This window comes from Selaginella moellendorffii, unplaced genomic scaffold (genome assembly GCF_000143415.4).
Source record: "Selaginella moellendorffii unplaced genomic scaffold, v1.0 SELMOscaffold_17, whole genome shotgun sequence".
NCBI classification, from domain to species: Eukaryota; Viridiplantae; Streptophyta; class Lycopodiopsida; order Selaginellales; family Selaginellaceae; genus Selaginella; species Selaginella moellendorffii.
Window position 1 is genome coordinate 1,925,206 of NW_003314278.1, and position 128,595 is coordinate 2,053,800.

At 46.8% G+C, this 128,595-nt stretch overlaps 33 protein-coding genes, 4 non-coding genes and 1 pseudogene across 43 annotated transcripts; 12 read left to right on the forward strand and 26 right to left on the reverse strand.

Moving 5' to 3' along the window:
- Window positions 1-32,377: 32,377 nt before the first annotated feature.
- Window positions 32,378-34,228, reverse strand: LOC112346756 (pentatricopeptide repeat-containing protein At4g02750-like). The gene has a single exon (XM_024676345.1). The coding sequence runs from the start codon at window positions 34,226-34,228 to the stop codon at window positions 32,378-32,380; it is 1,851 nt and encodes a 616-aa protein (XP_024532113.1).
- A 100-nt stretch (window positions 34,229-34,328) lies between these two features.
- On the reverse strand, window positions 34,329-35,659 carry LOC9640006 (stem-specific protein TSJT1). Its single transcript, XM_002971708.2, has 4 exons — window positions 35,313-35,659; window positions 35,026-35,266; window positions 34,836-34,956; window positions 34,329-34,784 (listed from the first exon to the last, which is right to left on the reverse strand). The coding sequence occupies exons 1-4, from the start codon at window positions 35,504-35,506 to the stop codon at window positions 34,582-34,584; spliced, it is 759 nt and encodes a 252-aa protein (XP_002971754.1). The 5' UTR covers window positions 35,507-35,659; the 3' UTR covers window positions 34,329-34,581.
- A 446-nt stretch (window positions 35,660-36,105) lies between these two features.
- TRNAT-AGU lies at window positions 36,106-36,179 on the reverse strand. Its single transcript has one exon. It is a non-coding gene; the product is annotated as a tRNA-Thr (tRNA).
- Window positions 36,180-37,244: 1,065 nt separating this feature from the next.
- On the forward strand, window positions 37,245-38,256 carry LOC9640281 (mitochondrial import receptor subunit TOM9-2). 2 transcript variants are annotated; one of them, XM_024676303.1, is made up of 2 exons: window positions 37,245-37,649; window positions 37,765-38,256. In XM_024676303.1, exon 1 carries the CDS (start codon window positions 37,326-37,328, stop codon window positions 37,638-37,640), a length of 315 nt encoding a protein of 104 aa, XP_024532071.1. In that variant the 5' UTR covers window positions 37,245-37,325; the 3' UTR covers window positions 37,641-37,649; window positions 37,765-38,256. The 2 variants fall into 2 exon arrangements, with proteins under 2 accessions (XP_024532071.1, XP_002971548.2); XM_002971502.2 differs by having other exon boundaries at window positions 37,245-37,645.
- A 1,141-nt stretch (window positions 38,257-39,397) lies between these two features.
- Window positions 39,398-41,929, reverse strand: LOC9640008. Its single transcript, XM_024676300.1, has 9 exons — window positions 41,726-41,929; window positions 41,491-41,674; window positions 41,296-41,439; window positions 41,135-41,234; window positions 40,767-41,072; window positions 40,536-40,705; window positions 40,099-40,479; window positions 39,890-40,050; window positions 39,398-39,811 (listed from the first exon to the last, which is right to left on the reverse strand). Exons 1-5 carry the CDS (start codon window positions 41,791-41,793, stop codon window positions 40,867-40,869), a joined length of 702 nt encoding a protein of 233 aa, XP_024532068.1. The 5' UTR covers window positions 41,794-41,929; the 3' UTR covers window positions 39,398-39,811; window positions 39,890-40,050; window positions 40,099-40,479; window positions 40,536-40,705; window positions 40,767-40,866.
- LOC9640282 (short-chain dehydrogenase reductase 3b) lies at window positions 41,805-43,362 on the reverse strand. Its single transcript, XM_002971710.2, has 3 exons — window positions 42,920-43,362; window positions 42,788-42,859; window positions 41,805-42,736 (listed from the first exon to the last, which is right to left on the reverse strand). The coding sequence occupies exons 1-3, from the start codon at window positions 42,946-42,948 to the stop codon at window positions 41,887-41,889; spliced, it is 951 nt and encodes a 316-aa protein (XP_002971756.2). The 5' UTR covers window positions 42,949-43,362; the 3' UTR covers window positions 41,805-41,886.
- A 249-nt stretch (window positions 43,363-43,611) lies between these two features.
- Window positions 43,612-44,685, reverse strand: LOC9640283 (GDSL esterase/lipase At5g45910). Its single transcript, XM_002971711.2, has one exon. The coding sequence runs from the start codon at window positions 44,683-44,685 to the stop codon at window positions 43,612-43,614; it is 1,074 nt and encodes a 357-aa protein (XP_002971757.2).
- A 62-nt stretch (window positions 44,686-44,747) lies between these two features.
- LOC9640284 (bifunctional pinoresinol-lariciresinol reductase) lies at window positions 44,748-46,166 on the reverse strand. Its single transcript, XM_002971712.2, has 5 exons — window positions 45,862-46,166; window positions 45,669-45,803; window positions 45,379-45,619; window positions 45,105-45,308; window positions 44,748-45,045 (listed from the first exon to the last, which is right to left on the reverse strand). The coding sequence occupies exons 1-5, from the start codon at window positions 46,045-46,047 to the stop codon at window positions 44,885-44,887; spliced, it is 927 nt and encodes a 308-aa protein (XP_002971758.1). The 5' UTR covers window positions 46,048-46,166; the 3' UTR covers window positions 44,748-44,884.
- A 1,125-nt stretch (window positions 46,167-47,291) lies between these two features.
- Window positions 47,292-48,932, reverse strand: LOC9640285 (pto-interacting protein 1). Its single transcript, XM_024676299.1, has 7 exons — window positions 48,808-48,932; window positions 48,504-48,751; window positions 48,327-48,453; window positions 47,999-48,272; window positions 47,818-47,950; window positions 47,665-47,751; window positions 47,292-47,609 (listed from the first exon to the last, which is right to left on the reverse strand). Exons 1-7 carry the CDS (start codon window positions 48,920-48,922, stop codon window positions 47,490-47,492), a joined length of 1,104 nt encoding a protein of 367 aa, XP_024532067.1. The 5' UTR covers window positions 48,923-48,932; the 3' UTR covers window positions 47,292-47,489.
- Window positions 48,933-51,445: 2,513 nt separating this feature from the next.
- LOC9640286 (U4/U6.U5 small nuclear ribonucleoprotein 27 kDa protein) lies at window positions 51,446-52,564 on the reverse strand. Of its 2 annotated transcripts, XM_024676301.1 has the most exons (4): window positions 52,093-52,564; window positions 51,948-52,029; window positions 51,790-51,879; window positions 51,446-51,723 (listed from the first exon to the last, which is right to left on the reverse strand). In XM_024676301.1, exons 1-3 carry the CDS (start codon window positions 52,543-52,545, stop codon window positions 51,839-51,841), a joined length of 576 nt encoding a protein of 191 aa, XP_024532069.1. In that variant the 5' UTR covers window positions 52,546-52,564; the 3' UTR covers window positions 51,446-51,723; window positions 51,790-51,838. The 2 variants fall into 2 exon arrangements, with proteins under 2 accessions (XP_024532069.1, XP_002971760.1); XM_002971714.2 differs by having other exon boundaries at window positions 51,498-51,879.
- Window positions 52,565-52,611: 47 nt separating this feature from the next.
- On the reverse strand, window positions 52,612-57,498 carry LOC9640287 (type II inositol polyphosphate 5-phosphatase 15). 2 transcript variants are annotated; one of them, XR_002992561.1, is made up of 12 exons: window positions 56,093-57,498; window positions 55,777-56,029; window positions 54,923-55,718; window positions 54,747-54,877; window positions 54,588-54,672; window positions 54,383-54,536; window positions 54,161-54,228; window positions 53,832-54,099; window positions 53,650-53,779; window positions 53,221-53,581; window positions 52,803-53,171; window positions 52,612-52,708 (listed from the first exon to the last, which is right to left on the reverse strand). XR_002992561.1 is itself a non-coding variant. In XM_024676296.1 (11 exons), the coding sequence occupies exons 1-11, from the start codon at window positions 57,234-57,236 to the stop codon at window positions 52,854-52,856; spliced, it is 3,708 nt and encodes a 1,235-aa protein (XP_024532064.1). In that variant the 5' UTR covers window positions 57,237-57,498; the 3' UTR covers window positions 52,612-52,853. The 2 variants fall into 2 exon arrangements, 1 of the variants encoding a protein (XP_024532064.1); XM_024676296.1 differs by having other exon boundaries at window positions 52,612-53,171.
- A 590-nt stretch (window positions 57,499-58,088) lies between these two features.
- On the forward strand, window positions 58,089-61,977 carry LOC9640288 (bifunctional aspartokinase/homoserine dehydrogenase 1, chloroplastic). Its single transcript, XM_024676297.1, has 19 exons — window positions 58,089-58,289; window positions 58,333-58,394; window positions 58,445-58,825; window positions 58,888-58,976; window positions 59,023-59,326; window positions 59,388-59,440; window positions 59,490-59,704; window positions 59,759-59,846; window positions 59,894-60,007; window positions 60,065-60,163; window positions 60,211-60,405; window positions 60,453-60,535; window positions 60,592-60,817; window positions 60,874-61,019; window positions 61,074-61,209; window positions 61,264-61,347; window positions 61,403-61,495; window positions 61,558-61,842; window positions 61,908-61,977. Exons 1-18 carry the CDS (start codon window positions 58,153-58,155, stop codon window positions 61,801-61,803), a joined length of 2,751 nt encoding a protein of 916 aa, XP_024532065.1. The 5' UTR covers window positions 58,089-58,152; the 3' UTR covers window positions 61,804-61,842; window positions 61,908-61,977.
- Window positions 61,846-62,256, reverse strand: LOC112346727 (RING-H2 finger protein ATL48-like). The gene is made up of 2 exons (XM_024676302.1): window positions 62,142-62,256; window positions 61,846-62,073 (listed from the first exon to the last, which is right to left on the reverse strand). Exons 1-2 carry the CDS (start codon window positions 62,242-62,244, stop codon window positions 61,904-61,906), a joined length of 273 nt encoding a protein of 90 aa, XP_024532070.1. The 5' UTR covers window positions 62,245-62,256; the 3' UTR covers window positions 61,846-61,903.
- Window positions 62,257-62,302: 46 nt separating this feature from the next.
- Window positions 62,303-64,953, forward strand: LOC9640009 (pentatricopeptide repeat-containing protein At1g11290, chloroplastic). Of its 2 annotated transcripts, none has more exons than XM_002971505.2 (2): window positions 62,303-64,105; window positions 64,170-64,953. In XM_002971505.2, exons 1-2 carry the CDS (start codon window positions 62,372-62,374, stop codon window positions 64,173-64,175), a joined length of 1,740 nt encoding a protein of 579 aa, XP_002971551.2. In that variant the 5' UTR covers window positions 62,303-62,371; the 3' UTR covers window positions 64,176-64,953. The 2 variants fall into 2 exon arrangements, with proteins under 2 accessions (XP_002971551.2, XP_024532066.1); XM_024676298.1 differs by lacking the exon at window positions 64,170-64,953 and having other exon boundaries at window positions 62,303-63,812; window positions 63,878-64,099.
- A 766-nt stretch (window positions 64,954-65,719) lies between these two features.
- On the forward strand, window positions 65,720-66,994 carry LOC9640289 (pentatricopeptide repeat-containing protein At2g35030, mitochondrial). Its single transcript, XM_024676346.1, has one exon. It carries the CDS (start codon window positions 65,720-65,722, stop codon window positions 66,992-66,994), a length of 1,275 nt encoding a protein of 424 aa, XP_024532114.1.
- Window positions 66,995-67,572: 578 nt separating this feature from the next.
- Window positions 67,573-68,901, reverse strand: LOC9640011 (30S ribosomal protein S9). Its single transcript, XM_002971717.2, has 4 exons — window positions 68,669-68,901; window positions 68,121-68,558; window positions 67,966-68,046; window positions 67,573-67,911 (listed from the first exon to the last, which is right to left on the reverse strand). Exons 1-4 carry the CDS (start codon window positions 68,853-68,855, stop codon window positions 67,820-67,822), a joined length of 798 nt encoding a protein of 265 aa, XP_002971763.2. The 5' UTR covers window positions 68,856-68,901; the 3' UTR covers window positions 67,573-67,819.
- Window positions 68,902-69,639: 738 nt separating this feature from the next.
- Window positions 69,640-71,328, reverse strand: LOC9640290 (pentatricopeptide repeat-containing protein At4g02750). The gene has a single exon (XM_002971718.2). The coding sequence runs from the start codon at window positions 71,326-71,328 to the stop codon at window positions 69,640-69,642; it is 1,689 nt and encodes a 562-aa protein (XP_002971764.2).
- A 27-nt stretch (window positions 71,329-71,355) lies between these two features.
- Window positions 71,356-73,700, forward strand: LOC9640291 (protease Do-like 10, mitochondrial). Its single transcript, XM_002971507.2, has 9 exons — window positions 71,356-71,731; window positions 71,790-72,035; window positions 72,097-72,292; window positions 72,348-72,607; window positions 72,656-72,783; window positions 72,842-73,045; window positions 73,098-73,148; window positions 73,198-73,612; window positions 73,672-73,700. Exons 1-8 carry the CDS (start codon window positions 71,389-71,391, stop codon window positions 73,450-73,452), a joined length of 1,683 nt encoding a protein of 560 aa, XP_002971553.2. The 5' UTR covers window positions 71,356-71,388; the 3' UTR covers window positions 73,453-73,612; window positions 73,672-73,700.
- Window positions 73,640-75,045, reverse strand: LOC9640012 (probable F-box protein At4g22030). The gene has a single exon (XM_002971719.2). It carries the CDS (start codon window positions 74,936-74,938, stop codon window positions 73,700-73,702), a length of 1,239 nt encoding a protein of 412 aa, XP_002971765.1. The 5' UTR covers window positions 74,939-75,045; the 3' UTR covers window positions 73,640-73,699.
- Window positions 75,046-75,562: 517 nt separating this feature from the next.
- Window positions 75,563-77,809, reverse strand: LOC9640293 ((S)-coclaurine N-methyltransferase). Its single transcript, XM_024676589.1, has 9 exons — window positions 77,572-77,809; window positions 77,411-77,513; window positions 77,119-77,343; window positions 76,946-77,045; window positions 76,783-76,890; window positions 76,602-76,708; window positions 76,170-76,543; window positions 76,056-76,110; window positions 75,563-75,999 (listed from the first exon to the last, which is right to left on the reverse strand). Exons 1-7 carry the CDS (start codon window positions 77,738-77,740, stop codon window positions 76,348-76,350), a joined length of 1,008 nt encoding a protein of 335 aa, XP_024532357.1. The 5' UTR covers window positions 77,741-77,809; the 3' UTR covers window positions 75,563-75,999; window positions 76,056-76,110; window positions 76,170-76,347.
- Window positions 75,617-75,994, reverse strand: LOC9640292 (uncharacterized protein At5g01610). Its single transcript, XM_024676347.1, has one exon. It carries the CDS (start codon window positions 75,992-75,994, stop codon window positions 75,617-75,619), a length of 378 nt encoding a protein of 125 aa, XP_024532115.1.
- Window positions 77,810-80,828: 3,019 nt separating the features above from the next.
- On the reverse strand, window positions 80,829-83,495 carry LOC9640294 (pentatricopeptide repeat-containing protein At4g02750). The gene has a single exon (XM_002971722.2). It carries the CDS (start codon window positions 83,493-83,495, stop codon window positions 80,829-80,831), a length of 2,667 nt encoding a protein of 888 aa, XP_002971768.2.
- A 47-nt stretch (window positions 83,496-83,542) lies between these two features.
- LOC112346801 (17.6 kDa class I heat shock protein-like) lies at window positions 83,543-84,139 on the reverse strand. The gene has a single exon (XM_024676477.1). The coding sequence runs from the start codon at window positions 84,047-84,049 to the stop codon at window positions 83,603-83,605; it is 447 nt and encodes a 148-aa protein (XP_024532245.1). The 5' UTR covers window positions 84,050-84,139; the 3' UTR covers window positions 83,543-83,602.
- Window positions 84,140-84,435: 296 nt separating this feature from the next.
- On the reverse strand, window positions 84,436-86,414 carry LOC9640295 (protein SULFUR DEFICIENCY-INDUCED 2). The gene is made up of 5 exons (XM_002971723.2): window positions 86,087-86,414; window positions 85,767-85,979; window positions 85,520-85,675; window positions 85,393-85,454; window positions 84,436-85,333 (listed from the first exon to the last, which is right to left on the reverse strand). Exons 1-5 carry the CDS (start codon window positions 86,195-86,197, stop codon window positions 84,556-84,558), a joined length of 1,320 nt encoding a protein of 439 aa, XP_002971769.1. The 5' UTR covers window positions 86,198-86,414; the 3' UTR covers window positions 84,436-84,555.
- A 333-nt stretch (window positions 86,415-86,747) lies between these two features.
- Window positions 86,748-88,912, reverse strand: LOC9640296. Its single transcript, XM_024676348.1, has 5 exons — window positions 88,497-88,912; window positions 88,295-88,412; window positions 87,109-88,227; window positions 86,985-87,038; window positions 86,748-86,925 (listed from the first exon to the last, which is right to left on the reverse strand). The coding sequence occupies exons 1-5, from the start codon at window positions 88,910-88,912 to the stop codon at window positions 86,782-86,784; spliced, it is 1,851 nt and encodes a 616-aa protein (XP_024532116.1). The 3' UTR covers window positions 86,748-86,781.
- Window positions 88,913-88,974: 62 nt separating this feature from the next.
- Window positions 88,975-89,047, reverse strand: TRNAK-CUU. Its single transcript has one exon. It is a non-coding gene; the product is annotated as a tRNA-Lys (tRNA).
- An 84-nt stretch (window positions 89,048-89,131) lies between these two features.
- Window positions 89,132-91,486, forward strand: LOC112346758 (pentatricopeptide repeat-containing protein At4g02750-like). Its single transcript, XM_024676349.1, has one exon. The coding sequence runs from the start codon at window positions 89,132-89,134 to the stop codon at window positions 91,484-91,486; it is 2,355 nt and encodes a 784-aa protein (XP_024532117.1).
- A 25-nt stretch (window positions 91,487-91,511) lies between these two features.
- Window positions 91,512-93,473, forward strand: LOC112346759 (pentatricopeptide repeat-containing protein At4g02750-like). The gene has a single exon (XM_024676351.1). It carries the CDS (start codon window positions 91,512-91,514, stop codon window positions 93,471-93,473), a length of 1,962 nt encoding a protein of 653 aa, XP_024532119.1.
- Window positions 93,474-93,480: 7 nt separating this feature from the next.
- On the reverse strand, window positions 93,481-94,579 carry LOC9640297 (ribulose-phosphate 3-epimerase, cytoplasmic isoform). The gene is made up of 8 exons (XM_002971725.2): window positions 94,449-94,579; window positions 94,392-94,396; window positions 94,282-94,344; window positions 94,128-94,234; window positions 93,976-94,073; window positions 93,840-93,929; window positions 93,742-93,783; window positions 93,481-93,690 (listed from the first exon to the last, which is right to left on the reverse strand). Exons 1-8 carry the CDS (start codon window positions 94,557-94,559, stop codon window positions 93,535-93,537), a joined length of 672 nt encoding a protein of 223 aa, XP_002971771.1. The 5' UTR covers window positions 94,560-94,579; the 3' UTR covers window positions 93,481-93,534.
- A 77-nt stretch (window positions 94,580-94,656) lies between these two features.
- TRNAL-AAG lies at window positions 94,657-94,737 on the forward strand. The gene has a single exon. It is a non-coding gene; the product is annotated as a tRNA-Leu (tRNA).
- Window positions 94,738-102,479: 7,742 nt separating this feature from the next.
- LOC9640013 (probable LRR receptor-like serine/threonine-protein kinase At1g34110) lies at window positions 102,480-106,630 on the reverse strand. Its single transcript, XM_002971727.2, has 2 exons — window positions 103,708-106,630; window positions 102,480-103,118 (listed from the first exon to the last, which is right to left on the reverse strand). Exons 1-2 carry the CDS (start codon window positions 106,535-106,537, stop codon window positions 102,553-102,555), a joined length of 3,396 nt encoding a protein of 1,131 aa, XP_002971773.2. The 5' UTR covers window positions 106,538-106,630; the 3' UTR covers window positions 102,480-102,552.
- Window positions 106,631-108,937: 2,307 nt separating this feature from the next.
- On the reverse strand, window positions 108,938-109,010 carry TRNAA-AGC. The gene has a single exon. It is a non-coding gene; the product is annotated as a tRNA-Ala (tRNA).
- A 43-nt stretch (window positions 109,011-109,053) lies between these two features.
- Window positions 109,054-112,510, forward strand: LOC9640300. Its single transcript, XM_024676268.1, has 7 exons — window positions 109,054-109,167; window positions 109,223-111,578; window positions 111,627-111,725; window positions 111,780-111,955; window positions 112,005-112,125; window positions 112,176-112,244; window positions 112,295-112,510. Exons 1-7 carry the CDS (start codon window positions 109,124-109,126, stop codon window positions 112,388-112,390), a joined length of 2,961 nt encoding a protein of 986 aa, XP_024532036.1. The 5' UTR covers window positions 109,054-109,123; the 3' UTR covers window positions 112,391-112,510.
- On the forward strand, window positions 112,411-115,339 carry LOC9640014 (oligopeptide transporter 2). Its single transcript, XM_002971510.2, has 6 exons — window positions 112,411-113,188; window positions 113,248-113,345; window positions 113,396-113,965; window positions 114,015-114,267; window positions 114,328-114,510; window positions 114,570-115,339. The coding sequence occupies exons 1-6, from the start codon at window positions 112,676-112,678 to the stop codon at window positions 115,182-115,184; spliced, it is 2,232 nt and encodes a 743-aa protein (XP_002971556.1). The 5' UTR covers window positions 112,411-112,675; the 3' UTR covers window positions 115,185-115,339.
- Window positions 114,532-116,082, reverse strand: LOC112346724 (cell division cycle-associated 7-like protein). Of its 3 annotated transcripts, XM_024676271.1 has the most exons (5): window positions 116,009-116,082; window positions 115,847-115,966; window positions 115,703-115,783; window positions 115,517-115,646; window positions 114,532-115,460 (listed from the first exon to the last, which is right to left on the reverse strand). In XM_024676271.1, exons 1-5 carry the CDS (start codon window positions 116,062-116,064, stop codon window positions 115,212-115,214), a joined length of 636 nt encoding a protein of 211 aa, XP_024532039.1. In that variant the 5' UTR covers window positions 116,065-116,082; the 3' UTR covers window positions 114,532-115,211. The 3 variants fall into 3 exon arrangements, with proteins under 3 accessions (XP_024532039.1, XP_024532037.1, XP_024532038.1); XM_024676269.1 differs by having other exon boundaries at window positions 115,703-115,966; XM_024676270.1 differs by having other exon boundaries at window positions 115,703-115,960; window positions 116,009-116,076.
- A 574-nt stretch (window positions 116,083-116,656) lies between these two features.
- LOC9640015 (probable F-box protein At2g36090) lies at window positions 116,657-117,810 on the forward strand. Its single transcript, XM_002971511.2, has one exon. It carries the CDS (start codon window positions 116,676-116,678, stop codon window positions 117,702-117,704), a length of 1,029 nt encoding a protein of 342 aa, XP_002971557.1. The 5' UTR covers window positions 116,657-116,675; the 3' UTR covers window positions 117,705-117,810.
- A 2,588-nt stretch (window positions 117,811-120,398) lies between these two features.
- On the reverse strand, window positions 120,399-121,435 carry LOC112346760 (annotated as a pseudogene).
- Window positions 121,436-121,573: 138 nt separating this feature from the next.
- LOC9640016 (omega-amidase, chloroplastic) lies at window positions 121,574-122,108 on the forward strand. The gene is made up of 2 exons (XM_024676352.1): window positions 121,574-121,943; window positions 122,041-122,108. The coding sequence occupies exons 1-2, from the start codon at window positions 121,574-121,576 to the stop codon at window positions 122,106-122,108; spliced, it is 438 nt and encodes a 145-aa protein (XP_024532120.1).
- Window positions 122,109-128,595: the final 6,487 nt, after the last annotated feature.

Sequence of the window (128,595 nt, forward strand, 5' to 3'; positions counted from 1 at the left end):
AGAGTTTTACTCAAATCCAGACTCACCAAAACAACAACTCAACCAATAAAGTCTATAACCACCTATGGCAACCATTAACCCAATAAGTACAATTGGAAGCATGGTTACATATCCAATTTTCACAGGAAGTAAGTTAGAAGATTCAAAATTACATGTAAAACAATTCAACAAGATTGTCAAAATGAACAATCAAGAACAGTATTAAGCCATATTTTTCCCATGCACACTTAAAGGAAAAGCTTTTGAGTGGTATAATACACTAGAGGATTCTATACCACATGACTAGAAACTTGAACAATTCAAGAAACAATTCCCAGCTGGAGGAACACCGAATGAGCATTATGAGCAAATTAAGAATATAAAACAGCAACCAAAGGAAGGAATTCAAGACTATACTAGACGATTCAAATTACATGCAAAGAAATGTAAAGATCTCATCACCAACAAAGGCAAGAGTTTGTCTTATATACATTAAAACTTGAGAAACAGTTTAAGCAATTCACTAAAGGTGAATCTTCTCATGCTAATGATGACTCAGATGATGAAAAGGAAGAAATATTAATCAAAACCAAAAAGAAACAGACACAGTGAAAAGACATTAGACATGTATTGAAGAAGTTAGCTTCAACTGAACTTAAACAAGGAGTCTTTTGTACAAAATGCAAAAATGAAGGACATTCTATTTCAGACTGTAAATTCCATTTACCCAAATGTCATGGCATTAGGATTTAAAATGCTTTGGTTGTTTTGTGTTTATGTTCTTTCACTTTTTATTTAGTCCAACTATCTATTATCTAATCTATGCTCTTAAGAAAGACTCACTTGAATAAAAGGGATTAATAAAGGGTCCAACAATACCAACCTCCTGCCAAATGTAACTGGATGACCTTGGATGGATGGAGTGAGAATAAGCATCTTATATTGCAAAGTTTAAGCTTGACTAGCTTCTTTTTGCCACCACCTAACACTATATCTTGATGAGGAACACTTTCAAGTTTCTTCCACACTCACACACTCAATATAAACCATTTGTATGTGATTTAATGCATTACTTTAACAAAGGAGCATATGGAAAAATAGATTGAGTATCTATTGCCTATACTACAGTGGAGCTGATGTAATCTACTAAGGACCCATATGTTCTTATGTATTCTACATCAAGACCTACTCAAATTTTAGAAAATTTTAGATGTATGACTTTCGAGTCACCAACTTTGCTTCTTGTTTGATTGGAATCTCATTTTCCACCACAATTTATTTGCTGTAGCTCTTCATAGGAACTTACAAAAGGCTTTGAAAACCCTTCTAGCATCATTATGCATCAAACAGCTTTGCTCCTGTTTAAGCATCTTCTCAAATCGAGCCTTCCTCTTGGTGCTAATAATATTTATGACTTGAAGAGTGGTCTTCTTTAGTTTTCTAAGCTCGAACTTGTGGCTTTATTTGTTTGCAATCTTTGGTACAACTTGGAATGCATGTAGATCATTTATCTCAAAATCACTTTTTAAATCTTACTACTTCATGAATCATAATTGCCATTATTGCTTATGGAAAATTCTTCTACCACCCTTGCAAGATTTTATTGCACAATTATCTTGACTCACTTCTCTTCATTGTGTCATCTATATTCTCTCTACCATAAAAACCTATAGTAATGTGCTTTGAGAGTCTTTTAATACTTAATGAGGAGCTTTCCATAAAGCTCCTTGTAAATCTGTCGACCATAATATAATATAACCATCATTTTCTACTACAAGCCCAACTGTTTTTATACAATCAGGTTTTATTTTACAATATTTTAAGCGTGAAGCTTTAATAAAAATCTTGTCCCCAATATATACATCTGAGTTGTAAAGAATATTGATTGGGCATGGAGAATGTGTATAAATGCCAGATTCATATAACACTCTTTCTCCATCTAGCATATCATATAGGACAAAATTGCAATCTACCTGTATGATAAATCGATACCTAGCATTCTTGGATTGAAAGATATATGGATCACTAACAAATGATCCCAAGGATTTAAAACCACTAATTATGCTTGTCTTAAAAGGCCAACAATCTTCTAAATCTGAATACCAATCTTGGATTTGATAATAACTCTTGTTATGAGTAATTTGGGGCTGGATTGAAGGAGTATAAGGAGGAAAGGGAGTTATTATAAGTGTTTAATTCATTATGTTCACTTTTATCAATAGGCCATGAAACATAATCAATTCCTAAGAGTTTAGATATAACTAACATTGTTCCATAGCCATTCACCCGTGCTTGGGGGATGATGATTTTAAGAATTTGCATATATTCATATCTCATAATATTAGAAGATAGTGCAATAGACTCGTCAGAAGACACTGAACAAGTGATGGCTATCATTGAAGGAGCAATACTGAAGAACCAAAGACGTATAGTAACATAATAATTATCTGTGATTGCAATATTATATGTAAAGCTTTACCCCGCAGAGTAAAAAGCAAATTTTTGAAGAGAATTGATAAGAGAAGAAATAGCACTTGTGACTTTCCTTGTTTCGAATTGGGAAAATTGCCCAGGATGTCGAGCATCCAGGATTGTCATGCTAGAGATATGCAAGAAAAAATCCTATTAATATAATGATAGTTAAAGCATACACCAGACTCCTCATTATTAACAACTTTATTATGAAAATGTGGAAACCAATTAATCACAAAATTAATCAATAGGAGAGCTCACCTTTTTTATCAAAGCTCAATATAATGAGAAAATATATGTTGGTTGGTTCTCCATAGCTTGTGTAGATCTAATTTTTTTTCCCAGCCAAAAGAGATTGGTAGTGGACGAAAAATACCTTAATTTGTATCACTTTTCAAAATGTTTGAACTTTTACTTGGAGAATTGCTTTATGTAGAAGTGGGCCATTTTTCATCAGTTTGTATCAACATGTTAACTTGTGGAGCCTTTGAAAATGTTAGCTATCAATAAGTAGACAGAAGGATTGCTAAGGGTTACAAGCCCAATGCCATAGCCTGTAACAATAGAGAAAAAAATTTATTGTGTACTTTATTTAATGAAATGAGAAAATTCAAAACTAACACTCAATTGATATTATGGTATAGCTTTTGTTTGTGATTTGTTTATAATAGAGTAGTATTGCCTAGTAAATGCTGAATAAGTACAAAAATTAATAATTTTATACACTTTTGATCGTTCTCTATCGCTCTAGACACACTATATAGCATGACCATATATTTAGAATACTAATATATTCCTAAAGTGACTATATAAATATTATTGATAAAGATATTATATTAAAAGTAATACCTGGGAATGTGAATATATTTAGAACACTAAGATTTTAAGATTCTTAATACCCAATCTAAAAGAAAGTAAAATAAAATTTCTAATATTAATTTTTTATATTTATTAGAATATGAATATATTTAGTACACTCCAGACCAAAAATATAAAAATAATAATTACTAAAACAGAATTTTATTAATAAGATGTTACATGTAAAGTATGTTTTCTTGGGATATAAGAATCCTAAAATGTTAAGAAAACTAATATATTACTACCTAGACTCAAAAAATAGTAAATAAAAATTAATAGGATTAATTATCATTAATTTGGGAATAATTATTTATTTTTATGTTTTACTTAGAATATGAATAAAAATATAACTAAAATTCTAAGAACATTAATATATTACTCAGACCCAAAAAAGTAAACCTAGAAATTAAAAAATTGTATATACTCTTAAACTCAAGCACCTAGAAAGAGAATATAAATAAATTTACTTAATATTTAATTAATATAGATATTAGCAAAGAATTACTATACCATATTCTTTACTTAGAATATAGAACAATAAAATTTTAAGAACACTAATATTACTACCCAGACCTAGGTAAAACTAAGACAAAAATATAAAAAATAATTGTTATTCTACAAATTATATTCCATAGTACTAATAAACTATGTTTGTAGTTATTCAAAAGATTTATAAAGGTTATAAAGACTAAGCTAACCCAAACCTTGAGCATTAACCTCATGTTAAAATGTAAGTCTCATGCCTAGAGAGAGGCAATCCATATAGAATTGTTGTGATTTCCCAATCAATACATCAGTACAAACAAGGAATTTCCTTGTCAATTAGTGAGGTATCTATCAATCATATACATAAAGAAGAAAAATGTATAACAGGCTATCTTAATTATATTTACTAATTGAGTCAAATTTAAGTTAAAATGAATTTTAATCATAGTATCCAAGCTAGGAAACAATATTCTTGGCCCAATGGTTTTGCAACCTGAGCAACATCTACTGCACAATCACTAGTAGACTTGGTAGCCATGTCCTATAGGAACCCCAAGAGCTCTTGTTCTTGTGCCTACACAATCCCTTATATAAAGAGTTTTCCAAGAGAAAAAAAAAATTGATAAGTGATGCAAGAGGGCTATAGTCCTATAGTAGGCAACATTTTTTGTCACTTACAATCCATGGTTGTGCCTCAACAATTCTCTGCCCTAGCATCTAATCTCCTAGATCTACATCTATATAGCATACTTGAATTTGAAGTTAAACTCTAAACTTATTGTGCTAAAATACGAGGGTCTAATACACACTTAATATCCCTTATAAACATTAACTCCCTATATCTAGCTCTTGTATGCAAAGCAATGTCAAATGATATCTAATACAATTTTGGCATACTAATGGCTTAACATGAGGAGGTGGGTACTATTGACTATATTACCATGGAGTTTAGGGTTAAACCCAAATTAGACTTAGAATAAGGAATGACACAGCCCAGTGGAAGACAAATTAATGTGTTAAATGCTCTACCATACTTTTAACCACTATCTTTATTACATTTAAAACTCCCCACAATGCCCTAGTTCTAAAAGTTAGTTTCTAAGACAAGCTCGAAAACTTATTAAATATAGAATAAAACTAGATTGTGAATCAAGATGTGAGAACAATACTATAGTTAACAAATGAGTTTCTTTAACCAGATCAAATATGCTTGACTAATAGCATTTAGGAATTTCATCTTTATGGTCATTTAGAGCATTACGAGAAGCCTATCGCAACATGATAGCCTTGGCTGATACACTTGATGAAGAAAGTGTTGATTCACTATTTTAAGGAATCCCTGAGAGGTCATCCAACTCAGTACTATTCAAACTTAAAGATGGTTAACACCAAATGTCCCAAAACTATTAACCAATTTGAAAAGGGGGTACACTTTGTTCATATGCCCTTTCCTTTTATATTTGAACCTCTATAGATAGTTTCTTAAATTGTTTTCTTTGATTATTTATATTGCCACTATAGTAATAAGGAGAGAATATTGATAAGGATTAACCAAAAAATATCTTTTGATACCAAAAATCACATTCACAATAGCCCACGAATCCACATGGTTCAGACTAAGTGCCAGTCATAGATTAGATCAATCAATTTCCCAAGACACTCAATTGCTAGATAGCACTACCTATGGCACTCCATTACTCTAGAGTGCTGGCCATAGTGCTCCATTATTAATCCAGCTCTAGGGAAATTTGCAAATGGATGGATAAGACCTTAGAACAACATCCAAGTGCTGCAGATTACAATCTCTCCTCCATTTGCAGTGTCAATGAATGCGATTCTTTTCACAATTCTAGCCATGACTCCAACAGTTTAACTCTACTTGCTATTCAGTGAATGTAGCAAGATTTTAGTTGCAGATAATCTATTTTCCCTACTACAAAGAATTCTAACAATCAAACAATAAAATTTTGTTGATTTTGATGCAAATATTATTTTCTTTAATGTTTCTTTTCTTGGAGATGGCTTTGCTTGCTACTCACTAGACTAATCAAGCCTTAGAGGACTATGCCAGACTCAGTGATTAGGGTGTTTGTTTGTTAAAACTGATGGTTTGATTGAATTTTTACTTTGAATTGAATAATCTAGATTGTTTGATAAAAAAATAGGAAATTCATATGGCTCATGTGTGGATGACACAAACTATAATGAATATCATCCAAATATTGTGTTCATTGTTCATTACCTAATCATGATCTATGAAACCAATGATTGATTGTGAAATTTACATAAATTCATACAAATCCAATTCTATTCATAGACTATGAAATCCTCTTTTTCCTATGATTTTGGCATAAAGAAAATCACATTATTTTCAACTTAAATTATTTCCCTATATCAATGAGTGTATATACTTCAAACTTACATAGTTCTTATTATACCCTTCTATGTATAGTCTTTCAATTTTAATTTGATAAAGAAAATGATGTTTTTATAATAGGCTATCCAACCTAGCTATATATAAAGTAGTAAATTTTATTTAATCTTTACCTGTTGTTAAGTAAAGTCATATTTGCTTTCCTTACTATACAACTTATGTTTCTTAGTTTTTTAAACAATTCATCAAGTGCTTGGAATACTTCTCTAGCATCTCATTATAGATTAGGATATCATCAATTTAGACAACAATAAAGTGATTTAGATAGGGTACAAAGATTTGATACATTAGTGCTAAGAACATTGTTATTTAATGAACTTTCAATAGTAGTTGTATAGCCCTAAAAATGCCCTTAACTTGTATATGTTCAATAGTCATTGTATCATTTAAACCTTCTTAGGATCCACCTTAAGCTTGTCCTTGCCTACCACATGCTCAAAAGATTTTACCTTTTGTTGATTAAAGTTATATTTGTTCTCTATAACATACAACTTGTGTTCCCTTAGTTTCTCAAATATGTTCATCAGGGGTTTAGCATATTCCTCTAATGTCTCATTATAGATTAGGATATGGTTAATGTAGATGACCACAAAATGATCCAAATAAGGTACAAAGATGTATTTCTACATTGACGACCACAAAATGATCCAAATAAGGTATAAAGATGTAGTTTTACATTGACGACCACAAAATGATCTAAATAAGGTACAAAGATATTTCATCAACATCAAGAACATTGTTGGTGCATTAGATAGCCAGAAGGGCATCACTCAAAGCTTTCATACCTTATTCGACAAGTTGTCTTCTTAATATCTTCTCTACTACTTTGATTTAGTCATATCTTATCTTTAGGTCAATGTAAACTATAAATTTTGCCTTTCCAATTTGTTAGTTTACCTCGTTTATCTCACCACCATAGCCTTAGTCTTAATAAAGTTCCCTTGCTAAGGTTTATGCATATTGTATCAGCTCCTACTTGGTCCTACTTGGTTTTAACAACTCACTATACGAGCAATGGAGCGCTAGCCATTTAACCACAAATTCCTAAATTCTCTCCCAATCCCCTTCCCCGAGTTAGACTAAATTTAAGGTTCAACTACACTCCCCACAAACACAAGCAGCTAAGCAAACCAAGCCTCCAAATTCCTAACATTCATTGGTACAACAAAACTTGATCATGAGACCCTATAAATCCCAAGCCTTGGGTGCAACACTTGCTTCAGGATATCGGGTGGAAACACTATGGGTTAACGGCCCAGTATGGATACCCCTACTCCCCCATTTTCATCCTGAAGGAAAGGCCCAAGCCCTTAGGAAGGGCGAGGACTAATGAGCCGCAAGGTACTCAAGTGGGGCACCACTCCACTTGAGGTGGAAACACTACAGTCGATTTCTCTTCTGGGAGTGGGAGCTACTTTTGAGCACTTCCTTGGGTGGTCCCTCTAGCACCACCTAAATCCATGCTCACTCCCACCCAAGGCCCCTAAGCCTTAGCCTCAACCTTAAGTCAGTTTAGAAGCACCATTAGAGAGTTCCTTCAAGATTAGTTTTTGGACCTTATTATCTTTACTATACTTTTGGAACCCTTTGCAACCCTTCCTCCCCCCCCTAGGAGACACATGCTTTGGGCTTTTGCCAATGACCTGTATTAGTATGCGGACTTGGTTTCGGACTTGATCTCGGACTCTAATCTCGAACTCGACCTCAGACTTGGTCTCAGACTTGATCTTGGACCCGACTTCAGACTTTGTCTTGGAATCGATCTCGGACTTAGTCTCGGACCCAATCTCAGATCTCGAACTCAGTCTCGGACTTGGACTTAAACTTGGTCTCAGAGTCAGTCTCGGAGTCGATCTTGGACTCAATCTCAGACTTGGTGTCAAAGTCAGTCTCTGACTCGATCTTGGACTTGGTCTCATTCGATAAACTCTTTATCATTTTTGTCATGCTTTTTGGGGATCTTTTAGCCTACAACACCTCGGGGAGTTGGTTTCTTACAACTCCACCACCCATATAAAAAGTTTGATGCCCACATCGAATGTCTCTTTTTAATCCTATGACTTGTTGACCATGTCTCCAAGGGCATCCCCCCACTTAGTGGCATGCTTTAAGTTAGCCTCCCCGGCCAAGAGCCCATAACAATAGAATATAAGTGTCTCTATATCCCTCACCTCACCATGCCCTAATATAGTGTTGGGACTTAAACCTAGGTTTACTTTACTAGAGGTTTGGAACTCAAACCCAACCTCTGTAGAATACGTCTACGGATTTGACATCTTGAGTCGAGTGTAGTTCCCTACGCTTAGTCGACCTAGTTAACCCAACCTTCGGCGCGCTTTTGGGTCCCAACATATGACATTGCTTAATTTCTCAAATATATTCTGTAATTAAAGTTTGCATAAGTACATAGAGTTTGATATTACAAAAATTCCTCCATTACATCTCACGCATTTGCTAGGTTTCCCTCTAGTTCTCATGTTACTTCGCAATGTGAAAATCCTTTCCACTTCACATGGAACTCCCTCACCTCATCCTTGTCACTTGCTCTTGCATGCATTAAGGATGGCCTCAACTTTGTATTCTTCTTCTCCTTGGATAACCTTAGGTAAAAGTCTTATTTGGTCCATGCAAAGCGGATCCTCAAAGTATAGATTAAGTAAGTTCACGTGGAACACAGGGTGCATTTTCCCCATCTCCCTAGGAAGTCGAAGGCGGTAAGCCACCTTACCAATTTGATGTAAGGAACCGACTCCCCAAGATGTCGTAGGCTAAAGGATCCCCAAAAGCTTGACCGAAATGACAAAGAGTTCATCGGATGGGACCAAGTCGAGGATCGAGTCCAAGACCGACTCTAGGACCGAGTTCGAGATAGAGTCCGGAATCGAGTCCGAGACCGACTCGGGGACCGAGTTCGAGTCCGAGTTCGAGACCGAGTTCGAGACGGAGTCCGAGATCCGAAATCGGGTCCAAGACCGAGTCCGAGGTCGAGTCCGAGGTCGGGTCCGAGGTCGGGTCCGAGATCGAGTCCGAAATCGAGTCCGAGACCGAATCCGAAGTCGGATCCGAAATCGGATCCGAGATCGAGCTAGAGACTAAGTCCAAATACTAATACGGGACAAGGGGTGAAAGCCCAAAACGTGCGTCTCCCAGGGGGGGGGGGGGGCTGCAGGGGGTTCCAAAAGTATAGTAGGGATAGTGAGGTCCAGGAACCAGTTTTGAAGGGACTCTCCAGTTGGGCTTCCAAACCGACTTGAGGTTGAGACTGGGACCGAGGGGCCTTGGGTGGGAGTGAGCATGGACTTGGCTGGTGCCGGAGGGGCCATCCAAGGAAGTGCTCAAGAGCAGCTCCCACTCCCGAAAGGGAAACCGACTGCGGTGCTCCCGGCTCAGGTGGAGTGGTGCCCCACTTGAGTACCTTGTGGCTCATTGGTCCTCGCCCTTCCGGGGGCTTGGGCCTTCCCTTCGGGATGGAAGAGGGGGGGTAGAGGTACCCATACCGGGCCGTTAGGCCACGGTGTTTCGCTCCAACGTCCCGAAGCAAGTGCTGCACCCAAGGCTTGGGATTTAGAGGGTCCCATGACCAAGTCTTGTGGTACCAAGGGGTGTTAGGAATTTGGAGGTTTGGTGTGCTTGGCTGCTTGTGCCTGCGGGGAGTGTAGCCGAACCTTAAGTCCAGTCTAACCCGGGGAGGGGGATTGGGAGAGATTTGGGAATCCGTAGATGGATGGCTAACACTCTATTGCTCGTGCAGTAAGTAGCTGAAACCAAGTAGGAGCTGGTACCATAGGCGAGAACCTTGGCGAGGGAACTTAGCACAAGCCAAGGCAGAGTTGGTTGGATAGGCGAGGTAAGCTGGCAAATTGGAAAGGAAAAATTTGTGGCTTACAATTTGGTATCGGAGCCTCTTCCTCAGTTCTAGCAAAGGATAGAGGCGGATTGCTGGGAGATGGCAAGGGCAGGACGTAAGCGAACCCAGGTAGAGACGGAACCTCCTCCAGAGCTGGAGCCTCCGGTCGAACAAGAGGCTATGGATGAGGAATCGTTGCATGAGGAGGACTCCAGTGAGGCAACTTCCAAACAGGAGTCCGGTGGTGAGGTTCGGTCGTCCAAGGCTCGATTGGACGTTCTAGAAGGACAATTGGCACAGACCAATGCCCTGCTAGAGACTCTCGTACGCAAGCTAAAGCGTGACGAGAAGCGGAAGAAAAAGCGAAAGACTGCGGATGCTGGCAGCGCAGAAGGTGTGGACCCTTCGGCAGGGACTGAGGCAAAACCGGACAAGGTCGAACAGACCGAAGTGGAATTAGTCCCTCAGGCAGTTCCCAAGTACAAACCGAAGCCCCCACCGGTCTTCAAGGGAGTGAACGATTATAAGGTGGTGGAGGATTGGTTTTACGATATGGAGGACTACTTCTGAGCGTTGCAATTACCGAGCTCGGAGAAGGTCCCATGTGCAAAACCATACTTGGCAGATAATGCCAAGTTTTGGTGGAGAACAACAGAGGCCAACGAAGGACCGGTGGCCACTTGGGAAATGATGAAGGCGAGGATCCGCGCAACTTACGTTCCTCCGAATGCTACTCTGCACCTAAGGGACGAGCTGAGTAGGCTGAAGCAGACCGGAACCATTCAGGAGTATGTGAATGGGTTTATGGCAAAGAGGATACTTGTCACGGACATGGGGGATATGGATGCGTTCCATGCCTTCATATCAGGTTTGCAAACCTGGGCTCGCGGCGAAGTAATGCGGTGGAACCCGACCAACTACAAGCGTTGGATGCAGCCATCAAGGTGCATTTCAACGATAACTTGCGAAAGGGGAACACGATGGGGTCGGGATCCATGTTTAGCAAAGGGGCCAAACCAAGGGGAACGTTTAGCAAAGGGAAATTCAAGAGGAGTTTCTCTAAGAATGAATCCTCGGGGTTCCGGAAAGGCAAATCCGGTGGCCAGCGAGCGAGTACGTGGGGGAGTCAAGCGAAAAGAGACAAACCCACGGATAAGGAGGTCAAGTCGTATAGCAGCGTGGGAAACAACGTATGCTACAACTGCGGTGAAGCGGGACACTTCTCGAGGGAATGTCCCTACCCGAAGAAGGCCAGAGCCAATATGGCCATCAAGTCGGGTGAAGTCCAAACGGAGGTATGTGATCCAGTCCCTAACTCAAAGTTACTCATTACACGAGCAACTTTGGTAGAGAGTCGTTCGCGACATCTACTAGCCCTCCGAGGGAAGCTCGGAGGTAGCTTTGTTAAAATCCTTATTGACACGGGTGCTTCGGATAATTTTGTGGCTGCAGACATAGTCCGGCAAGCCGGACTAACGGTGCAGCGGCTAGGCGAACCAAGGACTATAGAGTTTGTTCAAGGTAGCCAAAGCACCGATGAGGTACTTCGACAAGCAAAAGTCGAAGTGGGGACTTGGAAGGTGGACATGGATTTCACCGTGTTGGACATGGCGGGATTTGACGTGATCTTCGGAATGGACTGGTTCAATCGATTCGTGGTAGCCTTGCATGGACAAGGTAGAAACCTTGTGGTACTGGCGAATGCCCAAGGAAGAAGATCTAGGGTGGAGGCCCAAGATCTAAAGGTAGGGCAAAGCAAGGCCAAAGATTCCTGCTTAAACCTGGTGTCCACAAGAGGACAACTCACTAAAGGAACTAAGGCGGCCTTTTTGTGCTTACTCTCGGTGAAGAGTGACAAAAAGACAGGAATGGAAGAAGTACCTTTAGTGATCCAGCGGGTGTTGAACCAATTCCAGGATACCATGCCGGAGGAGCTACCGGCGGGGCTACCCCCAGCACGACCGATAGAACATAAGATTGAGCTGGTCGAGGGTGCTGAGGCAGTGGTTCGTCCCCCTTATCGTTTGAACGAAAAAGAACTCAAGGAGCTCAAGTGCCAACTAGAGGAGTTGGTGGAAAAAGGGTATGTTAGGTTGAGCAAGTCGCCGTATGGGGCGCCGGTGTTATTTGTGAAAAAGAAAGATGGATCTATGCGCATGTGCATAGACTACCGCTTGCTCAACAAGTATACAAAGAAGAACAAGTACCCTTTGCCAAGGATTGAGGACCTGTTCGATAGGTTGGGAAAGGCAAAATACTTCTCGAGGATTGACCTAAGGTCAGGATACTACCAGATCAGGGTAGCCGAGGAAGATGTCGAGAAGACAACCTGTCGAACGAGGTATGGGAGCTTTGAGTTTCTGGTGATGCCCTTCGGGCTATGTAATGCGCCGGCAACGTTTTCGGCGCTAATGAACCACATCTTTGTACCCTATCTGGATCACTTCGTGGTTGTCTATATCAACGACATCCTGATCTATAGCGAGACGCTAGAGGAGCATGCCGAACACTTGGCGAAGGTGTTTGAGAAACTAAGGGAACACAAGCTGTATGGTAAAGAGAGCAAATGTGACTTTGCTCAACAAGAGGTAAAGTTTCTCGGGCATGTGGTGGGCCAGGACGGGCTCAAGGTGGACCCGGAGAAGGTCCAAGCGATCCAGGAATGGGAGCGACCGTCCAATGTACACGAGTTGAGGGCATTCCTGGGGCTATGCAACTACTATCGAAAGTTTATCAGACACTATTTGAGAGTAGCCCTGCCCTTAACGGACCAAACAGGAAAAGGGAAGATGGTGTGGACAGCGGAATGCGAGGCGGCATTCGTCCACCTCAAAGGGAAGTTGAGGAAGGCTCCCGTATTGGCATTACCAGACTTCGGTAAAGACTTTGAGGTAGAAACGGATGCTTCGGACTTTGCGTTGGGCGCAGTGTTGAAGCAAGACAACCATCCGGTAGCTTTCTTCTCGAAGAAGCTGGACAAGGCTCAACGGAAGTGGCCTGCCCACGAGAAGGAATTGTTTGCGGTGGTCAAGGCGCTCAAGGAGTGGCGACACTACCTTGGGAGACACTTCAAGGTTTACACGGACAATGTGGCAATGAAACACTTCTTATCACAGCCCGACCTAAGAGGGAAACAAGATCGGTGGGCCAATGCCTTGGCCGAGTTTGATTGCAAAATTCTGTATAAGCCGGGGAAGAGCAACATCGTGGCGGATGCGCTAAGTCGAAAAGCGAGCTTGAGGTTGGCAATATCCAGCACAACAGCAACCTTCTGGGACGATGTGCAGACAGCATATAAGAACGATGGTCTAGCACAGGAAGTGTTGCTGAGGAATCTAGAGGCGCGGGAAGCTCACCAGAGAGGTGAGCTGCCAACGGAAGAGAAAACGGGCTATGCGGAACGCAACGGACTCATTTATTACAAGCAAACGAGGGTGTATGTTCCAGAAGGGGAACTAAGGAAGGTGGCCTTAGAAGAGTGTAATGATGGACCTCTTGCGGGACACGGCGGAGTGCCCAAGACGATGGGCTTACTCAAAAGGAAGTACCATTGGCCAGATATGGCTAAGGACGTCCAAGACTATGTAAAGACATGTCCAACATGTCAGCAGGTAAAGGCCGTGACTAAGGCTAGTGGGGGCTTGTTGCAAAGCATCCCAATTCCAGATCACCCGTGGAAATGTCTTACGATGGACTTCATCACGGGACTCCCCCCAAGCGAGGTGTTTGATGCGATATTCGTGGTGGTGGACCGATTTTCAAAAATGGCACACTTCATACCCACCACAACGGAGGTGGATGCGGAAGGTGTGGCAAAGCTGTTCTTCAAACAAGTGGTTCGAGTGCGGGGAAGACCGGAAGAGATCATCTCAGATCGAGATAAGATCTTCACCAGTAGGTTCTGGAGGACTCTCCTAGAACAGTATCGCACCAAGTTGAAATTCAGCACAGCCTATCACCCACAGACAGGTATGGGGTATTGAGTCAAGTTGTTGGCACTAACACTTCTTGACAGACGGACAAACGGAAAGGGTGAATAGGCAGCTGGAGGATTATTTGCGATGCTATGTCTCGGGAGACCAGACCGATTGGGTAAGTCATTTGGGACTTGTGGAAATGTGTTATAACAACTCACCACATTCGAGTATCGGGGTGAGTCCATGGGAAGTCATCAATGGGCGAGCTATTGAAGGTCCTGTGGAACTCGGTGTGGCCAAGTATTATGGAGAGTTGCCCGCAGTGGAGGCATTCACGGCGGAAAGACTCAGCATTTGGAATCTAGTGAGGGATTCCTTGGAACGGGCTCAACAAAGGCAAACCAAATACGCGAACCAGAAGCGTCGGGATGTAGAGTTCCAAGCTGGGGAGAAGGTGTGGCTGAACACCAAGAACCTCAGACTACCAAGTGGGATCAGCCGAAAGTTGACCCAAAGGTAAAGATGCATGTATTCTTGTAAATGAATTGATCTTGAGTTCCTTAAACAGGTTCGCGGGGCCTTACGAGATTGAGGCACGAATTGGTAAAGTGGCTCACCGACTCCGACTTCCTCGAGAGATGGGGAAGATGCACCCAGTGTTCCACGTGAACTTACTCAAGCCGTACTTTGAGGATCCGCTTCGCAAGGACCAAGTGAGACCTTTACCTGAGGTTATCCAAGGGGAAGAGGAATACGAGGTCTAGGCCATCCTCAATGCGCACAAGAGCAAGCGACAAGGACGCGAGGTGAGAGAGTTCCATGTGAAGTGGAAAGGATTTCCACACTGCGAAGCAACATGGGAACCTGAGGAGAACCTAGCGAATGCGTGAGATCTAGTGGAGGAATTTCTGCAAGGCAGAACTCTATGTACTTATAAGCTCTATTTCGTTAAAGTGGGAATTGTCATTATCCCACTTGTAAAATAAGGTTTCCAAACCTTTATATAGTATATAAATATAACAAAATTCAACTGCATTGAGGCACATGCCATTTTATTTTAAACAAGGAAATGTCTACTCAATCACTTCTCCTCCCGCTGCCACTGCTTCACCTCTCTCTTCTCCTTGTCATCGTCGTCCAATTTCTTTCCATCCTTTTAATATTGGCTCAGTTGCTCCGAGTCTAGGTGGAGCCCAAGTCCCCATTCAATCTTTACTTTCCCATTATTAATAAAACAACTTCGTAGACTTCCAATAACATGCTATAACACTTCTAGTATAATGCAAATCCTCTCAAAGAATTGTCTTTTAATATTAATACAATGGCATGGAACCCCATGCCATAATAAGTTACATTTTTAAATAAATACATGCCATCTCAGACTGTTATTTTTTGCCTCCAACGCCTATACAATAATCTTGGAATTTCATCTCTCCACACTATCAGGATTTAAACCCAATAGTAATGCCATCTCTTCTCTAATACGTCCACACTCATGTTCAGTGGTCGAAGAACCCATCCGGTTGAGCAAATTATGGAGATGCGGATAGTGCTTGGCTAGACAATATACATGCCATAAATGATGACTGGTGTCTGTCCGATCAAATGGCTTCTGATATACCGTTCCATCTGCCATTTGGTTGATTTCTGCAACCACCTCCTGGACTGGCCGGTTCTCTATCACCATCGCTCCAAGCCATTTTGCAAGGTCCCCCAGAACATACGGTTTCTTCTCCCTAGTTTCCATACTGCAAGAGATGGGGTGCACTGCATATGTGTGCGTGTTCGCTGCAGTTTTAATCGGCGAGTCATCGATGATGAGGATTTCACTTGAGCTAGCAGTCCGGTTCATCACTACAGCCTCTGGCTTGACGAAGATGGGCTTGCTACCCCTCACATGGACCATAGTCAAGCAATCCTCCTGCGTTAGGAAAAATTCAAATGGTAATATTACTCGCGTCTGATCGTGCATCATCTGTAGCAACGTTAATGCATTGTGGCGCATCATGGATGTCCAAACTCCCAATTGCAAATTGAACCCGGCCCTCTGTTTTAAGTGTCGCATGGTCATTATTAGATCCCGCAGTTTCTCCCGTGTGATTAATGTGAATCTGTCTCTTTTGACCAACTTGCGACTGCAAGCTTTGGAGGGTGCAATGACATTCGAGGACGAGCCACGCTCATGGGAGAAAAGGACACCGTTCAGATCAAAAACGATACAGTACCTTCACCGTGACTCTGAAATGAAATGCGTCAGCATAAAAAATGGTACAAGTCAATTTTACCATCTACAATATTAGCGAATGTTGCTCCCGATGGTCGTTGAGAGGGTTTTGGTCGAGGAAACGTGAAGGGCGGAAATACTCTCCTCTGCAATGTGGGGTCAATCGCATCCGATGGCGTGTGGGCACATGCCATTTCAGCTGTAGACTCTGGTACAACTGGCTCAACAGTGGCATGGGGTGGTTCCGATGGCGTGTGATCACACGCCATTTCAGCTGGTGCCTCCGTTGGCAAAGTGGACATGACCGAACAGGCAGCAGGGGCGGTGTAGGGAGGTTCCAACGGCGCGTAGTCAGACGATTGGGCACACGTTGAGTCCGTTGGAAATGAGGATACGACCGGCTCGGCGGCTGGGGCGGCCTCATGTGGGTCCAATGGCGCCTGGTCACCGTTAGTTGGATACGTGGACAAGATTGACTCAGTGGTATGGGCAGCATCAAGTGGAGCGTGGTCAGCTTGCTTGGCGTTGATATGGATAGTAGCCTCCACCAGCTCTGATGACTCTTGCAGCCAAGTAGAGTCCACTGGCGGATCCATATGCATGTCCAAATATCTCCCTTCGATTGAGATGGTATCCTCCCGTGCTACTAAAAACAAACTCATTAGCACATTGAATCGACTATACTGTATTTACCATCAACTGCTATTGAGGAACTAGGACCGATATCACTTGAGCGCACTGCTGATTCTGAAGGATTGGACATACGTTTCGACCCTTGCTTGGCACTATCCTTCCTCGACACTAAAGGCTAGAGTTTGTAAATTCAACTGAATAATCTCTACTTACCATTTGCTCTGCGACCTACATGGACAATGTTAGAAATGGTAAAAGGTTAGGAATGGATGTATTATTATTTACCTGATGGTTTGTCTTGTATGACCTTCCTCCGCCGCTCTTTGGCCACCTCAGGCTGGCCATCGTCGTCATTATCGTCGTCGTCGTTATTGTGATCGTCACCATTGTGAGGACCATCCAAGTCCTCTTCGTCCTCCTCTTCTTCGTCCTCCTCTTCTTTGTCCTCCTCTTCGTCCTTCTGCTCTTCCTGCTCATTATCTTTCTCTGGCTCCTCATCCCCCTCCTGCATTTCTTCCATAGGCTGCTCAGGCTGGATGGCTTGTTCTTCCAGGACCATCTTGGGAAAATCATCTGGCCGAGTCTCCATCTCAAAATACAAGACATCCATAGCCTGTTTTAGTGCGTGACCTAGGACCGTATCCTCACCCGACTGTCTTAACATGGTTTCTGCACGTTCTTGCACCCTTCGAAGACGACGAGATGAGAAAAACGTGGCCCTGCCTTGAAAAGCTTCCCTCATCCATTGTACCTCTCCATTGAGATTGGGGAAGGGGAGTCCGCCATAGGAATCTGAGTCATGAGGTGGTGACTGCCTGCTTTCACTCAGCCCTTGATCTGCAATGAATGGCATGAGCACACACGCCATAACCGCGAGGCATTACCTATCATCTTTTCGTTGCCCTTCTTCCTTTTCGAATCAAACGCCTCTGATCTCGACGACTGTCCAACGTGCTTTCGCTTTTTATGACCACTGTCAGTTTGAGCTTGGCTGGTGCTTGCCTGTTTTGCCTTTGAAGAAGTTTCTCCTGCAAGGAATGGCATGAGACCACACGCCATTGCAAATATAATTTGTACCTCCTTTTTTCCTATTGCTTGTCTGTTTGTCCTTCTTCGATGCGCCACCAGTGCGCTTTTCAGTCCTCGTGTCTGAATATTCACAACGATCTATAATCAAAATGGCGTGAGGCCTCACGTGACCTTACCTTGTGCAGGTTGTGAGCTCGGCCCAACATGGGTATCTTCAACAGTAGCTGTTAACGCCGTTTCAGCATCTGGGGGTGGCCACGCTCCTGCATACAGAGCTTGTGAGATAACATTTAAACTTAAAGTGCGTACTCACCAGGTTCGCAGAGAAGATACTGTTTTTCTTTGGCAACTGTAATTATATGCTCCATTGAAGTCACCTCTTCAATGGAGTTTGTCACCGCAACACACGGGACACCCTTGAGTAGTGCGGCTCGAAAGAATAGTCCGCCGCAGTTGTACTCGACAACGCATTTGCCCTTGGAGTCGGAAGCAGGTGACCCACCCGCTATTGCGTTGAAGACCAAGCTGAGCATTTCCCATGCTGCACCTGGAGCTTTCTTTGGATTCGAAAGCTCCATAGCCGTCTTCAGTTCCTCAGGCACGGGTAAATTGACCTCCCTCAGATCAATTCGATTGGCCTTGTCGAACGAAGCTGGGAAGTCACTCCAGTCCCACTCTGCTGCAGGACCAATAACAAGGGCGAGTGTGAAGATGCGGACATTCGTCGGTATCTTCTTCTTAGCCATTATCCCATGGATCTCCCGCATCTCCTTGCCTTTCAACCGAGCCTTCACCTCGTTCAAGGCCTTCCAGAACTTGTGATAGGATTCGGAGTCGTAGATCATATAGTGGACTGAAGATTCCACCTCCGCAAGTCCCACCATTAAGTCAATGATGGAGCTGACTTCGTCTGCATGAGTGATCTCCTCGTTTATGAAGTCCATCACACAAAAGATGTTCTTGACCTGCTCATCTCCGCGGGAAACGATGCTCCTCCACCTTTGATCCTCATCCGAATTCAAGTATACCCGGTAAGGTTCTCGATAGGCCTCTGCTGCGGGGTCGAGCTATTTCTAAAGCCGGCGGTCGACATCAATCTTAATGAAATTTGGATACTGATCCAACTTCTCAGCTTTACTTTTCGTGGCATCCCGCAGCAGATCGATGAACTTGGGGGCCCCCTTCACGTACTCGTCGATGTCTTCATTTGACAACTCCAGCGCTTCCATCATCTCTTGCGTGGTGTCGATGCTCACCCTCTCCACGGCCACTTGCTCGAAGATCCAATCCTTCAATAGCGCACGAGCTCTCAGAGTCGTGCACAAGTCCTCGTATGTCACAATATGGCCGGGAGTCATTTTGGTCTTGTTGAAGACTACCTCACCACGTAGAAGAGCATTAGCCACTGTCAGAAGGTCGTCGTCGTCTAGAGACCGCGAGAAACGCAAGGCGTTGAGCTTCAAATCATTGGGCTTCCGGCCGTCCTCCACACCCATTGAGTTTGGCAACTCCCCGTCATGGTACCTCCTCAGCACATCTACCCATTTGTCAGAAACAACTTTTGTCGCGAGTAGAATGTTATGGATGCTGAGTGTGTCATTGACCCCCAGTGTTTTCGAGAGAAGACTCGAGAATTCCTGCAATGGAAATGGCGTGAGGCCACATGCTATGCCACATACAACGAGGCTTACCTGCCAGGCGCTAGTTGCTAGTGCACGTCCTTGTCCTGGTTTTTGTGGCTTCTTCAGTTGAACCCAGAGCTTCCGTGTTCGTGCCAGTGTCTCGTGCAGACCCGATTTGTAGCATGTTTCTTGCTTGACATTCTGCGCGTGGGAGATGTATATGATAGATCGGAGGGGCGAGTTGCCTTTTATCAGGCGGACAACTCTTGTCTTGAAGACTTTCTTCACCTCCTCGCCCACCATAATATCCACAACTATCTCTTGCATCGCCAAGCTAGAATGCTGCCCGGAGACGGCATAAAACCGGATGTTCTGATCGTCCAACACCTTCCTATTGATCAAGTCTGGAAACCTCATCTCGCCCTTCATTTTTTGGTAGTAGGGGATCACGTCTGTGATGTCGGGTGTTACTGGACTTGCCAGCATCTTCTGCTTCAATTTCTCCACCCACTCATCAGATACTAGCCTGTGGTTGTATTTGCTTTGGATGTCGATACGGCTCACGTCGATTGTATACACTTTGTTGGAATAGTAACAAGTACTATTATCTGCGACGATTTTTGCTGCCTCTTCTTGCTCTTTCTGCTCTTTGCGGCTCTTCTTTTTGGTGGGTGTAGTGTTCGAACCCGAGGCAATGGCATCACTGAGTAGCTTCTTTTTTGGAGCAGGAGAGTCGGACGTCGGCTTGAGCTTGACCACCCTTTTCTGCTTCGAGGTAGTTTCCAGATCGACCCCCTTCCCCTTTGCTTCGCGAACTGGAGTCACTCTCAACGGCTCAATGTTGGAATATAGTTTTTGAACATCGCCGTAGGTGAGGTCCGTGGATTCCATGTGATCTTCATAGACCCGCAGCGTCTTTGAAATTGTGGGCCTCCTGGACAACCTCTCCCTAGCTCCCTCTAGGAATTCCTCATAGCCGCTGCCCCCCTCTAGGAAGCCGCTAGGATGTGCAAGGTGGATCTTGAAGGCAGCCGCTGTCTCTACCACAAGTGCCAGTCCATATTCTTGCATGGAACTGCATGGAGTGTCTGTCACTTGGATGAGGATCCCCATGCATTCTTTTCTCCCACCATCTATGTTGTACAGCCTCAGATCCTCGCCTTCCATCCCGAAAGTCCAACTGGTGAGCTCCTCCCCCTTCTCTGCATCCACATTGACAGTGGCTGGAAGAAGAACGCAATTCCTCGCCTGTTCAGAAATGCACAACAATTAGAGCTGACAGATGAAAAGCTAGTAGCTGGAAATAACGTGAGGCCACACGCCATTCACCACTGCATCAGATGTCTTGAGGCTGCATCCTAAGATGGCGTGAGGCTACACGCCATCTGTAACCGGACTGCACTCGAGAGCCCAATCGGTGCATGCCAATGTTGCTACTGAATGGCATGTGGCCTCATGCCATTTTCTACTTGGCCTAAAAGACTTACCATTTGAAGCCGAATGGAGGCGTGACAACCGGACTCGCTGGCGAATGTGCACTGTGTGTGCAGCGGATCGTAGCAGCAAGGCTACTCTGCCACTTACAGTTGGAGAGTGGCACTGAAATCTCCCGGGACGCCAAGTGGGCTGCGTGTGGGTGGCGGAGTGGGCGGCGGAGTTGGCGGCGAAGTTACAAACTGGGTGTGTCTTGAAGTGGACGCCGATGCACATGAGCGCGATGCGAGCGCGAGTGTGATGCAAGCGCGAGTGGACGCCGATGCACACGAGAAACCTGTAGAGAAGTGGGAGCGCGAGTGGGAGCGCGATGCGAGCGCGAGTGTGCGAGCGCGAGTACGAAGCAAAATGCAAAACCTAACCTCACACGCGCGAAATGTCATGACGGTTGGTAATCCCGCCACATCATCATTTCTCGGACTTGGGCGCCACCATTAATTTCTGGATCGGCGCGCGCATGCGTGAAATCCAAAAGAAATCCGCAACGTCATCATTCCTCGGACTGCATGCACGCGAAATCCAAAAGAAAGATCATGATTGGGATATCATTTAATACCCTCGCTATATTTATACCATGCATGATTGGATATTCCAAAGCATCTTGTATTCCAAAAATGCCAGATGTTCAGCTAAATAAATTGTCAGAGGATGACGTTCAAGCATGTGGGCTCATGCAATTTTGATCCCAAAAAATGCACCAAAAAATGCTCGGCGTCATCTGGCGTTATCTCTTGAATGGCGTGGGCCGCATGCCATTTTCAGGAGCACATAGGAGTATATTCCTAGAATATTCTGACACGCGCGAGATTGTTTTGAGTTTCTTGGAGATCCAACCGTTAGATCGCAACTAGATTTTACAGAATGGTATACAATGTCCTTCTTGATGACCCTGCAAAGAAGCATCTCGATCGGACACCACATGAGACCACACGAGCCTTACAATGTTTCAGGGGCATTTGCCATAGATCCGACCATTATTTTGCTCCAAGATTCTACAGTTTGGTGTGCATTGACCTTTCCATCGACACTGCAAAGGGACATCACAATCAGATGCGGGATCACAAGAAACCAACTTCACTAACTCTGGTTTCACCAAGATCTACGTAAGGAGTTATGAAATGAAAGGACCCTCTCTATTGAAATGTGTTTATGGTCCTAGGGGCATTGTGACATATCAAAGGATTTTGCATCAAGTTCTGAATTTGCATGTTTATCAAGCTACTGAATTGCTAAACCCTAAACCCTAAACCCTAACCCTAAACATGTGGCAAATGCTGCGTGAAGAAAGATGCCCTTTCTAGGCAAATGCTGTAAGAGGCAGATGCCGAGCAGATGTATCTCAGGCTAGCGAAGGGGACAAACGAAAGCTAGCTATAAACATGACGGGATGCAAATAGATTACTAGGCTGGTCCTGCGAAAATCAAAAACCATAATTGAAAACATTGAAAATGCAAAAAGAAAGGTTTATAATATTTTTGAATTTTAAGCAACCAAAGGAATGTAAGTAGGGCATGTGTTTGTAAGTTTAAAAATGCCTCAGCCATATAAATTCCCAAGTAAATAAAGCTATTTCTATTTTTGGTACAGGTAAACTTTATAGCGTGTGGGCTCATGCAATTTTGAACCCAAAAATGCACCAAAAGATGCTCGACTAGCATTATTCTTTGAATAGCATGTGGCCTTATATTGCCATAAATGGACGTACACACACAGCATAATTATTCCTTTACACGGCAAATAATCTTGGCGCGGATCGCTGACATGGCATGGCAAAGTTCGAATCACTGACATGGCACAGCTGGATCGAGGCAAGGACATGATGTGACAAAGTTCAACCTCCGACAGCAAAGTCTAGAAGCTACTCAGTTTGAAATTTGTCAGAGGAATCATAAGATCTGGTTTGTCAGAGGATTTGATGTGACGTTCAAGCGTGTGTTATTTTTGAATTCTCGAACTCATTCCTAGGTCTATCATTTTTGTGCGCCGTGTTCTTGGTTCCGCTGAGCGCAGTGAGCGCTGCTTGTGTAAGCGGCGTTGTGAGCTGTGGTTTATGCGTTTACAAGCGGTTGCGGCATTGCGAGCGCCATTGCGAGCGGCAGTTTATGCGAGTGGCAGTTTGTGCGAGCGGCGCTACGAGCAGTTGCGGTGTTGCGAGCGGCGCTACGAGTAGTTGCGGTGTTGCGAGCGGCACTATCTTTGGTGTGGCTACCGCTTCCTCTTGATATTCGGCACTTGTGCTTCCTGGTATGTTCACCATGGAATGGTTTAGGACCACATTTAGAAATGGCATGAGGCCACATGCCATCTTGGGCCCTTGCAATTTCATGGCTAGCGTATTGTCATGTATGTTTTTACTTGCCTGCAGCTGTGTGTATATCAAGATGGCATGAGGCCTCATGCCAATTTTGTGAATGCGAAATTTCACGTGGGTGTCAATAGCATGTTTGAATAATGGCATGTGGCCTCATGCTATTTGGTATGTTATGATTTAGGCCATTCTCCAATCATTTTTTGTATGGTCTTAACTTCTTTTCTGCACTTTCAAAATGGCCTTCAGGGTTGGGGAAAAGGTTTACATTTTGAATGGTGGGAAGAGAGTTGCAAAAGGGACCCTTGTGTCTATGGATCGGAACTTTGTTATACACTGTCAAAGGCTTGGGGAAGGCAATGCTGCTGTATCAGTAGAGACTGTCTTCGATGGGAATGTGGTCGCTATTGAACGAGGAGAGATGGTCGTCGGGGTAAATGTTGTTGTTGCCTTGAAAAATCTGCAGAAGAAAGCAGATGTTGGGGACAGCGCAAGTGCGACGCATGTTCCCTCCGTGGATCTTAAGAACCGTGCTACATGGATTCAGGCAAAGGTGTTTCTAAACAACCCCAAGGGGGAGGTGGTAGCTGAGGGCTTAGCCACAGTTGTCGATCCAAGAGATGCGGTTGCTAATCAAGAATTGGGCTGGGATGATATTGGAGTTGCAATTTTAGAGGTTGTTGACACAGAAGAAAATAGTCTGACTATTGGAAGCATTGTGCGGTGGAAATTGAGGCATTTAGTGTTTGAGAATGTGAAGGATTCATAATCAAACACCACTACAACTGATGACAGAACATCTCTTCATGGGAAAAGAAAGTACACCTTCCTATAGCGCAGCCAAAGGGATCTGAGCAACGAACCGAAAAGGCAGAAAATGGCGATGGAGGTTCGAATGGTCTCGACAGTTGCTTGTTGCAAGAGGAGGTGCTGTCAACATGCTGATTGGGATGCTATTGAAGAGGAGAGAGCAAGATACAAGACATTGTCCTGGAAGGCAGCTCGCAATTTTGTGTATGAGGCATTACGGTCATCTGTTGATGCTTCAGAACATCAGGTGGGGGGCATGGTCTTCCAGAGGGGTTTGGTCTGTATGAAGGCATGGAGAATCATTTATGGAGTCCCTCGAACCACATTCTACAGAATCAAAACTGAGTTCGAGGAACAAAGGGTTCAACAGGCAGTCCATGGGAACGACGGTACGCACAAAACCAGGGGTCATGTTGTATATGGAGAGGCAATCTTCAAGAGGTTTGTCGAGACATGTAGCGAGTAGCAACCACATAAAACCCACCTCTTGGAAGATGGAACACGAGACACCCAACGAGTTCTCCCTTCCATGTATACCAAGGGGGCCATATTGGAAGATGTGAATCGGGAACTCCAGAGTAATGGCTACAGGAAGCTGAGCTAATCTAGATTTAGTAGATTGTGGAGCAACAGGTTCAGGGATGTGAGTATAGGAAAGTACTCCAGCTTTTCAAAGTGTGACGAGTGCACTGCTATCAAAATGGCTTTGTCGAAGAATTCTTGCAGCGCTCAAGAGCGAGAGACGTTGGTTAGAAGGCGGCTCGACCACAACATCGAGCAGAGAAGCTGCAGGACTGCATATTATCATAACAGGATTCTCTCCATGGAGAGACCTGACTCTTACCTCTGCATCATCCACGACAAAATGGACCAGAAAAAGACGTGCTTACCTCAACTCAATCCTGCCCCCAAGGCAATCTCTTCATCCATGCAGCTGCCTGTGTCTCTGTTTGGCATAATCGCTCATGGGCATGGTGCCCAGAACTATGGGAACTTCTTTGTACCTCTATGGGGTGGCGGGGGTGCAAACATGATGATTGCGTCCCTAGCAAAACACTTAAGGTCTCTGCAAAGTGCGCAGACTGAGCTGAACGGCCAACCCTTGCATAAGGCCCTTGTCGATCGAACCCCATATAGGGTTCAGCTGGAGGAGGAGCAAAGGCTTGCAGTATCGCGTGGGGCCCCATGCCATCCCAGTGAATATGTTGGCCGTCAGATTGTAGGGTTATCACGTGAGGCCTCATGCCATTCCGACGAGGCTGGTCGCCCGGTGAATGCACAGCCTCATCCAAACGAAGCAGAATCTCAAGGAAGTTCTTGCGGCCGATGTGGCCTTCCACCCCATCTTCTGCTCCAAACAGACAATGCTGGCAGTGAGAACAAAAACATGTACGTCTTCGCGTACTTGGCGATGCTTGTTGCCAAAGGCATATTTGAAACGGTTACACTTGGCTTTCTCATGGTTGGGCACACTCATGAAGACGTCGATGCCATGTTCAGTCACCTGGCAGAGTCCCTCCGGCGATCCAATGTCCTCACCCTCCCACAACTCTACGATGAATTCCAAAATTGCATCAAAGGCACTGTTGAAGCTGCACTTGTGACAGAGGTTCCAGACTTTAAGGGGTTTGTAAGAGGCTACATCAGGGACGGATCCGAAACGCTGATTGGCCACTCCAAGCCTCTTCAGTTTCATTTCAGCATGTGTGACGGTGCTCCAGTGATGAGGTACAAGATGAGAGAATGGGACACAGTGTGGCTGCTAGTGGACGGCATTGAACTCTTCAAGAGAGATCACATAACTGGGGAACCTATGATTCCTCAGGGTTCCCCACGGCCGATGCACCCGGATGGACTCAAAGACCAGGAAAGTATAGTGGCCGGGATTAGACAGCATATTGCCTTCTGGAAGAGGGGGTTGGTGTTTGGTGGAGAATCCTATTTTAAGAGGTGCAAGCCTTTGCTCGAATACTAGGAGAAGATTATATCTGCTATCCAAAATGGGCCGGTTGTATATGAAGAATTGGAAGAGTCCTTTTGGCCAGAACCCAGAGCACCAGATAGTAGCGGAACAATGTCCTCTGGAAATGCAGTGACAGATAACGATGTTGAGGATCACTATTGTGGGCCGAGGAACAAGAAGCCAGATTCAGCATTCAATCCAGTACAAGTCTACAAAGGAATGGTCGTGCTTGTCAGACCCAGTAATAAAAAACAAATGATATGGGTGGGGCGCTGCATCACTGATGCAGAGGAGGACGCGGAAACTAACTCCTTCAATGTAACTGTGGAGTGGTTCAAGCCAAGTTCCGGATATACGAAGGATTGCCTAGAAAAGAGATGGGTGCTGAATCCAAGGGATCCCAGCATGAGCATATCGGTGGATAATGTTGTGCATGGTTGGATGCGGAAGCAGAGTGCCACCATCACCTTGCCAGACCATGCAAGAGATGCAGCAAGAGCATTCATAACCCGGGTTCAAGGTGAGATTTACTAATATTCCTTTACTAAGTTTCTAATGTATTTTATTTCAAGGTGAACAATCCGAATCTGAATCAGAGGAGGCGTGATGGCATGTGGCCCTTTGCACTAGTATATCTTAATACTGGTCTGAGAAATAGAATGGCATGTGCCCTCAGGCCTTTTACTAAATCACCTTTGAAAGAAATGCAAGCCTCTATGTCGTAAAAAAAAGGTACTAGAGAAATTCCTTAATAATATGAATGTTATTTAGTTTCATGAAAATACACTAAGGGTCAAATGAGTTAAATGACTTCTCCAGACTAGCAATGCCTCTTGCTACACCTTCACAATTAGATTCGTTAGAAAAAGATAACATTGAATAATATCTAAATGTTCTCACCATTAAGTTATATGTCTGGCTAATAGGAATGACGTTCATCTTGGAAAGCTCACCACACGCTCAATGAACAAACAAATAGTGTGTGCGCGCATGCCATCGCTCTTCTTTAGCTTTAGATTCGGCTTGTTCACCTTGACAATGAGATTTATTATACAACCAGATGGACTCAGTCTGGACACAAAGTCACCGCGCTAGTCACCATGCCCCAGATATGTCTAGCCCCTGGACAAAAAACATATAATTTCACGTCATTTTCAAATACTTGAAAATTTGTACCTAGTCCCATTTTACTGAATAAATCCCACTTTAACGAAATAGAGCTTATATATACTATAGGTTGATGAAGCTCCACCACTCTTGGATCGAGGACGGCTTAAATATAACTGAGGTCGAGGAGGCACCACATCATCATCAAAAATGTAGTTCGAGACTCAGGAATCGTACCGGAAATCAGAGAGTCAGGAATAGGGAAGTGTCTCGAGAGTTAGGAATAGGGAAGTGTCTCAAGAGTCAGGAATATGGTCTGCAGGTCAGGAATCCGGCGAGAGTCAGGAATGTGGCAAGAATTGGGGGATTCCTAATAGGTCTCGGTCTCGTTCTCGACCTCAGACTCCATCTCGGGTCCTTCTCGGAATCTATCTTGGACTCCATTTTGGACTCCATCTCGGTCCATCTCGGACTCCATCTCGGGTCCATCTCAAACTCCATCTCAGACTCCATCTCAGACTCCATCTTGGGTCCATCTCGAACTCCATCTTGGACATTTCCACATGTCATGTGTTGGTCCTCTTGTGTCCCTTTTCTAGAGACTCACTTATTGCTCGCTTTGTGCTTGTTCCTCGAGCACTTTGTTGGGAGTTCCACTCCCGCTCTTGACTTTTCAAGTCGAAGCTTTTAGTCCAGACGTATTACGCTTGTTTGGCTTTCGCTTCGACCACTACCATGTGGCACCCTTTCGGTTCAATTTTGGGGCTTAGGGATTTGTGTCTCACAGAATAATACTGGGCTAGGAGGTCCAAATTCAAGAGTTTACACTCTGGATAACTATAGCACAAATTATAGAAAAATAGAACTTAGTGCCTAAAGTGGCATGAAACAAGAAAAAGGATGATAGTGCCCTCAAGTAAAAAACTTCCTAGGATGGGGAAGATGCAATGCAAGGTGTTGAAGACACTTAAGAAATTGACTTTAATAAGTTAAAATTAAAAGTTTGAGAGTGCAATAGTTATGTTGGTAGAGGCCGAGGCTACTCTTGAATGAGTAGTTAAATTGAAATAGAGACGATGTCCCTAACATGTTTAGCATGAACTAAATGAACAAAGGACCACTATAAGTGGTCTAATGAGTCTTTAAGTTGGAGAGATTATGCTCCTTAGAGGATAGACAAAGCATGGTGAGCCTTCAATGTCAAACCATTGACGAATATTGGCTAGGTGCCAAGGATGAGAAGTGGTAATCCATGATGGGTTTACTTTATAAAAATATGTATTATTCAATGAGGACATCAAACTTTATCTATGGGTGGTGGAATTGTGAGACATAAAATCCCTAGGCCCCAAAGAGGAGTTGAAAGGGTGCCACATGGTAGTGGCTAAGATGGAAGCCAAATGAGCATAACACATTTAGATTAAAAGCACCAACTCGAAAAGTCGAGAGGGGAAGTAGAACTCCCAACGAAGTGCTCAAGGAACAAGCACAAAGCAAGCACTAAGTGAGTCTCTAGAAAATGGATACAAGAGGACTAATATATGACACGTGGAAGTGTCGAGATGGACCCAAGATGGAGTCTGAGATGGACTTGGGATGGAGTCCGAGATAAACCCCAAATGAACCCAAGATAGACCCGAGATGGAGTCTAAGATAGACCTGAAATGAAATCCAAGATGGACTCAAGATGGACCCGAGATGGAGTCCGAGATAGACTCGAGATGGAGTACAAAATGGAGTCTGAGATGGACCCAAGATGGACCTAGTGGTAGTGTTGGCGAACATGGCTATGGATGGAAAGGGACTTGGTGGGGACTGAAAAATGGATATTGGGGAAGGATGTTCCCCATATCTGCGGGCATCCTAAGGATGCTAAAGAGTGGATCTAGGATGACCACTCATGGACGAATGACCCAGTCTTTGGGAGACAGGACTATGATGCAAGTGGTGTTGGACCACCAGTATGTCAAAGGTGAATGGGCATGGCCTTAGCATAACAAGCTAATATGTCGGTGGTACCTTTGGGTGTCGGTCATGGGATCAGACACATGAAGCACTTGGACCAAGTGCAAAGGTTAAATGGCACAAATGCCATTCTTGGGGCTAGTAAGCCCCAAGTCCAGAGTAGAATTTATGGAGGTTGTGAGTGAGACTCTTGAAAGTGGTCGGAAGTGTGGTTAAGTGATTAAAGTAAAATGGAAAATTTAGTCACTTACAACTAGATATCACCAACTTCAAGCTTGCTTTTCGACTTAGAGCATCTACTATGACGTTGCTTTTCCCAGGTTTATACAGAATCTCTCAATTTTACTCAGCCAAAGCATTGGCTCACCAACCCTGTTTCCCTCTTAGGTCGGGTTGTGATAAAAAATGTTTTGTTGCCACATTATCTTTATAAACTTTAAAATGCCTCCCAAGGTAATGTCACCACTTCTTGAGCGCTTTGACCACCATAAACAATTCTTTTTCGTAGGCAAGCCACTTTTGCTAAGTTTTATCTAACTTTTTTAAGAAGAATGCCACTGAGTGGTTATGTTACTTCAAAACTGTGCCCAACGCAAAGTCTGAAGCGTCTATTTCTACCTCCAAATTTTTACTAAAGTTTAGTAACACTAATATGGGAATCTTCCTCAACTTCCTTTTAAGGTGGACAAATGCTACCTTACATTCCACTATTCATACCATTTTTCTTTTTCCAATTTGATCTATTACAAATACGATTACTTTTGAATAGTGTTTAATAAACTTTCGATAGTAGTTGCATAACCCCAAAAATGCCTTTAACTCGTGTACATTCAATGGTCGTTCTTCTTGGATTGCTTGGATCTTCTCAAGGTCCACCTTGAGCCCGTCCTTGCCCACCATATACCCAAGAAACTTTACCTTTTATTAAGCAAAGTTACATGTGCTTTCTTTAGCATACAATTTGTGTTCCTTTAGTTTTACAAACACTTTTGTCAAGTGTTTGGCATGCTTCTTTAGCATTTTGTTATAGATTAGGATGTCATCAATATAGACAATTACAAAGTGATTCAAATAGGGTACAAAAATATGGTTCATCAGCGCCAAGAACATTGCCAGTGCATTACAGGGTATCACTAAAAACTCAAACCTTCTATACCTTGTCCAATAGGTTATCTTCTTGACATTTTCCTATGCTACCTTGATCTGATAGTATTTTGATTTTAAGTCAATCCTCGAGAAATATTTCAACTTTCTCAACTTATCGAATAGGTCCTCAATCCTTGGTAAAGGATACTGTAAGCTCCTGAATTTGGACTTCTCGAAAGGTTACTTAGCCCAATACTATTCAAACCCAAGGCTGCTTAATCCCAAGTATCCCAAGACACTTAACCTTTATATTTGAACCTCTATATATCGCCTCTTGAGTTGTTCTTTTTAGTTACTTACAGGTACTTATTCTTTTTTGTATACTTGTTGAACAATCGGTAGTATATACACATACACATAAATTCATCTTTCTTTTTCACCAATAACACAAGTGTCCTATACAATAACTTGCTCAACTTAACATACCCTTTATCCACCAACTCCTTAAATTGGCATTTGAGCTTCTCGAATTCCTTTGCATTCAATTGATAGAGGGGACAAACCACTGTCTTGGCACCCTTGACTAGCTCAATTTTATGTTCTATCAATTGTGCGGGGGGTAACCCCGCCAGTAATTCCTTCGACATGGTATCTCAAAATTGGTCTAACATTTGCTAGATCATTAAAGGTACTTCTATTCTTGTCTTTTCCTCACTCCCCATTGAAAGCAAGCACAAAAATGCTACTTTAGTTCCTTTAGTGAGTTATCCTCTTGTAGACACTATGTTCAAGCAGGAGTCTTTGGTCTTACATTGCTCTATTTTTAGATTTTAAATCCCTAAATTGTTCTCCTTAAGCATTTGCCAGTACCACCAGGTTTTTACCTTGCATGCAGGGTTACCACAAACTGATTTAACCAATCCATCCCGAAAATCACGTCAAATCTCACAATATCTAACACAGTGAAATCCATATTTCCTTTCCATATCCTTACTTTGACTTTTACTTGTCGAAGTACCTCATCGGTGCTTTGGCTATCTTGAATAAACTCTATAGTTTTTAAGCCACTTCACCATTAGTCGGATTATGCTTATAACCACAAAATTATCTAAAGCACCCATGTTGATAAAGATCTTAACAAAGTTATATTTTAGCTTCCATTGGAGGGCTAGTAGATGTCATGAATGACTTTTTACAAAATTGCTCATGTTATGAGGAATTTTGAGTTAGGGATTGGATATGTACCTTAATTTAGATTTTATTAAACCATATTAACTTTGGCTTTCTTCGGGTAGAAACATTTTTTTGAAAAGTATCCCACTTCATTGCACTTGAAGTATATATTATTTCTCACACTACTAACAAACTTAATCTATTAGTTGAACAGGTTGTCCCTTTTGATTTGACTCCCACGTAACTTTTTTGACAATAAATATTTCCTTTTACAAAATTAATTTACTATATCGCAATATAAAAGGTTTATCCCCTAAGGGATATATTTAACTTCCTTATCCCAACAAACAAAAAATCTTATATCATGAAATGCTATGCTAGCAGCATATGCCCAATGCATGTATCTTAACAAATATTTGATACAATGCCAAGCACAAGATCATCTAGTAGAATTCAATTCTATCTGCAACAGTTCAAAACAATAGTCTCCATGATGTAAAAGATTTGCTTGCCAAATTGCCATATCAAACGCTGCTGTATTGGAACACAATGATTGCTGCGAATACCCAACTTGGGCATCTTTCCGAAATAATGAAAATGTTTGACGAAATGTGGGTGGACAACAGTGTTGACTGCTCACTTCCACCAGGCCAATCAAACGAAGCTCTCTTTGTGTTTGACCCCATAAAAATCAATGACGTAGTACCAGACGAGATATGCTTTGTGCTCGTCTTGCTCGCTTGTAGCCACGCAGGGAAAGTCTTCCTTGGGCAATGTACTTCCAGTCGATGATGATGGCGGATTTTACAATCCAGCCCAAGAAGTAAAACTACTGCTGCGTTCTAGACATGCTTTCGCGATCCGGGCATTTGAGCGAGGCTAGAGATCTCATCAAAGCCATGCCTTTCAAGGCGGATGCCTCGGACTGGAGGTGCTTTTGCTAGGAGCTAGCAGGTCGCCGAGAACGATTCAGCCCAAGTAGACGTTCCTCAGCAGGACGTACCCGACTGAGCTCTCGGCCTCAATCTCGAGAACCAACTGTGACGCTCGAGCAGCTCCACGATCCATGACTTTGCTCTCCCGGCACGCTTGGAGGAAGCTCGTCCACACGGACGCGTCCGGGACGAAAGGCATGCTCGCGATGAGCTCCTCCGAGTCTCGCAACCGGCCGGACCGAGCGAGCGCGTCCACCATGCAGCTGTAGTGCTGCTTGGTCCCTCGCAGCCCAAAGTCACCGATCATCGAAACGAGGCAGCATCGCCCATCCTCGGCTTTTCCTCGACGACTGCAAGCGATCAAGGCCGAGACGAAGCACACCTCGTCCACCATATCCAGCAGCTTCATCTCTCCAAACACGTCGATGGCTTCGCGGTAGCGGCCATTGTGAGCGTTGGCCGCAAGAACAGCGGCCCAGGCCACCATTTCTCGATCTGGCAGAGTCTCAAAGATGAGGTTGGCGCTGCCGGGATCACAGTTGTGAGCGTAAGCCGTGAGCATTGCGTTCCAGGAGACGCTGTCCCGCTCCGGCATGTTGGAAAAGAGGAGCCTGGCTTCGGTGACATGCCCGTTCTGAGCATACGCCGATAGCATCGAGTTGGAGCACACAAGATCGTGCTCCGGGAGAGCATCAAACATTCTCTTCGCGTCATGCAATCGTCCAGCGCGAGAGAATGCGGCCATCATCGCGGTAGAGAGCACAAGATCATGCTCGGGAATGGACTGGAACACCCCCGCGGCTTCTTCAAGTTGGTGGAGCTTTGCTCCTGGGATTTGGGAATAGGCTGTGAGAATCGTGGTCGCCGAGACGATGTTCCTCTCGGGCATTCGATAGAACAGCTCCCCGGCTTCGTGTAGGCGATTGCTGTCGACGTAGCCCGAGAGGAGAGCGTTCCATGAGATTAGATCCCTCTGCCGCATTCGATCGAACAAGAGCTTGCTATCGTCCACTCGGCCGTTTTGTCCGAACAGTCCCAACATCGAGTTCGACACCACCAGATTCCACTCGGGCATGGACTCGTAGAGTGACAGAGCTTCTCTCAGACAGCCCCTGTTTACAAGAGCGCTCACCATGGCTGCCCATGCAAAGAGATTTCTTTGTGGCATACCATCGAACAGTAGCTTTGCGTCCTCAAAATGCCCATTTTGGGCATAAGCTCCGATCATAGCCACGGTGGTGACAAGATTGTGCTGATCCATCCGATCAAACACAGCCTTTGCTTCCTCTAGTTTTCCATTTCTTGCAAATGCTCCCAGAATTGCCGTGAACGTCACCACATTCCACTCCGGCATTCGATCAAACAACTCTACGGAATGTCGGGTTTGGGCAAATACTGCTAGCATGGCGTTCCACGTTACCAAGTTTCGCTGTGGCAGCAAATCGAAAAAATATTTAGCCTCGGTAACGCAACCATTTTGAGCGTAGGCTGTTAGCATGGCATTGATGACCACCTGATCCCACTCAGGCATCCGGTCATATACATCCTGAGCTTTATCAAGATGCCCGTGTCGGGCATATGCAGCGAGCATGGCAGTCCAGGCCACAACGTTCCGGTCGGGCATGGAATCGAAGAGATCTTTGGCGCGAACAAGATCTCCGTGCCTCGAGTACGCAGAGAGCATGAGCACCCATGAGCAGCAATCCGCGCCGCCGCTGCCCACGATCGTGTCGAAAGCCTCCCGAGCGTGGTCGAGGCTGCCACACGCAATGTAAGTCTCGATCACCTTGTTGGCGATGAAGGCGCTGGAGCGAAGGAGCTCCGGCGAGACAATGGCGCGGAGCTCCTTGGCGCTCTTGCAAGATTCCATGAGCGCCAGATCCATGGCGCAAAAGTCTACATTTTCGAGCTAAGTCAAGCTTAGTCCGTGAGGAAGAAGACAATGTGGAAACGGCCTATCGGATCCCGACAAACGCTGGAAGAGATCCCGAAATACAAGTTTGAATACAATTGAAAGAAAAATCCTAGTCCACTTTCTCAATTGCCGAGCTATGGATGAGATCACGGCACTGTGATTGCGCACGGCGACAAACCAAGACACCTCTCTCTAGAGTATGGCTCCAAAACGCTCGCTCGCCATAGCTTTCGATCGATCCAAACGAGAGTTTGTTATGAGGCACAGAAACAGGCTCGGTCACGAGAGGAGGAGATTTGTACAAGAAAAGAGCTAAAACAACACTAGACATTGATGGTCGAGGCTGCCCAGCTCGTCCCTTTTCCAAAGCTGCTCGATCCCCGCGGCGAGTACTTCTTGGCCAATTGATCCACCTTGAAGGTGGCACCGCAAATCTGGCCCTGGCTGTCCACGCGGGGCATCGGCTTCATCTCGTTGAGGGGGTGCTCGTAGCTGTTCAGGCCCACCACGCTCGCGAAGAAACATCCTGGAGTTTTGGCTGATCAGATCATCGTTCTCTAGAGAAAATCGTGCAAACCTTGCGGGAAGGGAGCGAACGATTGACCGCAGCCTTCCTTGAGAAGCGTCGCATTGTCCGAGAAGCAGAGCGATCCATCGGCGGCAGTGCCCCAGAAGAACGGGACCTTGCCATGGGAATCCTGATCAAGGCGAAAGAAAGGGGGAGTTCTTAGCTCGAGGATCGATCGATCGAGGGAGAGCTTGCTTACGCTGGCAGTGAAGACTCCTCGGGCCTCACGATCATACAAGACAAAGGCGAACTGGCCACGCAAATCTCGCACGACTTGGTGCGCCGGATATGGTTCTCTGTCGCGCAGAGCCCTGTAGGCTTCGATCACGAACAGCACCTCGCTGATCGATTTGGGGAGGCCATACGATTGGCGCAGCGTGGGGAGATTCTCCAGCATGCCCTCGAAGAGGCAGAAGATGTTATCCACAGCCGCGAAGCTCCTGTAGCATGGTTAGCTAAGCTTCCAAGAACACCGGAAGAACTTACCTGGGCCTCAGGAGAGCTTGCTGCGAGTGAGAGTAGATCATCTTGCAATTCTTGTCTGCTTGGATCTGGACGGCCTGAGGGAACGCCCTGACGAATCCCTCCGCGACCTCCACCGCGCTGCTGCCATTGGAGCTGTCCTTCGGATTAAGCTCCTGTGGAGCTTCCGCCACGGATTTGTGAAACACTGCCAACATGATTACCGCTCGATCGAACCCCTTTCCCTGATCTTGCCCACGCAAATCACGAGAAGTTTACTCCCACGCACCCCTCGGATCACCGAAACCTTGCGGGGCTATATGGTGACCGCACAAACGTACGAAGATTCCCTCTCTCCCCCAATGCTCTGGAGCCCTCTTTTAAAAGAGGGGAGATTCGGCCAGAGATTCTTACCAGGCTTTACCTTCACATCTCTTGATAAAGTTTATAGAGGAAGTTACCACGGCATTTTCTCTGTTCCGGTTGCCCCTTACCGGCAAATGCCAGTAAGCTGGAGCATTTGGGGGTGGGTGGCAGGGCCAGTGGAGAGAGGGACCACGGCGGCCAGCAGCCAGGCGGCCGGCGAGGAGAAGCCGTGCCGGGATCGATTCTCGTTGTGGCTACGGCCGCATTGCCTTGACCTTATCCAGCATGATTGTACATAAGGTGAAACGTGATGTTGACAAAAAATTTCAGTGTCACGATCTCGATCCAAATGTGGGACCCAGGGATAAAAAAATCTCTTCCTTTGCTTGTTCTAGCTACGTCCAACCATCGCTATAGTGTTGGGTGATCAACTATCTCGCTAACAAGCCACTGCTTTCACTGAGAGTTGAACTCAGGACCTCCCGCTTACTAAACGGGTGCTCTGACCAACTGAGCTATGAAAGCTTATCGAGATGGCCTTTGCTGGCAGCTCGAGAGCTCAAAGCCCAATAAGATCATTCCTATTTTCCTAGATCTTGAAGCTTATGCAGAGAATGAGCAATCCACCAATGCAACCATGCCTATTTGCAACATTTTCTCCTGGTCTGTGCTGCTCAGGTCTTATTAGCGATCCCGGCAGATTGAGAGGCTAAGCAATTGCACGAGCGGAATGTGCTTATCTGAAGCACCATGCTTGTAGCATATGCTCAAACCGGGAATATTCGCAGGCAATGACGAGATTATGATAAACGCATATTCTCCAAACGGATATCTCTCCCTCGCGGTGTCGACGTTCCATGGCAATGCCAGAATATGCGCAGGTGACTTGGAATTCCATTCTCCAAGTGTATCCCAAACGGTGAAAGTTGCTGCTGATGGAAGTTTTTGACGGAATGCCTGATCACATATGCTGACGGTATATGCCCGTGCCGGGCATGTGGATCGTGCACAGGGCATGTTCCAGTCAATGCCGGAGCAAAACGAGGTGTCCTGACGCGATATGCCGAGAATCTTGAGGTGTCAAATACTGCTTGACGAGATTCCAGAGCCAAACAGGACGATCATGATATATGCGGAGTCCGGGCATCTCCGAGATGCCGAGAGAACGTTCAAGCACGTCCCTTCGCACGATGCCGTCGCGCTAAACGCAATGCTTCAGGCTTACGTCCTCAACGGGAGAGACGACATGGTTTGACAAAATGGGATTTGCTTCGAGCGGGCATTTGCACAAAGCGAGAGACCTGTTCATCACGATGCCACGGAGGGCCTTCCTCGACCCTGCTACAGGCTTTTGCTCAAGCAGGGCAGATCAGATTCGCGAGAAAAACCTTAGATTTTATGCCTGCTGCTCTTCCGCGAGATGATTCTGCCCGGCATGAGCACCGACGAGGACATTCAAGCCCATCGAGATCTCCGACGCGCCTGCTTCCACGTCTAGACATCCAGCGGCAACACTACCAATGCATCGCCCAGCCCATCTCGTCGGCATGGCGATCGAGGCGGCGCCTTCTAGACCCGAGAGCCCTAAAGTCGATCTAGGGCTACAGCTGTTTCGTTGGCGCGGCGGCGGAAAGGCGCGCTTCGAGGATCTGGGAGCTCCGATCGGCTGCAATGGCGGCGCGCCATCAGGCAGTGGTGCCATCGCGATCATCGTCGGGTGACGACAGCCTGTGGGCACGGGTGAGCAACAAGGTCGTGCAATCGTCGCTGTACCACAAGTCGAAGCGCGCGTTGTCCAGCGCCTCGTACGCCAGCAAGAAGCTCATGTTTAGCACCGGCAAGGCCGCCTGGATCGCGGGGACGACGCTGCTGGTTTTCGTGGTGCCGCTCATCATCGAGGTGGACAAGGAGCAGCAGCTCGCGGAGCTCGAGTCGCAACAGGCAACGCTGCTCGGTGGCGCTCCCCAGCAGCCCGGACCACCGTGAATGAGGCACGTAAGTTCTTCGTTCCCTTGTTCTTCTTGTTCTTCTCTCGAGGATGATCTCTGGATCTTTGCTCGTTCCTTGTTCTTCTCGAGGATGACCATTTGATCTTTGCTTTCTTCCACAGGAAATGCGAGAGAGTTTTCAGTTTTCGCTGTAAAGAAAGGAGAGAAAGTGACTTGGCAAAGGTTTGTAGTGCGCAGGTCTTCCCGAGGCATAGTAGAAGTCTAGAGCATCCGAGGTGTAGTTTGTCCCTGTGCTTTTCTCATACAGCTCTTCCGTGTGATTGATTCAGTGTGCACTGGACTCCGCATTTCCTGCGGGGTGGTCCTTTCCTTTTGACAAGTTCAACGCAATAGTGTTAATCTCTAGTGGCCGGCAGCAGCAATCGCATCTCCAAAACATGCGAAGTTCTTCCTGCCGTTTGCGCAACTTGCCTGGTAGGCTGGTACACCAATATTCCCAATTTGCTCTTTCGGGCCGGAAAAGTATGGAAAAGTACCACATACACAGAACAATAAGAGTGATGGACCAAACGAGCAGAAAGAAGAGAAAGCAAGAGATTCCAAAGAACCATTATACCTTGGAAATAGCATCTCGTTTATCCCTCATGGCTCAAGTCGGGATTAGGTCAAAAGGCCAAGGCTAAAAACATAACGCCCGACGGCATTAATTACGCCCCTAGGCGGTGACGTGCCGGAGAAGGCCGACACGTGTCGCCCGTGCCGACGCGGCGGCCTGCTATTTGCGGCGCATGATCACGAGCGCGGCGGGCCAATCACAGGCCGCCGACGTCCGGACCTCGTACGGAGAGAGGTTAGGTCTGTACGGCCCGGTAGTCCCTGCCAGGCTGGCACATATTCCGGGCAATTCCCAGCCGCCATCGCCAAAGGGGGGTTTCCAAAGAGTTGGACATGGCTCCCTATATAACTACCTCGCCCTGTCGCCCAGTGCTATCGTCAGTGATTGGGAATTTTTCTTTTGTGCGTGAGTGGCTTCTTCTTCTTCCTCTCCTCTGGGATACATTCCCATAGTGGGTGATTCTTTGGGCGATTCTTTCTCCGCTTCTTTTGATTCGTGGCTATGGAGGAGAAGAGGGCGAGGGATGGGGACGGGGAGGATGAAGATCCCCGGGACTGTCTCAAGAAGCTGTGTAGAGGGCTGGGGATCGTGGAAGAGGAGCACCATGGCCTCGCGTTGGATGAAGAGGGCAACCGCGAGGTGGCGCTGGAGGAATCCAGCCTCGCGCGCGAGGAGCTCCTCTCGGGCGTGATCAAGAGCCTGGAGGAGGAGATCAATCTCTCGTCTGGGTCGTCGTCGCCGGCGCCGGTGGAGCAGCAGCAAGAGGAATCCTGCCAGGAGATCTTCGCGACGAGCAGCCGGCTGAGCTATCTCCTGGAGGCGTCGGACGACGAGCTGGGCATCGCGAGCCCGGCGCTGTCGGAGGCGGATCTCTCGTGCTCGTTGAGCGAGCAGCAGATCCGCGCCAACGCCGTGCTGGATCTGCTCGAGGGCGAGGTGATCAGCCTGGGCTTCCCCGAGTTTGAGGAGGAGTGGATCCGCAGGGCCGTCGCGACCATGGAGATGGTGATGGAGTCTTCTTCAGTGGAGTTGGATGGCTCTTCCACGGTCGCGGGGATTGAGTCGCCATGTCAGCCACTCCTGGTCGAATCGTCGGGCTCGTTGTGATCTCTCGCTTCCTCGCAAAGAAGAGGAATTGGATCGGCCCTTGTGAATAGTAGGAAATTTTTTTACTTTGCTTTGTATTGACTTTTAACTGCGGCACTGACAATAGAATGCATCAATCAAATATGAGGTGGAGTGGAGAGTGGATCATCAAAACAGGTCACACACTCTCTCTAGCTGAAAGAAGAAAATTTTACTCCAGATGTCGTGTCGTGCGATTGGCCAATCCTGTCGTACGGTTACTTGTGTGGTGTGCGTGGAAATTGATTAGCGGTTATGCGTCCTCAACTTTACTTAGCGCCAAGATCGAGTTATGGAGACGCGACGATCTGGAGGATTTTCATTAGAGAGCTATCACTATCACTCACCATAGAAACGAGAGAGATCAAATCTGGGCGTCCACGACACGGAAAAGTTGGAGAGTCTCGCGAGAAGGAAACTCTCGATTTTCGTCGCTTTGACTGGGAATCTTGAAATCCTCGCCTCGCCTGAGGTACAAACACGCGTAAGTCAGTAACACAGAAAAAAAAAAAAAGAGTAAAACATGAAATCGAGGATTCACTCACACAGTAAGATTCGCTGGATTGATTCGCCTGTGAGTAAGGTGGCCCACGCATGCTGCATTGGAAGACGGCGCGACGAGCGATTTTGGGTCCTTGTTGCTGACCGCCCGAAACACCTGCGAGATGGAAAACGCAGTGATGACAACTACAAACGACGAGGAAGACTGGAAAAAAGAGATTAGAAAACTTAGATGGGAATGGGAATCGAATACCTCGTGGGAAGAAGCTACACATGGTGCTTGGCCCAAGTCGCACGCCTTGGAGCCTCCATGGAAAGTGCGTGCGTCGTCCACCACCAACACCAACGCTCCCTTCCCTGGAATGAAAAAAATGCGGACTATCCATTTGACAAATCCTGTCACCCCGGTTCCTGAAAGCTTTGCTGCTCTTCTGCCTGTTCCACCAACCAGTCGGCCCGTTTTGCGTGGGTGCTGGCCAATGAAAGTCCAAAACCGGTGCGTATCAATCCTGTGTGCCTCTGTCTCTGTCCCTTTCTCTGGCGGTGGCGATCATTCTGTCTCGTGAAAGGCGGGCGGGCGGGCGGGCGGAGCCAAAGGTTTGCAGTCCAGACACGCACTCTGCATGGGCGCATCCTGCACAAAAGCCGTTCGAGAGAGCGTCAAATCTCTAAGTTTGCATGAAGTCTTACCTCCCGGGGAAAGCTTTGGACATGTTGAACAAGCAATTACATTCTCAGGCAGCGCTTGACGTGCTGTCGTTACGCAACATTTTCGTGGCTCGTTATCACCCGCTCCATCCATTCTGTTGAGCCGGGGGACCAGACAACGGGCTTACTTCCAGATTCCCACTTTCCGGACGCTGCCAAACAGGAGCACTAGATAAGCCTCTGCTGCGTCGTTGTCGATAACCAGGGACTTACTGAAAATTCTTCATCGAGCTGTCACGGTCCGGAAGTAACCTGGTTTCCGGCATCAAATCGGGTACCGCCTGTGAAGAAGATTCGAAGAACAGAAACGTGGTCACGCTTGTTGTACGTTTCTGGTTTCCTGGCCAGCCTGGTTCACCAGCTTGCGCAGCCCGTAGTCCCTCAACTTCTGAGAATTCAGCTTCTTGATGGCGGACAGGTACTGAGCAGCACCAGACGGCATCTGATCTTTGTTGGTCTTGGTTATCGGTTTTGACCCTTCTTTACGCTTCAAGACTTCGAGAGCTTCTGCTTGGACCTCTTCAAAACAAATATTTATGCGTCAGTAACTACTAAGAAGCAAATAAAGAAATCACGCAGACCGGATGTTCCTCTCGCAGCACTAACTGCGAATTCTCGCTCCGTGATTGCTTGAGGCCAGTCCTCAACGCATGTCATGTGTTTCATGGCCATCTCGTAAGCCTTTGAAAAGATCGAAACAGTCAGGGACAAGGAAAGCTAGCTAATAAATAGAGTGCCTTACTTTCACAGCGTTGGAGAAGAAAAAACTCCTCGAGCAGGCCCTCGCAAAGTCCATCCATTCTTCCGCAGATACAACCAGCTCTGGATATTCCACGCAAAAGGTCTCTCGCAGTATCAAGGTCTCGTAACGAAGAACAAATTGCTCCTTTCACACGAACAAATTTTCGGCTTTAGATATGAAAATCAAAGAAGCTACCTCAATGTCACAGGCTAGATCGAAGCAGCCTTGGAGGAAGTCGAGCAGCTCCAGCTTCTCTTCGATAGGGATCTGCGCGGCGGATCTCAAGCAGGCGCTGGAAGCCTCTCGGAGCATTTCTTTCACGGTGGAGTCGAGACCAGGGTCCAGCATGACACGCAGCTTCTGAAACGCAAGATCATACCTGCGAATCCAGACGCTGCATTGGCTCCCGCAAGAGCGATCAAGACCTTACCTCCTCGACATTACGAGCGACGCGAACCTTTGCATTTCCATCGCAAGCAAGCGCCTTGAATCCGCCATTGCCGCCAAGAAACAAGAACTAGGGTTTATACCCCATCAAATTCCTCGTTTTAAAATCCCTCTCTCAATTCTCTCGCGTGCTTGGGAACATCGTCAAGGAACGAATTCGATCTCTCCTCTCTGCAATCCCTTGAACACATTCAATCCCCCCGCGGCGCCAGCGCTGAAGCTCCCATCGATCACGAGGCTATGGCCGCTGATATACTTCGAATCATCGCTGGCCAGGAAGAGCGCGGCCTTGGCCACGTCCTCGGGCGCCAGCATCGTCCTCAAATCCTCGCAATTCTCAGCGCCAGGGCAGGATTTCCCATCCCGGATCTCCAGATGCCTGAGATGCCGCCCCACAGAGCACAGCAAATCCGTCAAGACCCCATTGGGCGTGATGCAATTCACGCGGATGCCATAGTGGGCGAGCTCCAGCGCGCACGTCTTGACGAGCCCTAGAATGGCGTGCTTGGTGATGGTGTAGGGGTGGAGTGCGAGGCCGGCCACCATAGCCGAGACGCTGGCGGTGCACAGAATCGACCCCTGGACGTGCTGCTCAATCATGACGCGCGACGCGTGCTTGATGCCCAGCGCCGCCCCTCTCACGTTCACAGCGTAGAGGAAATCCAGCTCGGCCGCCTCCATGGAGGAGATCGACGGTGATGGATGCCGCCCATTGAGCACGCCGGCGTTGTTGTGCATCACATCCAGCCGTCCAAACTCGGACACCGCGGTGCGTACCGCGCGGACTATGTCGGCCTCGCTGCCCACGTCGCAGTGCACGTAGCGGCATACCGCCGGGCCGCCGACCTCAGCCTCGAGCCGGGCGCCCGACTCGTCGTCAATGTCGGCGATGACCAGCCTTGCGCCGTTGGATGCGAAGAGCCGCGCCGTGGCGGCGCCGATGCCGTTGGCTCCGCCGGTGATCACCGCGACCTTGTCCCGGAGGAGCTCTTGCCTGGAAGAAAGAAATAAAATCGCTCCAGCATGAATTCCTGGCCTGATTCACCTGGTGTGCTGTTGTTGGTCGTGATTGATTTTCGTGGAGAAGAAGAAGCGCCCTCCTCTCTTGGATTGCTGCCTAATTCACAGGGATTGGATTCAGATAGATGGTTGCGTACTTTTGTTCCAATCCAAGTACCTCAAGAGCCTCCTCCCAGACAATATCATACTCGCGTCTTCACTCCAATTCGTATCGCTCCTCTCCAGAGAAGAGAGCTGTGGTCACTCGCGCTTATTGCTCGATCGCTGCGAGATATCTGTCGACTAAAAACCCGAATCACTCCAAAGTCTGTTGCTGCTGCTAGCGCTGCCGCGGCTGTAAGAGCGGCCATTATCAAAGCTCTCGCAACATGCTCCCCATTAATACGAGAAGTAGAAGAAGAAAGACTAGTAAAAGAAAAGGAGATGGAAAGACACAAAAGGGCTCTCTGTTCCTCGACGATAGAGACTCGGAGCTCTCTCTCAGGCTTAACAAAATGCCTGACACACAGCCCGACAAGGACCGAGAGAAAAGCCCACAAACTCGAGAGCTTTGCTTGGATCGAGAAGGAAAACTTCGCACAAATCATGCCCGACAAAGCCTCTCTTCCAAGCTCGCTCACGCTTTCGGCGTCCTTGTGTGTGTCTGATGCGCACAAGTCTTCGTTTTCCTGCCGCACTGTTTTGCCAGACGTGTGTAAGTTGACAGTGCATTAGAACTAAAACAATCGGATTCATGGACATCAAATGCTCGGCTTTGCTACAATCAAATCGAAAGCCATGGACGATAACTCTTGTACAACACAACCAAATCAAAAGCTTCTAGAGAGTTAAAAGGTGGTACATCTTTCGTCAAAAGAAGCTCGACCCTTTCACCACCATGTAGAAACCCTGGTTCATCACAAAGTCCGTGATCTTCTGGTAGAACTTCTCCGTGAAATGAACTCCATCCCAGTTCATGTGCTTCGACAGGGATTTGCACACCGTGGAGGTGCTGCAGCCGCATCCGGGCTTGCTCGCGTCGCAGTTGTAAGTCCCCGACCCCGACCCACAGCACGCCTGCAGCTTGCTGGCCGGATCAAAGCCGTAATCCTCCGGGCTCTTGTACATGGCCAGCGCCGCCGCGAACACATCCCCATACACGATGTTCTCACCGGCATCGATCCCCTCGAGCATCGCCATCAGCGCCTTGTTGAATTCCATGCTCACCTTGCTGATCTCCTCGAGGCAGCCGAATCCATCGTACTTGGGACTGGATCCCACACTTTGCTGCAGGTAGAGCGGCAGGCACCCCTGCGGCGGGAGATTCATCACCAGGAAGCTCTTGATCCCCTCCTTGGCGAGACGGTTGATCCCGTCCTCGATGGAGCCGATCACGTCGGGGATCTTGGCGACGATGGCGCTCGGAGAGGAGCCGCCGATGATCATGTAGTTGATGTCGTTGCCGCCGATGAGTATGATCGCGACGCCGGATTCCACCGTGCTAATCGAGGGGAAGTGCGAGGTGGCGTGCGAGGAGGAGCAGTCCTTCTTGAAGTTGACGAAGCTGTCGATCTGGCGATCCAGGCTGATGCCGCTGGGGAGCGTTGGGCTCGCGAAGTCCTCGTTCGCGGTGGCGCCGGCGATGGCGAAGTTGACGCCCTTGGTATAGTCTAGATTCTTGTTGCTCCCGCCGTCGTAGGGTGGCAAGAAGTGCGTGCCAAAGTTGTCCATGGCGAAATCTAGCCATAGCCTCCCGTCCGAGAACCTCCCCGTGGCCTTTTTGAAGTACGTCATGCCATACGGGAGCTTCACCACCCCGCCCGACATGCTCTGCAAGTTTCCCGTGTCGGACAGCGAATCTCCAAACGCCATGAAGTATTTGGTGGCGTAAGTGGTCTGAACGCAAAGTATCAGCGACAAAAAAACCAAGATCTTCCACTCCATTGCCACTGCCCCAAGGATTACTATCAAGTTTATTTTTAGTGTTTTTCAAAAGTAACACGATCTCTTTGAACGGCTGTGATTTGCCAGAAATATTCTATTTTCTCGTCTAATTTATAACTTTGTGATTTAAAGGTAAACACAATGCTTTGAACTATGTTTTAAAGTTGAGGTCTTGGCCAAGAAAGGGGAGCCCCGCTCCTCACAGGAACCTCTTGAGATAGGAGCTTGCGCTCATGTAATCGATGTGAGGGTAAAGGTGGGACGCGCTCACGTCGTCACTGATGTCGAAGTTGGAGCACTCGCCCTTGTAGAAGACGTGATAGAAGATGGAGAGCGCCTCGTTTTTCGGTGACGGTGGTCCTGGAAAGAGCGCTCGCGATTAAACAAAAGAGAGAACGACAACAACACGTCAAACCCACCTTGAAGATCTCTGAGAAAGTCCTCCTCGGGAATGTGACACTTTACCAGCGTCACACCGCTCATCTCCTCCCACATTTCGACGACTTCCTTCTGCGACAGGACGTTGGCTGGAGGGCGAATGTAGATCGTCTTGTTTACCGCCCTGGGATCGTCCACAGTGCTCAACGCGTATCGCCCAACATCCGCTTCCACGACCCAGACCACTGCCGAAAGAAAAAGAAAAGAGAGAGCTCAGTCTAAAAGCACTGCAAGCCATGAATGCATTTGGCAGACCTTTGGCTGTCCCGTCTCCATAGATGAAAACTTTCTCCTTGGGAGGCATGAACTGAGCGAACTGCGCGAGTGAAGACAAGAAGTAACCAGCGAAACAGTTTGCCGACACGAAAGTATGGGGGATCCCGGCTGCCTCCACTGCACGCCTCACCTCTCGCTTCGACTCAAAGACGTGGTTTCCCGGCTTGAGAGCGTGATGCATCCGGTCGGGATCCATTCCAAACTCCGAAGGTAAAAATCTCTGCGGCACGCACCAAACTTCAGATGGATACCAATAAATTGGCACGGACCTTTATGTTCCCCGCCTGCTTGATGGCCTCCACCAGCTTGAGTTGAGAGAGCAGCCGATTCTCTGCCATCGCCGAGACCACCACGTCTACTTGCTTCAGAGCGGCCAACAAACTCTCGTTGTCATCAAGAGATCCCTGCTAGCCAGAGAGAAACGAACAGTCAGAAAAGAAAAATTGCAAGCCAATTGTTTACCTCCAAGAGCTTGGCCCCTTGTGCCTTGAATCCTAATACTATTTCCACCCGCCTTATGTCGTGAACAACGTCCGGCCGCACGAGGAGGTACGTTGGATGATTTAAATCCAGCGAAGCTTGAGCCATGAGCCTGCCGATATATCCTGTACATCCAACAACTAGAACTCGACTCTTAATTGGCTCCATACCGACGCTTCTCAGCTAAAATCTATCTATCTATATGGTCTTTTGATCACAGGAAATGGACGAGCTATAAAAAAAAGGGCGCAAAGAGTCAGGCCAACCCAGCACGACCAAAAAGGCTTACAATGCAAAGAAAAAAAAAAGTAGAAACATGACTATTATGCACGCAAGTTTCTAGTAGAATCTTCTCTTTGTTCAAAGTTTCTACTTAGTCCTTCGAAGCTTCTACTTTAGTTCTTCGAAGAACTTCTTTGATTTTCTCGTTGCTCAGAGCTTTCTTGGAACTTCTTTGATCTTCTATGGCGGATTGTCATTTCGAGCGAGTAGCAATGGTGGATTTGGAGCGGAGAATTGGAAGAGTTTGCTCGACGATCGAAACATATCGGCCAGCAGCACATTATACATACGGAGTGGCTTTCCTCCTGAGCACCCGTTTCGTCACTCGAGCTCCCCCATCTCGGTGTGTCCCCGGAAAGCTCCCAGCAACTCCAGCTGTCGGGCATCGCTCGGCATGGCCGAGACGAGCACCTCGGCCTTACCTAGCCCGTCCGAGAAGATCCACCACGCAGCAAAAGTGCTGCTTGAGAGGAACCAACTTCCAGTCTCTCGTCATAGCAAGGCCGGATCGAAGCTTTCCTGCGCCAGGAGAATCCAAACCAAGCCTTCTTCTCCTGGAGTTTGAGTGAGAGCCATGGTGTGGAAGAGCTCCAGCGTCGAGTCCGTCCGGCCATTGTAAGCATACGTCTCAAGCATCGTGTTCTAGGCCACAGCCACTGCAGTCACTGTGTCAAGGCCATAGTCCAGGCCATCATATCCCTCTGCGGCATCTCCTCAAAGACCGACTGGCCCAGATAGTCAGTCTGGGTATAAGCGGCCAGTAGCGACGTCCACGATACTAGATTGGAGCCGGGTATGGGCGGAAAGACCCGCTTGGCCTCCTCGACATGCCCGCTCCGGGCATACGTCGCCGAGAGCAACGCAACCATGTCCCTGCTTGGCATGCCCTCGAAGAAAAGCCTGGCTTCCTCCACACACCCGCCCGGGCCTACGTTGATGTTCATGATGTTCCACGAGCAAGGTGATACTGTCAAACACGATTTGTGCCTGCTGGACGTTTCCCTGCTTGCTGTAGTGCTGGAGCAATTGGAATGCCATTCTTAAGAACCTGAGAGCGCGAAGTATGTCGAGCTGGGAAGAGCAAGTTTCCATCCAGAGCTCGGACCATCTGAAACAAAGAGTGAATCCAGTAAATCCAGAAACCAAAACCACCTCGTTTTCTTTGCTTCTGCTGCTACATTGTAGACAACATGGAAGATACAGGATCAGTTAGGAAAACCAAACTTCCCCGGGGATAAAAGAGCCGCGCCATCGTCGTACGTACACTTACAAAATGATAACCGAGAGCCTACCAATGAACAAGACAGCGATGGTAAGCACTAAATAATTTACTCTGTTGCAGGGGCAGCTCGGGCCGTGAGCAAAGGTTGGAGCGCTTTCACCACGATGCCCATGTTTGGCCTAAAGTCCGCCTCGTATTGCACGCACAGAGCGGCAACAGCGGCCATCTATGCAAGAAGAACGCAGTTGGAAGAACAGAAAAAAGAAAAGAAAAGAACTTACCTTGGCAGCTGCTTTTACAGGATACTCTCCTTTCAGCTTTGGATCCACACATTGGTCGACTTTGTCTTCGCTAAGTCTGGGTGTGGCCTGTGATCGGATCAAACAACACGTTGAAGTACCAGATACCGCCACTGAGCTTGACAGCCTACTTACCCACGTTAAAAGGCTCTGCTGTTCACGAGGCTTTGAGTGATCCACTGGCTTTCTCCCAGTGAGGAGCTCCAACAAAACCACACCAAAGCTATAGACATCGCTCTTTTGTGTGAGCTGACCTGTCATAGCATATCTAAGCCCAAAAGCGTTAGACTGAGACTTGGAAGTTATAACGGCTTACTCTGGAGCGTGGTAGCCGAAAGCTCCAAGTACACGAGTCGAGTGAAGCCTTGCGGCCGTGTCCGGTGCTTTATTGGAGAGATTGAAGTCGGCTATCTTTGCTGTGCAGTCGTCGAACAGGAGAACGTTACTGGACTTGATGTTACGGTGAATTAGTAGTGGAGAGACTTTTTCATGCAAATATTTGAGCCCCTTCGCAGCCCCTACTACGATCTTCACACGCTGGGTCCAATCCAACACCGGACCAGGCAAAGCACCTTTAACACCTTTTCTCCCTGGTGGGACATGACTCGTAAGATTCGAACATCTTGAAAAGGCTCAAAACGTACCATGGAGTATGTCATGCAAAGAGCCCATCGTTGCAAACTCATACGCCAAAACACGGAGTGGTCCGTCAACACAGTATCCAATGAGCTCAACAACGTTCTCATTCTTTAATCTCGATACCATGGAAATCTGAAGCACCACACGAATGAATAAAAAAGTAGAACGCTTGAAAAGCATACCTCAGCAAGAAACTCCTGATCAGGCTGTGAATTCTGGTCGAGCTTCTTTATCGCAGCTTGACCACTTCGCAACTCCGCAAGGTAAACTCGGCCATAGGATTCCTCACCGATGAGTGACTTGGGACCAAAATTCTCCGTGGCTTCTTTTAGCTCGTCAATGCCAAGCATTGGAACAGCAATCGGTTGGACTCTGGCAGCTTGTCCAGCTCTATTTGCTCCTTCATTTGCTTTAGCAGCACCAGGATTGCCTGAAAACCAAGCAAAGAACAATTGTTTTTCACACAGGAAAGGATGAAGAACTTACCATTTGTCACAGTAGTAAACGGAGTATAACGCTCCCGACTGGCTGTGTGCCGTCTCCCAAGACAATCGGCTCGTGCTCGCTCTGATGCGGCACAAGAAGAGAAAGCGCATCCCATTGCTTCGCTACTTTGCCCCAGATCAAAATATTTTACCCTACACCTGGAAGAATCGTGTCGATGTTAAGACGCCAGCTTTGACCGTGGTCAACGTGCGGCGGGTTTGAAGTAAAGTAAGCTTTTTTATTTAGCATTTGGTATTATGCATTGGAATCTTCATATTGATGATAGCAGTGGTGTTGATGAGGTGTTTGAGGTGAGGTTTGAACTATATGAACTACAAGCTCTGAATAAGAATTAACAAGATGTAAGAGGCATGGTACAATTACTATGATATGTGGGTGTGTCAAACCACTTGAGGTTGGATATGATAATGTTTTATACAAAGCTAGATTGACTCAAAATTTTAACTTTTTCTTGTGTGTGGAAAAGTGTTTGGTATGGTTAGCCAATTTAGAAAATGCCAAAGAACTCTAAATGTTTTGCATGATATAAGTCTTTGATGGTAGAATTAACTTAAGAAACCTTGTGTTGTGAACAAGAAACCATTAGTGTCTATTATAAATGAGTTTAAAGCTGTTTTTCATCTATACTTTTTTACAAACTCCTTCCTCGTTTTTTTTTATGTCATCTTGAGTTCATGTTTAAGGGCTCACTCAAATTCCAAACATAATTGAATGCTTGGAACTTGAATTCAAACCCTCCAATCCCTAAACACTCCCTAAAAATGCTAAAATGTTTGAAATACTAGAATGCATCTAAAAATTTAACAGGAGCATGACTCTCTACTGTTGTGCTCCACCACCATACCCAACTCCATTGCCACGCTATCCATAGCCACACTTGGGATCCGCTGCTCATCACACTTAACTTAATGATTTAACCAAGTGCTGTAAATGTAAATGATATGTATTTATGTATATTCATATACAAAACACTTTTACCTAACTTAAAATTAAATGTAAATCTAAATTACATAAAATATGGGTATAAATAGAAGGTCTATTTATGTCTTTTGTTCTTAGAGTTGCTTATATCTTACACTTACTTGTTCTTGTAAGACATTTTTAGGTGGTGACCATGTTTTTTCATTTTGATCAATTCTAGCATGCAATTGCTAAATGTAATTCATAAATTTTCCATTACTAATTTGTTAGTTTACCTCTTTTATCCTAGCTATAGTTAAGTTCTCATGCCAAGGTTTTTTTATTATTATATTATCTTTTATTTAGTTTTATTTAGCTTCAACTACTCATTGCAAAAGTAAGGAAGTGTTAGCCTTCTCTTCATAGAGTTTTAGACTCTCTCTCTCCCAATCTCTACTCCTAGAATAGACCAAATTTAATACTCTCTATAAGCATAAACAACTAAACACACTAAGCCTCTAAAACTTTAACATCCTTTAGTATAACAAAACTATAAGCAACTAAAGAGAAAAATTCAAAAGATGATTTATAAGGGTTTAAATATAAAAAATATTCCCTTTTCTTCAATTGATTAAAGATTTTAAGTTATTTGGAGTTAAATGTCCTCAAGGTGACTTCTCAGGAAATTTAAATTTAAAAACTTACAAAAGCTTATATTTGGTATGAAAAAAGTCTCGCATTTTAGCTTTTATTCACAAGGGTGTAAAGTTGCAAGAAAGTGAATTATAATTTTTACTTTACATTTGCAAAGTGTTCACAACAACTTCCATTCACGAGAGCGTGAATTTACAAGAAAGTGAGCTATAATTTTTACCTTCTATATGTAAATGAAGGCATGGATTTATAGCAAAGTATGGTAAATTGTAAACACCCACCCATAACTTCTAACCCTCAGTTTTAACTAATTTAGGGTTTGGGACCCAAGGCAAGAATTTCATTTTCTTGACCACATGACATATATTCTTCTTATTTAGACATGTTTTGGGCTTTGAGCACACAATATATATTAGTATTTATACTTACACTTGAGAGCACAAGAGAGCAAATTCATCATAGCTGAGGTTCTTCCTTGGAATAGCCAAGATCAAAATATAATTAAAGAACTCCTATTTGGGTAAGAATAATTATAGCTCTTTTTTAATTAAATATATTATTTGAATCACCTATTTATTTGTAGAAATTGGATAGATCACCAAGGCAACAGCCAACCACAATACTTTTGATTGCTCATCCACAATACACTCCTCAATTGAGATATAAGGTAGGTGAGTGATCAAACTAGTTATTTCCATACAATGTTTAGCTTTTCTTTTTGCAAACAAAGCGTCCTAAACAATGATCCTTCTATCATCGAAATCAAACAAAAGATTCTACTGCCAATTGCATGCTTTGATAAATAGTGTGTGAATAAACCATGCTTACATATAAGCTCTAGAAAATATACCACAAAGACACTTTAATATAATACCAGATTGATTATTGGCCACGTTCTTTAAAAAAGTTACTTTAAAACTATGAAGAATCTTCTCGCTCTTTATATTTATAATTTTACTTTTTGAATGCCATACCATGTACCACGTGCCAACACTTGTGCTCCCCACCCACCCCACACCCCCAACCCAACACTTATGCCCCCCACCCCACGTACTCAAACAGGGGATTTGTCGCCCAGGCGCCACACATTGCATCGCCAGGCATTTGGATTGTAATGGCAAAACAATGCGGGGATTTCACACTATATTACGCAAACCATGCACGAACAGTGGAAGCTATTGTGCTGGCGAGAGACATTTCTCTAGTGCGATTACGGAGAAAGGCAAAACCCTTGTGTCGAGATCTCTCGGCCTTCTCTCCTGACGCAATGAACAATCATCAATTCCCTGTTCTATCGTGGAGCATTATCTCGCCGAACTTACCGTCTAGAAAAGAGGGTGCCTGTTTCACGCAAGCATAATCAGTAGAGACTGCTGTTTGAGAGAAATTACGTCATTTTCTCGTTACCTTGGATAGAATACAGATTCATCAATCATCCGGCTCTAAACTACGGTTTTCATCTGTTGAGCTCAGCGGGTAGCGGCCGGTTGAATCCTCCTGCAAGCAAGGAGCGGCAATAGATTCACAGAAAATCGAGAAACCATAAAAAGAAAAACAATGCCCACCTCTTCTGTTCATGTACTGCCGCGGCTGGCGCTTGGAAGCCAGCTTCACCGCACTCTGGTTTGCATCAGGCACGCATTTTCCCTGCAAGGAAGAAAAAAAAAAGAAAAGTTTCAGACCTCGACCAGATAGAATGAATGAACCAACCTTGGTGGAGTCGAAGTTGAGAGGAATGCCAAAGCTCTTCATCATGTCTTCTTCGTCCGCTAGAGGCTCCAAAGCCACGGGCTGTGGTGGCTGCTCCTGCGGCTTCTCTGTGGCGCTGGGCTTCACCTGTGCCTCTTTCTTTCGTTTTCCATCGTGCTTTTCGGGTGTCACGGACTTGGACCGTGCCCTCTTCCTGTAATCCCTGTGATTCCTGTCAACGGGCTCCCTATCCCGGCGATCCCTGTCCCAGTCCCGATTATCTCTGTCGCGCTCGCGATAATCCTTGTCACGCTCGCGATCGCGATCGCGCTCGCGTTCGCGGCCTCGGTCTCGATCTCTTTCGCGCTCCCTGGCGTTTCTGTAGCTGTGACCGCCGCTCTTGTTATCCTTCTCTTTACTATGGTGATACTCACCGTCGCGGGGGTGCCGCTTCCTCTCTTCCCGCTCCCCCATCTCCTCCAAGCCCTAAACCCTAACCTGGTAATGAGAGATCTGACCGTTAAATTCTAACGCACTGGATTAAGCTGTAAAACCAATGTTTATTTATAATCGCCTCTCTCGTGGTAAACAATTTCTTTTCTTTCCCACTCGAGCTGCTAAGAATGAATGTACAAATCTGCATGCCACAAGAAATGTTGGAAGCGCTGAGAAATCTCCAAGAAAAAAAAAAGAAGAATCCCTCCAAGAGTAGGAAAAAATAAAGCTCTCACCTACAAACTCGTGCTCTGCTGCAAAAACTCTTCTCGCGCTCTCTCCGGTGGTCACAACAAGAGAAGATCTTTCGTGTCCTCCGAGTTGAGCCTGGATGCTAGAACGTTCGACCTTTGGAGCCGGAACTTTGGCTCCCGGTCTTGACTTCCCTGCCCGACTGAAGGACTAGAAACAGCAACTTGGTACCTCTTGCACGAGCTCGAGAGTGATCCTTTGTAGGAGAAGACCAAGTTCACAGCTTTGCCGCGGTTGTCCAGGCCAAACGCCGGGCCTCCACCTTCCATGAACTCGTCCGGCAAAACGTTCATAAACTTGAGATTGATTTCCATGCTTCCTTTCGGTGGTATCATCCCTGAAGCGGGCGTAACCTGGAAGAACAGAAAAGTTTTCATAAACACACTCGGAGAAGTGTGTTACCTGTAACCAAGGTGGGAGCCCGAATCCAGCTCTAACCGTTACTCTAGCCGCTGCGCTTACAGTGGCTTCTGCTGGATCGCCTTCGCAGCGCAGCTCAAAAACTACGCACTGCCTGCTGCTCTCGTTGATTGCTTTGAGAATAGAAGGCACGCCGTCCTCGAGGATGATCTTGTTAGTGCTGACAACCGTCTCCGGTATAGAGTTGAGCTGATCCATCCACTTCTGGACGTGAGGATTGTTCAACATTAGCTCGCAAAATGCTCTCCTCCTTGCTGCTTCGTTGATCACAGCAATATCAACGTTAAGTAGACACCTCACAGGTTTGTGGTCACTGTCTAGTGCATCCATACACGCGTCGTAGCTGCGGCCACATTCAACAATGAGTATAAAAACCATATGGAAAGATGAGACGGAGAGACACTAGCTTACGATATTACTGATGCTGACACTGGGTGCGAAAGATTAAATTTCTTCTTGGCTTCTGTCCCATCGTAGCTATCTCTAAAAATTACACGATCACACCAAGCTGGTATCCGTTTCTTCTCACTTGAATCATAGCCTGGAGCGGAACAAAGACATCAACCTAAAGTCACCAATAGAACGAGGCTTACCGAGAGGGTTACTGTATCCCTTGTCAAACTTGTAAGTTGGCTGGAATCGTAGGGGGCCCTCTCGCATTCCCTGGAAAACTCTTCCACCGGTCATCTCTATACGTAGTTGATCCTTTGGAAGTAAAACTTCCCATTGTCTGGACGATATCAAGTCTATTGCGTCTTCATACGCAAGATCATCTATCCTGTAGTTGAAGTCTCCAACCCAAACAATCATGTCCGCATCCGCTAGATCGGGCATCATTGCTTCTATGACCGTTTCCGACTCCTGGAAGCCACACAGCTTTCAGTTTCCATCTTTAGACCAAAAACAAATCACGAATTCTTACCACTACCTCCTTTCCCACTTCCTGTGCGTCAGGAGACGCAGTTTTACGCACGGTTGCCCCACGGAATGCTGTAGAGAGCGCATTTGGATTGACACAATTGCTCCACAATGTTAGCTAGATCCCAAGATGAGGACCTATTGGATTCAGTCAAACAGAACTCCAATAAGGTTTAGGTAAGACATGCAAGCAGCTCGGTAAAATTATAACGACTTAAGCAAGTACCTGATCCACCGGAAGAACGACCAAATTTCATCTGATGGTAAATGTGCTCAAAATCCGCGTTTCGTCGACCAACGGCATCCATGTGTGCAGCCAAGTGACTGCTTAAAAAACAAAAAGTTCTTCTGTAAAGGAGGATTTTAACTCCTACTCCTCCCTAAACAAGACAAGCGTTTGAGAAAAATGCCACAAAAGTTGAAACACTCACTTTGTTACCAAGAGCACGGCCAAACCCACAGGGAACAGCTGCAGCATCGATCTCTCCAACAAAAGGAATAAGTTCGTTTCGGACCCTGCCCAAGAAAAATGAAAAGAAAAAAGTTCAGAACAGAACACAAGATAGCACTTGGCGGACTTAGTCATTTACCAGACACCAATAAGAATCCCAGCAAGTTGACGCGAACCAACACGAACAAAGTCCTGGTTCTCACCCAGAGCTGCACCGAGATTATCCAGCCACCATTGTCCATTCGCACTGCTCTTCTCTTGCAATCCTACCTGTAAAGAAACCATGTCGACGCAAATAAACAAGTTTTCCCATACCGTTTCTTTTGCTGCTGCCATGGCAATAGCTCCGGCACTCATCTCGGTCTCCTGCAGTCCTACAAACACAACGCCAGCGTGTGTCGCAGATGCTAGCCACATCTGCATGGATTTCAAGCTCGCCTTCTCCTCTGCTACATTCCAAGTTCCTGCTAGAATTTTAAAAGTTCTTTCTTGCGTGTATGTTTCTGCCTTGGACTGCATCTCGATCTGAAGTATCCCATCAATTGGACAAGGCGATCCGATATTCCAACCGCGAATGCCACCGTGAAGAGCCATTGTGAACACGAAACTCCCACACTTTTCCATATGGACGATAGCGGCACTGTGAGCTATCCACACCCCGAGGACCTTGCCTGTATCTGCAAGCACTTGAATTCGACCGTCCGCATAGCCCACCCAGATTCTAGTGCCCACCGCACACAAGCTGCGAACCGGAACCGGTATGAAGATGGTTGCCTGTAACCTATTGCCCAGTCCATCCCATTGAATGATCATTCCACTTGGATATCCTCCCCATACTGTTCCATCAACTGCGGCCACCAATGCGTCCACCTTCTTACTATCGTCGCCACCTTGACCACCGCTGGCAGCCCGTCGAACAGCATCAGCAGCTCCAATAACGCGCTGGAAAAAGCTTAACGTACCAGCTTTTTCTTTCTTTGATGCTTTCGACATCGAGGACCTGACATCATCGTCCCACATACTGTCCCGAACAGGAGAAATATCTGGGCTGGAGAATTCGGACTGAACACTCGGCCCAAAAACTTTTAACACGTCCCTTGTTCTCGCATCCCTGCCAGAGAATCTACTCATTAGTCAAAAACCAATAAAAAGTTTCCACAACTTTTTACCATATCGCAAGAGCGAGCGGTCCGCCGCTCCAAACTCTCCCATTCGCGTGCTCCGACAGCAGAAAGTAAACATCCGTATTGGCAAGGCTGGTCGCACCAGCAGCAGTTCCGCGGGCTCTGAGGTCCACATAGGAGCGTGCCATCAGTGACGCCGCAGACATAGTTTCTTCTTCTGCCCGGCAAAGAGCATGAGACGTTGTCTCCCATGGCCAAGCTCTGATAGCACCACCGTCAGAGCCAGTCCATAACTCCCCTGACAAGCAAACACAAACTTAGCTCAAGCACAGCTCATGCACACAAAAATAAGCTCCCTTACCATACGTGGTGATGACCATGGACAACACCGGAGAGCGGTGAGCAATCCAGCACAAGCTCGGCTCCGTTCTTCGCCTGGACCTCACAAGTTCCTCGGTGCTCCAAGCTCTGACTTTGCCATCCCTGTGTCCACTCCACACAAGCTTGTTGGCAGCGTCAGCGACGAGGCATAGAGTCATGCCTTCCACACCCATATACGTGAAAGCCGCGGCATCGATATCGTCGGGAGGATTTCCATCGCCACCACTTCCGTGAGACATGGCATTCGCGACGTCCCAGACTTTGAGAGCGCCATCGCAAGCCAGCCACACGGAAGAGCCCGTGCAAGTGAGAGCTCTGGCTGGCTGGTTGGTTCTCATGGGCGATGGTCTTAGATCGAAGGGGACGGGCCTGTCCGGATCCACGGGGCCCCGCAGAGGAGGCTTGTAAACACCTTTGCCACCACCGGCGATGAATTCGCTCGAGCGCTTCATGACTGTGGCTGGCGGCAATGCCTGTGGACTTAGCTTGTTGAGACTCCCGCGCAAGGGGATCACTCCCTCGGAAGCTGATGGCCCATGCAAAGCTCCGGCGTGGGCCTTTGGTGGCGACGACGATGGAACGGCGGGCTTGAGCTCTGGAGTGCTTTGGGAATGTCGGAAGTTCTTGGTGGAAGGAGCTTTACTACTGCTGCTGTTGGCAACGGTCTTGTTTGCTGGCGACGATGAGACGGAAGGAGGCGAGTAGCGATCGTTGGTGTTCCTGGCGACGAACGGGCCATCCGAGGGGCTGTCGAATGGATTGGATGAATTGGAGGAGCTGGATGAGGCTGGGAAGGGAGGAGGGACTCCCGGAATCGTTGTTGGAGGCGTCACTGGAAAATCGCCAGTAAGAAGGTCCGGCTGGGGAGAAGGCGTTTGCTGCTGCTGCGTGAACTTGCGATGCTGCTGGGATGGTTTGTAGGGCGTGGAGAAGGAATCCGATGAGCGGAAGTCCGTGCCGCCATTGCTTGCTGCCGCTCCTCCTCCCGCCCACCCGAAAGGATCCGACATCGACGAACTGGTCGCTGGATCATTGTCATCGCCGAAATCAATCAATGAGGGTAGAGCGCGCTGCCGCTGCTGCTGTTGCTGCTGCTGCTGCTCGCGCCGGCTGGGCGACGCCATAGGCACTGCCGCTCATGAAGAAAAATGCAAGCGCTGGCACTGACCTAGACGATCCCCCGGCGATCGATCCTGGAAACCCTGATCCAACCTAAATCCACACCGATCGATATGCTCCAGATCCTCTCCCAGCGTTAGCTACTTTCTCTGCGATTCTTGCGCTCCGCGCGAGCGATTGGAGCGTTGGAATCTGGGCCTCCGTCGTCTCTCCCACGAAGAACAGCCACGATCCAGGGGTCGTGCCGGAATCCCTCCCCCCTCTCGTGTGAACGTGTGTTTTAAGCCCAAGAGGATATCCCCTGGCACAAATCCCGCCCATATCGTGGCCGTCCATCGCCGCCCTCCGCCGGTTGCCACGTGTCCGCCCGCCTCTAGATCTAGAGCTGCCTGTTTTTCTTCCAGCTCCAGCGACTATATATGTTGATCGAGTCTCTTATAATTTGAAACACGATTTCGGCGCGAGAATAGTCCCGCGGAGCTCGCTGACAAAAGAATCCACCACGCAACGCGATTGAACCTCCCTCTGAAAGGAAAGTTTACACGCAATGTCCGGATCGTACCGCCGACCAAGTGATCGACCGATTGATCGCGAATTTCTTTTGATCGTTGTCACGGAGCTGTTCTCTCTTGTCCAAGAAAAAAAGAGCCCTAGCTATGAAATCTTGGCCTTTGTGTGTGGTGATCCAGATCTCACGGGGTTCCAAACACTTGTCGCGCGGCCACTCCAGCCACATTTTCTTTGACAATGGGAAGATTGGAATCCCACATATCTATCGAGATACCTATGATTGCGGGGGACGAATGATGTGTTGGCCCCGCCCAATCCATCACTGTCGTTAGTTCGTCCCTACCAATGGACGAGAACAGGGTTTAGGGTTTATCCCAAGCCCTATCCGGGAGCCCTTCTCCTTCTAGGGCCATGGCCGCGCTTCTGGCCGACGGCATTGCCGCGGCGCGCGTCCTCTCGAGCTGCCTGGATCGCGGCGCCAGGGATCAGAATGTCGCATCGGCGCGATTTGTTTGCGGGAGCGTCAAGAGTCCGCATTTGCTTCACCGGTAGGCGCTGCTTGTGGTCGCACTGGCTGATTTTCTGTGGCAGATCGAAGCAGCAACGAGGATTGAAGCGAGCTGCTAGCATTCATATCGCTGCTTCTACTACAGGTACTCTTTTTAGTTTTTAGATGACACCCGCATGAAAGGATGTGTTCTAGATTTGATCGCGCCCGAGGAGAGCAAGACGGTGCATAGCTTGCCGCAAGGGGAATCGTGGTCCGTGCACAAATTTGGTGGGACGTGCGTGGGAACTTGCGAGAGGATACAAAATGTGGCTGACATCGTCGTCTCCGATCCATCGCAACGCAAAGTCGTCGTTGTCTCGGCGATGTCCAAGGTCACGGACGTGCTCTATCATCTTGTGGAGGCTGCGGGCTCTCGGAAAGAATCCTACATTGAGTCGCTCAATCTTCTCCTACAAAAGCACAAGGAAACTGCGAGAGCGCTGCTAGTTGAAGGAGCGGACCTGGAGAAGTTTCTAGCCAAGCTTGAAGACGACATTCGGAACCTCCAAGCCATGCTTCGTGCTATATACATTGGTCCGGTTTGTGATCCCTGTCCGTGAATTTTTCCTTCTGACGTGTGTTGTGTGCTTTGGCAGCCGGACATGCTACGGAGTCTTTCACAGATTTTGTTGTCGGACATGGTGAACTATGGTCTGCTCAAATGCTCTGTGCTGCTGTGAATAAGGTACACTTGATTGTGGAGATCACTTCATCTGTTTATCTTTTAACAGAGGGGTCTCTCTGCTGCATGGATGGATGCAAGAGAAGTGCTTGTTGTTACTCCAACCAGTACAAACCAAGTTGATCCCGATTTTGCATCGTCCGAGACGAGGCTATTCGATTGGTATGCACGCAATCCAGCTGACACCATTATAGTGACAGGCTTCATAGCTAACACACCCGACAACGTCCCAACCACGTTGAAACGAGATGGGAGCGATTTTTCTGCCGCCATAATGGGGTCTTTATTCCGTGCGGCCAACGTGACGATTTGGACTGATGTAGATGGGGTTTACAGTGCTGATCCACGAAAAGGTATGGCTAAGAATTTGACGAAAAGAGGAAATGGTGTCTTAAAGGCTGAAGATGTCTCCAGTAAGCGAAGCCGTTGTGCTGAGCACCCTGTCTTACCAAGAAGCTTGGGAGATGGTAAGAGCAATCTCCTTTTCGTTGAAGCTCTGACAACACGGTGTTGCAGTCCTACTTTGGAGCAAACGTGTTACACCCACGAACAACTTTACCTGTGATGAAGTATAACATTCCGATTACAATACGGAATGTCTTCAATCTCTCTGCTTCTGGGACGAAGATATGTCGCACTTATGAAAGCACCGATGACGAATTTCGGGCAGCAAATTCAGTGGTCAAAGGTTTTGCAACAGTCGACAACTTGGCACTGGTGAATGTGGAAGGGTAAGAAGCTTTATTAATACCTGCTGGCTACTAGACATGTGCTTTTGCTTTCAGCACTGGAATGGCTGGTGTGCCCGGAACCGCGAGTACCATATTTGAAGCGGTCAAGGAGGTTGGCGCAAACGTTGTTATGATCTCTCAGGTTAGCATTTGACTTGTTGGACCTTGTGGTGATACTTCGTATGACAGGGCAGTAGCGAACATTCCGTCTGCTTTGCGGTTCCAGAAAAAGAAGTGAAGGCAGTGTCTAAAGCACTCGAGAAAAAGTTCAAAAGGGCCTTGGACGCCGGAAGACTGTCTAAGGTATCTCCTCGTGCTTGACTCTTTCTTTTCTAATTTAATTATGTTACGTGCTTTCAGATAGAGATCGTGCCGAACTGTAGCATTTTGGCGGCAGTTGGACAGAAAATGGCTAGCACTCCTGGAGTCAGTGCGACATTATTTGACGCCCTTGCGAAAGTAAGAATCTTGAGTTCTTGCAGTCTTGTTTCAACCTGTCGATGCAGGCAAATATTAACGTTCGGGCCATCGCTCAAGGTTGTTCGGAATATAATATTACAGTGGTGGTGAATCAAGACAACTCTGCGAAAGCTCTTAAGGCGGCACACTCTCGCTTTTATCTTTCGAGGACTCCCTTGGCCGTGGGCATTGTCGGCCCGGGCCTTATTGGAGGAACACTTCTTGACCAATTGAAAGATCAGGTATGAGTTTGAACCTTCGAACTGCTTTGAAAATATTTTATGTTCAGGCAGCACCCCTGAAGGAGGATTTTAATATCGATTTGCGGGTGCTAGGTGTTATTGGATCGAAGAAAATGGCGCTTAGTCATTCGTAAGTGCATGGAAAACTTCTGCTGTGTATTATACTGAGCTTCCAAATTCTTCTAGGGGCTTGAACCTTTCAAATTGGAGGTCTACTTTGAAAGAGGAAGGTGAAGAAGCAGATCTCGAAAAGTTTACGGCACATTTATGTTGCAGTCATCCGATCCCCAATATCGTCGTTGTAGACTGCACAGCAAGTTCTGATATACCAGATTGGTACTATCCATGGATGCGAAAAGGCATGCATATAGTTACGCCAAACAAGAAGGCTAACTCAGGCTCACTCGACAAGGTAATCGTCAGTATTTTTTCTGCTCTGCTCTAATTGCTCAAGCGTTCATTTTACAGTACTTGCGTTTGAAGGAGCTTCAGAGAAAATCGTACACGCACTATTTTTACGAAGGGACTGTCGGGGCAGGACTGCCAATCCTAAGCACACTGCAGGGGCTACTTGAAACTGGCGATAAAATCCACACAGTCGAAGGAATTTTCAGGTGCGGATTTCTTATGCGTGACGGCGTTACCTTGTTAACGATTCTAAAACGCAGTGGCACATTGAGCTATATATTCAACAACTTCCATGGTCAAAAGACATTCAGTGAAATTGTCAAGGAGGCAAAGGCTGCGGGCTACACGGAGCCTGATCCCCGTGACGATCTCTCTGGGATGGATGTTGCAAGAAAGGTAAGTTGTCCCTTTGATTGACAGAGATCATAAAAAATTTTTTTGTCTGTTCAGGTTATTATTCTAGCTCGGGAATGTGGCTTGAAGCTGGAGTTGGACGATATATGCCTGGAAAACCTCGTTCCAGAGCCTCTGCGAGTAAGTTAACTCGGTGCCTTTCCTTCAACACACATGATCGGCATCTTTTTTCCAGGGATGTGAAAATGTGGATGAGTTTATGGACAAGCTTCCCGAGTACGATCAGGCGATTGCAGCCAGGAGAGAGCAAGCTGAAGAATCAGACGAGGTTTTCCATTCTCTGCTTTGTTTCCAGACTAAAAGCGGTCCTTTTTTCTTCTATCACACCAGGTGCTGTGTTACGTGGGTGTAGTCGACGTACTCGCGAGCCAAGGCCGAGTTGAGCTGCGGAGATATCCAAAGTCACACGCATTCGCGCAGCTCTCCGGGAGCGACAACATAATCGCCTTCACGACTGCGAGATACAAAAAGCAGCCATTGATCGTGAGAGGACCCGGAGCTGGGGCCGAAGTCACAGCTGCGGGCGTTTTTAGCGACATTCTCAGGCTCGCATCCTACTTGGGAGCACCTTCCTAGACAATCTCGAGCACCAAAAGCTAGAGAAAGAAGAACGAGGTATGACATTTTGAGAAGAAAGATCTATGTTTTATTGATCTCTGGCTTTCTACGTTTCCTTTCAGCTAGAAGAACCTGTGAAGTTCATTCCATAAGTCGTTCCAGCCATCAATAAAACAGTGGTCATTTGCGAGACGACGCGAGCTCTCATCCAGTACTGGCTGTGCTTGACGTTGCCCTTTTTGAAGCTCCACAGGCCACTCGCGAGAATTGCCGCTGTAGCGAAGCACCCTGTTCTTCGTGAAATTAGAAATGTCCGCCCAGAGGATGGCGCAAATGCGAGAAGAGATGGAGCGTACCTATGGGTACCAAAATGCTGCGCGGCCTTTTGTTCGCAAACAAATCTTGCGTCGCGTCCGAGTCGGTCCAATCGCTCTCGTTCTTGTTTACAACCTCCCCCATCCCGAAAAACCCTAAAACTCGACGAAGTAGCGAATATTCTTTACCGCTGCCACGTGTTTGTGAGAGATGTCCACGTGTCACAATGAATCTCCGCCACATGTCACCGATATCAAGAGTTTAGGGTTCTATGCGAAAAACTCGAGAGAGAGGCCTGTGCACAGCTAGGGATCGCATTTTTGGGGCGGATTCGAGCTCTCAGGGAGGTAAATACGATAGAAGTTGCTCCAGCGGCGCCAGGAAGGAGCTAGATCAGGCGGTAGCAAGGCTCGAGTCGGAGAGATCTGCGGCTAGCCGCGACAGCTACGAGCAGCTCTTGAGGCAATGCGGCAGCTCCAAATCCCTGCTCCATGGGAGGCGTGTCCACTCCCACATTGCCACTGTGGGGAAATCCCTTCTCGGCCCTTGTCTCCAGAACGCGCTGGTCCAAATGTATGGCAAATGCGGCAGCATGAAGGAGGCGCTCGCGGTTTTTTCCACCATAGCCAGGAAGAACACGTACTCGTACAACATTCTCATCTCCGCGGCTGCCAGGAACGGCCTCTACAGGGAAGCTCTCGACGCATTCGAGCGCATGAAAAGAGAAGGGATTCCTCGCGACAAGTTCACGTACGCGGATGTGATCACCGCCTGCTGCTCCCTCAAGGATCTGGCTAGAGGCCGAGCTGTTCACGCTGGCCTCCTCGTCTCCGGCATCCAGCCGGATGATTTCCTCCGCGTGGCTTTGCTCAACATGTACGCCAAGCTCGGGAGCTTGGGCGAGGCCACCCGGATCTTCCACTCCATGCCAACGGACAACGTCGTCGCCTGGAACGTGATGATCGCGGCATTCTCACAGAGCGATCAGCCATCCTTGGCGCTCGAGTTCTACTGGAAGATGCTGGCCGGGGGCACAAGGCCGGACTTTTGCACGCTCATCAGCACCCTGAGCGCCGTGTCGTGCTTGAGGCGTCTCTCGCATGGCCGCGCGATCCACGACTCGATCCAGGCGCACGGCTATTGCTCGGACGTGATCCTGGACACCGCGCTCGTCGACATGTATGGAAAATGTGGCAGCCTCGACGACGCGAGGATGGTTTTCGACAAGATGCCCGCGAGAGACATCGTCACCTGGAATGCGATGATCGCAGCTTACTCCCAGCACGGCCAAGGGGACAAAGCTTTCGAGCTGTACGCGGAGATGGAGCCGCAGGGATTCAAGCCGGAGCTCGTCACACTCGTCAACCTCCTCACCGCGAGCTGCTGCTTGGGCGATTTGAGCCGGGGGAAAGCAATCCATTCCCGGATAATCGATGACAAGCTGGAGCTCACGCTCGTTGCCGAGAACGCCATCGTCAACATGTACGCCAAGTGTGGAAGCCTCGCGCAGGCGAAGCTCGCGTTCGATGGGATGATCCACCCGAGGGACGTGATCAGCTGGAACGCGATCATAGCTGGGAATGCCGAGAACGGTGGCACCGAGACCTCGCTCCAGCTCGCCAAGGACATGGTTCACGACGGCGTGGCGCCCGACGCGACGACTTTCACCTGCGTGCTGCTGTGCTGCAGCCATGGAGGGCAGCTGGACCAAGGTAGGAGCTACTTCCTCTCCATGGTTTCGGATTTCCAGCTCTCACCATCGTCTGCGCATTACCAGAGCCTGATCGATCTGCTGGGACGGGCCGGGCGGCTCGAGGAAGCGGAGGAGCTTATGAGCGTGATGCCATACCAGCCAGGAGTTGCGGGAGTGCGAGCTTACCTGGGGGCCTGCCGGACGCACTTTGACGAGGAGAGAGGATCGTCTGCTGGAGAGCTCGCCTGGGAGATGTACCCCGACGATCCCTCCAGCTACGTCCTCACGTCAAACATCGTTCGCCACACCGCGGTATGATCCTCTCAAAGATCTTTCTTTTCTTTATTGATGGAAGCCTTTGCCTCAATCCTGGCAGAAGTAAAACTCTGGATATCATCTCGACAGCTCTTCCTGGTGGCGATGAAAGTGGTCATCGACTATGGCATCAAGTAGCGGTTCCACAAGCCCTCCGGAATCGCTATCTAGCAAAGCGCTCATTGCCACAGACTTGTGGGGAGCCGTGTCATACATCTCCTTGGCATGCGTTGCCCAGCCATGGCTAACCAGAGCTCCTATCCAAACAACGTACGCCGCATTGCCGTGGAGAGGCATCAGCCGAAACGCATCGCTCGCTTCGTCCACAAGTCCATTGCGAGCGTAGCCACGCAGCAGCACTATCCACAAGATCGAGTTTCGCTCACGGGTGCTGTCAAAGACCATCTTTGCCTGTTCCATGGCGCCCGCCTTCGCATAAGTATCAACCATAGCCGCCAACTTTGCAGTAGCGTGTGTCCGCGGTATGTTTTCCAGGACGCTAGTGTCCCACTCGGGCATCTTGGCGAAAACGTTTCGGGCATCTTCGTCCTGCCCGGCTCTCGCCAGAGCCGCGAGGATCGTGTTCCAGGACACCACATCCCTCTTCCCTTCCATCCTCTCGAAGCAATCCATGGCTTCCCGGACGCGGCCACACTTGGAGTAGCAACTCAGGAGCGCGTTCCACGCGACAGTGTTGACTTCTCGCGATGGGATCCGATCGAACGCCGCCTTTGCATCCTCGGGCTTGCACTGCTCGGCATAGCTTCCAATCATAGCTAATCCCTCTTCCTTGGTGTTCTTGAGCGAAATATTTATGCCAGAGCCATAGAGAATTTTACTTACCAGATTCATTAGTTTATTCATCAACTTGCCTCGCCGCCCTGAGGTACGATCACGCTCAAACGACCTGGATTAATAGCAACCGTCAAGTATGCAATGAACGGCCTGGATTGATCGTAAGCGACTGACGGTGTAGATCAATTTCAATTCATCTTTCTCCTGCGCGGAGCCAAATTTCCTGTCTTTCTTCTACCGCCATGGAAGTTTGTGATCGAATTTGGGAAGCACAAGGGCCAGAAGCTCGGAGAAATTCCTCTTGGCTATCTTCGCTGGGTATCGACTAAAATGGCGAACGAGAAGATCGGGAAGATCGCAATGGAAGTTCTCCGGCAGCGGCAGATCTCGACCCCATCGCGGGTGCCAGTAGAGCAACAATCGCCAGCGCCAGGTGATCTCTTGATCTCGATCCCAGGTGATCAAGATCACGAAATCCAGCTGCGCCGCGGGCGTCATGTCCAAGAACGCACAGGGGTCGTCGAATTCGCGAGCGTGGATCTGTGCGTCTCTGCACTGCGAGGCTTCAGCGGCGGGATCGTCGAAGCCCGGGCTCTGGAGGAGCGCGTCGTCTCCAGCGCCAGAGTGTTCGCAGCAAATCGCCGCTACTTGTCCAACCTCCTGCTGCTCGCCTATGGCAAATGCGGCGGGGGCGTGAGCGACGCAGTCCGGATCTTCACGGCGATGAGCAGCAAGGATCACTACTCCTGGAACACCATGCTCAAGGTCTTTCTCGACAACCATCTCTGGCTGGAAGCGGAGAGGCTCTTCAACGAGATGGCACCTGGTGTGGCCAACTGCATCGCTTGCACCGAGATGATCTCTCTGTATTCTTCGCAGGGGAGAGTGGCGGACGCTTGCGCAGCCTTCGATCGCATTCTTTCGCCGGACACAACCGCATGGAACGCCTTGATGGCGTGCTTCATGAGGAACGAGGTCTCCACTGATGCCCTCACTGCGTGTTTCGAGCGAATTCCCCACAAGGATCAAGTATCATGGAACCTTCTCCTTGCAGGGCTGGGGAGAGCTGGGCATCTCGCATTCCAGAAGATGCCCGTGTGGGATTTGGTTGCCCTCAACACGTTGGTCGAGAAGAGGGGAGCTGCCGGCGAGAGGGCGAGAGAAGAATCGTGTGATCTGCGTGCCAGCGAGAAGGACATCGTCTCCTGGGCTCTCCTCCTGCGCGAGTATGCCCACAATGGGCAGCTCGAGGAGCTCGGCACCTGCTTTTTCAAGATGCCGTGCCACAACGAGGTGGTGGCAACGCTGGTGGCATCCGCCTTTGGCAAGCAGGGGTACGTGGAAGCGACAAAGGCCGTGTTTGATCGAGTGCATGGCATTGGATCGTGGACCGCGCTCGTCACGGCAAATTCCCGCGCTGGAGAGCTTGCCGAGGCGGAAAAGCTTTTCTACCTCATGCCAATGTGGGGCATTGAATCGTCTACTGCGATTATGTCCGTGTATGCAAGAAACGACCTGGTGGACAAGTGCGACTGGGTGTTTTCCGATCTCATGCAACACCGTGACGCCACCACCTGGACTGTGCTCATTGCCGCATATGCTCACTCAGGATACTCACTCTGCGCGCGTTCCGTTTTGGAGAGGATGCCGATGACGGAGCTCACGAGCTGGAATGCAATGCTCAACTCGGAAAGAATCCCTTCCGAGGATCATCTAATGGATCTGTTCAACGAAATGCCGGAGCGCGACATAAACTCCTGGACTCTCATGGTGTCCGCATTTGCCAAGCGCAGGGACATGTCTACCGCGCTGAAGCTTCTGGATCTGTGCCCGGCGTGGGCAGCCAGCGTCTGGAACGCGGTGATTTCTGGATATGGACGCCATGCTTGCGTTGAAGAGGCAGTGGGGGCGTTTTTCAAGATGCTACTTGACGATGTGGAGCCCGATTCCGTCACCTTCGTCTGTCTGTTGGGAGCGATGAGCCTTGCCGGAGATGTGGAGAAGGTGAGGGCATGGTTCCTGGTTCTGCGGGACTTTGATATTGGAGAGGAGAGGTGCGCTTGCTTGAGCAGGCAAGGTGAGCGAAGCTGAAGAACTCCAGGCAACCATGCCCTTCACTGCCGATACGGGCACCATGTTTGCTCTACTAAATGCGAGCAACCTCGAGGGAGACCATAAGGGTGCTTCGAAGGCAGCTCGGGAAGTGATGTGCCTGAAATCAAGTAACACTGAAGTTGTCATGGCCAACATCTTGCTCAGTCACGCCAACAAAGGGGCGTGACGCTCAGTTTTCGTGCTGGATGATTAGGGGAGGCACTAAAAATTCTGATAAGTTGAGTATATGATGCAAATTTTGCGTCGTTGAGAGTGTCGGGGGTCAAAATTTTGCGAGAGTCCAGTGTCAAAAATGATGCTGCTGTGAAACTTGGGGTGCCATTCTTGGCTGTCTATTCCCTGCTGAGAATTGAGATGCTGGTACCAATTTGGTGAACTAGCGTCAATGCCTTCAAAAGCTGTTGCAAAAATTGTGCAGCTTCGACCTGGCTGTGTCTTTGTGAAGAATGGAGCTAAGCTGGAGTTAGGAGCTGGGTTTCAAGCTACAAAATGCTATCTCGGTTGTCAGGAAAGTCGTGGAAAAATTCGTTAAGTGGGGCTGAGAACCTGCTGTGTTGTCGCCAACTTCGTAGAATATTATCCCGCATTACTAAAATGTTGCATACAACTTCTTGGAATAAGAAAAATAAAGAGACTGGTCGTATTTCCACCGGATGACGAGTTGCAAGACATAAGTTCCGTCCTTGCGATTTGCAAGCACTTGTCGAGCTTCTGCTGATGGCACCACTGGGATTCTTCTCAGGAAGTACAGGGAGATAGCTAGAAAGCACTGCCTCTGACCAAGAACGCGAGAACCATGATCTACCTCTTGACCCACTGGAATCCCCTGCGAGCCTTAGCTCGTCCCGGCTTCTTTCTCTCCACGATTCTTGGATCCCTGGTAAGATAGCCACCTGCGATTGCCGGAAAGATCAACACATTCGCAACTAAAAGCAAAAGACTTTTACCTCGTCGTAGGGGAAGCCGGAGAGACGGATCAAAAAGCTGGATTGCTCGGCTGATGCCATGCCTCACAGCTCCTGCCTGCCCTGAATTCCAAGAAGAGAAGCAAATCAGTTCTTGCGAAGAATGTGACACGAAGAAACCAAGAGAAAATCCAGACCTGAGAGACCACCACCTCTCACGAGTGCTTTCACGTCAAACTTTCCCAGCGTGTTCGTCACGCAGAATGGCTCCAGTATGTGGACGCGATGATCCAGCTGCCTGAAGTAGAGATCGTGGCTCATCTTGTTCACCATGATGTTACCACTCCCCTCCGAGAGCCACACACTGGCCTGGCTCGTCTTCCTCCCGCCTCGAGCATACGATCGCCCTTGATCGTCCACCACTCTCACCCTCGAGTCGGCCAACTTCTTGAGTCTCTGCATCTCAGCCACTCGCCGCTTCTCCTTGAGGCGCATCTTGATCTCGTCCGGTGACAGCTCCTCCAGGATCGGTCGCTGCTCCTCGGGGAAATCCTCCGACTTGAACCAGCTGCTTAGCTCCGCGTCGGTCAGAGACAGCGCCCCAAAGAGCTCTCCAAATGTGGGCTCTTTCTTCCCTGCACGATTGCATCCACTATCGATAAGAAATTCGATTAAAACAAACAAAAGAGAAATTCGACTCCCCAGAAGAAAGAAGAACGAACCCTTTCTAGGCTAGGAGACTCACCTCGCTTGGATTCCTGGGCCCTCCGGACGGTGTCCGTCTTGACATCCTGGATGATATCATCCAGCATCTCAATCTGCGCGTCGCGCTCCTCTTTCCCAGCATTGGCATCACTAGGTCGATCGCAGAAGTGCCGACATCCAGAGGGAAGCCGCCAGCGTCCATGCCTCCTCAGTGCCAGTCGCAGCATTAAACCCTAGAGTTGCCTCAGCAATGTAAGCATCTATTAGTCGAGGTAAAAGAGGATCGTGCCCCGTCCACAACCTCGCTTTTTGTAAATTCCTGTAGAGCAAGTAGAATCGGTTAAAGTTTTCTTTTTTCCTGACGTGGAGATCCAAACTTCCTGATTTTGTGAAACTCTTGCGGAAGAACCCTTAAAAAGTTGACAAACGATGGGGTTGGAGCTTGCAAAATTATCCACCTTTAGAATGATTCGCCATCGAAGGCGAGCAAAACGTCGACCTTCTGTCAGAGGGTACATCTTGCTCACAAGAACACTGGTTTTTTCGAATCATCTTCAAGCTGCTTGTTTTCGGTTGTTTAGGCTTTTCATCTTTGTCTTGCAGAGACATTATTCCCGTGCCACTCATCAAGCATTTTTTGAGCGACGTATGGTGTGCTAAACAATTTCAGCTTCTTTACTTCAGCGTTGGAAAAGCCGAAGCACTGTTTCTTGGATTAACAGCAGCTGTAAGATGAAATCCACCATGGACTCGACTCGCCGAATATTATTGTCACCTAGAACGAGTTATATCTATATAAAGATTTATACTTTTATTGACCATATTAATTGATAAGAATGGCAGATATGAATGTTCCAAATGATTTTCTTGCGCCATACTCCTGCTGGCCGTCGGATGCGCTCCTCCCATCGTGGCCGCCCACATCGTCACAATAAAATTAGTGTGGGTTCCGATCAGGGAGGACAAAAATAAAATAGTCTTATTAACAATTGATATCAAACAAAAATTCGTTTAACCAACGCAAAGATTTGAGAATACAACATACGAGGCAGGATTATCATCGTGCTCTTGTTCCAGTGAAACCCTTATCATCTCCCCTTGAACTCTACAAGCGCCAGCCACACTTCTCCAGCTCACAGCATCGGGCTCAAATGGCATGGCGTGGAAGAGCTCCTCGGCACGCTCCAGCTGCCCGGCCCGAGCCAGTACATCGATCACGATCATGTAGAGCTCGGGAGTGAGAAAGATTCCATCGTAGTCACTAGCTATGGTCGCAAAACAGTGACATGCTACTTCCACCATGCCTGCGTGACTACACGCACAGAGAACACTGACAAAGGTCGAATCTATGGGAGAAATCCCGTCGAGGATCATCAGCGCAAACAGCCACAGCGTGTCGAGAGCTCCACCGCTTGCGGCATGAGCAGCGATCAGGGCATTCCACGAGACGGCATCACGATGGAGATCGTGGACGAAGAAGAGATCTCTTGCCACCTCCAGCTTCCCACATTTCGCATACATATCAAGAACGGCGGTTCTCATCGACATATCGGTGTCGAGTTTCTGTTCCACGATCTCTTCGTGGATGATTCTTCCCACGGATAGCGATGGAATGCTCGCGCAGGAGCTGAGAGCTGCGAGAATCGCTATGTGGTCGATCCTAAGACCCTCGAGATCCATCGCGAGAAACAGCCCGAGAGCTCGCTCGTGATGCCCGTTCCGGGCATAAGCGTGGATCATTGCAGTCCAGCCCACTGGATCATTGGATTCAAATGAGCAAAAGAACTCCCGCGCTTTCTTAAGATTTCCGTTGTCGGAGTAGCCTCCCAGCATAACAGTGCACGAAACATCGTCTTGCTCGGGCATTCTATCGAATATCTTCCTCGCCATAGCCACATTTCCGTTCCTGGCGTAGGCTTGGAGCATCCCAGTCCAGGACACGATATCTCTCCGCGGGATCTCATCGAAAAGAGCTTTCGATTCCTCGATCCGGCCCTGGCGTCCCAGTTCCTGGAACAAATCTATCCATGCCAGTGCATCCCTTTGGGGGATTCTGCGGAAGAGCTCCTTCGCTTGCTCGAGCTTACCCTCTTTGGTCAACCCAGCCAGCACTGTGTTCCACGACACGAAATCTCGCCCCGCCATCTCGCCAAGCAGCAAATCCATTGCGATCGAGGCGTGGCCGTGCTGCGCATACGCCGAGATAACAGTATTGAGAGAAATCACATCAGGCTTTTCGATCCTCGCGAAGATCTTTGCCGCGCTCTCGACATGCCCTCGCTGGGCATACGCAGCGAGCATGATATTCCAAGAAACGTTGTCGCGGTCCGGGATCTGGTCGAAGCAGTGCCTGGCTTGGACGAGATCGTTGCTTTGGACAAATGCCCGGATCATCGTGTTCCACGAAACCACATTTCGATGTGGCATTCGATCAAAGGCCTCCTCTGCTCTGCGACAGTGCCCTCTCTGGGCATTTGCCGTGACCATAATATTCCAGGAGTAAATATTTCGCTGGGAGATGCGATCGAAGGCGAGTCGAGCTTGATCCAGGCACCCGCACTGCGCATACATGGCGACGAGGAGATTCCCAATGAGAGTATCGCGATCGGCGCCATCTCTCTTAAGCTGCGAGTGGAGGCGCTTGCCCTCGAGCAGTGCCCTGCTAGCAGCATACTGGCGAAGAAGAGAGGCGGCATTCATTAATCGCCATTAGGGTTTAGGGTTTATTCGTTCTTGCCATGGCGATCTAGCGAGATCACAATGGCGCTGTTTAGATCGCTAGGTAGAGTCTCTCGGGCAGCGGCTGCGCGGTTCTCCAAAAACAGCGTTAGATCGTGTAGCTCGCAGGCTCCTCCCCTGATTTTAGGAAGTAGGAGATTTTGCGATGCTCTGGGGCGGCCGAGCGGCAGCCGGCATTCGTGCCGGCATTTTTGTAGCGCGGTGCCGCCGATTTTTCTGGAGGACTTGGATGTTGAGAGGAGAGATCCCCAGGGTGGATTGGACGCTGCCCTCAACAGTGTCGTCAAGATTTTCACGGTGTCGAGCAGCCCGAACTACGTCTTGCCTTGGCAGAAGAAGCCACTCCGCGAACTCACTGGCTCCGGTATGATTTTCTTCTTCTCTTTCGATTTTTCCTGGAGTGAACTCTTTTGCTTTTCCAGGATTTGCGATCTCTGACAGGAGAATTCTTACGAATGCACACGTCGTTGCGGATCATAGCTATGTCATGGTCCGCAAGCATGGATCGGCTGTCAAGTTTCGTGCCAAAGTTCAAGCTGTTGGACACGAGTGTGATCTAGCGCTGCTCCGGGTTGACGATGATGATTTTTGGGAAGGGATTGAGCCGCTTGAGCTGGGTGATATCCCATTCTTGCAAGACTCAGTCGCTACCGTGGGCTATCCTCAAGGTGAAAGAAAAGTTTTTCTCTACCCGTGTTGTAGTTTAAGCTGACTCCTCCTTGTTTTCAGGTGGCGATAATATTTGTGTGACTAGAGGCGTGGTTTCAAGAGTCGAGCCCGTGCAGTACATCCACGGTGGATCTCATCTGATAGCTATACAAATTGATGCTGCTGTTAATCCAGGAAACAGTGGCGGTCCGGCTATGTATAATAATACAGTCGTTGGAGTTGTGTTCCAAAATCTTTCCAATGCTGAAAACGTTGGGTAAGGAAGCTGAAATTGTTTTTCTTCTTTGTCTCGAGCTTGTGCTTTTATACAGATATATTATTCCCGTGCCAGTCATCAAGCACTTTCTGAGCGATGTAGAAGAAAGGGGACGATACATAGGCTTTTGCGGCTTAGGACTTGTGTGCCAATCAACTGAAAACAAGCAGCTGAGGGATCACTTGAAGATGGATTCGAAAAAAACCGGTGTGCTTGTGAGCAAGGTGTACCCTCTGACGGAGGTGAGCAACTACATAAAAAAGGACGACGTCTTGCTTGCCTTTGATGGTGTCCTTATCGCAAATGATGGCTCAGGTATGTTTCTGCGGCGTCTTTCCTTTCTAACGGTGAATCATTTTGCAGTTACTTTTCGAAACAGGGAGAGAATCTCTTTTGTTCACTTAGTGACCATGAAAAGAGAAGGCGAGTCGGCCGCTTTACGAGTTTTGAGAGATGGAAAGGAGATCAACTTTAACGTTAAGCTCGCTCCGGTAGTATTTATTGTTAGTATCACTGCCGAGAACTAACGTTGTGTGTGTTCCTTTCAAGGTGAAACCTTTGGTACCAAATCACCAGTTCGAGCGCCTTCCAAGTTATTACATATTTGCCGGTCTGGTCTTTGTGCCACTTACATTACCATACTTGCACGAATATGGTGACGATTGGTACAACGCTTCACCCAGACGGCTTTGTGATCGGACCTTCTCCAAGATGCCGAAAAAACCAGGAGAACAGTTCGTCATCATGTCACAAGTAAGCTACCAAAACTCTTATTGTTGACGATACAAAAAAACTCTGTTCATAGGTACTCATCGATGACATCAATGCGGGGTACGAGCGGCTTGCTGAGCTCCAGGTACATTTCTGGATTCTAGTATGTTATGGAGACCATTTTGTTTATGCAGGTGAAACAAGTCAATGGCGAGAAGATTGTGAATCTTCAGCACCTCAGGCGCCTTGTCGAAGGGTGCAAGGAGCCTTACATTCGGTTTGATTTGGATGATGGACGGGTTATCGTGCTAAAGTATGAATCCGCGAAGGAGGCCTCGTTGCGCATTTTGCAGAACCACCGAATATCGTCACCGGTGTCCACGGACCTCTTGGAAGCAGATAAAGAGGAGGAATCAAGCGACGATGCTGAGCAGGAAGGGACCTTGTGATAAGCGTCCTGTCTTTTCGAGGTGCAATGCACGATTTTTGTTTCTTTTCACAGTTCGATTCTTCCGCACTGCGACCCACTCTGTAAAGGAGGAGGATTCGCAAGAGTTTGTCCAGTGGATTTCTCACAGGCTAAGCAGGAATTTTGCTGATCCCGTCCTGGTACGTCTTTGAACAAGGAATAAAGAAAATAAAAAAATGTAACTTCGCTTTTTCTACAGGAATTTACAAAAGTGTGTTGCACCACCTCTAAAAGATGATTCCGGCTGTGGCTGCTCCCCGGGGTATTGACGGAAGCTCGTCCTTTCGTCCTAGCCTGTGCACAACCTTCTGGTGAAACAGCTCTCCATCCTCTCGGAGCTCCACCGGCATCCTCAGCGTTCTCTGGATCGTGTCCTGGACATCGGTGTAGTACCCGGCACAGCCCCTGTACATCTCGAAGATCATTCCCAGCTGCATGTCGTGCGAGACACATCCGGCGAAGAATGCCCCGATGCTCAGCAGCGAGGCCGGTATGGGATGAGAGTTCGCAAGGTTGGCGATCCCAGCGAGCAAAGCCATGGCCGGACCAGCGATGGCGAGTCCCTTGTTCACGCTCAAGATGATCCGACACATCTTCAAGTAGTTCTCCACGTCCTTGTCCAGGAGGCTGGAGACACGCAGCAAGTCCTCCTCGATCTTCCGGCTCCAGCCATTCGAACTGGACGTCTCGGAGGCGACGCGGATGATCGGGGCGGAGGGGTCGTAGCTTGTCCCGGAAGGTGAGGGGGAGATCTTCTCCGGGAACTTTGGAAGGCCGCCGGGGGTGAGGGGGAGGGGATAGGCCTGGTCCAGGGCGTGGAACTTTGAGATCCTGTCCTGGAAGAAGAGCCTCGAGTCCTCCCGGAGGGACGGGGAGATGGCCAGCGTGGAGTCGATCTCCTGGAAGAGGTTAGCGAACTGGCGTGCCGCGGTGCGCTGCTCCTCGGCAAGCTGCGATGGCTGGAACTTGTTCACGGCGGCCATGACGAGAGCTGCGAAGACGTCGAGGAGCCCCGCCGAGAGCGCCAGGCTGAGGCCGTGAATGGAAGATCCGTTTAGAGCGGAGAGGACGCCCGCGGTCACCGTTGCCAGGCGGAGGCTGCCTTGGAAGAGCTTGTTCCAGTCGTCTCGCTGCTGGGCGATGATGGAGTGCATCTCCTTGCGGTCAGAGATGGAGGCCTGGAGGATTCGGAGCTTGGCGAGGAGCTTCTGGTTCTCGAGCATCGCGGATTCGTCGAGCCAGCCCTTGAAGACGTCGGCTGCTGGCTGGACTCTCTCCACGGCGGGCGAGAGCTTCACTGCATTGATCTTTGCGGAGGAGCAAACTTGGGACGGACCCGTTGACACTGCTGACTGAGGAGGAGTTTTGATCCTTGAGAGTGGCGAAAAGCCATAGCTTTCTCCTCCTCCAACAGCCTTCATCCCCATGGCTTGGGCGCTGATGTTAATCTGCGAGGACATCGCCATAGCTCCAATGATTTACAGCTCTTGTCGAGGTATCTCGCAGAGGTGGAAGACAGCCTGGTGTGAGAGCGAGAGAAAATGGATGAAATGAGATATAATATGTGCCCCTAGAACAAGGGGATAGCAGTTTTTATAGTCCGGAATGGAAGGAGCCGGCAATCGCGGCCGTCCAAAATGGATTCCGGAATGGAAGGCTTGCACTCCCGCGTGGACTGGGAATAGTGTTGACCGGAACAAGCGATGGCGATAGTCAACAAGAAGACCAAGCAAAGTTTAAAGGTTATAGTCAACAAAGGCAAAGACTAAGCACTTAGTAAAGCGTATTATTAGCTGTAGTAAGCTGAAAACTAAACAAAATTAATTGAAAGCATAGAATGTTATTACATTTAATGTCTAATATGTTACTTTTTCTTGGACAAAACTAATGGTTCTATGGGTTTACAAAATTTTCTTGACCACTGTAGACCACTGTAACAATTACAAATTTTTCTTGACCACTGTAACAATTGCTCAACAGTGGGTCTGGAAAATATGCACATATGAATGTACAATAAATTCAAGAATAAGTAGTAGGCTATACAGCATATCCTTTGGCGTGGTTGACTTACAACGAAGGCGAAGACCAGGTAAAAGCAAGCTTCTCTTATTAGTTTACAGTGTATCCTTTCCCGCGTGATTGACTTAGAATTCCTCCACTTCCAAGGCATCCTTGAGAACTTCATACACCTCTCTGGGTCGCGACTTCTTCATCCCCACCGAGAAGTAGACCTTGTCGCCGGGATGATCCGTGGGGACGGAGATGGCAGCCACCTTGACCCAGATGAGAACTTTGGTCTTGATGCCCTCCACGTCCACGAGCTTGCCGTGCTGGAGAGTGGCGGTGACTGTGGCGGCGTACCTCAGAATGGACGAGTCCCGGAAGCAGCACTCGCAGATCCATGGGAGCATCACGGTGAGCTTGCCGGTGGCCTCGTCGAATTCGTAGTGCGTGGCGTTCTTGGGGAAGATCCCTCGCGGGAGATTGTAGCTGTGGAGGAGATCGGGGAGAGGTGTTTGCATCCTTCCTGAGAGTGAGAGAAAATGGAATTTGTTAGTGTGACGAATGTGGATCGAACGGTACCTTTTAGGCGGTTGAAGAGAAGCTTGGCGCTCGTCTCTACGGTGGAAGATAGGGACTGTTGCAAGGGAGGTGTAAGGGAATCGAAAAAAGGACCTAGAATGCGGCAAACCATACATTGAAATCGTCGCCGATGGAGTTCATCTCCTTCTTTGCCCGCCGTGCCAGCAAGAAGCTACTCGCTTTGGAGAGCGCGCCCTCCATCTTCCTCTGCCCAAAGAACCCTAAGAAGCTTTGCCCTAAATGATAAATTCAAACACTATAGTACCAATTTAATCTACATTGCTTAGAAACTTTAGAGTCTCTTTTGGAAGAGCTTGTGTGAAACAAACCATTCCTCACCATTGTTGAAGTTGAACATTTCCGTCCCCAAGAGGAGGTTTGATCTAAAGCCTCCCAATCTCTTGCTTGCCTTGTCCTCTCCATAGGCCTTTGCAAACAAGGCGTGAACTTGGTCGAATTTGGCATCCAGATTTCTCATCCAGGCTTCACTGCAAAGTCCCAAGAGCGTGAAGCTATATAGAATCAATATGATTTCTAGATGGTTACCAAGATCTTCCTTGATGGGTTCCATTTACTCGCCAGTGATCGAGGATCACAAAATCGTCCTGGAAATATAATGGCAATGCGTCTGCCAGCATCCTGTTGCCCGCTGTCTAGAGATTTTTACAAGCAGCAGAGATTTACGTAGTAAACTAGCAAAGAAACAAAAGGCTTTTGCGAGAATTACCGTGCGGTATGCGAATAGCTTGTGGCAAGGATGTTCCACGAAGAAGAGACCTCCTTCATTCATAAGATTGGAGACTATCTTCATAAACTTTTGATAGTTTGTCATGTGCTGCGCAAAATTTCAACAAGTTAGAACATCAATGATGGAAGATTTAATATTATACCTCGAAAACGCCGATGCAGAAGATCCTGTCGAAATTCTGCGTGATTTTGGTGCTTGTTATGTCGCAATCAATCGCCTCAACGTTTACCAAGCCTCTTTTTCTACGATACAAAGAAAAACGAAGAGATCAACTGTGGCAACAGAAAAGAAAGAGGAGGAGACTGTTTGTTGAACCTGCATTCCTCTCGGATGTGCTCAGTTTGGACTCTTGAATCGGCTATGGAAGTAATCTGGCATGAAGGAAACTTTTGCGCGATATACATAACCAGTCCGCCATAGCCGCCTCCAAGATCCAAGATACGCTGCCCGTCCTCGATTCGTGCTCTGTCGCAGCACAGCTTAAACATGGCTTCCTCGGCTTGCTCGTCCGTGAACGAAGGATCCTCGTACAACAAGCAGCTGAGCATTCAGTTTTGAGCATTCTAATTGTCATGAGATCTATGATCAGATCTTGGGTTCTTCTTACCTGTACTTGAGATGCTTTCCAAGCAGCAGTTTGAAGAAATCAACATCATAGAGCTCGTCCCGGAAAGAGCCCCCTGCTTCCATGACGGGCATTTGCTTGGCATCTACAAAACAAGATGTGGCAAATCGATTGATTCGACTAGAATGAGAGGGAGAACTTACTCTGGACGAAATTAACAAGGCCCTGGAGCTGCTCTTCTGCAGAGAGTCCGTACAAGTAGCGCAGCTGCGATGCCACATCCCGGCGGATTAGCCTTCGCACTAGAAAATCTGGCAGCTTTTGTAGGACTGGGTGCAACACCCCGACAGGCTCGAGCACCAGCGTTTCCATGATTCTCAATTCTCTCCGTTTGCTCTCCGCTTCAGTGAGTGGGGCAATGCTGACGCTACTCGCGCAGCGTAGAAAATATAAACTATTTTTTGAAAACAAAAGCATTGGTAATGATTAACCTAATAAGCTAATCCAATTGATGGCTCGTACGTACTTACAATTTTTCTTGCCTCCTGATTCTCTTATGATGCCCATTATTTGCCAAAAAGGAAGCTTTTTCCTTTTTTTTTTATTTTTCCTATCTTGAACCAATATATATACAGTCCACTTGTGCTGCATGGGACATGGATGCAAACAAAAAGAATAAGAAAAAGCTTTGATATATTTTATGAAGACCCACTAAGCATTAAATTAATTCCTGTACTTTAGACAAACACTAATAGAGATATAATATAAATGGTGTTTTGAAGGCAATCAAATAAACATGGCTATAACAATTATTATAATAAATCAAGATATATATAAAAAAAAAGTTCAGCTTGTTAAGTATTGTACCAAATTTCATAAATTTGCAATCCAATTTGCCATAACACACAATACAATCCCTTCCACTGAGTAAAAAGCCCCTTAAACAAATTATATATTATAAGATTGGGAAAATGAATTAACATTATATCATCCATTTTATACTTTACAAGTGGATAATAATAAAAATTATAGTGCCATTGTTGTCCTACTTGTACACCCAAGTTTTCAACAACTCCATTTGAACCAATGGAAGAATACTCATCAAATAATGATCTTAGAATTTTATCAATAACTCATAGCATCTCAAATGTAACCTCAAATGGTAATATCAGAGCGTTTTTATATAAAAAATTTATATGGTGAAGCACCAATATAACTCTATATCTCAATAACATATATGTACTAAAAGGATAACAAACTAATATAGAATAAAATTAATATAAAGTAATATGAAACAAAGGGGAAAAACCTTAAAGCTATATTTAATATGATTGCACTATAACTAATTTATATAAAGGAAGGTCAAATGTTTAACTCAACATAATCTATAATGATTGAAGCTCAAACTCAAGATCACATATATGGACAACTAAGTCTTCACTATTCCACATATATACATGTATACTATTGTTATTGCTACACATTGTTATTTACAATTCTATCATGTAGTAGAGTTGGTCTTCATTCTTTATAAGCCAAATAATAAAAAATAAACTCAAACCTACATCAATTAACATAGAGAAAATAATATTGTTATAAAAATGAGATTGAGAAGTAAATACTAACTGAATTTGTGCCAAATGAACCCCTTGATGGTACTTCCAAAAGAAAGATAAAATGATTACTAATTTATTCAAGCAAGGATCTTCCACTACTCATCTGATTCTTTATTTCTTAAAAATACTTATTTATTAAAACCTTCTACTACAACAACACCAATGCCATAGCCATAATTATGTTTTCACCTTTGTCCTTCAACATGGGCAAGAATAGCATCACTCTTTATCAGAATATGAGTATTTTCCATGGGGAGTAGAGTTAAAGTATGTATAGTTATAAATGGGAAAGATAATGTTTCATAGCATTATATTAGTCAAATAATGCCATCAAAGGTGACTAAAGTAAGTGTATATACAACTCTTACAAGATTTTGACAAAGCATTAGCCACAATATGCCTAAATTGATTTGCTTTAAAGATTTTGCTCCACATGAAGCAAGAAGCTTTAAAAGTGAACACCAAATTACATAAATAACTTAAACAACCTTTCACAAAGATTATGCAATTGTTAAAAAGGCATTATCATAATCATTAGGATATTTGAATGGGTGCTTGAAGATATCCAATAGAAGACTCTAATTCACATAAATTGTTACACTTATACTACTATACCATTGCAATGCTGTTAATTGGAAATATGTGTAAACTTTGAATTTAGACTTCTTAAGAAATTATTCAGTTAATGTTTAACTCCAAATATCCTAAAACTCTTAATCAATTCAAAAAAAAAAGTGCACTTTTATTTATGGACCCTTGCCTTCTATATTTTAACCCTAATGAATTATAGGTAGCATTCATTATGAAGTGATCAAACCAATTATATATAATATGGAAAAAATTCAGATGGATGCAAGGATTAGCAACAAAGATAAAGGAGATGCACCATATGCCATGAAATCTATTACCAATTGAGTCTGATTATTTAATTGCAACTGTATAACATTGAATAATTGCACCAATTGTTACTTCAAAATCAAAGAAGGAGGATATAATTAGTATGCTACTCTACTATGAAAATGAATAAAAAGAAGAAAAGTAAAAGAGAAGAAACAAATGTTCAAATCCTATTTCAATTGGTATAAAAGTGATGTCTATGTGTATTCATTTAGATGGGTTTTATAGGCTTTATCAGATTATAATAAGAGGTGCCCCTTAACTCTAACAATATGAACATATAGAATATTGAAATATGCATATTCAATTAGCTTTAAAACCCTAGCTTATATAGAAGAGTGATAATAGAAGAGTATTATCATATTAATAATAGTATATTATCCCAGTTTGAATTAATGTTAACATTTAATTGAAAAACCTAGAAATAATTATGAAATAAAAAATTAAAAATAAAAATATGTTATAAATGTTGAATGAAAAGTTAATATAAATACCAACTAATATTTTATATTCATTTATTTAATATTTTATCGGTCAATAATGAATTCAGATATAATAACTAAAAGTGGTAGGTAAATAAAACATTTGGTTAGATGAATATATCTAATCACAAATAGATACGTATTTAGTTTATAAAATCTATATATCACGTAATAATTTAAATAAATTTTATTATTATATTTTGTTTCTACTTGATCAAAGATATAAAATATCCTCAAAAATACAAAAACTTTGCACAATAAATACTACAGCAAACTGAGTAATTTTATAGAAGTCACAAATCAGAAAAAAAAATTAGAATTAATAAGAACAAAATATTAGAGGTTTATTTTGTAATGGACAAAAATATAATCTGATTTTGATTATTAAACTATCTTGTGTTGTTATATACTATCATATATTATTTTAATATAACTGCATTTTTGTAAATATAAATATGAGTAAAGCTACCAAATGTTTTTGCAAGAGCAAACACCACCTACGAACCTGTGAATCCTGTTGGCATCCTTCACAACAATCTCTCGTCCAACAACCTTGGACAAAAACTGGGTTGCGTCATGGCAGTCATAACACATTCTCAAGTTCTTGGTCACCTCAACTTTGGTCCCGGGCTGCGTAGAAATGAAAGCGTAACCAAGCGCAAGCTTCTCACTGTGGCGGCACAGAAGCTCCTCTTTCGCTCTCTCCTCATCGCCGTCATCTCCCAGCATCGTCACCACATTAGTATTTGGAACATAGCCAGCCTCTCTCATGAGTACTTCCAGCCTCGCAAGCTCCTTGTGAACGTTCTCGATTTGGGGATGCGAGGTATCCCCAACCACGAATCTATGCAGCTTGCCTCCGACCCTCACCCGGCTTACCCCTGGAATCCTCTTCACGTTCCTCGTCAACATCATCTCCTTGACAAGTTTTACATCGTCTTCGTTTCCATCCCCACTGCTAAGAGTGTTGGCCAACAAGACGTGAAGAGAACCGCTTCTTGAGTCCAATTCCAGTGCTTTCTCTACCATACGCTTTGCTCTATCGCAGTCATTGAAGCTCCTGCAAGCTCCCAGAAATGCGTGCCAAGCTACCTCGTCCGGAACGAAAGGCATGTCGAGGATCAAAGCTTCGGCTTTGTCCAAGTGTCTTGCTCGCCCAAAGAGATCTATCATGCAAGTGTAGTGCCTCTCTGTAGCTTCGATCCCGTAGTCTGCCACCATCAAAAGAAAGCAGTCCCTCGCGTCCATCACCTTCGCGACATGGCTAAAACCATCCAGGAGGCAAACGAACGAGACCTCGTTTACTTCAATTCCTTCCATGGATATAAACCGAAGAAGCTCCATTGACTCCCAGACCTGACCGTTTCGCGAGTATCCCGCAAGCACTGAGTTGAGCATCTCGACTTGCCAGCACGGAGCCAACACTAAAACCTCGCAAGCTTTGCTAATTTGCCCATGTCTCGCATATGCCGCAGCGAGCAAGGTCCACGATATCGAGTTCCTCTCCATCATCCCGTCGAAAGCTTTTTTGGAATCTAGCGGCGTAGCGTGGCTGGCGTAGCATAAAAGCATGGCGTTCCATGAAACTGTGTTTGTTTTTGCCATCTTTCTTAGAACAAGCTCGGCCATCTCGACTTCCCCGCTCGCCACATAGGCGGAAAGAAAAACCGTCCAGAGAACGACATCCCGCTGCTCAGCATAAAAGAATCTTTCTTTGATTATATTCATGCTATCTCTTCCGGTGATCTCGACTATATGCGTAGTACACGCCGTTGCATCCCATTGTGGCATCAAATAGAAGACCCTTTCCGCTTCAACAAAATCCCCACCGTTGGTATTTGCAGTGACGAGCAAAGTCCACATTGCTACACACCTCTTGGGGGAAATATCAAATGCTTCTTTGCACTCAATTGCGCAGCCATGCCTGGCCAACGCTCCTAACAAAACAATGTACGCCACAGTGTCGTGTAGAGGCATCAACCAAAACGCTTTCCTCGCTTCGTCCACGAATCCATTGTGAGCGTATCCACGCAGCAGCACCGTCCACAAGATCAAATTCCACTCGAGGCTACTGTCAAAAACCACCTTTGCTTGTTCCATCTCGCCGGCCTTCCCATAAGCATCAACGATTGCCGCTAAGTTGGCGGTGTTTATCTGCGGCATTTTGTCCAAGACGCTGGCCGCAGCATTTGAATCCCCTGCTCTGGAGAAGGCATTGAGCAAGGAATTAAACGAGACAATCGATCTGCCACCTTGCAAGTCATCGAACTTTCTCTTGGCATCTGCGTCGTCGTGCGAAGGGCATGAGTTCCAAGAGACGGTGTCCCACTCGGGCATCTTGACGAAAATGTTTCGGGCTTCTTCGTCATGCCCGGCTCTTGCCAGAGCCGCGAGGATCGTGTTCCAGGACACCATATCCCTCTTCCCTTCCATCCTCTCGAAGCAATCCATGGCTTCCTGGACGCGGCCACACTTGGAGTAGCAACTCACGAGCGCGTTCCACGCGACAGTGTCGACTTCTCGCGAGGAGATCCGATCGAACGCCGCCTTTGCATCCTCGGGCTTGCACTGCTCGGCAAAGACCCCGATCATGGCCGTGCAAGAGATCTTGTTGGCCACCACCCCCTCGTCCTCCATCTCGCGGAAGAGCTCCTGGGCATCGCTCCACTTTCGATTGTCGAGAAAGACCTTGAGCATGGTGTTCCACGAGTAGTCGTCCCGGGAAGCCATGCTCGCGAACACTCTGTGAGCTTCGGCGACGCCCTGGCACCTCCCAAACATGAGGATGATGAGATTGGAGAGGTATCTCTTGTTGGCCGAGAACACGGTGCCACTGGCGAGCACCCGGCGATGGAGAGCCTCGGCCTCACTCAGCCCACCACGAAAGCTTCTCAGCGTCGAGATACAATCCTCCGCTCGCGTGAACGCGGGCTCCTCGCGGACGACGTTGCGTGAACCTCCTTCGAGCTCGCGATCGCTAGGAGGAATGTTGGTGATTTCTTCTAGAACTTGCCGGGCCATCGTGCCGATCTTCTCGTCCTTCATCTTGTCACACATCCAGCGCAGGTAACTTTCTGGTACTTCCAAGAGGGACTTACCCTTGTGCTTCCCAAACGGCAGGATCGTGTGCATTCCTTCGCAGAGATCAAGGAAGGAATGAAACTACCACCATAGCCATCAAGAACCCTAAATTCTCGTTCCATTCAAACATTTCTTTCTACAGGGGGATTCCTCCTTCTCTACTCCACTTGGATCGTTCTTGGCTGTGGCTTGGCGACCTTTGGAACCGTGACAGTGAGAACCCCATTCTCCACTTGGGCCTTGATCCCGTCCACATTGGCATTCTCCGGCAGCCGGAATTTCCTCATGAAGCTGCCATAGCTGCGCTCCACGCGGTGCCACTTGTCGGTCTTCTGGGCCTCGTGCATCTTCCTCTCGCCACTGATCTGGAGGGTGCGCCCGTGCTCCACCGTGATCTTCACCTCCTCCTTGCTCAGCCCTGGGAGATCGGCCTTGAAGACGTGGGCGTCGGGCGTCTCGAGCCAATCCACGCGGGTGTTGGCGGCGGCGCTCGCGTCCCTGGCGACCTGCTTGGAGGGCTCGTTGCCCCCGCCGGACAAGATGGACGAGAGCTCCGGGAAGGGATCGAAGACGCCATTGTCGTTGCCATAGAAGAAGAGAGCCATTGCCTCACTCACTCTGCTTAAAACCTAGGAAAGATTGGATGGGAATCGCTAGAGATGAGTTCCTGAAAGAGCCCTGCCTCATTTTATACCATCCAGCGCTGGCAATTCTGGTAGATTCCAGGAGATTCTAAAGAGGTCTAGAAGATTCGAAAGCATATGCCACCAACGGACCTCAAGATATTTAAATTGGCCCTCTCATAGAAATTCTGTTTAATGATGCCTCTTGGATTTGTTCTTGAATAGAAACATTCCTCTTTCTTATCTATATTCTCAAGAAAGATTGGAACAAGTGTTTCTTCCTGTAAGGAGTAACTTTTCACGAACTTTTCCTTTGTTCTTACTGTATTCTTTGGAGTGAGATTTATACTTTGCACGAGTCCATGTCATGTTTCCACCCAAACGAAGATCCATCCAGATGCCATGGATATCCATTCAGGTGGAGTAGAAAGAAGCAAAATATTATATAATGTACAAACATACACAAGCACCTGGTAAATATCATCTACCTAGAGCAGCAATCCAGGAAGAGTCATCTCCTCGAAAACTTTCAATCGCCGCCCCGTCCAGCCTTGATCACACTCTTCGAGGCTTTGCAGCTCGCGATCTCTTGCGGTGGTCTCCTCCAGATCTCGCAGGAGAGCATCGTCTGCGCTGTCAAAGCTGCTAGCCAGGGACCGCCTCGCCGCGGCCGCGCTGTCGTCCTGAAGAAGAACATCTTTCCAGGTGACCGATTGATCCAAAGCTTTCTTTGGCTTTTCCAAGCTGCTCGCGGGTGACTGCCGGGCGTAAGCTTTGTTTGTCCAATCGGAAGTGAGCGGCAGCCGCGACTCTTGCTCGCTGCTCGAGGGCGGGTTCCAAATTGTTTCATGTTGCTCGTTCTCGGTCTCATAACTCCTCTTTCTCGAGATCTTAGCTTCGGAGGTTTCGTTATCGTCTCCATCGTCGCTAAACCCAGAGGTTGCAGCCAGGATTTCCGGGAGGTGGTGTTTCAGCGAAGTTCTAGCCGGAGACGATAAGGGGTTCCACGAGCTCTCGTCTACATTGAGTTCCACGGAGGAAGTTGTGGCCTTGGCACTCTTCCTTTGTACGGACTTCATCTCTCTCAGCTCGACCAGCACCTCCTGGGCTCGCTCGTACGTCTTGCGTTGCGAGGGAGATGCATTCCAGGCCGGGGGAGCCACGCTCTCGAGTGTAACCCTTGCGTCGTGAAGCTTCCCTTGCTTCTGGAAGCAAATCCCGAGGTTGCAGACTTTGTTGCTGTCTGGCTCTATCGAGAGAGCTTTCCTGGACAAGTGGTTGTGTTCCATAGTGAGCATCGAGGCAATGGGAAAGAATCGAAATACCTGTAGACAGCCTCGGCAGCAATATAGTTCGATTGCTGCATATAAGCCCATCCCAAGTTTCCCTGCAATTGAGATCTCAATAAGCTCTCAGACCTTCGATCTTACAATAGAAAAGCGATCTTCTCACCAGCAAGCGAGACGCCTCTTGCTCGATCGATACTTGAAACTTGCGTCCCTGTGATCGAGCTGTTTTGGTTCGCTTCCCGTTAAAAGCGAGACCTTCATGGATAAGGTGGAGCTTCCGTTTTAACAGTGCTATTTGGTCGTCGAGCCGTCCACACCTCTGCGTCAAGGCAACACCGACACTTTAGTCAAAGCAAATAATTAAATATCTCTAAACTCGTCGAGAAGCCTGGCTTTGCAGTCTTTCCTACCTTGTAGAGATCCAAGAGCACATTATCCAAGGCTTCTTGTGCCTGATCCGTGCAACGATCACGCAGAGACTTGATCGCCTCAATCGCCTCCTCGGGCCTGTTCTGCTGTTTCATTACAATGGCCATGTCCTTGAGGGCGCTGTCCACACGATCTCCCGCATTGATAGCCGCCCAGAACAAAGCTATAGCTCGATCTGGATCCTTGTCGACAAGCTGCGATCAAAGCAAGAGGAAGCTCAAGCTTTTGGGAGAGAGAGAGAGAGAGAGAGAGAAGAGAAGAGAGAGAAGAGAAGAGAAAGAAAGAAAGCCACAACACTTACTTGGACGTGTTTGGCTTTGACATAAGGAGTGTCTCCCACGGGAATTTTGTGTAGAACATGAAAGCTCTCCTGGAAAGACGCCGAATCCAAGTTGTAGCGATCAATCCACATCCTTTGATCTTGCCTCCCTCTCAACAGCTCAAGCCAGGCGAGAATACGACCACGATGCGACTAAATCCTCCAATGCATCATCACACTCGATTTGCCGCTCGCATTTCTCGATTTGCCGCCGCTTACCTCGCCCTTAAACCCTAATCTCCCACTCGAATATAAGGTCGAGGATCGATGGATGTGTGTGTTGTGTGTGAGAGGAGAGAGAAAGCTTTGCTTCTCCCCTCCTCTACCGGTTTTGCCTCCATTTATATGTAATAATGTGGCCAATATCATTGGGAGCTCCGTACACCCGAAGAGGAGTTGCATTTAGACTGAAGGAGGACTAGATACATCCAAAACGATGCACCCGGTCTTGAAGCGTCGATTCGCATGAACGCGGCGACACGCGAAAATCTAAGAAGCCAAAGCCCGGTCGCGCTCCGTCGTACATGTATATTCCAAATGGAGCACCACTGGCGGATATTACAAGGATATCCCTTTATTTATTAAACCTGACTAGGTGCAATGCACAAGAAGAGGCATATTCGGTTTGGACTGCGGAGGCTTGGCCACGTAAAATTGTGTTTCTTTTTCGATATGCCTCACTCTTCCAGGCGTGGTTGGCAATGTATGAAGTGTTTCAAGTCCGCGTGGAAGTCTTCCAGGAACGCGTCAAGTGATTTGCCCTCCATGGCGTTTAGCGCAGTAAATCGTTTCGTTAGATGCTCCAGAGGTGACGACTCGTACTGGGAATATCAAAAAGTTTGGTCTAACCGAGTATAATCGTAAAATTCGATATACCAACCTTGGCTTGCTGTGTTTTCTCGCACAGGAAGATTGCAAGCGTTGCGTCTGGCACCTATGAGAAATCACACTTGTAAGTTTCATGTCAAGGAAGAATGGAAAAGTTTGGAGTAGCTCTTACGTACCTCGAGTGCCTGGTTACGCAGGCATAGCCGTGCGCAGGCCGAGGCTGTTTTCATGAGACTCTCCAGCGTCGCCAAAGAGACTTCGTCGCTCTCCGAAGCTCTTCTCAGCAAGAGGTAGTATCCGCTTATCAGTTGCTGTGCTTCATCAGTCATTGTCACGCTCTCGATGCTCGATGAGAGGCGGATGCGATGCCTGGCGGAGCCTCGGATTGCGGCACCTTCGCTGAAGTCCAGGATAAACTTCCGGATAGAATCTTCGCCGAGACTTTGCTCCTCGAACAGTGGAACAACGATGTCGAATTTGTTGAGGAGTTGGCGATGAAGAAGCTCTTTGCTTCCCTGTTTGAAGACTCCTCTCTCCCGACGGGGATTCCAAGTCGCGTGAACGCCCCAGACAGTTGACGTGCAAGGCACAACGAGCTCTGGACAGTTCTTCATGGTGAGCACCTCTTTGTCCATGGCGTCGCACAGTAGCTTTAACGCCTCTTTCGTAAGGAAGTCCTTGCAAACGTCGACGATGCAGACACCACCACTGCTCAAAGCTAAGCTCCCTGCGTGCAAGCTCCCGTGGTCAGCAGATCGACCGACTGTTGCTAGCAGCTGCTTCTTGTCACCGGAGTGATACACTGACCGTGTTGAGGATGCTGCCGCTGCTTTCAGCAAGGCCGTGATCGTTGACAGCGAACTCATGGCCGTGAAGAGTAGATGAATTCGCTTCCTGTTTGACTTCGTCTCTTGTAGCGTAGAAACCAGGCTGAGAATCACTGCCACCCTCTGGTACTTGGTTGAAAACCTGAGGTATCCACACTCCTGGTCTCCATAGAACTGTTCTGTCAAGAGCTCCAGAGAAGCTGTGCTTTCTTTCTCTGACCAAGGACTCAGGTCTCTGGGAACGAGCGTCAAGATGTTGTTGGCCTCGATCTGAATTTCTCCAAACAAGTTGCTGCTCTTGGGCAATGAAGTCGGAAGAAAGCTCGTTGTGTAGACATGTCCCAGGACAGACGCCGTGTCTCCGACATCGATCCTTTGAGTCAAATCGTCAAATAGATGAATTCGAGCAAGCGGCTGGTTTATCACGTTGCCTGTGGAAAGGCTGGGCGAAGGACCCAGAAGCACCTCCTAGAAAAAACGTTCCAAGAGGTTCGCAACACATAAACTTTATGAAAGAAAGAATTTGGATACAAACCTGGTGACGAATGTATATAGCAGCCGACTCATCCTCATAGAATCCGGCAAAACAACAACGTGGGAGATGGATTTCTTCCTTGAGCTTGTGATAATCATCGTGGACGGAAGCGCAGCCCCTGCATTTAAATCTCCTCATGAATGGAGAGTATCCAGAAAAGTTACGTCAAGGAAAACGCTATGAAAAGCGAAGAGAGAAACACGCTGAGAAGGATATCTTACCGACCGTATGGACAGCATAGGCGACTCCAAAGACGTGAACGAGCTTGCCATTGTCATCCATGCTACAATCCTTGCTCCTGAGGCGCTCCATTGGCGATACTTGAACCGGAGCGGAAGAAACCCTGATCCACAGCCGAGAACCGGACAGCTTGAAATCACGCTCTTCCCGATCGGAATCCACCCCCCGGAGCTCCTTCAGCCGCTCAAGCAGCGCTATCGACAGCTGTTGGGGCTGAATCAAGATTGCCATGCCGAGCTCCAAATCCCAATTCAACGCCTCGGAAGCATCGATCGGCACCACAATGCAGTCATCGCCTTTCTTTACCTTTGCAATGGCGTCACCGAGAGATCCATCGCGCAGCAACCACAGCAAAGCTCTGTCCGCGATCGTGGACATAGCTAGGGCTAAGAAAAAGCCCGCCAAAATTCAATAACAAAAACTAAGAAAAATTTCGGCACCGCCGCCCGTGGGGCTCGAACCCACGACCACAAGGTTAAGAGCCTTGCGCTCTACCGACTGAGCTAGGGCGGCAACCGCAAAGACGTTTGGATGCCCATCTAAAGAAATCATTACCCTCAGCTTACATAATTTCTAGATACTTAAGTAAAAGATGGAATGTGTTTGCTCAAGCTCCGAGCAGCGATCGATGGATTGGAGAACAGGCAGCGAACAGTCTTTGATCTCACGTCGCATTGCGCATCGCTCCTCCAGATCTGTCGCAACGCCAAGGCGGCGGCATCGGAAGGACAGCGCCTTCACGCAGTCCTTGCTCGCTATGGGGTCGATCGATCCACCTTCCTGGGCAATCTCATCGTCCAGATGTATGGCAACTCTAGGAACCTGGCGGAGGCGTGCGCGGCATTCGCCCAAATCGGGCAGCGCAACGAGTTCTCGTGGAACTCGCTGCTGCTGGCATTTGTGCAGAGTGGGCATCTGGACGATGCCATGAAATCGTTCGATCAGATGCCGCAGTGGGATGAAGTTTCATACAACACGATGGTTTCTGCGTACTGCCAGATCGGACACTTGCATCTCGCAAAGGAGATGTTCGATTCCATGTCCTGCCCAGGAGTTGTGACATGGACTACCATGCTCTCAGCCTATGCCCACAACGGGCATCTTGGCGAAGCGAGAGAGCTCTTCCTCGCCATGCCCGAGAAGAACACCGTGACTTGGAACACCATGATCCAGGCCAATCTCCGCGAGGGTTTCGTCGAAGATGCCTGGCGCCTCTTCTCGGTGATGCCCTCCCGGGACGTTGTCTCTTGGAACATCGTCGTCACTGGGCTCACCCAGATCGGCGAGCACGCCGACGCCCACCTCGTCCTCGCCAAGATCCCCGCTCGGAGCATCTTCACCTGGAACGCGATGCTGTGCGCCAGCGTACACGATGGGCACCTCTCCACCGCGAGGATAATCTTCCGCGAGATGCCCGAGAGGAACACGATCTCCTGGAACGCGATCATCACTGGGCTCGCGCACAATGGCCAGCCGCAAGAGGCCCAGGCTGCGTTTGAGGAGATGGAGAAGAGGGACGTGATCTCCTGGACGTCGCTCGTCGCCGCCTACGCACAGATCGAGCGCCTGGATCGCGCGCGCGCGCTGTTTGATCGGATGCCTGAGCAGGACGTTGTGGCCGGGAATGCGCTGCTCATGGGATACGGGCGAGCCCGGCTGGTAGGCGAGGCTTGGGAGATCTTTATCGCCACCCCTGCTCGAGTGAGCCTCACTTGGAACCTCATGCTCCAGGCTATGGCGGACAGCCGCTGCCACTGCGAGGACGCGCGAGAGCTCTTCGAGAAGATGGCCCGGCACAACATCGTTTCGTGGACAACAATGCTTAGCTGCTACGCAGAGGGTGGTCAGGATCAATCGGCCAAAGAGATCTTCGACGCGATGCCTCAGAGGAATCTGGTTTCATGGAGCGCCATGCTGCGTGGATTCACCCAGAATGGTCATCTTGAGAATGCCGTGAGAATCTTCTACAAGTCTCCAGCGAGGGATCTAGTCGCGTGGACGCTTCTTGTGAGCGCTTTTGCCGAGCGAAACGAAGTAGAAAATGCGAAAATTTGGTTTAAAGATATGCCACAAAAGGATCTAATCGCCTGGACCGCGATGCTCACAGCATTTGCCGTGAATAGCGATTTGGATCGCGCCTGGGATGTGTTCCACAGGCTTCCAGCGAGGAACACGGTCGCCTGGAACGCCATGATCGCGGCTTGCGGCCAGAACAACCAGGGATCACGGAGCTTGACACTGCTGGGCTTGATGGACGTGGAAGGGATCCATCCCAGCGCGACGACTTTCATCAGCGTGGCGGACGCTTGCACGAGCCTGACGGCGCTTAAGGAAGGCCGGCTCGTCCACCAGGAGATCACGCTCGCCAGCGGCGATCTCAGCTCCTCCGAGGCTCTCGGAATCGGCAACGCTCTGGTGAGCATGTATGGCAAGTGTGGCAAGCTCGACGAGGCGCGAGAGGTGTTCGTGGGGATGATCCAGAGGAGCGATATCACCTGGAACGCGATCATCGCCGCGCACACCCAGAACCACTGCAATCTCGGTGACGTCGCGGAGCTCCTGGAGTTGATGCTTCTCGACGGCGTGGCGGTGGACGAGATCACGTCCGTGAGCGTGCTCACCGTGTGTAGCCAGGCGGGGCTTCTCCTCCACGCCAGGGAGTTCTTCCACTCGATGAGCCGCGAGTTCTCCAGCGCTCCAGGGGCGGATCACTACGCTTGCATGATCGATCTCCTCGCGCGGGTTGGCGAGCTGGAGCAGTGCATGGAGCTGATCTGCGCCATGCCTTTCCAGGCGGATGGGATCTCGTGGATGAGCCTCCTGGGTGCTTGCAAGGGATTGGGCGATCTCGAGCGAGCATTCGTGGCGGCGGAGATGGCCGTGCGCTTGAATCCCGAGAACTCGGCGGCTTACATTCTCTTCTCCAACATTCTAGAGAAGGACAAAGGATGATCCGCGATCGTGAGCGAGCGCGATCATGGATCGAAGCGATTGCATCCGGCTGCTCGAGTCGTGCAAGAGCCTATCGCTCGCGGAGACCGCCCATCGGCGCGTCCGCGAGGTTTATCCCGCGATCCAGGACGATGCCTTCCTCTCCAACAAGATCGTCCAGATGTATGGCCGCTGCGGGAGCGTGGATCGCGCCAGGATCGCGTTCGAGAGGAGCCGGAACAAGGATCCGAGCTCCTGGGTGTTCATGCTTTGCGCGTACTCGCAAAACGGGCACCTGGACGATGCGAAAGAGATCTTCGACCGGATGCCAGATAGGAATCAAGTGGCCTGGACCGCGATGCTTACGGGGTACGCGCGGATCGGGGATTTGATCGAGGCCAAGCGCGTCTACGATCGAATGCCGGAGTGGGACGTGGTTTCTTCCACCGCGATGCTCAGAGCGTATGCCCAGAATGGGCATATTGACAATAGTGAGAAGCTCTTCAGCGAGATGCCGGAGAAAAATCTTGTTTCGTGGAGTGTAATGCTGGATATGTTCTCACACAACAATGATCTTGCGAAGGCGAGATTTTGTTTTGACAATATGCCTGAGTGGGATGTTGTTTCCTCGACTACAATGCTTGCAGCATATGCCCAACACGGGCAATATTATAACGCTGAAGGGATCTTTCACTACATGGAGCACTGGACTCTAGCTACTTGTTCCACGATGCTCGCAATTTTTGCACAGAGTTTCCAGGTAGAAGAAGCCAGAAACTTGTTCTCGAGTTTGCCGCAAAGAGATTTCGCTTCGTGGATTGCTATGTTGAATTGCTATGCTCAAGTTGGTGATGTAAACCAAGCAAAGGCTGTGTTTAATCAGATGCCCGAGTGGAATCTCGCCACCTTCACGGCGATGCTGAACGCGTTTGGAGCCAATGACAAAGTTGACGATGCGAAAGTCTTGTTTGATTCCACACCCGAGCTCGACATGGTACTTTGCACTGCCATGATCGAAGCTTATGCCCAGGCCGGGCATACCGATTTTGCAAAACACATATTTGAACAGATGACTCAGCATGACATTGTGTCATGGAACTCGATGCTATCAGCTTACGTTAACAAAGGTGACAGTCTCAATGGTGCTAGGGACGTGTACACTCGGATGCCGCGCTGGAGCGTAGTCACCTGGAACTTAATGCTTGTGGTATATACCCAGGAAGGGCATCTGGAACTGGCAAGGCTTTTGTTTGAGCAGATTCCAGTCCGAAACCTAGCATCTTCAACGATTATGCTCGAAGCGTACTCAAGAAACGGCTACATTGAAGAGGCTAGTCAAATCTTTGCACAAATGCCTGTGCAAGATCTTGTTTCTTCCACAGTCTCCATCAATCTTTCTGCCCAGTGCAAGAATTTGTATTTGGCGAGAGAGATCTTTGAGAAAATGCCGGAGCGCAACGTTGTCTCATGGACCGCACTCTTGAACGCTTACGTTTCAAACTCCCAATTGAACTACGCGTTGTCTTTGTTTCATACTCTCCCTTCGCATACTGTTGTAACTTGGAACACCATTGTGGCAGCGTATGCCATGAACGGGCATTCCAGTACTGCGCTCTTTCTCTTCTACTCGATGAGGATGGCAAGCGAGGGTTTGCCGGATGGAATCTCGCTCTTGTCCGTTCTAGTCGCTTGCAATCACACGGGAGACTCGGAGCTCGCAAGGTCTTTGTTCGTGTCAATGTCGCTGGACTCTGGGATTGGAGCTAGCAAAGAGCACTATGGCTGTATGGTTGATGTCCTGGGAAGAGCCGGTTACCTGGACGAGGCCGAAGATCTTGTGAACAACATGCCGTTCGAGCCCGATGTTCTAGAGTGGATGAGCTTGCTTGGAGCTTGTCGAGGCTATGGCGACGCTGCTAGAGGGACCAGGATTCTGGCCCGGATTGTGGCGCTGGATCCGAGAAACGTCGCGGCGTTCGTGTATCTCGCTAGAAAAATACAAAGTTGATCCTGTATGAATAAGAATCCGTGCCTCGTTATTGTATAGAGGAAAGAAAAACGAGCGTATCTTAGTGAGCTGCTTGTGCAGTTTGGACGCTGTTTCGCATCAAGCTGATGACAGCAGCTGGATCGGGAGCTCCAAAAACTGAGCTCCCAGCGACAATACAGTTGGCTCCGGCATCGGCAGCTTGCTGGATCGTCGAAGGGCCGAGACCACCATCAACCTGTGCGCGGAAGATTTCAAGTAGGGAAAAAGAAAAACTGGTTTCTTGTACCTCGATGTCTAGTGAAGGATATCGAGATCGGAGAGCTTTCACCTGTGTAGAAAGAAGAGATTTACAAACGGGTTTCAGCACGGAAGATTGATTGTCACCTTGCTCATTGTCTCCGGGATGAACTTTTGACCTCCAAAGCCCGGCTCCACCGTCATGATCAGCACCAGATCAACATCCCCGCTATCCACCTGGAAGAATTGTTACACAAACTTTTCAAGTAGCTAAAAAACTTACCAGAGGAAAAACTTCCTCCACGGGAGTTCCCGGCTTGAGGCAAACTCCAACTCTCATGCCGCTTTCCTTGACCTTCTTAGACACTCGGTCCCAGTTGTCTAAGAAGAAAACTCAAGCTTAAGTCACAAAAAGATAGCAGCAAGAGATGAAACCTCGAGAAGCTTCAATGTGGAAAGTAAAGCCTGACGCTCCGGCCTTGGCCAGAGGCTCCACATAGTCGAGTGGATTCGTGACCATGAGATGGCAATCCAAGTACGCACTGTACAAAAAAAAATTAAAAAATCCAGAGTCTCACTCGGCCTCTACCTCGTGTGCCTTCTCAGCGATTGGATCACCGGAGCTCCAATCGTCAAATTTGGAACAAAATGCCTGTGGGATCACACAAGATCAGAGCTCTCCTAGGCCACATTTCTTACCCATCCTGCAAAACAACGCAATTCTCTCACTCGATCTCAAATGCTGGGATCACATACCATAATGTCCATGTGTAGCCAATCCGCGCCGCAATCCAGCATGCGCTGCGCCTCAGCTGCGAGATTGGCGAAGTCGGAGGAGAGCATCGAAGGCGCGATCTTGGCGCTCATCTTGCAAATTGATCACGCAATTCGCACCCTACAAGCCCTTAAAATTTTATCATAGATTTCATACAGAAAGGATTAGCTCGCATGTTTGACACAAGGCGTTGACATGGCCGAGTTGGTCTAAGGCGCCAGATTAAGGTTCTGGTCCGCAAGGGCGTGGGTTCGAATCCCACTGTCAACAACTCCATTTTATCCTTGTTTAAGCTAGTTTTCTTAATATTATACTTAAACCAGTGTTTTTTTCTAATCATATTATTAATTTCTACAAAAATAAACCAAACTTGATTAATTATTATTTGTTTCAAAACATCTTATCCAAAATCTAAGGCCGGGCACTAAGGCTAGGGAAAAATGAGTAGCTACACTCTAAATCATCAAAGCTTCCTTGGTTTTGCTCGTGGCATGGAGCAATCCACGAAGAATCAATCATGTCATACGCAAAAGGGTACAGTGTTCCAAAGGTGGCCTTCTTGTAGAAGCACGAGAACACCACCATATCCCCAACTACCTCAAGCTTCCAATCGTGGTCCTCTTCCTCATGCATTGGCGAGCATGCCAAATCCCTCCACAGCACCCGCGACACAAGCACCCATCCCGCTAGCTCGTAGTTTAACTCCCATATGGAAAATCCCAGCGATCGGTAAGTTGTAACGTCTTGCCAAAACACCAGCTGCGAGGCTAGATAATACTTCCCCTTGTACGTGAATACGAGTCGGCTTAGGGGCGTCCAACCTTCCCAATCACCTCCTCGATCGATCTCCGGATTAACGTTCGCGATGGCCGCCCTGTCGTAGTGTGACCAGAGCCTGCTGCTAGGATCATACGCGAGAATGAGATGAGCCACATGGTAAGTATAGATCGCATTGCCTCGAAGCGGTGATCCCTGCGATGTGTCGAAGGAGAAAGGCAGCCCACTCTCCCATATCCCTGCCTTGGAGTCGTACTGCACAGGATAGACGAGGTACATTTTCTCGTCCGAGAAGAATTTCATACCGATCTCGTCAGCTGGGCCAGCATCACTATCCTTGGTGTAGAGCACCACAATCTGATACGACCCCTGATCTTGATCGTGTAGCATGGAGATCGTCAAGGAAGGAGGGGGCAATACGTCGCATTCCTCGATGGGTGGAGGAGGGAGCGTTCTCCAGGAATTGGTGATAGGGTTCCCCACGGCCAGCGCCAACGAGGATTCGTGCTCCATAAGCCTGCCACAGACCAGCCCATTTGAAGAACAAAGGCCCACGAAGTGTGAGCCCTGCGGTCCCAGGGTCAAACAACAGCTTTCTGGGCCGCCGTCTTTTGGACGCCACAGCTCGACATGGTTCTGCAGCGTCATCCGGTAATCGTAGTAGTTATCGAAATCGCCACTGGCAAGGGAGAGGAAGAAAACTTGAAAGGAAAGTTATACGCATATACGTACATGTCATCTGGCACCTCTGTTCTGACCCGGAGTGCACACCATAGTTGCCGTAGCGACGGGCTGGACGCATACACTGTGATGAAGCGCCGCGAGAGCACCGCGCGGTACCATGACTTGCAGACGGCTCGCAGCCTGAAGAGATCTCGCAAGTTGTGCAAGAAGCTCAGGATGTAGAGCACCAAATCCTCTTCTTGCAAGCGCTCAAAAGCACCACAACAGCAACTCTGATCCATTTTGACCGCAGAGAGGAAAAATGGAATGGGATTGTTTATTTTAAAGTATGACAGATCTATTTGTGGCATTCTTGGTTGATAAGTTGAAGTTACAGGCGGTAACACTGTTCTTGATCCTCCACGGATATTGTGCAAGCTAATTCGAAAATGGGTCTGATTTGGGAGCAAGGAGGTGTGTTGAGTACATTCTCTGGATGGTACCGCGAGCTGGTGGTGCTTTAAGGGTGTTGTGATGGCTCCCCTTCAGGTTGCCGAGCTAGGCTAGCCATTAGATAGGCAGCTTGCCAAACGCGAGTTGCTGAGTAGTGCTGGAAACAAGAGAACTTACAAGAATGGTGCTATAGTCTATTTTTCATACTACACACAAGTATATTCATAGTCCTATGCTTTTCAGTTGGGCATGACAGTAACTATAACACAATCAACATGAAGAGTTTGCAGTATTTCTGTGCATTCTTCCTTCATGATACGAGCAGTGTTGATGTTATACAATCTTAAGAATATTCTAAGAATATTTCTTTGCATAGTGACCACCTCACGTAAAAACTCAAGGATGAATTTGAGGCATTTGCAAAATTTAAATAAATAATTGAAAAATAATTAAAACTACTTTTCATATAAAATATTTATAAAAATTAATAAATTTACTATTTTCAGAATAAAACTAATTATTAAATTTTAAATTTTTGCCAAAAAATAGTTTCTTTTATTAAAATTTTAAAAATTGATCACTTTTGATCACTTATTTTAATGTAACAGTGCACAATCTTTGGCAACTATGGTTCTAAATTGCAATTCACAAACAACCAACTTATCTTGTAGATTCAAAACTTTTTCCCACATGCTTGTAATGATCAGCAAGGATAATTGTGCATCTAAAAATGGATTTAGTTGCAAAAGTAAAAAATGTGCTTAAACCATTTTTAATTTTTTAACAATCTACGTTTTATTTCAGTTTTAATAAAAGAATACTCTCGCATATCCTAGGAATATAATAGGATATGCCTAGAATCTATTAATTTACCTCAAGCTTGATTCCAGAGGAATTTGGAGCCAAACACTCCTTTTAGCTACAGCAATTGGGGAAAACGGAGCTGGATTATGGACAGCTGGGCAGCAGCCGCTCAAGCGATGGTAACGAGAAGATCTTGGACGGGATGGGCCCACAGCTCTAGGCGATTGTAAGCGTCTTGAGCTTACTCATACAGAAAATGGAATGTGATTGTTTATTATATAGTTTGACAGATTTATTTGTGGGATTTTCGGTGTTTATACAGCAGCTCTAGTAGTATTACACATAACAGCAGCCGTTCTCCACCGATGGGCTATTTTTTATGGAGCGCACACTGAAACATTGACCACGATAGGCGAAACCAGCTCCTCTGCAGTTATGGAAGCTACTTCGATAGTGAGTCTGACTTTGCAAGCAGGGAGGTGTGTTGAGGACATTTTCGGGATGGCAACTTGCATACAGAGCTTCCCCGTGAGCTGATGGCGTCTTGGGAATGGCGTCAAGACTTACATTTGAGTCCCTGTGAGGTTGATGAGCTGATGTTGCCTCTCCAGTGCTGTTGAAGCTAGCCAACTGCTGCCCAAGAGCAGGCAACTTAGGAAATTCGAGGTGAGTAGTGGGAGAAACAAGTAGAGAAGTTGCAACAAGAAGAAGAATAAGATATGCTGCCATTATTTATTTTTTATAGTAGACATTGGAGTCATATTTATAATGAACTATAAAGAGTTTGCAGTACATTCACAAGCTTTATTTCTTCACATTCTTTTTGCATGACATGAGAGGTGTTGACCAGTTGTTCTTATTGCTCCATAGGTTCTTTTGGCGAATTCGTATCATTCAGAAATCCTTCAAGTAAATGTATTAAATCTTGGCAATAAGAGACAAGTTAAGCTTGGCTTGAAAACTTTTCTAAAAGTGGAGACATTGGCAGTTGATATGGATTGCCACCATCGCCTTGAGTGGCCTTGCAAGCGCCCTCAAACGCTTTACTACAAATAGTCGCCCATTCCATCTTTGTCCACCAACAGCTTCGTCACTCCCCTGAACATCCCACCTGAAGAAAACTTCTTGATTGAGAAAAAAAGAAAGAAAGAATGGAAGGGCGAGTTTCTTTCGCTTGATCATGGCTTCCAAATCCAATAAACTATGGCTGGCGCTAGAATGTTTTCCATGTTTAAAAGAGTAAACTTGGTATGGGCATCACGTCAGCAACAATGGACAGCCCCTGCAAACTTAGTAGATCTTGTCCCACTCACCATCATAAAACGGAAGAACTCGAAAGTCCGACGCTGCCACCATATCTCCCATTCGGGCAGCTCCAGTGCTAGGAGCCATCTGTATCACTGTATAATCTGACTAACTCACCGGACAGTCGTGGGATTTCATTTCAACGTGAAGCTGTGGTCTCATGTTCCAGTGCTTTTTTATCCTTCACATCTCCTGCAGAGACCACCTCCTAGACTCTGAAGATGGTTTCTCCAGATCATTATAAACTCGGCAGGAAGATAGCAGCTTGAGAATTAGATCACCTTACCAAGCCTCTGGCGGAGGGCGATGTGGCAGTTCCTCGTCCCAGTCATGCTGGGCTGAAAACTTTGAGCTTCGTTCATTGACATCGAGCTCTAAGCGCATATCAAAACTTATTGGATCAGCTGGTTTACCTAAAATATACTTACAATTATGGGATATTTTAATATAAATGTATTTATAATTTATAAACTTCCCTAAACATTTCCAGTATCTGTGTGTTTATAAATTATGAACATGTTTATAATTACAATAATTCAGCCTAAACTATTTGTGATCACAATTTTAGGGGAGGTAGGGGAGGTGGCTGGCCTGGTAAAAAACATTTAAAGTTTTAAATTTGCAAGCCTGCATAATATATGAAAAAATATAATTATGCTTAAATTGTTGTGACATATATGTGTGACTCACAAAATAATATTTTAAGCACAATTTTTATCTTATACATGGCATATATTGATGCCCACCACATATGTATGGTAAAGTCTAAATTAATACCACATGCAATTTTACATAAATGGTTAGCATTTTGTGTTTTTTCCTAACAATGCTCATTCTTTAATTGTTTTTCCTTGCATTGTGTAAAATTTAACTCCACGTTGGTTTTTTTTATATAGGTTTAGACCTAAGGCTTGTCGGCATGATCTTTTTCAATGCATGAGCTAGATTTTTTAACACATTTTGGATATTGTAAGTTAAGCTCACCATCACATTTCTTTGGTGAGAGTAATAAAAAACACTTTACACAATAAACCATTACAATGTCAAAAATTTCAACACATAATTAAAAATGTGAGATTAAGAACACAAGAAATCCACTTAAGAACAGTAGTATGAGACAATATTAAAACCACTTCAAGCCATGCAATACAAAGGCTAATGCCAAATTTTTGAAGCTATATGACTAACTCTCAAGGTGCATTCAAGTCTTATTGCTAAAGAAAAAAGAAAAGAAATGGATGGAAGTTTCATAAAATTAATAGCACTGGAGCAAGGTATGAATTTGCATTGCCAAGTAGCTCAAAGCAACAAAAGTGGAAATGGGGATTCAAAGTTTGCAACAGTCTTGGGGCTTGGTAATTGGGATGAAGAGGTTATATAGAGATTTGTTGCTATGGATTGGAGAGCAACTAAGTCATAATAATGTATCTAGTTGACTTTTATTGCAAAGTTGGAACTATGGTGTCGGCTCAACAAGTTTTTGACTCAATGCCATCGAAAAATCTTATGGCCTAGACAACACTTGTAGCTAGATATGATCACCAAAGAGATGTTGCCTTCATATTACAACTTTCACAGTATGCAAGATCCCAACCATCATCTTGATAACTTTATATTCCTCTTGATTTTCAACTTTTGTAGCCATATGGGGTTTGTGAAACAAGGAAAGAAGTGTTTCTATGCATGGAGATGAAATATAGAATTTGTTCTGGGCATGAGAACTACTATGGAATGATTGATCTCTTGGGACAAATAAACCAATTGGATGAGGCAATAATGGTGTTAGAATCTATGCTTCTAGAGTTGAGTTGTGTAACTTGGTTACCACTCTCAGTGCGTGTAAGAAGTGGAAAAATATATAGGTTGAGAAGATTGTGTATGACACCTTGGTGAAGATTGATAAGAGGAATAAAGTTGTATATATGTTTATAGCTAATTTATATAGAAATTAACATTGGCATACTTATTGAAGGAACAAAAGTTGGCAGCCATGACAAAAAATGCATTAATTAAACACTTCATTGTAATGTGTGATGCTGTGATGAGATGAGAAGTTCCCATTCAGTACCTCAATTTTGGTGATGGTGCTTCTCATCCCACTACTCCATAGATCGCTCATGAATTTTATCTTTAATGATATTATAAAAGGAAAAAAATAGTTCTTGAATATTTATCTCACATAATATAAATTAGCACTGTGTACTTGCTTGTGTAAAAACTGCATTACGTAATTGCTCATGTAAAACATTCACTAGATTTGTAGTGATATCATACTATCTAGGATGACATGACATCAATCTTACAGTCTAAAGTGTCATACCCCATGCATATATAGTATACCCCATGTCATAATTATGTTTTGATTGCTTATATAGCAATAAAAAAATGATTGTGTGCATAATATTTTTGCATGCAACTCAAAACATAAAAATAAATCTATACATATATAAATATATAATACTCCTATGCGCAAGTTGCCATACCTAAATCACATTTTTTAAAAGTATGAAATAGTAGATTGGACTATGAATACTCAGCATAGTTACTATAAAGAAGTTATTTGATTACTCAAATAAATCCAACTATAGAGAGTTCTATACTATAAGGTTATTAGTCAAATGCAAGTTTGGAATGTTCATCAACTTTATTGTAGCATATGATCATTGAAGAAAATATCATTTGTCTTTAAGCTCACAAATGTATAATAAATACTTATCTAGCTTCATATCAACTTCTCTTCTAGCAAAAATTTAAGAATTCTTAATTGATTTATATATTGATTAGCTTGATTACTAAATAAGAATAGCACTACTATTAAGCAAGCCAAATGCTATTATATATAATTTTTTTGTGTTTAGAATATGGTTTTTATTAAGAATTTTAAATTTTTTTGTGCCCACAATATCAAGACAACAATGGCTACATGGATTGGCAAGCCATGGCCAAGGCTTAATCAAGCTCCAGAATAAGTAGCAAGGCATACCTATAACTATAAAGATGGACACAATAGTAGTTACCATAACTAAGTCACTTTATGGTCCAATCGAATAAGTCTTAGCATTTTTTGTTTCTTTATTTGCCTTGTGTTAGCTTCACTATAGCACCCTCACCACACCTTCATCTGAACACACTTAAATTTGAAACCAAACTCTAAATTTATCATACTATACAATGAATGCACTTGAATACCCTATGAGCACCAGCTTCTTTTATTTAGCCCTTGCACCCTAAAATGGTGTCAAATGAAGTTTCAACATACCAATAACTTAATGTAAGAAGGTGAGTACTCCAGCATAGACTAACACAGCCGGTGAGAACCAAATTACTCAGCCATGCTTTTGGCCACTATACATGTCAATTTAATAAAAAAAAAATCCTCTGTAAACCATCTAGAAATAATTGACCCCCTTGAAATAACTTTAAATACTATAATTATATCCATATAGAAAACCACTTCAAACACCAAAATTCAAGTTTGAAAACCATTAATGATTTCAAATTTGGGAAATCTGAAGTATATGCAGCTGGTTTTTATATATGGTTTTTCTAGTAAAAACCATGGTCACCAACTCCCTGTCGTTGTATGTCACACTACAGAAGCCCCAATGACATAGAGTACCTTTGTTGATCTTGAACTGTGGCTGTGTGAAATGGTGGTCAGAACTGGAGAACTAGTGAACCAATTTGCAAAGTGTGTTATCCAGTTTAGTATAAAATCTTGCAAGATCTATCTTGACACAGGTGCACTACACTAGAACGCTCTAAAATGGGACAGTACGTCAGGTGTAAGTTCAAAGATTGGTCTAGGTCCTAGGAGTTTTGTGGGATCACATGATGAAACTAGGGAATCTTGGGAAGTGCTATCAAGTGTTTATCTTGTTAATAGGTAAATTCCCATTGCTTAAATTATATTAATTATTATAGATTAACAGCAGAAAATCTCAACCGTTAGATTAAGGAATATCTTAGAATATGCCTAGTTGAAAATTTGGTTTGCATTAACAATTTGATAATTTTTGTATCCGCGAATTTTTATTTGTTGTTTCGAAAGCAAAAAAGTTAAATACTGATGTAGCTATAATTCTATAGGGTGGTGGTGGTGTCCATAACGATCATCTCGCTCTCCAATCCACTCATATTGAAGTTGTGAGTCGACGAAGACAGAAGCCGCTCGTGATTGCTTGCCGACGTCTTGAGCAAAAGCTTCTCGTTGATCTGCCTGTTCTTCCTCCTCCCGCTGTTACAGCTCGACTCCTGGCCCATGTGGTCCTCAGACGACGACGAGCTCTTGCTGTTCTTGTGCGCAACCTCCTCGGGGACGTGCTTGATCTGCTCCAGCACCGCCACCACGTCCTTCATGCTCGGCCTTTCCACGGGCGACTCCTTCACGCACATTAGCGCGATCCCCAGGCACTGGAGCATCTCGTGGATGAAAGGGTCGGGCATTCCTCGCAGCCGCGAGTCGAGCGCCTCCACCCGGAGCTGGTGCTGCTGCTGCTCCTCCTGCTGCCGCACCATCAGTCCGTGGACCCAATCGACGACGTTCTTGTCTTGCTCCAGTGCTCGGCGCCCGGTTAAGATCTCGAGGAGGACAACGCCGTAGCTGTAGACGTCGCTCTTGGTCGTGATGTTTACCCGGCAGCTATACTCTGCAAGAAGCTTCTATTTAGAGCACGCCATTCACTGCAATAGGATGCAAAAAAGAAGCTCTAGACACTCTACACTCAAAAGCCGGCTAAAGGAAAGACTAGAGGTGTCCCACTGTCCACCACCAACAGTGACAAAAGCTCACTCGTGAGAAAGAGAAGAGACATCTCCGTGGCAAGCAGAGAGTTCTTCATCTCCACGCTCATCTCCTCATCAAATCATCACCAACATCGGCCTGAGACGAATAAGATCACACTTTTCTTCCCTGGCAGCAGGCACCACCAAGCTACGAAGCCATGATGGCAAACTCCGAACAATCTCACGCTCGCACTCAAATGCCCACCTCATTTTAAATCACAAATGAAATCCCCGGTTGGGGCATCTATCCGCACGGCAGCTCTAACAACAAACACAAACAAGAAAAGGTGGCGGACATGAATTGGATAGCAAGCCAATGAAACCAAAATCACCACTCGCAACCCCACGACAAACAGCGCAAGGAAGCACACTCTCATGGAAAAGCCACAAGCAAGCAAACCGGTATGTCCAAGCCGGGCATATGAAGCAAGAGAGAAAGATCGATGGACTTACCAGGAGCAATGTAGCCAGTGGTGCCCGGGATCTTCCCCGGGTACACGAAATCCTCCTCGGCGAGCACCTTGGCCAGCCCAAAATCCGCAATGTAAGGCTCCAGCGAGTCGCCCAGCAGGATGTTGTTGGCCTTGATGTCCCTGTGCAAGATTGGCGGGTTGCAATCGTGGTGAAGGTACGCGATCCCCTGCGCCGCGCCCAGCGCGATCTTGTACCGCAGCTCCCAGTCGAGGGAGCGCTTCTTGTCCGCGTCGTGGAGCAGCTCCTCGAGGTTGCCATTGCTCTTGAAATCGTAGAGCAGCAGCGCCGTCTTGGTGTTCGTGCAGTAGCCAATGAGCCGGACGATGTTCTTGTGCCGGACCTTGGATCCCAGCGTGTGGACCTCCGAGTTGAAGCTCGCGTGGTTGGCGTTGGCTCTCCTGCTGCTGCTGAAATCGATCTCCTTGATCGCGATCTCGTTCCCATCCGGCAGCTTCGCTTTAAACACCGATCCGGAGCTCCCTCTGCCGATTGGCACCGCCTTGCTGAAGCTTTCCACCACGTCCGAGGCGGAGATGCTCGAGTTCCACTTCTGGTATGGCGTCATCTGCCACAGCCACGGGCTACCGCGGGCGGCACTGTCCGAGAAGCCGCGGCACCGGCGGTACAGGAGGACCGAGCCCAGCAGCACCACCAGCGCGGTACCGCCGAAGAGCAGCGCCACCACCACGGGGGGCCGCATGGACCGCCGTACGGGCGACCCGTGGCCGTCCGTACCGCACTGTGGGCCGTCGAGCGTGCCGCGCGACACGCCCGACATGGCGCACAGCCGGCGGTTGCCCGCGAAAGAGACGGCCATGTTGCGGAATGCATCGGTGGATGGGATGATGCCCGTGAAGGAGTTGTAGGAGACGTTGAGGAAGTTGAGGTTGGCGAGCTTGTCAAGGAGTTGGACGCCGCCAAAGAGATTGTTGTGCGCGAGATCGAGGCGGACGAGGTGCGTGAGATCGGCGAATCGCTCCGGGATGGATCCCGTGAGGGAATTGGAGTGGAGGTCGAGCGCGATGGAGAGGCTGACCAGCCCACCCAGCGTCGCCGGGATCTCCCCGGACAGCCTGTTGTTGGCGAGCTCCAGCGAGAGGAGCTGCTTGCACAGGCCGAGATCGTCCGGGATCTTCCCCGTCAATCGATTGTTCGAGAGCTTGAGGTACTCGAGCGCTTGCATGTCGCCGATCTGCGGCGGGATCTCTCCCTCGAGCTGGTTGGAGGAGGCGTCGAGCAGCTGGAGAGCGCGCAGCCGGCCCAGCGACGCGGGCACCGGGCCCGTGAGCTCGTTCTTCACCAGGACCAAGCCCTGCAGCGACATGAGGCTGCCAATCTCCTCGGGGATCTCCCCGCTCAGCCCGTTCCCCTCGAGGTCGAGGAATGTGAGATTCCGGAGGCTCCCCAGGCTCCTGGGGATGCCGCCCACGAGGAGATTCTCCTTGACGCGCAGCCGGACGAGCACGGAGTCGGTGACGCCCACCTCGGGCAGCACCCCGGACAGCCGGTTGTGGATGAGCAGCAGCCGCTCCAGCGATGGCAGCGAGAAGATCTTGGACGGGATGGGCCCCGAGAGGCGATTGTAGGAGAGATCGAGCGTATTGAGGTGGGAGCAATTGACGATGCTGTCCGGGATCGGGCCCTCGAGCTGGTTCTCCCAGCAAAAGAGGAGCGTCAGATTGGCGAGGCGGCCGATGGAGTCGGGCAGGGGGCCCGAGAGCCGGTTGGTGTCGAGCTCCAGCACCTTGAGCTCCGTGCAGTCGCCAAACTCGGGCGGTATGCGGCCCGTGAGGTTGTTGATACTCACCAGGAAGTTCTGGAGCGAGGAAAGATGGCCGACCTCGGGCGGTATACCGCCCGACAGCGAGTTCGTGGAGAGGTCAATCTCGGTCAACAGTTTGCAGCCGCCGACGGAGGGCGGTATGCCGCCGGTCAGCTCGTTCTGCCACAGGAGCAGCCGCCGGAGCTGCGTGAGTTGACCAAGGTTGACCGGGATGGTGCCCGTGAGCTTGTTCTGGAAGAGGTGGAGGTTTTGGAGCGCCGTGCATTCGCATAGCTCGTCGGGTATGGAGCCCGTGAGCGCCGCGCCGTAGAGGAGGAGCGACTCGAGGCTCTTGAGCCTGCCGAAGGTGGGAGGGATCGGGCCCGAGATGTTGGTCACGGCGAATCCAAACATGGTGAGGCTGGAGCAGTTCCCAATCTCGTGCGGGATCGGACCCGAAATCCCGGCATTGCCGCCGCCCCGGATGATCCTCAGCTTCTGAAGGTGGCCGATTTCAGGCGGGATGGTCCCGTTGAGACGGTTGTCGAAGAGCTGGAGCGTGTCGAGGCTGGAGCAGCCTTTGATCGAAGGTGGGATCCGGCCGACGAGCTGGTTGGCCTGGAGGTTGAGGATCTGGAGGCGGGGGAGGTTGCCAATGGTGTCTGGGATCGCGCCACTGACTTCGTTGTTGGAGAGGTCGAGGAACTCGAGCTTGGAGCAGCGGCCGATCTCTGGCGGTATCCTGCCGGTGAGATTGGTGGAGGAGAGATTGAGGGACTGGAGCTCGGTGAGGAGGCCGAGCTCTCGCGGGAGCTGGGCGTGGAGGTAGTGCCCCGCGAGCGAGAGAGAGGTGACGCGGCCCGTGGTTGGCGAGCACGAGACACCGAGCCAGCCACACGGGCCCGAGGAAGAGTTCCAGCCCAGGGTGTTGTTGAATGTGTGGGCGAAAGCGAGCAGGGCTTGGGCATCTTGAGACTCATCTTGCAGCTGCGCCACTGCTTGAAGAACGATCAAGGTGGCGAGGAGCAAAACATGCCTCCTGGCCATGCTGCCCGAACTGATCAAATTTTGCTCCCTCACATTGTAGATGGCTGCGTAATCGCTGGAGCAAATTCACACCCTCCTGCTGCTGCTGCTTGCTGCTACTCCCAAGCCATAAAACCAAAAGAACGAGCTAACAACTCTTCGCTCTTGCTCTCCAAAGACGATGCTAAACCAAGTGGGACAAGGGACATAGAGAGCACAGAGGAGGAGGTGGAGCTGGGAAAGTATGACCTACAGCTTTGGTTGCTTGTGTGCTTCTTCTACCTGGGATTTAAAAAACAAAAGCCCTTTCTCATGTACTTTGCAGTGAGGATTGGATTGCTCCTGGCAGCTGCAGCTGCTGCTGCTGCTGCTACTCCTGCTACTCAATTGTCTCTCACTCACTCAACTCCTGCTCAGCCCCAGTTGTTTTTCTCTTCTTTTTCTGTGTTAATAGTGTTTCTCTCCCTCCTTTTCTTGTTTAACCTTTCTTTTTTGTATGCAATAAGTTGTGGCCATGCTTTTTTGAATCAGAATCAAGGGCAGTACAAGCCCCACTAGGTACCACCATCAACTCACAAAACCCCACCATCCACCAATGTTCCCCTTACAACAATATTAGCACTGCCCCTCTCAAATCCCTGAGATTTCTGGAATTTAAGAAAGGTGGCAGAGAGAAACGGTGGTAAAAGGTGAATGGGATACAGCCATTTCAAGAAGGCAGAAAAACATCAGTTTCAGTTTTGTACTGCCATCCCACGTGATTGTTTCACACAAGCAATCACCTTAGAGTTTCTCCCAGAAGGAAATAACGATACAACTCTCAGCAAAATCATCGTATTTTCCCTCTTGATAGATATGGGTTGACAACCTTTTCTCCCACTCCCAAATTCTTTACAGATCACCCATATCATTCATATTCCAAATGCCTTTGCCTATTATCATCCGTTCATTCGAGTTTTAAAGCGAAAATGGGGGGGCGGCCCCGAGCTATCTTTATCTGGAGATCGTGGAATAAGCACAGTTTTCCAGCCCCACACTACACACTGCAATCACTTCGTAAACAGCAGCAATGCAATCCCCGGCAGGATCACACACATCAATATCTTTTGAGGAAAAAGGAAAGAGGAAAACTTGAGTTTGATTGATTGATCCACTGAATTGAGATTGGGCTTGTTTTGGATCGACATAGTCTAGCTAGCCAGGAATCCATTCTCCTGGTCGGTAAAGAGACAAACTTCGTCTCCGGCCAGCAAACAAACCTAAGAAGCTCTCCTCCCTGTGTAAGTTCTGTTAGGAGGGTCAACGAGTATTTTAAGGATTTTTAAAGAGACTCGGTCGCATCAAGCACGAGCCTGGAGCAGAGAGCGATGAGATCAACTACGGCCACTTCCAACACCGGAATGAGGGTGACAGTTTTTGGGGGCATTTTCATTGCCTGCCACCTTTTCGAGTTTTGTATTGGCTTTGTTGGTTAAATGATGCATTTGTTCCCTTGATTAGCAATTTGCGTGGTGTTGCGCGCTGGGATCTAAATCATGGGTTGGTATACTATACACATGTATGTATTAGCTTCACTTGGCCAATGCGGTGACCTTTGCAGGTGTAATATATATTGTTTGTCTTGCTGTTTTGGTGATCAATCATGCTCAATCACAAAAGGACAGCCTCGTATGATGATGGAAGTATACAATCTATATTCCCACTAGCATTAGGCTTCGAGTGCATTGGATTTGCTTGAGCACCAGAGAACACAAACAAGGACAGGGGATGGAAATCTAGTGCGTAATGCGTGATGTCATGCTTAATTCACTTCTTACTCATCTATCTATCTATACGCTGTTTTGATAGTCTCTCAATGGCCAACTTGAAGCATGAGACTGATGGATGTAAAATGCAAGGGTTTGTGTCATCTGTGACATGAGCATCTCGCACCAAGACGACATTTTTTTTAGTTTTTCGAGATAAAAGTTTAGTTTTTTGGCTGCCCACACCTGAGCATAACGCATGCTCTACGCACCAGAAGTCAAGCACTGGAAATCGGGCAAATTGGAAGCACGCAAGTAACGCAAACCAGTGCTGGAAAACCATATGCACTGTCATAGCTCCAAAAAATTGCCCACTTTTCTTTGTGTGTAGTGCTTGTGTTGTGCCCAAAGAAAGAGGTATCCGGATAGATGATTGAAGTGGCGGCCTGACATCCCAATCATAGCTCTCTCTCTCTCTTTTTTCCTTTTGGGTGTTCTTCCTTTCTCGTGGGGTTTGTTCTCGGCCAAGTGCCACAATGGGGCATCTCACATTTGCCCATCTCTCTTTAATCTGCCAAGGCAAAAGTACACCATGTGAAGTTGGCAGAAGCATCACAAGATAAGAAGGTTCTAGCATCCAAAAAAAGAAAAGAAAAAAGAGCAAGGGCGAAGAATTTGGAGATGCCGGGTATCGATCACGGTGCCTCTCGCATGCTAAGCGAGCGCTCTACCATCTGAGCTACATCCCCGTGATCACGTTCTCGAATTCTTTGCGCGGGGAAAGAAGAAACCCTAAATCCTAGAGCCCTAATGCTGGCGTCCTCCATCGGTGGCGCCTTGGCGATTCGCGGCGGCCGGGGAGATGCTCGTCTTTGGTGGATTGGCGCACGCGCCTTTGCAGCTCAGGTTGATTGTAGCAGTGATCCGTTCCCTTGTTTTTACTCATATGCTTGTTTTCTAGAGCTTTGACGGCGTCCAATCTCTGCGGGAAGCATTTGCTATCCAGGATTCCCAGTATCCAGGGTCTGCAGCGTTGCAGGCTAGGGAAGAGAGAGAGGAGTCTCTCGACGATCGTTGCGGAGGTAATTGTAGGCGGTGAAGTAGATGGTAGCTTCAAGAAGAGCAGCAAGAAAAAAGTGAATGACAAGGAGAAAAACGCGAATGGAGAAAGTCTCTCGAAAGAGGAGGAGGAGGAAGAGGCCTCGACCGCCGGACGAAGAAAACGGAATGCTGCTAAACTGGCAGGAACACCGGTTAATGCAGAGCTAGAGCTAGGCAGTGGCTTAGCAAAAGGAAGGAAGCGCGTCACGAAAAAAATCCAGGAAGCAATTGCTTTGGGTGGCGAGGAGAAAAGCGTCGCAAAAACCAACCTTTCGAAAGGGGAGGTGGAAGAGGCCTTGACATCCAGGAACCCCGGACGAAGAAAAAGGAATGCTGCTAAACCGGAAGCTGGCACGGGTACACCGGTTAATGGAGAACTAGGCAGCGGTGTAGCAAAATCAAGGAAGCGTGTCACGGAAAAAATCCAGGAAACGACTGTGCAGGACAACGCTGCAAGAAAAGATGGCGAATCCAATCTATTAGAAGCAGAAGGCTCAACGATCAGGAAGCCTACCTCCAGGATAATGAGAAGTTTGTCTCGGGCAGCTGACGATGGTACCAGTTTTAGCAAAGAAGATTCCGGGGACACTCATGGAGATGAAAAGCCTGTTGCTAGAAGAAGGAAGCCATCTAGTGAAAGCTCCGAGACAACTAGAAAGCGAGGGACGAAAAGGCACGAACTTGAAGGTGTCCAAATGGCCGAGGTGACGACGGAGGATGCCATTCTAATTTCCAGCAATGATAGTACGACGGATGATGCGATCCATATGGAGGGTTCTCGTTCGAGCTCGAGCTGCGATTCTTCCACTGCTCTACCTTTGGAGGAGGCAGCTGTGGACGCGTCTTTGACACGAAACAGCGGCCAGGAATCCAAAGGTACGGTGAAACAGGAACAAGTTTTAGTTGATGGGACCAATGGAACAGCTTTACAAGTTCCTTCCAGGTGCAGTGTTGAAGGTTCCGAGTGTCCGACCTTCGATCTTTCCCAGGCTATGGATTCAATGGCCACCGAAAGCTCCAAGCCAGAAAATCTCAGCAACGTGAAAGTAGAAACTTTTCCAGACGTGTGCTCTCAGTGGGACCAGGCGAATTCAGCTCGGCCTCTCTACTTGGAAATAGAGAAGAGGAGAGTAGAAGAGCAAGAAAGGCGTGCAAGCTCTCCGTCACCTAGAAAGAAAAAGTTCAATCTCGTGTCCGAGGTCAGGTTTACGCTGGATACTTGCTCGAAGTTTGGAGACGTCAACGGAGCTCTGTCTGCTTACAGCTCAAACAGAGAAGCTGTGAAGTTCGACCTCTACAACTACAACGTGTTGCTGTATTTGTGTTCCTCCGCAGCATTGGGAGTTTTGGCACCGGGCAAGCAAAGCAGGCAAAGGCCTGATTTTTCAGATAATCAAGCTGAGAATGGACTGGAAGCTTATGCGGAAGATGAAGTGGAAGAAGATGGTGTTGTTCTGCGCGGCAACATGGCTGGCCTGAGCGGAAGAAATGTAATGGGATTTACGAAGGAGATGATGGACGGGTTCCTGAGGAAAGGACTGGAAATCTTCGAGCAGATGCAAGCAGAGAACGTGGCACCAAATGAAGCAACTTTCACAGCTCTTGCAAGGCTTTCAGTAGCAAAACGTGACGGTGACTTGGCCTTTGAAATCGTGAAGGCGATGATAGCTGCAAAGATCCCACCCAAGCTCCGGTGTTATGGTCCTGCTTTGTACGTCTACTTCAAGCGGAACGACGCGGAAAAGGCTTTCGAAGTTTACAACCACATGCTCGTTCATGGTGTTCAACCCGAGGAGGCGGAACTGGAAGTTCTTTTGCATCTCAGCTCGAAAGCCTGTCTTGGGGATCGAGTGTATTTACTCCTCCATCACCTTCGAGAGACTGTCAGGGATGTCTCGCAGTCAACTGTCAGTGTCATCGAGAGATGGTTCAAGAGCGATTTCGCTGGTAGAGTCACAGGAAATTCTCTGCCGGGAGACTTTGACGTCAGATGCTCATCTCTTGCGAAAGGAGGGGGCTGGCATGGCTTGGGATGGCTGGGACAGGGAATATGGAACGTTGGATATACGTCGCTAACCGCAGAAGGCGTGTGCTGCCGCTGCAACGAACAAATGGTTACCATCGATATTACTCCTGAAGATACCGACGTTTTTGCGAAGTGCATTGCCTCCTTGGCGTTCAAAAGGGAGAGCAATAACAGTTTTGGTATTTTCAAGGTATGTGTGTTGCAAATATGAACTTTTTCACGACTTGTCATTTTGCAGGATTGGCTGGACAGGAATGGACCTTTCGAAACAGTCGTCGACGGAGCAAACGTGGGGTTCTACAACCAGAGATTCAACGGAGAGCTGAATTTTGCACAGGTGCTGCTAAGGTTGCGATTGGTCTTTCTTCAGTAAACTTACCATTTCTTGCAGCTGGAGACCGTAGTGGCAGATGTACAACGACGATCTGGCAAGTGGCCTCTTATCGTGCTGCACGTTGGAAGGACGATGAAAGGCTCGGGCAGATCGAGCTACGCTCAACAGTTACTGCGGCACTGGTCTAATGCAAAGGCCTTGTACATAGCACCGGCGGGATCAAACGACGACTGGTAAGGTTCTTATCGATAGCTTTCTGCTGGTTACTGTTTTGGTTCTTAGGTACTGGCTGTATGCTGCTGTCAAGTGCAAGTCGCTGCTGGTTAGCAACGATGAAATGAGAGATCATATCTTCCAGCTGCTGGGAAGAGAATTTTTTCCCACTTGGAAAGAGCGGCACCAGGTAAGAAGTTTAGATTCGAGGTCCAATCTAAAGCTTGGAAAACTTTGCAGGTTCGGTTTCACGTTACAAAGCATGGCCCAGTGTTTCACATGCCACCGCCATACTCAATTATCATCCAGGTAAGCGGGATATTTCTCTTTGGCCTACCAAGGAATTTCTTTTCGTGCAGGAAACCGAGAGGGGCTCGTGGCACATACCTGTAAGTGGTGGGGACGATATTTCATCTCCTCGGAAATGGCTTTGTGTTACAAGAGGCTCCAGATAGGCACAGGTTGAGTGTTCGATTCACTCACGTCCACTTTCGTTGTAGAAAATATCAACGTTAAGAGTCTCTCACATCAGGCTACCTTTCCAAAAAAGTCGGAAGACAAACCGGTCTTATAACACACTTTTCTCGTGGTAAGAGACAGTGAATTTGAATCTGGAGCATTGCTGGTTCTGAATCTCTCCTAGGTGTGGCCAACCGTGAGGATTTGGAGCGTGTGCTATGCTGCAACTTGGATTTATCGCCTGTTCCTGGTAAAGATCTGAAACTCCAACTATAGGAACTATGGGGGGAGGCGCAGGTAGCTCTGAATCCGAGCCCCTTGTAACTCGAGAAGTCGAGCCGGAAGGGGACGACCAGTCTCCAGTTGAGGAAGTAGCTCTTACAGTGGATACGCGGGATGACCCAACACTTCCGGTGGGAACGTTTCGGATGTGGTTCCTGGGACTTCTGTCGTGTATTCTGCTATCGTTCCTCAATCAGTTCTTCTCCTACCGAACAGAACCATTCATCATCGGCTTGATATCCGTGCAAATAGTCGCATTGCCGTTCGGGAGGTTCATGGCCAACGTTCTTCCCGAGAGAAGCTTTCGAGTTCCATTTACCAGTTCCAGCTTCAGTTTAAATCCGGGCCCTTTCAACGTCAAGGAGCACGTCTTGATCACCATATTCGCGAACGCGGGAAGTGGTTTCGGGAACGGAGGTGCCTATGCAATGGGAATTGTCAACATAACCAGAGCTTTCTACAAACGAAGCATGGGCTTTACTGCGGGACTTCTTCTCGTGATGACAACACAGGTTGGATACTTCGCTTTATACTTTTGAGACTGCTTTAAATCGAAAACTGTGTTTGCCAGGTTTTGGGATATGGTTGGGCTGGACTCATGAAGAAGCACCTAGTGGAGCCCGCTCATATGTGGTGGCCTGGAAACTTGGTTCAAGTTTCTCTCTTCAGGTAGAATCATCCCACTTAATCCTGGCAAACATTCTTTTTTTCTCTTCCAGGACTTTGCACGAAGAAGATCAGCAGCAAAAAAAGGGCTTTTCTCGGAGCCAGTTCTTTGCCATCGTCATGACGTTGAGCTTTTGCTACTACGTACTCCCAGGGTACATGTTTATGATGCTAACTTCCATGTCTTGGGTTTGCTGGATTTTTCCAAAGTCCGTGCTGGCTCAGCAACTCGGCTCGGGTTTAAAAGGTCTCGGCCTCGGCTCTTTCAGTCTAGACTGGGCGACTATCTCAGCGTACCTCGGCAGCCCGCTGGTTACACCGTGGTTCGCGATTTGCAACGTTATCTTTGGCTATCTCGTCGTCATGTACATTGTGACGCCGGCCTGCTACTGGAGCAACATATACAACGCAAAGATCTATCCTTTGTTCTCGAGCTATCTCTTTACAAAAGATGGCCAGGTTTACGACGTGACCAGCGTCGTGGACAAGAACTTTGATCTCGACTTGGAAGCTTATGCTCGCAAAGGCCCGGTTCACATGAGCACCTTCTTTGCCTTTTCATATGGGCTCGGGTTTGCCGCTGTAGCCTCTACACTGACTCATGTGGCTTGTTTCCATGGAAAGTAAGTCTCTTCTCTATGGCGTTTCGATGCTAAAGCTTTTGTTTTTCAGATACATTTGGGAGCGTAGCCGAGCTGCGCTAAATGAGAAGCCAGACATCCACACCCGACTCATGAGGAAGTACCCAGACGTTCCTCAGTGGTGGTTTCATACTCTTATGGTTATCAGCATCGCCGCCTCAATCGCCACTTGCGCATACTACAAGGCAGAGCTTCAACTTCCATGGTGGGGTGTCTTGCTCGCTTGCGTTGTGGCTTCTTCGTTCACCCTGCCAATCGGAGTCATTACTGCAACTACAAACATCGTGAGTTAACTCTCGCTTCGTGTTTCTTCTTTCAACTTCTCTTGAATTGTCAACTTACAGACCCCGGGACTCAATATCATCACAGAGTACCTCATGGGATATCTCCTTCCTGGCCAGCCCATGGCAAACGTTTGCTTCAAGACGTATGGCTACATAAGTATGACACAGGCCATCTCATTCTTGCAAGACTTCAAACTCGGCCATTACATGAAAGTTCCACACCGCTCCATGTTCCACGTCCAAGTAAGTCACATAGCCACGAGATAAAGGATGATCTGAAAACAAGTTTTGTTCACTTGCAGTTCATTGGAACAATCGTCGCTGCGATCGTCAACATGTGTTGCGCGTGGTGGCTTCTCGGCTCCATCGAGAACATCTGTGACAAGTCTCTACTGCCTCCAAACAGCCCCTGGACCTGTCCCAGCGATAGAGTTTTCTTCGACGCATCCGTCATCTGGGGGCTCATTGGGCCAAAGAGGATGTTTGGCTCCCACGGCGAGTACAAGGAGCTCCAGTGGTTTTTCCTGGGTGGAGCTCTCGGCCCCGTGCTGGTCTGGCTGGCTTCCAGGACCTTCCCAAACGTGAAGTGGATTCCTCTCATCAATCTCCCGGTGATTCTCGGTGCCACGGCTTACATGCCCCCAGCAACGTCCGTCAACTACATCTCCTGGAGCATCGTCGGCATCATCTTCAGCTACTTCATCTTCCGGTACCACAAGGGATGGTGGCAGCGGTACAACTACGTCTTCTCGGCGGCCATGGACGCTGGTGTGGCTTTCATGGGGGTGCTGCTCTACCTGTGCCTGGGGATCGAGAACCGAAGCTTGAGCTGGTGGGGAAACAACGTCGACAATTGTCCCCTGGCCGACTGTCCAACTGCGAAAGGCATTGTCATCGCAGGATGCCCGGTCTACTGAACAATTCTCACGCCATCCGCTGCTCAATCAAGAGGGATCTTCGTCTTCCACGATGATGATCTCCACCGTGCGCATCTGGCGCTTCTTCTTCCTCTTCTTCCCTTCACTGTGATGATTCTTTTTCTGTAAAGCATTGTCGACTTCTTTTCCTCTCACTTTCGGTCTCTTATTGGTGTCAACTGATCTTAAAGCCTCAGGACCATCGAGAATATGAGTACCGGAGCGTCGTGTCAGGATCAAAAAGTGAGCAACCGACTTGTAGCCAAGTTCAATTGCCTGGAGAAACAAACAAATAAAACACGGTGGCCAGTCAACAACACACGAGCACGTACCCGCCTGGCCATCAAACCAGTTGGAGCCCAGCCTTTTCTCCGTCGACATCGGCTACAGTTACATATGTCTCTACAAACGGGGCACTTCCAGTTTTCATCCCCGAGCACCTCGTTCACGTTCTCTCCGTATCTGGCTCACAAATAGAAAAGAACTAAAGAAGATGAGAAAAAGAGAAAAAGACGAACCTCTTGTAGAGACAGTCACCGCAAAACTGGTACCTTGTCTTGCAAACCTCGCAGTAACTGCGAGGCCCCTTGGTTTTTTGCCTAAGAACAATCAATGAGAAGCTAAACACAGGGGAAAAAAAAAGTTTTTCTCGTCTTTCTTGCCTGCATTGGTGACAGGTATTCGTGTTCTCATCGTCATAGATCCGGCCAATGTGCTTCCACTCCTCCTTGGCATACCCCAGCAGCTTCTCGTGATCTTGGGTGTAAATCTCGGGCCTGCGACTGAGCCGGCCGATCAATCCCGCGAGAAAGAAGCGAGCTTACCTGTAGCCGCGCCTCCGAGCTCTCTTCTTCCTATCCGCGAGCTCCGGAAGCTCCATATCGCGGGCGGCAATCCCGGCACTGTCCCAAAAGCCCTAATTGCTAAGCTAATCGCGTTAGGGCTTTTGGGAGGAAGGAGGAGCGTGAACGATCGCGCCGAAAGCACAGGTACGTCTCGATCGCTCCACTCCGATCGCGCTCGGCGCTCGCGTCCCAGGTACAAGAATAGCAGCTTTCCTTGTGATTTCTTTGTGATGGAGAAGAACTTGGAAGATGAGGAGAATGCCTCGATGGAATGGGTGGATGAATGGATGGATGGATCAATTCTCTCCTAGGAAGCGTTTAATTCGGCTGTCAGTGGCCAGCTCCAGCAAAGTCGATCGGGCCTGGAATTAAGAAAGAAAAGGAGAAAAAGAAGAGCTTTGTCGCGTGCTACGCGTCCAAAGAGTGCCACGTGGACGGCCAGGTGGCGAGCTCAGCCATACGGGTGTGAATATGTGGCCGATAGAAAGGGAATGCGATTCTTCCTTGCAACAGTGGCTGGCCGTCAAATCGTTGTAGGTGCCGGCTATTTGACTCGGAAAAGATCGCGGGGGTCGGTTGTCTAGAAGGCTTTGTTTCGTAGACGCCAGGGCAAAGGAGAGAAAGAGGAAAAGAGAGAATTTTGGCTATGGAGCAGCAGCGGCAGCTTCTCTGCGACGATGTTTTCTGCGGTGCGATGCGGTGGATGGACGGGGAAACTCTGGCAATTGCCGGGTGTGTGAGCTCCAGCTTTCACAGGGAATCCAGGAACGAGCAGCTCTGGGAGGATTTGTGTGCCGGGAAGTGGCCGTCGGTATCGTGTGCTCGGCCACTCATCCAGCAGCTCGGAGGTTTCCACAGGCTCTACTCGGAGTGCTCCAGGCTCGTCTCGCCGGATGGTTCACCGCCGCCGACCAAAGCTGCGGTTTTTAGTCCGCAGGCCTCGGATTTTGCTTCGCTCGTCGACGTCCAGTTCCAGGGGAAGACTTTGTTTTCCAGGTTCGTGGATGGGATTCCAGGCACCGGCACCGAACTGACGACCGAGTGGTTCTCGAGCTGCCCGTTTAGAGTGGACTTGATACAGGAGTCGTCGTGTCTTCCCCAGCAGGATCGTGGTGGTCGAATGGAAGAAGACACGCTGTCGAGCTCTTCATCCTCTTCCACGGAGATGGGAAAGCTCTGGAAGGAGATTTCCGAGGGGATGAAACTGAGCTGGATCCTTATCGACAAGGGGAGCAAGCAGGCAGCGAACTTGTCGAGCTGGAGGCCGGTCTTGGGTCAGAGGCACTGGCCGACCGACATGGATTTCATCCTTCGATACGGCTCGATCCTCTCGCAGTGTCTACCGAAGCCAGTCGAGTGCAGCATAATTCTCAAGTGTAGGTTGCTGCGATCGTCAGGCTCGTCGATCGAGATCAAGCTGACGGAGCTGAGCATGCAACTCAAGGACGTTGGCAGCGGCGAGCATCTGAATGGAAGGGACGGATTACCGGTGCTGTGCCAGGCTGTGAGCTTTGCCAAGTGTAGAGACGAGGAGCGCGTGTTGAGAACTCACAGGGAGCTGCTCAAGCGGCAGAACGAGCTCAAGGTCCACGAGCTCAAGCACGAATGGTGTTTGGATGTTTACGTGCTGGTGCTCGTACTCGCGGCTCTGGCGCTTCTCCTGTGGACGGTTTAAGATGTAAATTTTTTGTTCATCGTTTTTTCTTTGTGCGATATCAAAACAGGATTTTTCCGCATGAATGAATGAATGATTCGATTGTATAGAAGGTTCCAAACTTGCGTGTGTCGGTAATGGACCGGATAGGTTGCCCATGAGAAATCTATTCCGCAAGTCGGCTTTTAACGCGCGTATCCTCCAACTGGCCGACTTGTGAACCGGGTACCAGTTCGAGAAGCGCCCAAGTTGTGCGTCGCACTGCTTTAACTCAACATACACTCCATGGCACTCCATTGCAGCGCCAATGATTAACTAGCACCCAGGAAACAGAGCTAATCTTAGTCTGGCTGAGCACTGCTTACTTTACGATCTGGATATGGTGTGTATGTTCTCTAGAAGCCTAGGCAATAGAGAAGTTCCTACGAATAAAATAAATCTGACCTGTTTAGTTTGTCAAATCTTTAAGGCAATGGCTCTTTAATTGCTTTTTTTAAAACTCTTAATTTCTTTTTCATTTTCATATACATTCAAATGAAATACATTTAATAAATATTTCATCTAACTAATTGTCACATTCTGAACTTCTATTCTTCACTAGCAACCAATTATCATATGTTGCATTCCAATCCACAATAGTTTAATTTTTGGCATTAACTCATACAAACATTACACATAAAAAATCTTTAAATGAAGATTAGCATGAATTTACGATTTTACATTGTTTTAAAGTGAAAATTCATGCATGAAGCTGTTATAACCTTGCCATAATGTCATTAAGCAAAAAACATTTAGTATATTAGAGAAAATGAATGTCCCATCATTGTTTATTTGTATATTTCCTTTTTACTTTAGTTTTATTAAAGAAAAATTCTATTGAATTCATTAATCATGTTGTAGCTATTTTGAACATCATTATTGATATTACTTTAGAGCAGCCCTTATATGTATTCATCTTCCTCAATTTGTAATCTTGAGGATATACTAATTAGAGAAGTTTATATTGAGGGATAATCTAAAGTTGAGTTGAGTTTAACTCAACACAAATCAATGTAAGTTAATACAGTTTAACCATAAGTCTTACAAAGGAAATCTATATTGAAAGAATTAAGGTTGTGACGAACTTTAAAATATTGAAACATATAATTTAAATTAACTCGACATCCTGTCATGATTTGGACAACAAGTGGTACACTGGTTCGGATACACTTGAAAGGCTACCAGTGGAGCCATCAGCTGGAGCCATCAGCTGAAGAAACGTGCCAGATTCTGGGAGATGTCTAGAAAATCCAGCATACAGTTGAAGAGAAAACACTTCAACCGAACAAGAAAAGCATGCTTCCAACAATGCTTCAGGCCACAAGTCTGGTTCCATCAACGAACAAGAAGTATCTACTACAGATACATGGACCATGAGAAGCTGATCAAAAGGATCCCGCAGCCAACGGTTTGGGCAAGCAGTTGAGAGTATTTACCGGCTTTAGTTCCATCAGCAAGCATCCTCTGGGGAAGCACGGTGTACAACTACATGTATACTGTATTTCCCTTGACAACAATTTGCTATCGAAGGCAACGCTGCTACAGTCCTTTTCACTGGATTCTTTCGAAAATTTTGGAACAGACTCTCTGAAGGTTTGTTCTGTGTTTCTTTCTATTTGACTTACATTATTTTCGCAGCAGCAACCAGAGTTTGGAATTCAACTCACTCCAGATGGAGACAGCCTTCTGTTGCTGGGAACTTTTGCTGTTCGTAGACCCGAGCTTCCCAGTCAGTCAAATATAGTGTGGGTGGTTTCTCTTGCTGAACGTGATCCGAAGGCTGAACTTTTTGCGACTGCCGCAATGACATGCCTTTTGATGACAGGACGTCTTTCTTTGGTCACTGCTGGAGATGAAGATTGTATCAAAGAATGGCACATGGATCCGTCTTGGAGGTAATCGCTTTTCATGTTTGTATTTCCTTGCATTAATCACGTCTTATTCAGGCATTCTCTGTATGAAGCAGATCTCCCACCTGCAAGATATAACAGCAAGACTTTCCGGACCATTTTAAAGCTAGCCATCGTTCCTCAAGCACCTCACCTTGTTCTTGGATGTGACGCGGATGGTTGGTATTTCTATCTCCGGTCAAGAAACTCACTCTCTTCTCTTACATCTTACAGGAATATCTCCAAAAAGCAGCTACTTTCTACATGCCACATTTCGAGATATACTTTTTCAGACATTCATATCGTAGATCTTTCTTTGGTGGATGATTTCAGAGATCGAGACTACGATTGCGGTGTCTGTCTTCTGACCCAACGATGCGAAACATCAGAACCACTGGAGAATGGCCCTGCTAGAGAATAATGCCTTGTTTGTTGGCAATGATCTTGCAAACAGGTATGAAAATCTACTGGAACTTTTTTGTTCATAACATTCGATTGCAGGATATGCTCAGCAGCCGTCATGGGACGTTATGGGGTTGCTGGCACTGACGAGGGGCAAGTTTTTCTTTGGGAATTTTCCACCGGAAAAAGAGTGGTTGAAATGTTTGAACAAAGTATGAAATTCTTGTTTTTCAAGTCGTCTCTTATGCAAGCATGCAATGTAGAATCGAAAATCGTACAAGTGAAAACTACAACGTCGTCGCGTTTACTGGCAACTGTTGGAGAGGATGGGCGTGTTGTTCTGTATGTGTAGGACGTATGGCAATACAAGTTTGTAACTCGAGCTTCACTTTCCCTGAACTTTCAGTTCGGTATCTGAAAGGAGCGCTTCAGCAGCTCGTCTCCCTGACAGAAGTGCTCCGTGAGACTCGATGATCTCCGCACAGGTACAAACCTGCATCAACTTTTGGTTCTTTCGAGAGGTTGGTCGGCGGAGTCTGATCGGGTTGAGCAAACAAGATCCTGTACGTCTTCAAGTGCTGCCACTTCGCTACTGTTTCCCGCCCAAACCATCCCTCAAGCTCGGACCTCACTATTTTCTCAAGGTCGGCATCTGAACTGGCGGAATATCTTCCGATCAATGTTACGGAGACGAGATCTTTTCCAGCAGGGGCGTACGAAGAGCAGACGGTGCTGGGAAAGCACATATTGTTGATGACGCCTTTGCCAGAGCAAGACAGCTTTGATTGGGGCTCTATCAGGAGAACAGTGCTGCGAGCAGGCCTATTGGTGCTTTCCCAAGCTGTTTAGCTGCTCAGCAAACGAGCTGCTTCCGGACCTTCGACTGCCACTATTGTCCCCTTACTTGGGACTTGACGTATCAATCCGACAAGCAGCTCTTGTACTCGGGAGCTCAACTTGATTGATTCGTCTGGAAGGCCTCGAGCAAGCTGCTGTGATATTTCGCCGATGCCTTTAGCGGGAAGGCAGTTCTGTCCCAGAGCCAGGCACTTGAATCTGGAAGCCCCTGTCCAGGACGTAGTCTTGGAGGGTGTCACTTCTCACTCGACTCCAACTCCATCCGACGCTTCAAGCAGCTGGAATGTGACGCCTTCTTTGTGCAAGCGTCGTGCTCCCGCGAGACTAGCATGGGCTGCTCCAACTAGTACAACGTCAACCTCTGGAGGAGAGATTGAGATGCTCCATTCTCAGTTTTGGTCGACCGTCTGGACTGCTCGCAAGGAACTCGGGGATGGCTTAAGACGAGGGCAAAGTGCTACTTGGTTGTGGTGGTGATTTTGCTGTACGTGGAAGCGGGAATTCTGATAGAGTGGGGATTCCCATCGACAAGGTGGCAATGGCCACAGATAATGTGGTCGCCATACTCTCTATAGCCACTTCGTTTTGTTTTAAGAGGTTCCTTGGATTGCAGGACGAGATCCAACGGGGGTGTTTTGAGTAGTGAGCAGCGCGCGTGCAGGAGCAAGGTGAGTGGAAGTTTTAGTGCCATCCGCATTAGTTATGTTTTTGTGGCAGTTCATGCTCGCCGTTTGCCAGCTCTCGATTTGCGTAGACAAGGAACAGAACATCAGGCATGCTCGTGAAGCTATCCAGACGCTTGCTGATGGCGGCAGCAAGCTGATCCTTCTTCCAGTTAAGTTTTGTAGTTGTCTGTTCAGTCATAAGGAGAATGTGTTACAGGAAATGGGGAATTTTCCAGACTCAAACGCGAGCTTTCCAATCTATGCAGGCGATTCTCCCTCTTCCAAAATACTTTCGGACATGGCAAAGAGTAAGGAGGTTACCATCATCTGTGGCTCCATACCGGAACGACGTGGCAATCATCTCTACAATACTTGCTGCATCTACGGAAAAGATGGCTCTCTAAAAGGTAAACATCGGAAGGTTTGCTTTTCTGACGCGTCGTCTACGGTTATTTCTCATCCCTCTTTCACACCAGGTTCACTTTTTTGACATCGATATATCAGGAAAGATACAGAAGTATACTGTTGTTGATTCGGGTAAGATCCTGCAGGCATTACGACAAGCAAAATAACTCACATTGCTCACTGGACGAATCGGTGTTGGTATTTGCTAGATGGCAATGACTTAGGCAGCACGAGGTAGGAAGGAGGCTAGCCATGTAGCTGCTGAGTATTAAAATTTATGTTGGTGCCAGCCGTACATATGATCTGCTATCCAGGAACTTTCAACATGACTACGGATTGGGAACTCCTCCAGAAAGCCAGGTAACTCTTTGTTTCTTTCTTGTTGGGTGCGGAATTTACTGGCATGTGTTTTTCACGATGAAGGCAAGAGCTCAGTGTGAGGAGCCACTGCCGGGCGCTCCAAGGTCTTGACTCCGGACGGCACGAAACAAGTGAAGCACGGAGACAGGAAAGCTAGGTGGGGATTTCCTTCCGTTAGTTTGAAGGAAGAGGTGGCAAAGGAGTTCGCAAGGCCTCGAGTTTGGAACAGCGGGGGACCGCTGCAGCAGAAAACGGGAAAGATAGACACCAGGCAGAGGCTCAGAGACGACAAACAAGGAACAAAACGCCAAGAATCACAGCAAAACCAGCACCACCAGCACCACCAGAAGGCCGCCCTGGTGCCTGCACTGCGTCAAGAGGAACCTCCACCACCAGCATGGAACGCTGTCCGACACGAAGTGACATCGGCAGGATGTCACCCACAACAAACGAAGAGGAGACTAGCGAATTGATGGAGATGAACAACCGGGGACTCAGGGTGCTGCAGTGCTTGGCTGCAATTATCATCAGTGTTCTTCGTGACGATGTCAAGGTTTGCTCTTGCAAGAAGCTTTGATTTCTTTGACATGTTAAACGTGAGAATGTGTGTGCTCCAGGGATTGCAAGGCTGCTTGGAAGGCAGAAAAGCGGGCTATTCGTGGTGGACGCTCTTCAACTATTTTGTCGTTGCTGCTGGGCTCGTATCGTTTGCGTACCGTCGTCTACATGCTGAAGAGGACGCTGCAACTGACCGACCGCACCAGGCTTCCCCTCATCGTGGATGCTGCGATCAAGGATACTGTCAACTTGAAGCAACTCTTCCAAGTAAGTGCGCTTCCTCTTTTCGGTTTTGGTTTGTTTGTTGCCAGTGCTGGCTGACTTGATGATTCTAACGTAAGATTTTTGTGTAGGTCGCTGCTGTTGCTGTTCTATGCATCCAGTCAGAGCCAAGCTACAGGCCTTTGATTGGAGACGTGGTGAACTCTCTGATCCCGCTGGGACCCAAGATTATTCACTAGATAATATTTTGCTAGTCAATAGTCAAAAAAGAATTTGATTTTTTTGTTGCCATTCTTTGAATATGCTAAAATATTCTTATGTCTTGTAATTCTCAACAGATATATCTTTTTGCAAAGTGTGGTCATTATGGAGAACTAGTATCAGATTTAAAAAAATGTCTCAATAATCTTTTTGTATTGAAAAATATTTAAGATTGTAATTAATTTTTATCTTGATCAATCTGAGCTATTTGTTCTTTATTACTGTGGTTATTGTGTAATGTGTTATCTTCTGCAGTTTATCAATATTATAAAAAATATCAAGAAAATAAAAAATTAGATCCTAGACCTTTAGATTGAGGTATTTGCTTCTCAACATCATGTTTAACTTTAGATAACATAACATCTTTTGTAATAATTTTTTAAAATGGGTATAAAAGTGTTAATAAATTCAAAATTAAAAGTTGTACCTTCTTTAGATAGAGGTACCAGCATTTCAACTGGTTGGACTAATAAGACATCTTTTGTAAATTATTTTAGATATGGGTATATAAATATTAATAAAATTCTTAATACTATACCTTCTTCTAAAAGAGGTTAGACTTGAAATAACATGGTTAATATTTTTTGTAGAATTATTAATATAATTTTTATTATTGTACCTTCTTCCAAATGAGGTACTAGCTTTAGGACAAGTTAGACTTTGATAACATTATATCATTTGATACATATGTCAATGTATCTTTTAAAAGGATTGCAAAGAAGTGGTTGTAGAGAAGTCTATGAACACAAAAACTTATGGTTGTCAACATGGTTAGCTTTATTTCATACGATGTGCAACTTGTAAGTATAACATGATTTTTAGAATCTTTCTTAAATATATTATTTACAAGTATATTTGATATAAAGGAATGCCATTTGAGACACTAATTTGCACTCAATTTGTTGCAAAGGGTATAAAGGATGGAAAAATGTACCTAACAATGTTTTAACAATTCTAAATACATAGAAGATAGATTATCCTTGGGAGTTGTAGCTCCTTAGGAAAAAGACCCCTACACTAAACTAAGAGGAAGTTGTCAATACTAGTAATAATGGTGATGATAATGATGATGGAAAGGAGGATGAGGAAACTTTGGATCAAACCTGTATTCACTAGACAAAAGATCAACCTCTACTTCAACCATCAAATGGCCAAACTCTAGATTAAGTTCCACTAACAAATAATAATGATTGAGTAGTTTAGAGAATATTATGTTGATCATGAGGTAAATATGACTTTTATAGATTAACACATTTTTTTGTAGTGATGACTATTGGTAGTAATTTCATTCTAACTCAACGAGATGCTCATGATAAGAAGTTGAAGGAACTCTCATCATTACCATATTATATGATGGTAGCATCTTATTTATTGTTTTTTTCATTTACTTAACTTTTTTATAAGTTTTTGGTAGAGCACACTGAGGCATTGTAGGTGTCTTTGTTGGCTCCTTTAGTAGATTGCTAATATTTTTCATGGAAGATAACATGAATATAAAATTTTACAATATTAGTTTGACCATTTGTGCCAAAAGATATAAAAGCCCTTGCTCCTAGTTGCAAGCTTCATTTTCTTGAACTTTCCAAACAGTCTTTTAGATATTGATAGGAAAATTGAGATTGAAACTTTCTCACCAATAACCATATACATAATGTGTGAATAACCCCAATTATTTAAACCCAATAACATTTAACCCTAAATATCCTAAAACCCTTAATTAATTGGAAAATGGGGTGAACTCTTGTTTATATGCTTTTCCTCTTCCTCAAATTGGTTACTTACAATTATGATGCATATAATGGAAGTTTGTTTCAAGTTATTCTCTTCTAGGTGGATTATGGATCTTGTTCCAAGGTAAGCTTGAAAACATAAATAGGTATTCTATATTATTATAAAATTTCTAAAAAAATTATTTTCCAAGTTATGATGTGGACCATCATGCCTTTTATAGAAATACATATAATAGGTTTCATAATAGCAAGCATATAGCATGTATTTTGTCTAGATATGATAGTTCCACTAACATCATACCCAACCTTATGGATATAACATATTTCTTATATACCAATTCTAAACTCCATTAAGGATGCAAGTTTTGCTTGAGCTTTATTGCCCATTAGATGGTGTTATGATTAATTGCACAATAAGTAATAGTTCTATGATGGAGGCAACATAGGACTCTAGGAAATCAATATTTGCTATTGAAGAATATCATGTCTTTAAATGTCGACTCAAAGGATTTTGTGAGCTACCTCCAAGAAATTATATTTATTAAAATTTCAATATATGTTTAGTTTAGTTTTATAGATCATAGTCACCTAGAGTTTCTAGAGTTAGAGGCTTGAGGAACTAGAGTTTCTAGAATTTCTAGAATTAGAGGCTTTGGAAGTTTCCTTAAGTATGTAAAAGCTATTGCAAAGTGAGTTTTCTCTAGAATCCCAATGTAGGATAAAGCATAGAAGAAACTAATATATTGATGATGAGGCAGAAGAAAGTTAAATGAATCTTTGCTTGAAATTGAAAAGCTTGTCATATATCAAATATCATAATTATAGATTGGTATTCTTACTTACAACCATTTGTAAGTTCTTGAATTTAGACTTCTTAAGAGATCACCTACCCTAGCACTATTCAAACTCAAGGATGCTTAACCCTAAGTATCCCAAGACCCTTAACTAATTTAAAAAAGGGTGTATTTGTATTCATATGTAGTGCACGTGGTTTTAACCCTTTATCCTATGGTGATTTACCATAAAATAACCATGAAGTGAAACATAAACCCTCTATATGCCATGTGTCACATACTATGTGTCCAAAGGACAGTGGTGTGGAACTTGAGTTTCAAGGCCTTGGGCCACTGAACAAAAGAATGGAGGCAAACTCCTAAGCATAGAGTTAATGAGTGAATGAGTGAAGACACTAGAGCATAGAATGACTCTCGAGCATACAACCTAAGGAGCAAAGGGCCAAGAGCACGGAGCAACTTGGAACAGTCTTAGAGCATTCAGCATTCTAATGTTAGAACTAACACGTAAAATAGAGCCAAATGGAGTTTGGCACTATTTTAGTATATAGGTAGCCTAAAGGATATAGGTACTCCACTAACTAACATAGTGTGAAATTTGGGCTTAGACCTAATCTGGACACAAAACAAAGACAAGCATGCAAGTGGGAGTTAGCCTATGCCTCAGGTTGGTTGGCCATACCCAACCTACCCACTATCCCTATTATACATTTGAAACCCCCTACAATGCAAATACTAACTTCAACATTGAAAATAACAAGCTAAAATGCCTTTCTCTAATAACTCTTAATAATAATTTAAAGAACCAAAAATTTGAAGAAGCTTATAGCTAAGTTTTACCTATCAATGATCAGAAGTTTCGCATGAACCAACTTCAATGTTAAAGAAGAAATCATGGTACAACTCACAATATCTTTCTTAACACATCTATAAGGTAAACATAATGTAAAGCTAATGAAGAGCATTTATGCATTAATCCAAAAGCTAAGCATAATAATGCTATGCTTAACAATTGATCACTAAATGATCCTCTGTGAATCCATCTATAGTAAGATATAACTTAGTTCATAACAAGTATAAAAAAATCATCAATGATCGATATATTCTAACTTAAATCCAAAAAAGATTCAAATATTTCAATATTGATCATTAACTCTTCCTCTTGTAAAGTTAATATAGTCCATAACTAAATCATGTTTCAAGGAAAAGCCCAAACTCAACCCCTACTAAATAATCTTGTCTAGAATATAACTAACTCAATTTACTATGTAGTTCATTTGAACATCAATATAGTTGTTAACTAGTAAATGCACGAATGCCAAATACACAAAGTTACAACCAAATCAAATGAAACTCAATATCAATCCTATAAAGAGACATCTCATCCCACTTGAATCTTAATAATAATAATGTCAACGACAAGGCATCAATTCAATGCCATCAACACTAAAACAAAGCTAATAGAAAGCAAGAGTGAATCACCATTTAAAACTCTCAAGCAATTAAGTTAGCCAAAGTCAAAGATACCTTAATCGGTACTTAAGACCAATCTTTTAACAATACTTAGTTACAGATAACACACAACACTATGAACTAAACGCAACCAATGATATTAAGAAAGATGGAATCGACATGCTAATATGAAAAATCCATGCAAGACCACGACACGATCCTCCATAAATGATTGTTTGTAGATTTTATCAAAAGATTATGGACACTTGCTTTGCTTAGTGATGATTTAGCAGTGATGGGCTTGCTTTACTAGATGGTGTAATTGCAAAACAACTAATAATCACTCTTCAACTTGCCTTCACAAGCCCCAAACACTAAACTCACATTATTGAGTCCTATACTTGTCCAACATGAACGTAATACCTCAGGTACAAGATAAAGGTTCATGGATAAGCATCAACTAAATGACCTTTATCCATGATTTAAATAACCACTCGAATCTAATTTAACCACAATAAACTCACTAATGCATATAGTCAAATAACTTTGAGCATGCTTGGTTAGCTATGCATGATCAACACTTAATCAAAACTAAAGTGAAGACCATAAGATGTTATTATTTTGGTACATAACCTCCTCATAGACAAAATTATAATACAAGTATCAATATCTCAACCTCAAACAACTAAGTTGGACATCACCATCTTTAGCCAAGGCACAAAGCCACCAAGACCAAGTCAAAATCAATAAGAGCTCACTACTCTCTTAGAGTATAATGAAATACAAGGTGTAACCTACCATTAAGCATAATGCTATAGAAAAAAGGTATAAGGGTCACCTTTTTAGAAAAGTGTTATAGCCACTTTTTTATACCAACTGCAAACTTTATCCAACTCAATTAGTCAACTCTTATCCCCAGAAGTCAACATCCCTTTTGGGCCATATCATACAAACTACCAACTAAATCTAAGCCAACCAAAGTCAACTCTAACCTTTTCATTAATTTGTAATGGTTTACGAAAATAGAATGGTTTTCGAGCAAAATAATCAACAAGTTAGCCATTGGAAAAATTTAAGAAAATTTATGGAAATTTTTCCATCCTAGAAAAAGAATAACTCTCAATTTAGAAATACAAACTTTCAAAACTCAACCAACTTTTTTTACTAACAACTTCACAAAAGTTCACCTTAACACAAATTCTCATGACCCAATAATATGTCTAAGCATCGAACATTTTACCCATTTTTCTGACATTTAACATTGACATTCGCAAAAT

Excerpts from the sequence above, each read along its gene's own strand:
- LOC9640011 (XM_002971717.2), bottom strand. The coding sequence starts at position 68,855 with ATGCTGCGACTGGCACTGAGGAGGCATGGACGCTGGCGGCTTCCCTCT. Across the intron at positions 68,559-68,668 it reads GGCCCAGGAATCCAAGCGAG|GGAAGAAAGAGCCCACATTT; the intron begins GTGAGTCTCCTA and ends GCAATCGTGCAG. Across the intron at positions 68,047-68,120 it reads GAGAGGTGGTGGTCTCTCAG|GGCAGGCAGGAGCTGTGAGG; the intron begins GTCTGGATTTTC and ends CTTGGAATTCAG.
- LOC9640015 (XM_002971511.2), top strand. The coding sequence starts at position 116,676 with ATGGAGCAGCAGCGGCAGCTTCTCTGCGACGATGTTTTCTGCGGTGCG.
- LOC112346758 (XM_024676349.1), top strand. The coding sequence starts at position 89,132 with ATGTGTTTGCTCAAGCTCCGAGCAGCGATCGATGGATTGGAGAACAGG.
- LOC9640287 (XM_024676296.1), bottom strand. The coding sequence starts at position 57,236 with ATGGCGTCGCCCAGCCGGCGCGAGCAGCAGCAGCAGCAACAGCAGCAG. Across the intron at positions 55,719-55,776 it reads CCGCTCGCTCTTGCGATATG|GGATGCGAGAACAAGGGACG; the intron begins GTAAAAAGTTGT and ends ATTCTCTGGCAG. Across the intron at positions 54,878-54,922 it reads TGGCAGCAGCAAAAGAAACG|GTAGGATTGCAAGAGAAGAG; the intron begins GTATGGGAAAAC and ends GTTTCTTTACAG.
- LOC112346759 (XM_024676351.1), top strand. The coding sequence starts at position 91,512 with ATGGATCGAAGCGATTGCATCCGGCTGCTCGAGTCGTGCAAGAGCCTA.
- LOC9640008 (XM_024676300.1), bottom strand. The coding sequence starts at position 41,793 with ATGGCGGATTCAAGGCGCTTGCTTGCGATGGAAATGCAAAGGTTCGCG. Across the intron at positions 41,440-41,490 it reads ATCTAGCCTGTGACATTGAG|GAGCAATTTGTTCTTCGTTA; the intron begins GTAGCTTCTTTG and ends TTCGTGTGAAAG. Across the intron at positions 41,235-41,295 it reads TCTTCTCCAACGCTGTGAAA|GCTTACGAGATGGCCATGAA; the intron begins GTAAGGCACTCT and ends ATCTTTTCAAAG.
- LOC9640297 (XM_002971725.2), bottom strand. The coding sequence starts at position 94,559 with ATGAGCGCCAAGATCGCGCCTTCGATGCTCTCCTCCGACTTCGCCAAT. Across the intron at positions 94,235-94,281 it reads TCGCTGAGAAGGCACACGAG|TGCGTACTTGGATTGCCATC; the intron begins GTAGAGGCCGAG and ends TTTTTTGTACAG. Across the intron at positions 93,930-93,975 it reads TGGAGGAAGTTTTTCCTCTG|GTGGATAGCGGGGATGTTGA; the intron begins GTAAGTTTTTTA and ends CAATTCTTCCAG.
- LOC9640009 (XM_002971505.2), top strand. The coding sequence starts at position 62,372 with ATGCGAAAAACTCGAGAGAGAGGCCTGTGCACAGCTAGGGATCGCATT.
- LOC9640295 (XM_002971723.2), bottom strand. The coding sequence starts at position 86,197 with ATGTGGATTGATCGCTACAACTTGGATTCGGCGTCTTTCCAGGAGAGC. Across the intron at positions 85,980-86,086 it reads TCAAAGCCAAACACGTCCAA|CTTGTCGACAAGGATCCAGA; the intron begins GTAAGTGTTGTG and ends CTTTGATCGCAG. Across the intron at positions 85,455-85,519 it reads AAGAGGCGTCTCGCTTGCTG|GGAAACTTGGGATGGGCTTA; the intron begins GTGAGAAGATCG and ends TCTCAATTGCAG.
- LOC9640281 (XM_024676303.1), top strand. The coding sequence starts at position 37,326 with ATGGCGGCGCGCCATCAGGCAGTGGTGCCATCGCGATCATCGTCGGGT.
- LOC9640286 (XM_024676301.1), bottom strand. The coding sequence starts at position 52,545 with ATGGGGGAGCGGGAAGAGAGGAAGCGGCACCCCCGCGACGGTGAGTAT. Across the intron at positions 52,030-52,092 it reads TCAACTTCGACTCCACCAAG|GGAAAATGCGTGCCTGATGC; the intron begins GTTGGTTCATTC and ends TCTTCCTTGCAG. Across the intron at positions 51,880-51,947 it reads GCAGTACATGAACAGAAGAG|GAGGATTCAACCGGCCGCTA; the intron begins GTGGGCATTGTT and ends CCTTGCTTGCAG.
- LOC9640288 (XM_024676297.1), top strand. The coding sequence starts at position 58,153 with ATGGCCGCGCTTCTGGCCGACGGCATTGCCGCGGCGCGCGTCCTCTCG. Across the intron at positions 59,441-59,489 it reads ACCAAGAAGCTTGGGAGATG|TCCTACTTTGGAGCAAACGT; the intron begins GTAAGAGCAATC and ends ACGGTGTTGCAG. Across the intron at positions 60,008-60,064 it reads ACGCCGGAAGACTGTCTAAG|ATAGAGATCGTGCCGAACTG; the intron begins GTATCTCCTCGT and ends ACGTGCTTTCAG.
- LOC9640012 (XM_002971719.2), bottom strand. The coding sequence starts at position 74,938 with ATGGCGATGTCCTCGCAGATTAACATCAGCGCCCAAGCCATGGGGATG.
- LOC9640013 (XM_002971727.2), bottom strand. The coding sequence starts at position 106,537 with ATGGCCAGGAGGCATGTTTTGCTCCTCGCCACCTTGATCGTTCTTCAA. Across the intron at positions 103,119-103,707 it reads CACTGGCTACATTGCTCCTG|AGTATAGCTGCCGGGTAAAC; the intron begins GTAAGTCCATCG and ends AGCTTCTTGCAG.
- LOC9640292 (XM_024676347.1), bottom strand. The coding sequence starts at position 75,994 with ATGCAAACACCTCTCCCCGATCTCCTCCACAGCTACAATCTCCCGCGA.
- LOC9640283 (XM_002971711.2), bottom strand. The coding sequence starts at position 44,685 with ATGGAGTGGAAGATCTTGGTTTTTTTGTCGCTGATACTTTGCGTTCAG.
- LOC9640285 (XM_024676299.1), bottom strand. The coding sequence starts at position 48,922 with ATGGGATGCGCTTTCTCTTCTTGTGCCGCATCAGAGCGAGCACGAGCC. Across the intron at positions 48,752-48,807 it reads GTTTACTACTGTGACAAATG|GCAATCCTGGTGCTGCTAAA; the intron begins GTAAGTTCTTCA and ends CTTGGTTTTCAG. Across the intron at positions 48,273-48,326 it reads TTTGCATGACATACTCCATG|GGAGAAAAGGTGTTAAAGGT; the intron begins GTACGTTTTGAG and ends ATGTCCCACCAG.
- LOC112346724 (XM_024676269.1), bottom strand. The coding sequence starts at position 116,064 with ATGGAGCTTCCGGAGCTCGCGGATAGGAAGAAGAGAGCTCGGAGGCGC. Across the intron at positions 115,967-116,008 it reads GCTCGGAGGCGCGGCTACAG|TCGCAGGCCCGAGATTTACA; the intron begins GTAAGCTCGCTT and ends CGGCCGGCTCAG. Across the intron at positions 115,461-115,516 it reads CTGGTTTGATGGCCAGGCGG|GCAATTGAACTTGGCTACAA; the intron begins GTACGTGCTCGT and ends TTGTTTCTCCAG.
- LOC9640014 (XM_002971510.2), top strand. The coding sequence starts at position 112,676 with ATGGGGGGAGGCGCAGGTAGCTCTGAATCCGAGCCCCTTGTAACTCGA. Across the intron at positions 113,189-113,247 it reads TTCTCGTGATGACAACACAG|GTTTTGGGATATGGTTGGGC; the intron begins GTTGGATACTTC and ends TGTGTTTGCCAG. Across the intron at positions 113,346-113,395 it reads GTTCAAGTTTCTCTCTTCAG|GACTTTGCACGAAGAAGATC; the intron begins GTAGAATCATCC and ends TTTCTCTTCCAG.
- LOC9640293 (XM_024676589.1), bottom strand. The coding sequence starts at position 77,740 with ATGGAAACGCTGGTGCTCGAGCCTGTCGGGGTGTTGCACCCAGTCCTA. Across the intron at positions 77,514-77,571 it reads CCTTGTTAATTTCGTCCAGA|ATGCCAAGCAAATGCCCGTC; the intron begins GTAAGTTCTCCC and ends CTTGTTTTGTAG. Across the intron at positions 76,891-76,945 it reads TCTGCATCGGCGTTTTCGAG|CACATGACAAACTATCAAAA; the intron begins GTATAATATTAA and ends AATTTTGCGCAG.
- LOC9640006 (XM_002971708.2), bottom strand. The coding sequence starts at position 35,506 with ATGTTGGCAGTGTTTCACAAATCCGTGGCGGAAGCTCCACAGGAGCTT. Across the intron at positions 35,267-35,312 it reads CAAGCTCTCCTGAGGCCCAG|GAGCTTCGCGGCTGTGGATA; the intron begins GTAAGTTCTTCC and ends ACCATGCTACAG. Across the intron at positions 34,785-34,835 it reads GTTCGCTCCCTTCCCGCAAG|GATGTTTCTTCGCGAGCGTG; the intron begins GTTTGCACGATT and ends CCAAAACTCCAG.
- LOC9640284 (XM_002971712.2), bottom strand. The coding sequence starts at position 46,047 with ATGGAGCCAATTAAGAGTCGAGTTCTAGTTGTTGGATGTACAGGATAT. Across the intron at positions 45,620-45,668 it reads AGCAGGCGGGGAACATAAAG|AGATTTTTACCTTCGGAGTT; the intron begins GTCCGTGCCAAT and ends TGCGTGCCGCAG. Across the intron at positions 45,046-45,104 it reads CTTTCTCAGAGATCTTCAAG|GACCACCGTCACCGAAAAAC; the intron begins GTGGGTTTGACG and ends CGCTCTTTCCAG.
- LOC9640289 (XM_024676346.1), top strand. The coding sequence starts at position 65,720 with ATGGCACCTGGTGTGGCCAACTGCATCGCTTGCACCGAGATGATCTCT.
- LOC9640294 (XM_002971722.2), bottom strand. The coding sequence starts at position 83,495 with ATGCACACGATCCTGCCGTTTGGGAAGCACAAGGGTAAGTCCCTCTTG.
- LOC9640300 (XM_024676268.1), top strand. The coding sequence starts at position 109,124 with ATGCTCGTCTTTGGTGGATTGGCGCACGCGCCTTTGCAGCTCAG. Across the intron at positions 111,579-111,626 it reads ACAGTTTTGGTATTTTCAAG|GATTGGCTGGACAGGAATGG; the intron begins GTATGTGTGTTG and ends GTCATTTTGCAG. Across the intron at positions 112,245-112,294 it reads CATACTCAATTATCATCCAG|GAAACCGAGAGGGGCTCGTG; the intron begins GTAAGCGGGATA and ends CTTTTCGTGCAG.
- LOC9640282 (XM_002971710.2), bottom strand. The coding sequence starts at position 42,948 with ATGATATTGTCTGGGAGGAGGCTCTTGAG. Across the intron at positions 42,860-42,919 it reads TCTGGGAGGAGGCTCTTGAG|GCAGCAATCCAAGAGAGGAG; the intron begins GTACTTGGATTG and ends CCTGTGAATTAG. Across the intron at positions 42,737-42,787 it reads GACCAACAACAGCACACCAG|GCAAGAGCTCCTCCGGGACA; the intron begins GTGAATCAGGCC and ends TCTTTCTTCCAG.
- LOC9640290 (XM_002971718.2), bottom strand. The coding sequence starts at position 71,328 with ATGAATGCCGCCTCTCTTCTTCGCCAGTATGCTGCTAGCAGGGCACTG.
- LOC9640016 (XM_024676352.1), top strand. The coding sequence starts at position 121,574 with ATGTTTTTGTGGCAGTTCATGCTCGCCGTTTGCCAGCTCTCGATTTGC. Across the intron at positions 121,944-122,040 it reads AAAAGATGGCTCTCTAAAAG|GAAAGATACAGAAGTATACT; the intron begins GTAAACATCGGA and ends TCGATATATCAG.
- LOC112346756 (XM_024676345.1), bottom strand. The coding sequence starts at position 34,228 with ATGGATCTGGCGCTCATGGAATCTTGCAAGAGCGCCAAGGAGCTCCGC.
- LOC112346801 (XM_024676477.1), bottom strand. The coding sequence starts at position 84,049 with ATGGCTCTCTTCTTCTATGGCAACGACAATGGCGTCTTCGATCCCTTC.
- LOC112346727 (XM_024676302.1), bottom strand. The coding sequence starts at position 62,244 with ATGGGGGAGGTTGTAAACAAGAACGAGAGCGATTGGACCGACTCGGAC. Across the intron at positions 62,074-62,141 it reads CAGCATTTTGGTACCCATAG|GGTGCTTCGCTACAGCGGCA; the intron begins GTACGCTCCATC and ends CACGAAGAACAG.
- LOC9640291 (XM_002971507.2), top strand. The coding sequence starts at position 71,389 with ATGGCGCTGTTTAGATCGCTAGGTAGAGTCTCTCGGGCAGCGGCTGCG. Across the intron at positions 71,732-71,789 it reads CCGCGAACTCACTGGCTCCG|GATTTGCGATCTCTGACAGG; the intron begins GTATGATTTTCT and ends TTGCTTTTCCAG. Across the intron at positions 72,608-72,655 it reads TATCGCAAATGATGGCTCAG|TTACTTTTCGAAACAGGGAG; the intron begins GTATGTTTCTGC and ends ATCATTTTGCAG.
- LOC9640296 (XM_024676348.1), bottom strand. The coding sequence starts at position 88,912 with ATGTCCACGATCGCGGACAGAGCTTTGCTGTGGTTGCTGCGCGATGGA. Across the intron at positions 88,413-88,496 it reads GGTAAGATATCCTTCTCAGC|GGGCTGCGCTTCCGTCCACG; the intron begins GTGTTTCTCTCT and ends ATTTAAATGCAG. Across the intron at positions 87,039-87,108 it reads TGCGTAACCAGGCACTCGAG|GTGCCAGACGCAACGCTTGC; the intron begins GTACGTAAGAGC and ends GATTTCTCATAG.